Source organism: Aspergillus mulundensis (assembly GCF_003369625.1).
Source record: "Aspergillus mulundensis strain DSM 5745 chromosome Unknown scaffold_0, whole genome shotgun sequence".
Taxonomy (NCBI): Eukaryota; Fungi; Ascomycota; class Eurotiomycetes; order Eurotiales; family Aspergillaceae; genus Aspergillus; species Aspergillus mulundensis.
Window position 1 is genome coordinate 1,089,036 of NW_020797888.1, and position 144,179 is coordinate 1,233,214.

Below are 144,179 nucleotides of genomic sequence, written 5' to 3' on the forward strand. Positions count from 1 at the left end.
AAGCGCCACCGCGAGGAGATTTTTGGAACAGAAAATCACACCCGTCATCGGCTATTTCGATGACTTTGGAAATCGGCCTACCTAGGACTTGATGTTGGGCTAACTACCAGTGAACGTGCTATTATAAAACTGGCTGCCATCCCTAAAATCTTCTGGCCTCAAGGCACTACCGCTGAGCAAATCCTGAGCGATGGCTTCAATAATTTTATCATGAGTAAGGATGTGCCTATTATCAACACTGTACACGCACCAACCATGGTGGATGCCTTGATGAAGAAACATGCTCTAGAACGACAGAACAATAATAATGCCGACGAACAGGCGGCAGGTTTGATGTGCTTGATTAGCAAGGAGCTCAGAGGCAAACGTGATTATATCCTTGGATTCAGGCTGTGTAGCAATGAAACATCCTGTATCCAAGATGTCGTGCGAAGGGTACTACCATACTCTCCAGTGTACCGTTTAGTCGGCGTCAACGTGGATTCAACCAACAAGGTTTCAAGTCCTGACAAATAAGGGTAGGTATCATGGCGCACCTTTAGGGTATCATGGCCCATTGTCCATCAAAAAGTTATATCCATTGTCGCCAGCAAGAGATCAATGTTGTTTCGCAGGTGCACGGTGGTTAGTACTTACCTACCAACCTTCCAAGGTTCTCGTTGACCTCTTCTTCTGATCTTCTCCGTCATTTCATCCCTCTACACATATCACCAAATCCACCCTTTTGAAACCATTCGATCCCATATCTTCCGCCATGCGTGGGGTACCCGGAAAGAAGCCGCCGTATGCGGTACCTAGTGTTTCTTGAGGTTGTCTATTAAGGACTGCTGTTGTGCTCAGGCTAAGTACCTACTATGGTACCTGAAAAATGCTCGGTAAAGTGGCCAGCATATTGTCTGATATGAACAGACTTGCCGTTCCAGCTTGCGAAGCTTGGGATAAGCCACCAAGCTATCGCACTATTCCAAGTACCGCACGTGTAGGTATTATCAGAAACGCCTATGTTTAACCGCCCCACAAAGCTCGGCGGTCTTTTGGTCCTGCTATGCCTACCCAAGGCAGTTGCTAGATATGCAGGCTTTTATGAGCCGGACAGAAGGTAGATGCAGAGATATACAAGGGGGTTAGACAGTGAGCTCGACGACATAATAGCTTTGTCTTAGTTAGGCTGGTGGACTGTCCACCACGCTACTGTGCGTAACCCGGCTGTTAAATACGCCACAACTTAGAGAGGTTCCAAGGTTGCCCAGGATTTGACTCATGCCCCCGACATACCGTGAACATGCAGTCGGATCATGAAATTAGTAGAGTGGTCCACTGGCGGAGGACTCTGTTTTGCTGAAGACCAAGCGCGCGCTGTTCTTCGCGATTCGGGCAAAAGCTCTATTCCAATGATTCTTGTTATGTGTGGCCCTTATGGCTATACAACAAATCTCAACTTTTCTTTTAAAAAGGGGCTGCTTGGCCCTTACACTTTTCAAACCACGATTATTCTCCGAGTGTACTACTGTGAGGAAAATGACGGGACTGGAATAGGTAAGCTTCAAGGACGTGGTAGCGGAGAATCCTCGCGGCAGAAGACAAATGTGCTTTCTGGGCTGCCTGAAATGATTTGCTCAGAACATCTCGTTGGGAAACGCAATATGTGCGACGTTAGATGGAGGGAATATAAGGCCCCTGTGAACTGTTTAAAAGGTCCCCCGGCGTCCAAGCAGTGAGTTCGACGACTCGAACCCAGGAGGTAACATCAGGGCTTGAAGGCAATAGCCCTGGACTTCATGTCGTTCTTGACATATTCATTAAAGGACGATTATGGCCCATCAGTCCTGATGGCACCTACCATTGTTAATGGTACCTAAATCAAGAGAAAATACGCAATGCCGCCCTTTTGTACCTGACGCAGTTGATGAAAGGGAAAAGCCCCGTGAGAGACACAACTCAACCAGGAAAATGAGCAATAACTCATGCATTAAGCAACAAGCAGTTGCTGGCGAAGTGAATTGATTGCTACGTTTGCAGGATCACTTGTCGGAGAAGGCCAGGGGCCAGAATACTTGAGCAACGGCACAGCATCTTCTGCGAAGAACAATCAGTATCTGCACATTCTCTACCTTATTCCTCATCTAGACCATTCGCAAAAGCCCCAAGGAGTGCCGTGCTTGATCTAGCAAAAGCACTGATAGTGTGTGTCCTTTTGTATTCAGGAGGGTGCTGCAGGTTAAAAGGCTACGCACATGGTTTTGTCTGGTGAGACCTACATTTTGTCTCTCAGCCAGCCTCGCTGGCTCCCGAACAATCTTGAATACAGGAAGCATACGGCATTGCATGTTGAAGTCAACCTACCCTAGCTTCAACGAAACGGACGAGGCTGTCTGTTCCTTTTCCAGCTCATGCTGGTATCACGGCGCGATGGCAAACAACGTCGTTCAGAATGCACTTTCTACCTTGCAAGTCCTAGTGGTCTTTCAACGTATATCCTGACCAGAGAGCCGCCGGTATAAGCTTCAGAGGGGCTTGGACTATATCTATGGCGGGGTGGAGAACGGTAGTAGTTCCGGGTAGGGCATGGAGGTAAAGGGGACATTCTTGGCGTCTCGTTGCTCGAAATCAAAGGGCGCCCTTCAGGTGGTTTCAGAGGCAACAACACTCTAGGTCCTGAAAGTTTCGGAATTAACCTCCAGACCCGAAAAGGACAAGTCCACGCCTGTCAGGATCTCGAGTTTCCCTTCCAAATTCAGTCGAAACCTAACAGAGTCCGTTCGGTGCCGGTATACTCCGCTGGCCGGGTGACGCTGCAGCCCCACCACAGTGGTCGCCTGCCAGTGGTGGTGAAAAAACCGTTGCCCGCCGACAGGGATTTTCTTTTTGAGCCAAGCGACCGACTGGGTTATACTTTGTTTACCCAGCTGACCGACGCTTCTTTTTCATGGTTTGAAATCGAGAACCGTTCGTCCCGACCTATTGTCATCGGTCGAAGTAGGCCTAAAAGCTTACAGCTAGTCTTCAAGCTGTAACATAAGCTTATCATCTCTCGAGGACGACAGGCCGACTCAACAAGGTTTCAGTAATCGCCTTGCATTTGGAAAACGATGACCTAGGGGTGTAGGGGAAAGGGCCAAGCGGCAGGGGCAGTATGCAGTGCCTATAGCATGTAACGATAGAAGCTTCACATGGCCATAGAGATACGCTGATAGCCCAAAGCTGCAGGATGACCTGGAAGAGCTAGGAGATTCCAAAATTTGACCTTAACAACCTAGGTAGTCATGCTAGCAAAGGCACAAATCTCTGATATGTTTGCGCCCATTATGTCTCCCCCCGTCGTCGATTCGCTTGTTGTTTAGCAGAATGCCCCAGACAGCAGACTTGCGAGACTGTGGACGGGAGCAAGGACTGCTGGGGGGACAAGGCTCCCCAGGTCCCAGGCCTGTGGGGGCCACTGCTGTAAGCAATCTGCTCGGATGACTCCGACAAAGTAATCTGGACCGTGGAAACTGCCCAGGCGACGATTTACGGCTGGATGTCGAATACGGGCATGAAGCTATAGCTCACCCCTGCGTTGGAATGCGCGCCTTTTCCCCCTAAAGCAGAACATGTATGGTACCTACTCGGTTTCAAGGGGACACCGGCATGTTTTGGGAAGACTAATCAGTTAATAGAGCTAGTCTGGGTGTGTCAGGCAGCCAGGCCAAAAGACACACGCCTTCACGGCTGCTGCTAATGGCTAGCTCCAGCACAAGATTAGGGAAAACTGGATATTTAAGGGCACTGCGGAGTGCAAGTACTGCAAGTGCCACTTGTACTTGCCTTAAGGATAATCTTACTAGCAAAGGCCGCGGCGCGCAGCGCCGCGGTTGGAGCTAGTAAATTATTTCCCTTAGTAATTTAATATTAATAAACTATTAAATAGCAAGCTTAGTTCTTATTAGTGTTATAGCTAGCTTTTTATAATATTAAAGGGGATTATAAAATAATTTAGGGGCATAGCTATTTTTATAAGGGATATTAAATTTTAGGGGTTATTTATATAATACCATGCTAGGTATAATTTAAATATTTTAATATATTATAGCGTGGGGGAATAATCATGGGATTTAATTAAGTTATAGTTATTAAGGGTTAAACCTGCTTAAATAAGCTAATTAAATATAAAATATAATATTAAAAAGGTTATTTATAACCTAGGGTACCACGGGCAGTATTTATTTATATTTTATTTTTTAAATATATTATTAAAAAAGTAATAATTATGTAAAGTTATAATTTACTTTAGTATATAAAAAAAATAATAGGCTAGGTATATTTATAAAAAGTATTAATTTATTAAACTTTAGGGGGCCAGCCCCTAGCCTAAAAGTATTTATTTAATAATAATATAAATTTAGGGGCTGGCTTTATTTTTTAATAATAGTAATTAAAATAATACTTATTATAAAAAAAGCAAGGCCCCTAATTAAAAATTATAAATAATTATCTTTTAGCAAGTAAGTTTTTTATTATTAAACTTTATTATAAAATACTAATAACTTATATTTAGTTACCTATTTAATTTGCCCGCTTAGTTTACTTATTTAATTTACTTACTTAATTTACCTGTTTATAGCCCTCCGGCCTTATTTTATAAGTTATATTTTTTTTTATTTTATATGGCTTTATAGCTAATTTATTTTTAAAAAATTAAAAAGTTACTAAAAATTAAAGGTATACTAAAAATTAAAGGTATACTAAAAATTAAAGGGGTTTTAAGGGCTGTTTATAAATTAATAAAGTAAGAAATAAATATATTTATACTAAATAAAAAGTTTTACTAAGTTCTTAGTATACCCAGGGGCTTGAAGGGGTTTTTAATTACTTATAATATTGATAATATATTTATTAATATTAGGGGTGGTTCCTAAAGTCCTAACTTAAGGGTAGTTCCTAAAGTTTTAACTTAAATATTTAGCCCTAAGTATTTTAGTAGTAAAGGTATTTAAAAAATAATTATTTATAAATAGTGCTAATAAAGTAAGACCCTTACTAAATATAGTAATAAATAAATTTAATAACTAGCAGGGACTATTTCATAAATTTTAATTATAATACCTACTTTTAATACTTATTATTTACAGGCTAGTAAAATTTATACCTAAAATATTAAGTACTAATATATTTAAAAAAGTATCTTATTTTTTTTATATTTAACTAGCTATTATACAAGCTAATAGGCTTAAAACTAAGCTTTTAATAAGGTAAATAACTTATTATTATAGGGTAAACCTAAAATATAAAATTTTTTTTAAGGTAAAAAAATAATATAATATTTTTAAAAGTAGCTATCCTCCAGGGCATAACTCTTATATATATTATATTAATAAGTTTATTAAATTTATTATATTTTAGTACCGTACTTTTATACTAATATCCTAAAATATAAAATACTTAGGGTTTATAAGGTTATTTACCTTAAAAAATATACTAGCTAAAATTTATAATATATTAATAATTAATAATATTATTAAAATAGCTAGCTAGCTTTAAAATTACTTATATAATTTAGTTTTAGTGCTTTTTATAATTAAATTTAGCTTTAGTACCTTTAGTTATAATATTAAGGTAAGCTAGGTTATTAAAATTAAGTTAAAAAAGGCTTATTACCCCTGTTATATAATACACATAAAAATATTAAGGTATTAAGGTTTAAGAGCCATGTTTACTAAAATAATAAATATATATTATTTTAGCGCGCTATAAAAAAAATAATAAGTTAAATTTTTTTAGTTAAGGGCTTATTTTTAATAAATATACTAATTTAATAAATACTAGTATTATACCTAATTAAAAATATACCTTTTATTTAATAGCCTTTAAATTATTAAAATAGGGCTTTAAAGCCCTAAACCTTTTAAACATATTATATTAAAACTTTTTTTTAAGTATTACACCTTTAGGCATGCCTTTAAATATTACACCTTTAAGTATTAAGGGTTAGCTTAGGGCCAAGCTAAAAAAAGTTATTAAAATAATAATACTTTATTATTAACTATATACTAATTAATTAAAGTTACTATAATAAAAATTTTTAGCTTATAAAAAATATATATTATGCCTAAATACCTATTTTAAGTAATTATAAGCTATAGGAATTTAACTTAAAGGGTATTATAAAACTAAATAAGTAATTTTATTTTAACTTAAATTTTAGGAAGTAATATATTATTTATTTTATATAAAAGTATAATAAATAATAAAAGGTCTTATAAATACTTTAAGCTATACCTTATATACCCTCCTTACATAATAATAAAGGCATAGGTAGTATATTATAATAATATAAAATAATAATAAGTAATAATTTTTAGGTAGCTACTATACCCTAGGTTAGCTAAAAAAATAATAATTAATAGTATTTTATAGGTACAAAGGTATATTATTAATAATAGCTAATAGTACTAATATATTAATACCTAGGAATAAGCTAATATATTAATATATAAAAATATTTTATTTTTTTAGCTAGCAAGGTTTAAGGTGGCCTTATTATATAAGAAATTAATTAGCCTTATTAAAATATATTATACTAGTTTAACTAGTTTAAACTAGTTGGTTTATTTAAGTATAATAAATAATTAATAAATTTAAATGCCTATTATTTTTTTTTAATATTAAATATAAACTATAAACCCAAGAACTTTAATAAACTAAGAACTACTAATAAACTAAAAATAGTTAATAAACTTAGATTTAGATATTTAATTTTTTACTATACTTTATATTATTATAAGTATTTTTAATTTTTTTAGTTAGCAGGCCCCTTATTAAGTTACTAGTATACTTAAGGGCTTAAAGGGGGGCAAAAGGCTAAGGTTAATATAACTAAGGGCTTAGGGCTTAGTAAGTAAACTAGGGGTAAATTAAAAATAAACTAGGGGTAAACTTAATAAACATAGCTTATTATAAAATATACTAAAAATATATTTAATAAAAAAAAAATAGGTACCTAGCATATATTAAGGCACTAGTTATTAAAATAACTAAATTTATTAAAAAAAAAAGGGCTTGGTGTTAAACTAAGCATAAAAGTAGTAAGTAATTACTAATTTTAAATACTAAAATAATACTTAATTATTAATACTATATTATAAAAAAATTATAAATACAGTGCTAATAATAAAGTATAACTACTTAACTAAGTATATAATTACTTTTTTTTAGCACCCCTTTTTATAGCCCTAAAAGTTTTTAAGGGGGTGACCTTTATAAAAAAGTTAGTAGTACCTAAAAAAAATAATTATATATAAAGTAAGCATTCTTAATATTAACTAATAAACATGGAGTTATTATTATTATTAAAACTAAAAAAAATAAAAAAGTATAAAAATTAAATTATTTTTTATTTTTTTTATACTTAAGCTTGCAAGCCTTTAAGTTTTTATACTTTTACTTTTTTAACTTTTTATTTTTATTTTTTAAGACCTTTTTATATTTTACTAAAAAGCGCGGTAGTGCTAAAAATTAAAAAGGCTTATAATTACTTACTTTTTTTACCTTTATACTTTTATTAATAAAACCCTTAATCTCCTGCTTAACACGCGGGCTAAAACAGGAATAATTAATATAAAATATAGCATGTAAAAAGGGACTAGTATATAAAAAGCTATTAAAATTTTAAAAGGTAGTAATATTAATACTAGTATTAATTTTAAAAAATTTACTAAGCAGCGTGCCTGGGATAATACTTTTTTAAAATTATTTAATACTAAAAATAAAAATATATTAGTAAAGGTAAATATAAAGTATAATATATATACTAAAAAATAGTAGTAAATAAAAAGGTTTTTATATTAATAATAATAAATATAACCTAGGACCTAGCCTGTAAATTACTAAAAAAATAATTAATAATAATTACTAAAATATAAATAAACCTTTTATTAATAGGTATTATTTATTTAATAATAATACTAGTTATTATATACTAATAGCTTATAATAAAAATAATAATATATTATTAACATGGACTTAGGCATAAAATATAGTAAATATTAAATTTTATAAACTAAGGTTCCTTTCTCCCGTGATAACTTTAAATATAAATACTAAAAACCTAGTAAATATTAATATTAGCCTAGTAAATTATACTAATTATACCTATAAAAGTTATAACAAGGTTAGTAATACTAATTAAAAAGTTAAAATAAATTTTTTAAAAAAAATTATTATTTTATATATAAAAATTATTTATATTTATAGCAAGGGTTAGACCGTTAGGGCCTGAAATAACTAAAAAAGTATTATTAAATTAAGTAAACCAGCTATTAGTATATATAAGGTTAAGCTTATTAAATTACTTAATAACCATGCGTATTTTTTTATTATACTTAAGACTAGGAATATTATTTTAGTAAATAATATTACTAATAATATAAATTAAAAGGCCACGTTTGGTTGCGCTAAAAAAAAAGTAAAAAATAATATTAAGGGTAAAAATAATAATATAGGATTAGGATTAAAATATAGTAAAAAAAGTTAGTATAAGTATAGTAAAATAAAATAAAAATAAAAAGTAAATATAAAAAAATAAAAGCTAAAATTACTTAGGGTTCCTAGCTAGATTTATATAATTTAGCACTTTATTATAAATAATATTTTTAGTTAATTAGTTTTTATTTTTAAAGTTAAAAAGTATTAAAAGCTACTTAATATTAATTACCTAAAAAAGCATAATATATAGCTAGCTATAGGAAAATACTAAATTTTAAAAATTTACCTTAATATAGTCTAATAATTAGCCCTGTAACTTATTAATTATTATAGTAAATATAAAATAAATAGGAAATTAAAGGTGGTAAATTTTATAAAAAAAATTATTTTCCCTACTAGGTAGTTTAACCTAATAAATAAGGTGCTTTTTATTATTAAACTACCTACTATTTAACTAAACTTTAAAATATTAATTAAAGGCACAAAGTAAAGTTATTTAAGTCTTATTATATAAGCTATTTTTTAGGGCTAGGTTATTAAGTAGTATTAAGGGAGCTTTAATTTTTAAATATAGTATAAACAAGGGTAGGATAGCTAAGGTTAAATTTTATATAATTTTTATTATAATAAACTTATAGTTTAGGGTAATAATATTATATTTATTTTTTATATAAAAAACTAAATTATCACGCGGGATTTAATTAAGTAAAATATTATTTAAATTTTAAATAATAATATTTAGCGCTATTAGGATAATATAGCCTTAAAAATATTTTAGGTTTTTATAAATAATAGCTAATTATAGGTAAACCTGTTTTACTAAACTTAATAAGTTAAATTTTATATTAATAAAGGTAGGGAGCTAGATTTAGCCCTTTAATATAGGATCCCTGTATAAAATTTATAGCTAGCTTTTAAATTAAATATTTTTTAAAATTATATATTAAAGGCGCATATTTTATTAAAAATAAAGTATTTTAATATTTAACTAAATATTAATATTATATATTATGGCCTTTATAATTTTCTTTATTTTTTTTATAAAAACTACTAGTAAAATTTGCTAAAAATCACCCCTAAATACCACCAGGATTTTTTTAAATAACTAAGTATTTTAATAAATATTTTAAAGGGTATTTTTTACCATATTAAATATCTTATAAAATATTATTAGTATTTTATTTTAAATAATTAAATTTATATATTAAAAAAGCTTGGTTAAATAAGTCTTAGTATTAATATTAACTATTTTTACTAGGCCAAGCGGGACCGGGATTTTTAGGTATTTATATATAGTTTGCCTACTAAAAAAAAGTTAGGTAGTAATATTAATTAAAATTATATAAAGTATAATCTAACCCTTAAAATATAATTAATTATATAATATTTAATATATAAAGGTTTTTCCCGTGCTACCTAAATTATTTAAAAAAAAGTAAAAATTACTAGACTAGCTTTAAATAATATATAAAATTTATTTATATATTAATTACTAATTTATATTTAGCTATGCCTTTTTATACTTTATATTTTAAGCTAGTAGTAACTAGTTATATACATGTTTAATAATAATAAAAGAATTTTAGGGCTAAGCACCCTAGGTATTAATTAAATTAAGTAATTAAAAATTAATTAAGGCCTTGTTTTTATTATTAAGTAACTTTTAAATAATATATAAACTATAATCACGCGCTACCTAATTAGGGGTTTAATTTTAGGGGTAATTTAAAATTAATTACTTAACTTACCTTAGTAAATTTTTATAAATTTAGGTATTATACTTGGCCTAAATAATAAAGGTATTTTTTAGCCTATTAAAAACTATAACTAAAATAAATATTTATTAAAGTGCCTTGCCTACCTATATAATACAAGTATTTTTAAAATATAAGTTTTACTTATTTTTTTTAAATATAATACCACGGGTAACACATGCCTTTTTATAAGTATTAAACTTATAATTATTAACCATGTAAAAATCCTGGAAACTTATTAAGTTATAAATAATTATAAAAAGTATTTAAAGGTAGTATTTATTTTTATAAAAAGGACTAAAATATAGTATTTAATTAATTTAAAACTTTTATTAATATAGCTTTTATACTTAGGCCCTAAAAGTAAAAAGGTTAATAAAACCTATAAAAATAAGCACTAATATATACTTTAAATTTTAAATATATTTTTCTGGCATCTTATAATATAAACATGGTTTTTTATTTAAGTTTACCTAATTATACTTAAAAAAAACCTTTAATTTAATAATTTTTAATACCTAGCCCTTTTTTTTAATCTACTTTTTTACCTAGTCTTTTTTAAAAATAAATTTATTATAATTTTTATTATGGATTTTAAGCTGCTTAACTAGTAAATAGTAAAAATAAATAAAATATTTTATTAAATATTATATAGCCTCCAAGGCATTAATAAATTAATTATTAATATAATAAGTAACTTTATTAATAATATTAAACTAGATACGTGCCTTTAGGAATTCCTTATAAATATACTTATAAATATACTTAATAGCTAAAATATTTTAAATAACTTTCACGTTAATATACGCATGGTAGTAATAAAAAAGGTAAAAAAAATAAAGTATTACTTATTTATTACCTATTTAAATTATTTTTTTTTATTATTTAGGTTAGGAATATTAATATAAGCATTATTATTATATTATTAGTATTTAGGGTAATAGCCTTTATAAAAAATTATTTTAAAATAAAATAGCTTAAGAAAGTCTTTATTATATTTTTAAGGCTTTTTATTATTATTAAAATAATATAATATTTTTAGTTTAAGCTTCTTACATGGCCTATAAATTATATTACCCTTAATAATATTAAATAAAACCTTAAAATTAAAATCCCCTTTAAAAATAGTATTTAAGTTAGGGATCTTGGCTAAAATAAGGTTATTAATATTTTTTTATATAGTAAACCTTTGCTTAAGCTAGTAAAGGGTATAAAAATAAGGTAAACCTTACTTTTAAAACTTAATAATAAAGTAATAGGTAATATATTTATTAAAGGTGCTATTTTTAAATTTTTAAAGTATTATTTTATTTTTTATATAAAATATATAATATATTAAATCTGGCTGGTCCTGCTAGCGTTATATTAGGTTATTATTATTATTTTAAATAAGCTTTTTAATAACCTTTTTTTATCTAGGATTAATTATAAAAATAATAAATAAAGTTAGGGTGCTATACCGCAGCACTAGGGCTATAAAATTATAATAAAACTTATATATATACTAGTTACTACCTTTATAATTAAAGCCTAAAAATATGCGCTTACTAACCTATATTAAATTATAACCTTTATTTAAAGCCCGAGAAATATTACTATAATTAGTAAAATAATAGGTTTTTTAGTTATAATAAATACTAAATAAACATAAATTTTTTATATATAACTAAATATTTATTAAAAATTATTAAAAAAGCATGCCACCCCAGTATAAGATATTAAAACTTTTTTTATAAGTAAAAATATAAAACTAGTAAAATATAGTTATTATTACCTAGTTTTAGTTCTTACTTTATTTTTATTTAGTTTATATTAAAATATAAATTTTTTATTTATAAAAGTAGCCTATCCCACCCTTAGTATAAAAAAAATGTAGTAAAGCAGTAGATAAAGTAGGTAGTTAAAATTAATTATAATAAGAAACTACTAAAATATTAGATTATTTTTATTTTTAGTAATAAAAATATTAATATTATAGGGGTTTATTTTAGGGTGTAACTTAGCTAATAAAAAATTATTAAATAGGTTTAGTAGCTTTTTAAAAAAAAACAAGATCCTGTTTAGCTTTTATTAAATAAGTATTATTAGTAACAGCAGGGTTAAGCTAACACTTTAAAAAAAAATTATAAAAATATTAGGCATAAAAATACTTATTTTAAATATTTTTAATTAAAAAAAAAGGTTATAATACTTGCCTAGCTTATTATTAGCTATAAATAATATTTAGGGTATTAACTATAAAAAGCTAAGGTCTATATTTTACTTAAAAATAAACTTAGCTTAAAAAAATATTATACCATGGGTTACACGCGCGAATAAACTAATTAATTTATTTTAAGGCCTTTTTAACCTTATTTAAAAATATATTACGCCCTAAATAGTGTTTAAGGGCCTTAATAAAATTAAGCTAGTATATTTATATAAATATAATATTATTATTTTCTTATAAATTACCCAGGGGGCCTATATAATAATAAATAAATTTTTATATTTAAAATATATAATTAATATTATTAGGATTACCACGGGCATGGTATTTTATAAATAAATTAATATAAATAAAAAAGCTATTAACTAACTAAATATTATATATAAACCTACTATACTTAGGGAAGTTTTTATTAAAAATTTATTAAATTAGGGAGTTAAGGCTAGGCTCCGGGTAAAAATTAAAATTATTTTAAAGGTTTATATTACTAGTTATATAATATTTTTAAAAATTATAATGCTTGTAAGCATAGTTAAAAAAAGTATTTAAATATTATATAACCTTTTTTTTTTATAAATAAAAAAAAATAGCTTGGGCAAGTAACCTTTATATAATTTAAAATTAATAATATTTAAGTATTATACTTAAAAAAACTAGTAATTATAGCTAGGATTTTTTTTAAAGCCCGCGCTAGTATATTTAATAAAAGCTTTTAATAAAAAATATATTTATTTAGTAAATTAGCTAGATTTAGGACCTTTTTATAAATAAAATACTTTTAGGTAATAGCTATTTAGCACTAGTTATATTTTTAACATAGCTTATAATAGGTATAGTAATTATTAATTATTTAATAATTATACTAGGCTTAATAAGGGTGCTTTATAATACCTAGTTAATTAGCTAGGCGTAATTAGTTATAAAAAATAAAAAAAAGGTTATTATATAATATAAATCCTAGTATAAACTAGGTTAGCTTAAAAATAGCTATATCTAAAAAACCTAATACTAGGGGGCTTAATACTAGGGTTAGGGGTAATATAAAAAAGGATAAAAATAAAGTAAACATAAAAGGTATAGGCTAGTAAATTAAAAAGGTAATAACTATACTTAAAATAGTATTTAAGGCTAAAAAAAACTAATAAAAATTATTAATAATAAATTAAATATACCAAGCAGGAGCATATAAAAGTAAGATTAATTATTTAAATAAGGTGCTTATAACTTTTAGGGTTATAGTTATTATTATAGTATATTTAGCCTTTTTTAGGGGTTAGTAAGTTATAAGTTTTATAAAAAAAATAAAAAAGTAGGAAAATAGCCTATAATACTAGTAATTAAAAATATAAAAAAAAATAAATAAAAATAAAACATTAAATAAAGCGTAGGAAGGCATGGTAAAATAGTTAAATTTATAAAATAAAAAGTATTATAAATAAAAAATAAAGCTATACTTAAAAATAAAATAAATAATAAAATTATATTAAATAGGGTAAAAGACCGGGAGCAGCTAATTATAATAAATAATATAAAAAAATATTAAAAAAAATAAAACATGTAATATAAAAATTATTAATTTTATATTTATATAACTTATTTTTTTATATTTATATAACCTATTATTACTACCTATTATAAAACTTACTAAAGCTAAAAATATGGACCGCACGGCCTAATATAAAAGCCTAAATAAATTAATTATTAAATAAAATAGCATAGATTTTATAAACCTAAATAATTTATTTTAAAATATATACTAGTATACTAATTACCCTAATTTAAAGTTTTATTTATATATTAATAACTTGCTTTATTAATTAAAGCTTAAAAATATTAAAAGTAAATACAAGGTAAAAAATAAAAAGCTTTAAAAAAAAATTTAACTATTTTATACTAAAAATAAGTAAAAGGGGTTAACCTATACACAAGTATATTAAAATAAATTAAAGGTATAATATTATAAGGTAAAGTATTAATAAAAAGCCAAGGCTAAGGCATGTTAAAAAATACTAGCTTAAAAATTATTAAGTAAATAAAATAAAAATAAAGCACGTGAAATTATTACATAGTTTAAAAAGTAAAAAATAAAAATTAAAGTATTTATAATAAGTATATATACTATTATAGCATGCCCTATATATATATATATTAATAAATAGCTAAAAGTATATATTATAAATAGTATATTATTACTAAACCTTATAATAATATTAATAATAATAATATTAATAATACTTATAAACCCTAAAGCCTTAAACATATAAATTATAATAAACCTAGCCTGGATTAATATTAACCTATTAACCTAAATATATAAAAAATACTTATATACTTAAACTTATAAAAAATATATAATAAGGCAGGATAATAATATATAAAAGGTAGTATAGTAATATATATAAAAAAAAATTAATAGGCTAAAAACATGTATATAAAGAAAGTTACTTATATTATAAATAAGGATAAAAAAGAAGTTTAATAAAATTAAAAAAAGTGCTTAAAAAAATAATAAAAATAATAAAAAAGTTAATAAAATACTTAAACAGGGGCTAGTACACCGGGGCCTAGAAATTAAAGCTTTTTTAAATTAAAGTTTTTTTAGTAATAGGTAAATTTACAAGCTTAGTTTATATAAAAAAAAATTTAATATTTAGCGTGTTATAAAGCTTATATAAGTAATTAAAGGCCTTAAACCATGCTAATTAAGGCTATATTTAAGGGTAGGTAAGCTTAATAATCCCTTAAAATACTAGCCCTAGCTAGCAAGGCTATAAAAAAATTATACTAGTAATTTAATTAAATAAGTAAATTTATAGGCCTAATTTATATAAAAATTTTTTATTATTACCTTTGCTTTATATAAACTAGGCCCCCTAAAATAATAATTATACTTTTAAATATTTATGCCCACCTTGCTAGTAAAAAAGGGGTTATAAAAATAATAAAAAAGGTAAAAATAATAGGTTAACTAGGGGTAAAATACTACTAAAGGTACTAAATATAAGCTAAGTAAAAATAACTTTAAAAATTAAAATACTTAAATAAAGCTAAATTAGCCTAAAAAACTATTACTAGGGGCGCTAAATATAGGCTAAGTAATACTTAAAAATTTAGAAATTAAAGCTAGCTATAAAGGGCTAACTAGGGGTAAAATATTATTAAAAGTAAAAGTTACTAAAGTTAGTATATAAAAAAAAATAACATGCCTAAATAACTAGGGATTAAAAAGCCTAAATAAAGCTAAACTAGCTTAAAAAAACTACTAAAGTTAGTAAGAATAGTAATACTAAAAAATAAAAAAATTAACATGCCTAAAGATTTAGAAATTAAATAGCTTAAATAAAGCTAAACTAGCCTAAATATCCGGGGATTAAAGTATTAAAAAGTGTAAATAAACTTAAACTAGCCTAAAAAACTGCCGGAGCTAGTAAAAGGTAATTATAAAGGGCTAACTAAAGGCAAAATATTACTAGGGGCGCTAAATATAGGCTAAGTAATATTTAAATTAGGAATTAAAGTACCTAAAAATCCAGGTATTAAAAAGTTTAAATAAAGTTAAACTAGCCTAAAAAACTACTAAAGTTAACAAGAACTATAGTATAAAAAAATAAAAAAATATACCTAATTATATATTACTAGGGGCTTTAAATATTTTAAAAATTTAGAAATTAAAGTACCTAAATAAAGCTAAATTAACCTAAAAAATTACTAAAGTTAGCGGGGATAGTAGTATAAAAAAATAAAAAAATATACTTAATTATATACTACTAGGGGTTTTAAATATTTTAAAAATTTAAAAATAAAGCTAAACTTACCTAAAAAACTACTAAAGTTAATATATAAAAAAAATTAAAAAGCCTAAGTAAAGCTAAGCGGGGTTATATTACCTATAATACTTTTAATTTATATAAATTAAGCCTTTTAAAATAATAAATATATAAAAAAATATTTATAGTTATAAAAGTAAAAAAAAATAGCTATAAAAACTATAAAAAAAATTATTAAAACTAAAAGCAAGTGCTATAAATAAAAAATATAATTTTTAAAGCATGGTAGCCGGGATAAATAAAAAGTTATAGGGTGTAAAAATAATACTTACTAATACCTATAATACCTGGCAATAATGGGGCCCATTAACTAATTAAAGAATAAATAAAACCGGGCTGTTGTAGTTACAATACAAATATAAGGGACTAACACCAGTAACTGGTATACTTACGTTGTCCGATTTGTGAGGAGAATGTAGTTGCAAATTGGAAAGACACACACTACCAACGGCGATATCAAAACGAAAAGCGTCCCTTGCGGCCTAGCGTTAGGTATAGTTGTATTTCCACGGGGAATAATACTTCCCCGTTTATCGGGACCAGACAAGACTATGTAAACGAGTGTTTGGCAGCTCAGCTACCTAGCGCCTAAAAAGCAGTGCTTTCCCGGGACCAGGAATAACGCCTTTTCTTTTGATCCAGTGGCGGCCAAGACTAACACCAGGAATAATCAAGTTCCCACATTGAGATTAAGCCATTGGATACTATTGCATCCAAACGTTCATCATGCCTGATCTACCATTCCTATGCTGAAGGCATACATCAGTTTATTGGATAGGTTGAATTGGCCTTTTTATGCCTTTAGATTACCACTATCAAACAATTGGTCGTTCTCACCCTGACAGCCCTGTGATATCTTGCGTGCCGTTGGTGTAAAAGGTCTCCTGCCAGCACAGCTGCCAGGCACACTCAATATTGGCTTTCCAGGGTATTCGGTTGGGTGCAGAACATCTGCAGAACCTATTGAGGGTTAAGGTGCAAGCCTGATAGCATAACAAGAGTCCAGAACCTTATGTACCTAGCAATTTTGGGTAGGGTTAACCGTGTTCGCTACACTCCTGACAATAAACCTTATGCTTCTAGAGCCAAGGCTTTGGGCAATTCATGCCGGAATGGCGAAGATACTTGGAAATACCGTTTGCCGAGGGCAATGACTCACAAGATCATCCATGAGTATTATGTTATCCTCTAAATCGTCACTCTAATAGACCAGACAAGAAATCGCCTCTCGCGCAATCATACTACGTTACCACCACTACGATTCATTCGCGATGCTTCATGCCCTGACTCCTTCGGCACCTAATGTGTCCTTGCTAAGCTCTGAAGGACTTACACACGGCAGCTTTCTTCTTACCCCGGCATCAATTCAAAACATGCGTGGGCGTGAGTTCCTTTAACTATGTATAATTGGCATGGGTTAATGCATGACCATGAAGACCAAAGACGCCATGGAATATTGGGAATCTTTCTCAAGTTCACTTACATATGGGTTCCGAGCGCTGAACTAGCTTCGTCAGACAATTACTGCGTCTTCTGGCTTCGCTTACTATCATACTTCCACGAGATGAGATCTCCCTAGATTGTTCAATGAACAGCAGAACCCTCCACTGCACGAGCCACTTGATACAGAAACAATACATGCTGAGTAGTGGCTTCCACTACGGCGCACCCTGGAACTTGCATGCGCAGCTAAACTATTCTGTATTGAGCTGCCAACGTCAGAAGACACGGCTGTCGCAGACAGCATACCTAATGCTCTACGGATATTCAGGCTCTGGCGCGGACGATGCAACTAGAGAGACCAAGGATATGGAGCTCAACCCAAAACCAAATTTCCTGGAGCATGACGCATGATGCATGAACGTTCAGGTTACGGGGGTTCGACTCCCTTGAGAAAACCAGGATTTAGCTGTCGAGGATGTGGCCCAGACGAGGTTCGCTGGACATGGTGTGTCAGTAAATGATGGGCCTTCGTCGTGGTTTCATCCATTGTATTAAGGGGATTGCCGAAGGAAGAAATCCCCATGACGGTGGGCGCCTTATATACCTCAGGTATTGCACGCTCATTTCGGTGGCAGATATTTGGGTGGTAAGGCTTTGTTCAAGACCATGGGTGCAATCCCGACATCATGGCTTTGATGGCAGAGGGAGGCCCTGGGAGGATATTCATCTGCCTCAAAACGGGGTAATGACACAAACACCATATTTGCGCCTAGCAATGATGCAAGGCCTTCTTGATCGAGCCTGGGTTTCACCAAGTACCGGAAGGCTGCCAAATAACTATAGAGAAGAGCAATTCTATCTCTGCTATTGTGTCTTCAGCGGTTGAATTAAGGAAACTCAGCTTCGGCAGGAAATTGCAACCTCCAGCTCCTCGGCTGACACGCTGGGCAGGATCTAGAGGGCCACAAAGTTCCCGACTACTTGACGGGCCCGGCTCCTTCTCTACCAAGATACGCTGATTCTTGTTCTGCCCTGTCAAGTCACCCGAGTGCAGCATTTACTCATTGCCTGTGGCACGCCAGGGTACCGCAATGCTGTTGTTAACTGCGCTATCTTTTCAATCCCTGTGCTTCCGTTGGAAGTCTACCAAGATTGCTCTGAAGCCATTCTACGAATCGAGAAGAACGGAGGTCGGGTTTAGAAGCGTATAAGGCGCGACTTGGCCCCGGCTGCTAGAGATTGTCCCACGTTTCTCGTCGAGATTCCTAATAGGAATCACGCTTTTCCTTTATATTGAATTACAATTCAGAGAGGCGCTGCTCGTGTTGGAGGTCGATTAGTGTATTCGTCGAATATGACAAGCCTGTGAAAAGCTACAAATCTTATGCGCCCGACACTAGTGAGTGGTTGGTTAATGATTTCACAGCACAGCTCCTCTGCCGCCTTGTTATAGAGAATAGTTTGTTAGGTAAATTGCTACACGGCAATCAATCGTCCCAAGACAAAAAGAAAAAGGTAATATAAAGTATTATCCAGTTAGTAAGGCAGCAGCTGGCTCCTATTAATATTTATAAAGGAGGTTGGACGCTGCTAAAAATCACTAATAAAAAGTGGGAAGATATTAAGAAGGTGGTTCGCCCGGCTCCTAGTAAGCTATCCTAAAAAAGGCTTTCTCAGCATTCTTCCTGCATCTAATGCTTAATTTAGTAACTCGAACTCCAGCTCCCAAGACTGCAACTCCCCAGCCTGAGTTTATATTTAATATTATTACTAATGCTTTAGGGATATTTAGCATGTTATAATAATTAATGCTTTAGGAAATATCTCCTATAGTTGCTTATTTTACTTATTAATTTTTTTAACTTACGCTGCTAGAACATACGCTCTATCTTTTTATTTGCTAGCATATATTACTACTTTTCGTGTATGTTACCACCCATGCCTATTAAAATCATGGGTCAAAAGTCTGTGCACACTCTTTTTTATCTAGGTTTAAAATATTAATAACTCCACTAATTTAAAAGGTACTATAAAATCCTTTATATATAAAATATATAAAATATTTAATTTTGCTATAAAGTAAAAATAATTAAAAAATATAATTTTTATAATAAGTTATTTAATAAAAAGTAAAAAAAAATATCTTTTTTAAAATAAATTCTTCTAGGAATTTTTATATTAATATATATTTTTTTATATTTTATTTAAAAACTAAAGCCTTTTATTAATATTGAGAATTGCTATTCTCACGGTAACTTTATTAATCTTATAGTAATTAGCGCCCTCCAGCCGCGCGCGATGCTATTACTAGCTATATTTATACTAGTTTTATAGCTAGCTACTTTATAATTATAAACTAAACTTAATTAATATTAGTAGCCTTATTACCAAGCTTAATATTATAAAAATATTTTTAAAACTTTATAAAGTTATAATTTATATAAAACAAGAACTTAATATTATAAAGTCTAATTTTAATAAAATTTTATTTTTTAATTAGGTATTAAATACTAGTTTAATATATATATTTAATAATTTAAAAAATAAAGCCCCTAGCAAGCCCTTTATTAATAAATATAACTTTAAAATTAAAAATTAATATAATAGTATTTTAAAGCTTAAAAATAGCTTTAAAAAGGTTTTTAACTTTATAAAAAAAGTAAAGGCTTATTTTAAGTTTTTTATAAAAATTAATAACTTTATAATTTTTAAATAAAGCACTAGCAAGTACCCTAAATATTATAAAAAAGTTAATTTTATTAATTTTAAATACCACCGCGGAGTAGTGCCTATATTAAAAAAATTTTTTTAAGCCTATTTTTTTAAAGCCTTAAAACGCTAGATTTTACTAAATTAATTACTTATTTAAAGTTATTATTAAGTATTAAACCCTAATTATAATACTTAAAGTTATTTATAGCTTTTATAATTATAAATAAATTAAAAACTTTTTTATTCTTAACTAGCGCAAAAAGTATATTAAAAATTATAAAAAAAAGATTTTTAGCTTAATATTTAATAAAGCTAGCTACTATTTTTAATATATTATAAATTATTTAAAGTATATAAAAAAGCCTTGCCCTTTAAAAATTAAAAATTTTTATAACTTTTATAATAAGTTTTAATATTAGTTTTTAAATAATAAAATATTAATTAAAGTACTTATTAATTAGCTATCTTAATAAAAGGGCAGCTTTATAAAATATAAAATAAACTTTAAAAAAAAGTTAAAGTATACCTTTTTAACTTATTTAATTTTAATTAAATAACTTAAGTAAAACCCCTTTATTATTATTATTAACTATATTTATAAAATAAACTAGTACCTTTTATTTTTTTTATATAATTACTAAAGTTACCGCATGTAATAAAACCTTTATTATTATATATAATTTTATAGAAAATAAAATTAAGCTATTATATACTTAAATACTATAATAACTTTATAATTTTTATATATAAAAAGGCTTTAAAATACCCGGGGTTACTATTATTAATAAAAATAAGGCTTTTATTAAGGTGCTTAGTATTATTCTTCCTATAATTAATTAAATTTTTTATATTTAATATATTAACTAAAAAATCCTTAGCTAAGCAAAGCGGGCTATATTAATTATACTTTAAAATAGTTTTAATTTAAATAATAAAAAATAAAGTTAAAGGGTTAATAAGTAGTAAATTATAATATTATAATTATAATTTTAAGCTATATAATTTTTAATAAAAACTTTTTTTAAAAGCTAATAAAGGGCCTTTAAAAAAGTATATAAGTAATTTATATATAAAAATTTTTTATAGTATATTAAAAAAAATAGCTTTAAAAAAATACTAAAAAGTTTTTTTTTAGCTTATTATACTAATATTTATTTATATTTTAATTAAATATTAACCTTTTGGGTAAAGTTAGCTTATAATTAATTAAAAAAAAATTAAAGTTATTTTAAAGCAAGCTAATTTATATAATAACTTTTATTAATAGTATTATTAAGACTTAATATATAAAAGCTTAATATTAACATGTTAATAATATTTTAAGGCCTCCGCCTTAATATAAGCATTTTTTTTAAAAAATATTATTATAAAGGTTTTTACCTATATTATATAAAAGGTAATTAAAATAATAAATTATTATTTACTAAAGTATTTTAATAAATTAATTAAATATTATATAAGTAATTATAAGTAAAGCCTTGGACTTCCCTATATTTATTAAATTTAAAAAGTATTTTATAATAACTAAAGCCTTAGCCTTAAAAAGTTTTATAACTAGTGGCTTTTAATTTTAAGATCTTAACTTTTTATATATTTTTAACACTTTTATATTTATTTTTTACTAAAAAAATAATAAAAAAAGGCCTTAGGGGGCTTTAAATTAATTAAAAAAGTTTATTAAGCAAGATTTATTTAAGTTTAAATATATAAATTAACTAGTTAAAAAAGGGGGTAAAAAAATATTAAGGTTTTTTATTAAAATAAGTATTTATAGTTAAGCGCAGCGCAGTAAAAAAAGTAAAAATTTATATTTTAAATAATATATTTTTATTAATTAGTATACACGGCTATTTAAAAGTTAGAACTTGCCTGTATTTAGTTAAGTTTAAAATATTAATTTTTATATAAAAAATTAAAATTTAAAAATATTAATAATTAATGCGTGCTAAGTTTTCTGCCGGGCAGAATTAAAAGGCGGAACCTAAATAAGCTTAGTAATAGCCTTTTTACTTACTAGTACTAAAGCGGCTAGCTCCCGCGCTGGCGCGGCCAAAGGGCGCTAATTACCGTGAGAATAGGAAAGTTACCGTGAGAATAGCAATTCTCTTAATATTATAGATATACTTTTTTAAGTATAGGTAAGGCTTTTTAAAAATTATAATTTTTTTAATAATATATGCTATATGTTTCTTATTTTTTTAGCACTTTTTTATATAGGCGCCCATAATATATATTTAAAATTTAGTACTTTCCTGCCTTAAAATACCAGTAACTTTTTAAAACTTAAAAATATTTAAATTTTAATAGTAATATATAAAAGATTTATTATTCTAATTTAATTATATATTTTTTAGAGTATAAATTATAATATAGCTTTATTTAGTTATACTAATTCAAAAATGTCCAGATTTTGCTGTTTTTAGTGGGAAAATAGGAAGTGTGTACAGACTTTTGACCCGTGTTGTATCAGTTAGCTAGCGTATATATCTCCCCAAGGGGAGATAAGCAAGACAATCAAGTTTCATGACATTCTTAGTTTCACGCTTAGCGCGTAGTGGACGACCTAAGCTTTCCAAACATCTGCTGCTTAACATCACCTACCAAATACAGGACGTTCGTTAGGAACCAAGAGCTTCCTCACGATCTCGCTGCACCCGGTAACACTAACCAAATTCCTGATTCTGGGTCCAGTCCAATCCTGTGAGTTTCAAAACTGCCGCCAGTTTCGCCGAGCAGCACGATTTGGGCTTAGACATACCGTTCCCACCAGCAGCTTTCGTCGTGCCTTCTGCGTGATAGACTTCCGCTGCTAAAATAGGACATTGAAACAAACAACCTAACTTTTAAAGAGCATATAGGGAAGTTATTAATCCAGCCTGGCAATTGAGGACCGAGTTGCGGCCATGTGGTCTGTTATCAATCATTTGGGCAACATTACCGCCTACACAAGGTTATCCGGATTCCATTAAACCAAACAGCTGTATAGAAGAGGCACATTATGTCTCCTCCCGTCGTGCTAGCACCCATTATGCCTCTTCCTGCTGTGTCTGATCCTACCGAGGAGCCCACCCATGAAGTCAACCACATGTGCGTCTCGACAAGCGCCTTTCTTCATGTATGGCTAAATGGCTACTGCTTGTCAGTATCGGGCCACAAACATCAGGTGACTCTAGGCAGTGTCCTCTGCTTGCAGCATGTGCTGGCTTTGGTATTATACGCACAGTGAGGCCTTCACATGAAGGCCGTCTCGTCTTTTCAAGCCTCTCGGCACATCACGCAGCACCCTCGATCATGCGGACAGCTGGAAACAGCTCCAAGAGCCTGGCCATCCGGAGTTTACCCGGCTTCTACTTAAGAAGACAAGTAGTGATGTCTGGGCTATCCTTGACTATTTTATACAAGAAAATTCAGAGACTGCGCTGGCTCATGAAACACCTTCTTTGCTGAACAATGACAAAGGCAGCAGGTACATTGGGATTCTCATCAGCACTTTATGGATTAATGGCCAAACCTATGAGGCAGTATATGTTGGCGAAGAAAGCAACATTAGATATGGTTCAAGAAACCAATCTCTTTTGCAACTTTTACATCAAGGGAGAAACTGGTTGCATGGATACAAAGTGATTATAATTCTACGTCCTATGCAGTAATGGGAAGCAATCTGCCGTCTGATATCTGATACAAGTTTTTTAGACTGCAGATTGGTTCTATTCTCACTTGCATAGCCCTTGTCATTAGGTGATAGTCAAAATATAACGAAGCTCAAGCCTACTGGTGCCAACAATGTAACAGTTCCTTACTCTATAAATCAATCCTAATTATATGGCTTATTAAAAGTCTGCAGCCCACAAATAGCGCTGGGCTTTTACGAAGGTAAAACGCTCCACCCATTTCTGAGAACCCTGTAGCCAGCCTTGCTTAAATAAGTCTGCTGTCTGCCCGAAGGCCAGCAAAGGTGGCTGGCACAGGGTCACATGGTACACCTACAACCCGTGCTCACTGGAAGGGCTTCAATCCAGCCTCCTAGAGACTCTTAATCTAGGCTGTTGACCATGGAAATATGGAGCTATTCGATTAAATCTTAAATTAGGTGCGGATTCAATAACCAGAAATACGGAGTATGCTGAGAGAGAGCCGGCTGAGGAACTGGTGTTTTACCTCTTATACCTTTTCTCATGATTGTGTTCCTGCCAGGTCTATCCACGCTTACCTATGCTATATCTTGGTATCCAGCCCTTGTTTCTGTTTCTCATCTTATTAAAACTGTCATCCTTGTCTTCTACTCACAAATCGATTCCTCCGGTTCTCATGGCTCTTTTTGTCATGCAACGGACCCTCATGTTCAACCAGTGTTGATTTGGCCTCGACTGACCTGCAGACGGAGGAATTCCCCGCCACGTTTCTTGAGCGAGGCAGCCAATTCAGAGCTGATGTCTATCTCCGTTAAACATGCGATAAGGAAGAGAGGCCTCTGTGGAAATACTGTCTACGTGCAACCATCAAAATTCATCGGCAAATTTAAACCTCTTCCACCACCACGCTGCAGAGAACAGCCCCGATTCGGCGTGAAATAGAACCCACTGAGTTTACTTCGTATTAGTGTTGACTCTCATGACTGTCTGTGTCAAGAAAAAGCCGTTTTCAACTGCTATGCAAACACATTTAATCTAATGAAGCAGCTAAGATTAACCGTCCATCAACAGTTGCTCAGACACAGCATGCGTGACGCTTGACGGTTTGCGTCAGTTGATCAAGGTATATGTAAATATACATTTTCCGTGTTCCAGGTGTGACAAGTCCTTGTCCTCGCAATTGATTCCCATGCAGATTGGCCAAACACGAATGCGTAGCTCGAGTGTGGCAGAAGTTGACACTAAGATCAGGTCAGGCGATGATAGCCCTAACCGGCCCACCACGACCACAACCACAACGGAGACCAACAGGTCAACTGAGACTGGGACGAAACTAGCGTGCAAGAAAAGCACTACTTCACAATCCCCCATTAAGTCCAATCCAAGAACAAGCCAACTGGATTGCGCTCGAAAATACCAAAACCAAGGATATGATCTCCTTGGGCTCCACAAACCCAGAACACAAGGACTACTTCGAGATTATCACGAATACACCGCTCCCATCTCCATTCCCTCCTGCTTCTTTGTACCGTGATACGGGTGGATAAGCCTACTGGAGGGAAACCACATACTGTGAGGTATCCTACCTTAACGACACGAGGTTTGATGACCTAGTCCAGCTAATTAGAGATAGAGAGATTGCGCTGGCCACAGGACGTGCAGACACCGACGAGAAGAAAAGAAAAGACAAAGTCTCCGGTCTTAATTCTGTTTGGTTTTGCGGACGTGTCTTCTACATTTTGGGCATCAAGGTCGAGCCAGTGAGTTTCCGATGTCTTTTCCCTTGTGTTTCGTGGCTAATTCGTCGTGTCCCTTAGGTCAAGACAATGATGACGGGCGATGCATATGACTTGCAGCTTTTGGTCGGCTACTACCACTCTTTCTACCCGCGAACCAACGATGAAGGGGTCGAGCTACCCCTGGAGGATGGCAAGTTTCAATAGGGCCAGGAATTTATATTCCAAACCTATTCCGCGATGATTTAGTTGCTAAAGGCTTTTAAAAATGTGGAGAAAGCCCACCGGAAAGAATTCTCTCTCTCCAGCAAGGCCAAAAAGGATCTGCAGAAAGCCAACCTCCGCTACCGCACCGAACACCCCTGCCCAGCCGCCCGGGTGCTTTTAAGTTCCCTATTGGGGTATTCAACTGCCAAATGGTATATCTAACACTAGCCCAGGGGCCACTTTCAGTGGGTCTATCTGGAATTGTCTATGATTAGCAAGAGGAACTGTTAGATTTTCAAGGCCCTGACCCAGCTCCTGGGAAAGGATCCCATCACGCACGGTCAAGTGGCTGGGCTTTTTGTATGGCGATGGCTGTTCTAACAAGTCCCCGAATGTTGGGATGCACCCCGGACAATGAAACACTGTGCCTAGCTTTACTGATGCAAAGAGAGCGGATCACCTCTGAGCATGTTTACCCAGCTCCAGCAATGGAATGTTATTTCCTTATACTCTGCACAACATTCGAGCTAGCCTACGACCTATGGACTACTATGCAGAGCCTCTCTAGTCAATAACAAAGGGATGAAACCCACCTTGTCGCTGCAGGCAATCTGCGCCCAGGACCCCCCGGGGCCGACGATGTCATTTGCTGGAAGCTGACAAGGCGACGATTCACGCCTGGATTCGGGCAGCCGGGTGACAAGGACCATGTCTTTACGGCTATCACTGATGGCCAACTCCAGCACAAGTTGGGCGACAACTGGATCCTTAACAGAGAAAGTTTAATAATCCAAGAGACACCCAGCCTGTGACAAGGTATACCAAGATTTCCAGGGAGCAGTTCTAGGCTTTTAAGTTGCCTCCTCACCAAAACGCTCCCCTAATCACGCCCATGAATACTAAACCTTTTTCATCTTCTGCAACGTGATCAACCTTCAATATCTCACTGGCTTGGCACAAGTCAAAGAGCAAGGTCGCTAATTAGTTGCACGAGGCCCAAGAGGGTCTGTTAACCCAAAAATACCTACCGACGGGATTTAAGAATAACACGAAGAAAGAGACCCGCAAGGTCTGTTAAAAGAATAAGGGATGGAGAGCAAGAGTCTACCCGATGCAGGCAAGATTTGACTGCACTTCAAGTTGAGCATGCCACTTCGCAAGAGACCAATGACGAAGAGAACAGAACACCACTATGTATTGCAAACAACGTCATGCAAAGGCCAGAGAGCTTATTATATATCCAACTACTGCCAATAGAATTTATCTTGACGCCGAATCTATTAGTTACCGATACTCAGAATAGGTATTTACATCATACTGCCCAGCCAAACAATGGAAATTATTATCTATATATTACTCAAGACAAGCCAATTATGTACTGCAACCCCTATGGCAATCCCAGACACCAAAAGAACAACTCGGTACTGCCCTTAAGGACGATAACGGAAAGCGAGTTGAAGTTCCGAAGTCCGTTCCCGAGATTCCACAAGGACGAGCGGTCGTGAATGGGAACAATCTGTTCAATTGGTTCGACTCGGAATCAGACTCCGACGACGCTTACGTCCGTCCTGAGGCTACGGGACAGGACACTGACGATTGGGCAACCGCAACCGATGACGAGATGCGCAGTATTTTGCTGGATATCGAAACCGAAGCATCAGCACAGCTCCCTACCACTGCGGTAGAGGACGAGAGCTGATATCACAACAATCCTGAAGAAAGCAAACCCCTCCGTGCGCCATGGCCAGGTGGGAAAGTCACGGTTTTTAGAAAGTAACTATAACCATGTTTTCAAGGAGAATTGCCACGAAAAGAGGCAGCCAGAAGTGCAGGAATCGTTTATGTTCTTCGCTAAAGGCCTGTATTTGGTGGGAAAAGAGGGAGAAGTATGATGGCATCCTGTCATCAGATTGTAGGAGAGAACCAGCTGGTTATTGCTGTTTGCTTTGTTGAGGCCCGTGGTATTTAGTGGAAAATATCTTCACTTCCATTCAAGTAATACTTCTACGAACTCAACTTCTTGCGCTACGTGGACCCCTCACACTGTCATCCACTCCTCATTTACCCAAAGCTTTTTCCTAACCAGGTCTGTCTGTGCCTGTTCTAATCCAACACTTTTTTACCACAGAAATGTATACAAAGCTAAATGTCCAACCGAGGTGCTAGAAAGAGACCAACACACTGGAAATAGCCGCAGTTGTCCCTTCCAAAAACTGTAGAAAGAACCTCGCCACTTTCGTGCAAACCGTCGCGAAACCTTTGCATCCCCTTCCGTTGCGCTGGCAAGCAATCCCCATCTGGGGCAATAGCCAGCGGCGCAATCTGCAAGAGCATTCGGAAATCTGCGCTGGCGTTGAAGTCCACCCTCGCAAAACAAACCTGGGCTTTTCACCCAATGCATGTGCGAGAAGGTTGTTAGGAGCGGTACCATGACGAAGCCCACAGAGCTGTGCAAGAACCCCTTGACTCGTTGGCCCAAAGGTACATCCGCCGAAGAAGTTGCTGCTCTAGGTTTCGATGAGCTTATCACTACTAACGACGAAATCATCCCTAACGTTATAAGAGCACCTACTATTGTGGACACGGCTATTATGATGGAGAAGTCCAGGGATGTGGCAGGGTCTTGACGCACAAGCTGAGGCCGCTAAAGTCATCAAATTCCTTAAGAAACGCCATGGCAAAGGCGGTACAAAGCATTCTCGCGCACTGTCCCTCGACACTGATTCTAATATTCTTAAACGCCCTATCTCAAAACGTTCCTGCGAACAGTTTGTCGAGTATCTAAAGACTATTGCCGACAGAAATGCTCAAGAGCTGCAGGCGGAAGATCCTGACTTTGAGTACAACAATATTCCGCTCCCTGACTTCACCGATAACGCGGCAAACAACGTTCCTATCTATAAGAACTACATGAGTGAGCTGGGTTTTGCTTTGGAGGAGATTGATCGTAAGGACTGGAAGAAGTGAATTGAACGACCAACTGGAAGGCCCTTAAGCATTGAGGACAATGCATTTTTTCGACTCAAGTGTACTCCTTGAGTGGTACACATGTACCCAGGTAGACCCGTGCTCTTCTCCGGGCCAGTCACGGAATGCACGTCTTGCATCCCATGGCTAGGGCTGCACCCGACTGATACGATGCTGTCCATGCAGGATGACGCTGCCCGGGCAATGCTACGCAAAGGCACAGCGCAGCTTAACTGTGGAAAGCCCATTGAGTGGAGGATGTGTTGTCAGAAGAGAACTGCACCGTCTTGTGGACGACTTCCAAAAACAGGAATACAAGGAGGCCATCAATATTCAAGTTAGGTATAGGACTTTAGTGGTTTCTACACTATTAGGTCGGGTAGCCCATTCAGGTGCTGCGCTTTCTTTGATTCTCTTCCATGTTATCGCGGCACCTCAATTATCTTCTGATGTTTTTCTCTATGATTACAACCAGGCGGATGGTTCTTTCCCAGCCGGCATTTTGTCACGCAGGTCACAGACCCTACGTACATACCTTAGTTTGCGAGGGTTACCCCCCCGCCGGCTATCCTTTAACCTTGGAACCCTTACTCGGGGATACGTGGTCTAATTGTGCGCTGGCTGAACGACGCCAGTGGAGAACTTATTTGATATCACAAGCACTTCTTATAAAGTGTAGAACACTATAACTTTACGGGCTGCCATCATTAGCCAGGGTTGATGACGAGGTCATTTTCGAAGACGTGAGAGACATATTGGTCTCCGTCAAAGGTTGTGGGATACATAACAGCCTATAAAACTGCAGTAGGTAGCTTCCAGTCCCGGGTAATGGTACGGTCAGGGCATGAACTTGCTACGCAAGCCATTAAGAACGCCATGGCCTTAGGTATCGAGGGAGAGGAAACATAGTCTCATTCCAAACGATATCGTTATCCATCGAGACCTTCGACTTGACAATTCGACTTGACACATACCAGATACCAGGATGTGGGTAACTTTGCAATTGAGTACCTTGGACTGGTTAGGCCTGAGGTCTGAGACTCGCAGTCTCCTGAACCTTCCGGTAATGCTGGAGCCTGACCCAACACCGTCTGGGTAGGACAGATCTTGAACTTCGAGGACCAACCCGTCTCTTTCGGCTCGGGATTCAATAGAACGGCTCCAAGGAACTTCGAGATCGGATCATGCGGTACGCCCGTCATTTAAAGACAAATTCCAAGAAACCGTGAACGAGGCCCTGGATCTTTGGAATGACAACGCTACTCAATGGGAGAAAGGCTAGGCCAGCAAGTGACAAGAAAGACCAACAAATGCCGCTTGTGAATAGTAGGGATTCTGCAAGGTTCAAGACCAAGACTGGGTTACTGGCACTACCTAGAATCCTTTCGCCATTATAAGGTATCTCTTCGCCTCACTACGAATTGGAACTTCGCCCCTGAAGACTCTGAAGACTTGCAAACATGCATCCAGGGCATTACACTGCTTTGAAATGGCCCCGTATAGTGACTGATTTTCTCGAGTGGCGGTTCATGTGGCTCGACATGGGAAGGGGACAGAGTAAGATATCCATTTTCTTCGGTGGAATATGATCGTCTTGACCGATTTGATCGAGCACTTAGCTCATGCCGTGAACCGTGTATCAATGCCATCCTGGATGTCCGCCAGAGTAAGAAGTGAAAACCAGGTGCAGGTGCCCGCTATGGTAGTTCCATTAGAACTACCCCGTAGTCAGCGCTAAACTGTCTTTACATAGCGCAGTAACTGTACGAGATATCTTCGAGAATGATGCTAGAGTGTGCTTCAATAGAACACGCCGGAGAAAGCATATCATTGAGTACCGCTTAGTCTGTACTGATGGAGCATGAGTAATTTGTCCAACAACCCAAGATTTTACCAAGTCTTCCCACTTATAAGAGGATCCGTGTGGACTGGCAAAACGGTGCTGCTCGTCGTACCTTTGTGGATGTTTTCATGCCTTGATACGAGCATGTCACGCGATTTACTTATCCATTAACCAATAGGATTGTTAAGACTACAAAGCGCTTAGACCCAACAGTGAAGATTATAGGGCTTGATCCTTAAACGCTTCCAAAGCCGCCCCTGGAGCCTGTCCCTCTGGAACGCCACGTAACACGTAGATAGTGACTGCATAACGGGCCTACCAATCTAGCTCTGGGCATCACCCCAGCTATGTGAACAGATCTGCGGCTTACAGATACCATGCACTTGGGAGCTTTCAATGGCGCGCTACTCTTCAGAAAGTTATGTGTTCATCATACACCGCATCAAACACCAAGTGCGCAGAGTTGTGCGGGGAGCTGTTCGGCAGACAAGATATCGCATTGATCAGACTGTAACCCTGGGGTTGCGGAAAGGGTGCCTTGGTGGATCATCTACGCAACTCATGGAGTCGCACGCAGATGCCTGGCCTGAACCCATTTAAAATGCTGGCCGAGCCTCCATCGTCCTCAGAGTAAGACTGCATGGGCTACCAGGTCTACTCGCAAACGGTAATAACATCCTTAGTCTTTCCATCGAACAACTGCAAAATAATGGTGTTTTCTGCGTTGAATACACAAGCGGTATTCCATATGTACTCAAGTGAGAACAGATGATTATGACCATGAACTCGAGATAGCCATTAAGCCAGAACTCTCAGAATGGTGTATTCACCTACCTCATGATTGAACACGAACCCGTAGTCCTGGTCGTGACTGCCTTGGTCTGTCAGGCAGCTTGCATGGATGCTAAGCCACTGGGTCAAGTCTGGCGAGCTTTCTAGTTTTATTCGTGGTTTCCTGGTTGTCCGAGTCCCAATCTACCACCCCCATTGCGCCTAATGCGGTCGGTTCAGAGCCATAGAGTGCTCTGTGGTCTGGAACCGGAAGGCTGGGTCTTCCTCCAGAAGTCGAATACTTCTTCAGGCTTAACCGGTATGGCTTTTCGGTGAGAACGGTGAGATAGTTTGCATTGGCAAGATCTAGAACCTCGAGTCATCCGACCCAGAAACATTTTGTTTTGAAAACGCCGAACCGGACACTTTATATCCCACATACGTGGTACTGTCTATGAGAATCGCAGCCGGCGCCCTCCGTTCTTCTCTTCTTCTCTTGCAGATGGTTTCAATATTCGATTCGCCACAATCACGTATCAACGCAAAAGAAAAAGGCTAAGCGCCTCCCATTACCCACCACGGCTCAGAGCACAGGTAATCGCACTTGGTCAACCATGGCCTTCCTCATATCTCTTTCCTTTACCTTCGGAAAGGAATGGGTTCAATGTTATGAAACATATTCAACGACAAGAATGCACTGCTTTCCCGTGTACATGATGACGACGCGAACAGAACCATGAAGCCCGAACACCAGAACCAACAAGTTATCTCTAGAATTGAAAAGAGTGGTCCTGGTACTAAGCAGGCAACTGGAGAAGGAAACATACGCGACGTCAACGGCACCTAATTTATAAAGCTGGAGTTGCGCACCTAGTCAACCTTGGAAGTATATTCACAGACGTACTGGGTGAGCCTAGTCTGCTACTGCTGTAATGCGTGTTCGTTTGCCCTATTCCAGGGCTGGGCTCCAACGTAAACTTCCTTAAGAAGAACCAGGTGGTCTTCGTTCCCGCTTTTAGGTACACCCAACTACTTCCTAAGCCCTTTCATGAACGGCTTTAAGGCCCGCCTCTGTCCGCTTACAGGACCTTCCTTGATATTGAAGCTGCGATTCTAGCTTCAGCTAAAAGCGGAGATTTGGGCTTTAAAAACAGGGCATTCGTCCAAGCATCAGATCTGCGCGAACACACCACACGCCACTACATACTGGAGATTCCAGCGGCAGCCACGAACCCTTCGTTGCTCATACGGCTCCTTTGCCAGAGATCTTTCAAGTATCCGCACTTCAAGTTTACCAAGTGTCGTCGTCCTTGATTATTGCCACTGGCCACCGGCTGCCAGACATGTCTACACGCATTGTTCCTCCGGGAAGAGGCCCGGCAACTTGGCTATTGCGCAGAAGTAAGCAAGACAAATTCACACAGGCAGCTGGAGGAAATTTCCCATATCTTTCCTTAGAAGACAACACCGGCACTTACTAATTCAAATAAACTCCAGGCCGTAATCTTGTTAACCCAAAGCAAAAGGCTTCTCGCTTGCTAATACTGCAAGCTTATGATACAGCCATTATAAAGACCTATTAAGAACGGGCGTTTCGGGAATGGGACCTCCCTGCAACCAAGGAAACGAGAATCAAGAATTGCCGAAGGATTGGCATGACTTCTGATCTGGCAGACCTAGCCACCAGCTCCAATCCCCAGGCAGGAAGCTCGGCAGCAAAGCCAGCAACCAAACCCCAGGCAGCGAAGCCAGCGACCGAACTAAAGACAAATGCTAAGACCCGCCAATTGGATTGCCGCTTAGCAGCAATAACCTATTTTTGTCACAGTAAAAAAGCTTAGTATTCACCTGGTTAAAATAACTAGAGATATCTTTGAGATTAGCAAGGTCTGGTCTCTTAGACCTGCAACTCTGATGAGCTAACAAGTTGGAGATTAACATGAGCGAAGTTAAACGGAGGCGCGCAAAGAGGGCTCGGGCTATACTCTCCCCTGCGAGTCGTGCAAAGCGGCTGACTTCAACTTCAAGAAACGTCAGTTTGATGCTGACCATTCCAAGCTAGCATGCCAACCAGTTCTCTCCAGCCTGCCCTAACAAGAATCGAATGCGCGACCACAATTCATGCGATATCTGGTTTCTCTTCGAGGTTCAAGCCTATCAGGACCGCATTATCGAAGCCGGAATGATCGCGGTGGCTCTTGCAGCTGAGGTTAGCATGCCAATAGTGCTGTTATTCCACTCTAGTCCAAGGGGTAAAGGACTAGAAACCTGTCCACCTTAGTATTCCAGCATACTTCCGCATCCTGCAAGCCCTCAGCAGATCTGCAGATTGACCGGCAGCCGACGACAGTGCGCAGTAGCACACGTTATCTCCCATCGCTCAACCTACGCAGTTCCGCAAGCTCACCTAGGGTCTTGTTTGTACTCCCCGCCGGCATAATGGAGTGGGCCTACTATTGTTGGAAAGGTTCTCTGTATCTTGTATCGGGAGGTACAGGCCGGGGGCACCCGACAGCGCGCCACCAGGACTACACCTCTACATTTCCAAGGTGTTGCCTGTTCTATGGTGAGCATGGTGTGACAGGTGAGGCTGAGGAAGCCTTCAGCGATGCAAGACAGGGTTGAGTCCTCTGCGTTGGGGCATTTACGACATTCTGGCTGACGTGATTCAAGCAAAAGCTTGTCTACAGCTGTTGGGGAGCAGGTCACATATACAGGGATCTCGACTTTGCTGGGGCGTGGTCTCTGTCACACTGGGCCTCGGTACGCCATGGCAATTCCAGTCTACATTCCGATCTGAGAAGTCATGAGATAGACACCGTTGGGATGAGACAGTTATTAGTGTTTCCACCAGCTGCGCAGAAAGCACAATACATCAAGGTGTTTGCGGAGACAACTTTAATCATCCTTACTAGATCGTTATTCTCTGATCTTTGTTAGTTCAAATAACAGGCAGCAGAGATCGTGCGTCTTAGGACAACTGTTTCCTTGAATGCGTTCTGGCAGAATTTTGGATTTATCCTCGCACTACTAACGATTGCAACAACTCATCATGATTTTCAGGTGCTTCTCATAGACATCCAAACAGACTTCTCAATCTCAGTGGAATTTGCCCTCGTTGTACATATTCTAGGTAATATGTGATCCGTAGCGTTGACTCTCAACTGCCCACCAGCCAAACATGCAACCCCTCAAGACCCCCAACCCAACGCCCTCAACCCCCTCTTCCCCCTCCAATAATTCGTAGACGCCATCAACCCCCCACACCCCCTAACAATCCACCCCCACTTCCTCACAAACCCCTCACTAACCTCCCAGCAGCTTGGATCAGCGGGATCCCCCCAAACAATCAGCCCATGCGGCCCCTGCGCATTTCCATCCCAGAACCCCATGATGTCCGTACACAGCTCCTCGTCGTCCCACTCGTTCCCGGCGCGGATCAAGTTATCGCGCATAATCGGGCACGGGAAGAGGTTTATCCAGGTGTGGTAGATACTCGCTAGTTGGAGGGGTGTGGGTTGGAGTGCGGATGGTAGGGAAGCGAGTTGAGTAGAGAAAGTCGCGGGGCGGGGGCTGGATGTCTGGATGGAGAAGGGGGAGATCGAGTCGTCTCTCATCCATTCCCAGGTTATACCCAGGGTATCCATGTTCGCGACGAAGGCGCGGTGGACGTTCACGCGCGTTAGGGAAAGCAGGTGGTCGGAGCAGGGGTTGTTCAGCGTGTAGCTGCGGTGGAACCGCGCGACTTGGGCGAGCAGGATCGCCTTTTTCCTAACGTCGGGGATGGTAGCCCACTGGGCGGCGTAATATAGGTAGCCTCCGGCTGTCCCTGATTTATCATGCGGGGGCTTTCTACTGCCGGCGTTCGTACTTGTACTTCGAGTCAGGCCTTCGGCTGGACGATGGCTAGGCTCCACGAGAACGCCTAGTGCAGCTTCGAGACTTTCAAGGCGTGCTAGTAGCGGATTCGCGGTAGCGTTGGGCCTAGGTTTCTGCTGCAAAGGTCCCGCCTGTGCATGCGCCTGCCCTGATTGTGTGGTATGGGTTTGGCCAGTCCGCTTTCTAGAGCCTGATAATTTACCTCGTTAATGACATTTCCTTAGGTATGTGGCTAGGTCGAGCACTCACGGTGAGCCCTCTGATTCGCCCGATTCTGAAGCCTTCGCCGCTCCTTCGCGTCCGTTACGCCATACCATTCGTGCGCTGACGGTCTGTCAGATGCAGTTGCTGACTGCGGAAGTTGCCGGGGGGTCATGGTGGCCAGTGGTAGGTGTGAAGTGCAGATGGAGTGAGTTAAATGCTGACAGGAGGCGGATTTTGCTCGGATGAAACGACCCATGGATCGCCCCATCGTCGAGGCCTAACCAAGACAAGCATAGCCTCGACGTCATTGCGCTAAATGCTGACCGCTAGTGATTTAGTGGTTAATCCAGCCCTAATGACGACCCACTAGTCTATAGTATAAAGGGTCATCTCGTGCTTCATCCGTGGATAGTATCTGGTTCATTGGTTGGTGGCAATCGTCGAATAGGGCCAACCATTTCCTGTTGAAGAAGGCGTCTGTACATGTAGACTCCCTTCAGTTAGAGGCGTTAGGTGGAGGAGTGGATCGTCTACGATGGACATCGGCCGCCGCCTCCCTGGCGTAGGCAAACCGTTGCGGTCGTTCTATAGCTAGGGTATACTGCAACGAGCAAGCATGTCCGTTCGTTATTGCCCTTCGCGGAACGAATAAGATTGAGGAAACTCATATGCCCACAAAGGTATCACAGGCCAGCCAACGATCTCGGTTTCCAGCTTACACTGGAGGATTTCTTCAAGACTGTCGTCGCCACATGTTCGATACCCTAGGGCATTTCTCATTCGGCCCAGAAGCATCCTGGTATTCTCAAAGCTGAATGGTGGAAAGCCGCCAACGCGTTCTTCTTCACGGATGTGCTCTTCCAATTCCTCCTCCCTCACTTCCATAAAGACGCTCGGGGTGTGCTGGATTTGGGGAAATACTCTTCGCCATTCATCAACGAGCTGCTGGAAGATCTCGCCCCGCCTCAACTCGATAGGGTCGTCGAGTTCGAGGCTGTAGATCTTGAGAGTCTTCAAGTTGCAGAACGGTGACATCTTGCGCAAGATGTCGGGCGAGATGGTGAACTCGGCGGCAGTTAGCTTGAGGATCTTGAGCAGTGGACACTGTGTTGCAAGCTGTTGGATGCCGTCAACGTGAAATGACCAGTCGAGCACGAGGCATTCCAGGCCAGGGAGGCGCGGAAAATGCCGGAAAAGTTCGGATAAGAGGATTGAGGGACGGACACTAAGCTCGCCCAGGTTCAGATGCTGCAAGGCCTTACAACCTGGCAGGACGTCAATGATATCTTTGGCATCGTCAAATGTAAAGAGGGTAACATGAAGCGAACGTAATCGATCTTTTAGCCCCGCGTTATGAGCAACAGCGCTCAGTAAAGGGTTGATACCGGCCAGAAAGAGGCTTTCAAGCTTGCTCAGCTTTGGCAATCGGACCGTCCAATTCATTTCGCCTACAGTTTTATCCCTTGGCCCCAACTGCAATACCTTCAGGTTTGGCCATGGGCTCTCCTTGCCTACAACGGCACCAAAGACATCGGATAAGCCAGGCATGACGAGAGCAAGAGATTCCAAGTTCTTCTGGTTCACTAGGACCTGGATCACTTGGGTGAGATGATCAATTGTCATATGTTCTGGTTCACCTGAATCCTCGAGATGGAAAACGGTGAGGTCGCACTTATTGATTACAGCACACATATCAGCAACATCGAAGATGGTGCCTGATTTGTAGATAGTCAAAGCCCTAATGCCGCAGAACTGTTATACCTGCCGTTAACTCTGGTTTCGCATGGGGCCGGAGTTGTGGGCGTGGGACTCACACGATTGACAGGGTCGGCAAAGCTAACGGACGCCAATGTACGACAGTACGAATCATCAATAGCGAGGAATTCAACGCTTTCGGTGAGCATTAGTTCGAAATAGATTGTAGCTTTGTGCTTAGCTTTGATTCCAAAGGGGATCATGAGGCTTTTGAAGCCTCGGCAATTGGCAAGGAGGCGCTTCGCGTAGTCGGGACGGACCAAGAACCGTAGGTATTCAAGTGATTCAATCCTTGACGGCGCTTGAAAAGTTTGCTTTCTAACTGGACACTCGGGGGCAATGAGAAGATGCTTCACGAAGTTCAGATTCCTAGCGAATCTCTCTGGCGATGAGACATGGAGGCAATTCAGCGACGTGATGTCAGGAGTCCTGAACTGCATGTCGTACATAGTCCCCTCATACAATTTCGGCAGTGCGAGGGTGTTCCATGTCGTGTTTAAGCAAGCACATTGCAGAAGTTCGCGAGGACCAAGACGGCTAAGGACGTTGCAGATAATCTCCGGGAGTAACAGGGGGTTTCGTGTCGGCTCCAACATGGTTGTCGTCGCTCGGCTGAGGTTGGCAGGCGGCTTGTCGCTCCTAGTGAAGTCCCGGTCCGTGTCTTTAAGTGTAGAGAGTTAAATGACCAGGGTAGTCCAGCTAAGGTAATGGACGTCGTTGGCCGGTCTGGACCAGTGTGGACTTGACTGTAAGTGGAGAAAAAAAAACACAACCGATGGAGCGGCAGCATGTTTCTCCGAGTCATCCCGGTACCGGTACGGTACCGGTACTGTTACCGGCCTAGGCAAGATCAAGGACGAAAAGCCGATTGCAGGGTGGTGCCCATTGCTGGCATATGTTGCCTTGTGTCGAACTTCTAGTGTTAGGTACCAGGTTAACTTTGTGGGAGGGTAGCAACATCATCTTGCGTTTCAGGTGCATAGATACGTCAATCCAACACATCGCGGTTGTATCACGAGAACCACCTCTCAAAAAATTGACACCGTATGCGCCGGGCAACAGGTAACTGAGCAGAAGCCCATTCGATCAACCTAGAGGTGATAGGTAGAGTGCGATTCTGCCTGGTCTAACTCCCCCAAGCGCACAACCGGCCACCCAATGACTTCAGTCTCGAGTTCGCGCTGGTACACATACTCGACATCGCTGTCGATCCAGTCCCTGTGGCCGAGCACCGTGGACAAACGCGCTGTCAAACAGTCGGAATCATTGGGGTGTTCCCAGCTTGCCTCGGAGCTGTACTGCAGATGGTCTCGGATATCCTGCTCCGTAACGGGGTAGCCTGTATCCGTTGGTGTTGGGCAGGCGCGGAGCTTAGGAAAAATTCGCCTCCATTCCGCTGCTAATTGCTGTAGCCCGTCCCCTTGGATCCATTGGCGGGGGTTGTGGAATAATATCTCCGACACCTTCATTACCTTTAGCTGCGGGAGTGGAGGAATGGTTCTCAGTGTCACGATATCTGCGTTCAGTTCAAGGGGATACAGATTCAAGATGGTGATTTGTGGGCACTGTATTGCGACGTGTCGGAGGACCTGGATGTCCAGGTTAATTTCCCAGTACATTGAAAGACACTCCAGAGAGGGCAGAGACGGTAGACGCTCGTAAAACCGCGCATAGAGTTCAGGCGGGTCACCTCCAACGCTACTTATCTCCCCGAGGCTGAGTTTCTGGAGGCGATGACACCCAGGTAGGATATCAAGGAGTGGCGCTGCGTCATCGATGTCATAAACCTCGAGATGCAGCATCCGTAATCGATTTTTGATTTCAGGTTCACGGCCGACGATGCCCAAAAGAGGGTCAACGGATCGCAGACTAAGCATCTCCAACTCGGTGAATTTGGGCAATCGTATGGGTCCCCAATGCCTGTCGCCGAAATTTCCCACAGACAATGCTTTTAGGTGTGGCCATGGGTTTCGAACTAACAGCTGTTGGGCAATGGTTGAATATACCTCTGGGATGATCAAAGCCAAGGCTCTAAGATCTCTCTGTCGTTTCAGGCAGTCAATAAGCTGTCTGACATTGGAGTCGCTCATGGGTGTCGGGTCGCGCAAGTCCTCAATATGGAAGAAGCGGAGATTGCACCTGTTGAGAAGCGAGCAGAGACTTGTCACATTCTTGCTGGCGCCTGACCAGTAGATGGTCAGGGCTCTTATATTTTCAAGCTGATTGTCTGCTGGTTAGATGAACATCCCATCCTTGGTGCAAGAACAGAACAATCATAGAACAGGACTTACACGGTTGGCGGTCATGTGCTCGCTGTCTAGAAACCGACAGAACTCGTCGTCAATAGCCAAGAACTCGACAGATGGTGTGAGAAAGACGTCCATGAAGTCCCGCTTCCTCCATCCGTAAATTCCAAACGGGACCATGAGGCTTTTGACTCGGGGATTGTGTGATCGGAAGAGACTCTTAGCATATTCCGGATCACGCATTGGACGAAACTCCTCCAAAGCAACAAGCTTCTTCGGCAGACCGACCTCTCTTTTGTCGACAGTGTTCTCGGGAGCTATGAGCAGATGCTTGACATTTCCCATATGGCGGGCGAAGCGCTCCCGAGAGGCAACATAGAGACAGTTCAGGGAGATAATGTCGGGTGTTCGGAACTGCATGTCCCATGTTGAACCCTCGTACATGCGCTTTAAGGCTATAGTGCTCCATGTCCGGTTGACCTGAGCGCAGCTTGCGAGGTCTCGCATACGAACATTTTCAAGAACATTGCTAACAATCTCCGGGAGCAGGAGAGGATGGTGCGGTTGGTCCAGCATTGTCGTGGATCCAGAGAAATGCTCGAATTCTTAGTGGGATGGTAAAGAGAAAGACGCAGTACGGTCAATGCTTGGCTCAATTTGGCAAGCAGCTTCCAAGACGTGAACACAGTCTGTATATCTCCGCGCGTAGAAGTAGATCGAAATATCCAAAGGTAGAGGTAAAGTAGGTCTAGCCTAGCTTCAGGATACTGTAGACTGTAGGGAGGTACCGTAAGTGGAGAGAAAAACCACAAGCGACAAAACACACAGGGTGGAGCAACGTTCTTCCGAGTTGGGTGGACTATACGGTAAAGGGCTGGCACGACCGGTATAAAGTATTGACCTGAGGCAAGAACCTTGGAATCTATATCGACAGTGATTCTCCAGTGTTCTCGGTAAGTCTCCTCGGATCTAGTGGGTGGTGAGCTCTATCTAGCGTAGCTATCTACGGAGTAGCATAGTCCGCCCATAGACTACGTCCATTCCATATCAATTCTTATTCTTAGCCACTGCATTGATTAAGAGCGAGGTAAGAGCCCGAAAGTAGTAGATTATGCGATCATCCTATACCTAACCATGGGACAGGTAAATACATCTGACAAACCCCCGAAAGTCACCTCCTAGTACCTACCTCCGTCATTGACGAGCATTAGGATGATACGAGGACAAAGGCACGATTGGCCAACCCATGATCTCCGTCTCCAGATCATCCTGCAACTTCTTGAGTTCCACGGCTTTATCATTGGGCGACTTCCACGGATACCTCGATAACGTGACAAACTGCCTGGTCCAATTGAACAAGGGAGATCGAGTCTGCTTTGATATTTTGCGGGGATACGGTTCGCCTGGGAATCGTTGCAGATTAGGGAAGATCCGGCGCCACTCGGCGACGAGGTCTTCCATCATGCTGCTTTCCGTCATTTGGTAAGTCTGCTTAAGCAGGTCATAATCCCCCAAGGAGACTTTGAGGAGTGTTATCCTCTTGATATTGGGGAAGGAGGGCATTTGTTCCAGCGAGTTAAGTGAGACAGTCAGGTGAGTTGTCGGCATCTCAAGAACGGTTAGTCGTGGGCATTTCACCAGTATAGTGTCATGCATGGTGGCTACGCGCCGGGGCCGCCCAATGTGCATGTAATCATCTTCCGGCGCAAAGACGAGGTATTCCAGTGAGTCCAGAAGCGGGAGGGATGCAAAGGATGTACTTTCCAGTGGGAACTGAGTCCCAAAGCTGAGCCACCGCAACCGGTGGCAACCTGATAAAACATGAAGTAGATCGCGTACGTCACAATGATCAATCTTTTCGAAGCGTAGCATTTTTAATCGGTCTCTGCAGGCGGCGTTCAAATGAGTGTACATTGGCAGGTCGACCATTTCAAGTTGGCTATATGCATCCAGTGGGCTGGCGGACATCCAGTCTGAGTCTTCGGTTATCCAAGAGGGTATGCGCAATACCTTCAGCTCTGGCCATGGTTTTCCTTCTCGCATCAAAGGTATCAGTCGGTGAGACACCCCGCGGGTCAACAACACGAGAACTTCGAGGTCCTTTTGTCGTGCGAGACAAGTAAGGAGCTGGTCAGTCCTCTCGGTGGCCCAAGGCCGACGGTTTCGTGCATCTTCGTAGAGAAAGAAGCGCAGGTCGCACTGATCAATCATTGAGCAAATACTATCAACGTCTATTTCAGGACCTGAACTGTAGATAGTGAGTGCCCTGGTACCTTTAAGCTAACTTGGTGATTAGATTTCCATTCTTTTAGTAATCTTTGACTTGAGACTTACGCGGCTGCTGTCAAAGCCTCTCCTGGGATCCAGATATGAACAGAAGGAGTCATCAATGGCCAAGAACTCGATTTTGGGGGTCACCAAGACGCTGGTATACAACTGACTGTCAGCAGGCGAAGCGGGCTCGTACGGCATCGAGAGGCTTCGAACACGGGAGACGCTCTGCGCCAATCGCAGTTCGCGTAAGACGTGGAAGCTTTCTCTAGCTATCCATTTTCGATCCTCTTCCCTAAGGTACTTCTCCTTTGGAGATACGAGGAGATGCTCTACCAAGCTCATGTTTTGGGTAAAACGAGCCGGAAAAGCCTCGGACATGGCATTCAGCGAGCTGATGTCGGGTGTCCGCAGCTCTTGGTGTTGAAGAGAGCCTCTATACATCTTCCTTGAGGCTACTGTATTCCATGCAGGGTTCGCCTGCACACAATTCCCAAGATCGCGAACGTTCAGGTACTCAAATACCATCTCGAGGATTTCCGTTGGCAAGCGGGGTCCATGATCGTCGTCGGGCGTGAGAAAGGTCTTTGGATCAGACATTGCAGCTTTGCAGAGCGGGTATGTAAATAGATTGCCGCGCTCACTCTGTTGCCTGGACAGAGTATACCCAGGTTCCTGATGGGTTTCAGAGACAGAGGGTGGGGATGGATCCAAGCTTGGACGCACCGAGTGGAGGAAAGCTTGAAGAGTCGAAGACACTCGAGAAAGCGGGGGCCTTGGAATACTTAACATTATTCCAGTGTTGGACTCTCAATTACGCAGTGATCGACTGAACGCGTGAGAGCAAAAGTACCAAAGGCAAAAGTACTTCAAGCATGACCACCATGCATGCAACATAGCAAACACTGACATGCTGGCCTGGGCCCCTCAATGTCACTTGGCAGCGCAGAACAGAGCATAATGAGACCTTGTCAGAGTTGACTGGCATTGAATCGATTGAAGAATGTTGCCTTATCGCTTATGTTTGTGTTTGTGTGTCTTGCCATTCTTATACATATATTAGCCGACTAGCACTTGGTTACCTTGGGATGAAGCGGCCAGTATGGAACCTTGCGGCCAACCCCCTCGAATTGAACAGGCTAAACCAGCGACGTTTCTTCTGGGTCGGGAATGATACCCGACAGTCGAGGACTCGGTATATGGACAGTTCGCATCTCGATAAACCCATCTGCATCCGGCTCCAGGGTTCTCGGCACCTCCACTGACGACCTCGAATGCATAGTCGCAGTGCCCGGGTGACTCGCAAACGACGTGAGCGGAAATTGGTCTCTGCCCATATACGAGTTCCTCATTATCCTCGCTCGCACTGGCTGCGCATCAATGCCACTGTTGTCAGGCGATGCGAAATGGATATGGTTGGAATGGCTTTGTCCGTGACTCGAGGAATGGGATGAAAGAGCCTTTCGGATGGAGCTCCCCCATCTCGCGAAGAGAGGACTGTTCAAGCTGTTCTGAACAACCTTTGGCACTGAGGGAAGACAGCCCGCAATCACCCCGCCCGCCATCTCGGGGTGCGTCCAGGCGGTAACGTACCACACATAGTATGACTTATTGTTGTTGTGATACATCAGGACAGAATATACGAGTTTGATGATCCCGGAGGCGCAAGATCTATGTGACGGCCAGTCATCGATCTGTCCAAAGCGAGATGGAAGGATAGAGACCTACATGAGACCAACTGAAAAGACAGCGGATAATGCAATCTTTGTGCGGAGCGGCATCTGCAGGCCCCAGATACGTGCTTGTGGCAGGGCCAATATGATTATGTTCGACAGGGCATTCAGCGAACTCATCGAGACGATGATCCCGAAGTTGTCAATGCATTCTCCGCCTGCGATCATATCTCCGCCTGCGATCATATCTCCGCCTGTGATATCTCGAATCCAACCTGCGGAAACAGGTCGGCAGCGAAAGATGGTGGCGACTGCGCTTATAAAGTGGTACATAAAATTGAGCAAGATGAAGCCATGACAGCACCAGAAGAACCAGTCCCGTTGTCTGTGGGCAAAAAGTTCGAGGAGTTGCATCAGAATCGAGAGCTTGATGGAGAAGGTGCCGATCCCATAGAGTAAGAGTGCAATTTGTTCGTACTAAGTAGTCTTCATCAGCTTAGGTAGCAGGATAGGCATTCCGAGGACTCACGTAAAGCAACTGGATCAGCTCCCTCAGTCGTATGTTCCACTGGTCTACTCCAGAATATTCTCCGGCCAACAATAAAACGGCGACATACCCCATACAAAGTGCCCATGCTAGGATCGTGACAACTGAGATATCAGCCTCTGCAGCAGCGGTTGTACTTGTGACTTACAATCAGAGAGTCGCCATTGTCGAACCACGAATGCTTTCGCGTAGAGTCGGATAAGGAAGCAGACAGTCGCCACGCTCCATAATGAGAAGAGAATGGCATATCCCTCGGACGTGAGATTTGGAGGATCCTCGAAGTTTGAGACCTGTCCAGGAGGAGGAGCAAGCCCTGGGCCTTCAAGGAGAGCTTGACGCTCCTCTGGTGAAAGAGCTTCCATGATTAACGATGTTCATAGGAAGGTAACTTGAGACACCCAGGGATGTGGAGCATTGGAGATTTTGCTGAAAGCTCATGCACTCCAGATTCGTGAGTCAATAGGAACGGAAATCACACGTAGGGGTTTCTTTGTTGACCTACGTAGTCAGTTGCCATGTACCAGTGGCCCGCCCCTCCCATTCAAGAAGTTTCAAATTTCGAACAAAGGGCTCAAAGCGAGGGTGCGATCGGATAGGACGGCGAATATTTTCCAGAATCTGGAGCTCTGACTTTGAAGAGGTCGATGCTTCCGTCAACCTGCATGAACCCCAGGGCATTTTCATCGAACCATCGCACGCAGGGCAAATCGAATCCAGAGTCTTGACTGATCATCCATCATGGCTGATGGTATCCTGGGTCTGGTGACAAGATACCCCATTAGTTGCTTTCTTGCCGTCACTTCGGCTTGGAAGGACCGCAGCCATGTCTTTTCCTTGACGAATATGGCGTCTTCTCTTTGTTTATAGCCGCCCCTCTTGCCACAACTGTCTCTCGTGCCTATTGTGCTAGTCGGGAGTATGAGTAGCAGTCAGACAGCCTTAATTGCGCTGCTCTTCAGAAGTCCTGCAGCGGGCCTTGCCGGGTCCTGGTGCTCGCCGTAGCCGCGTTTGTTATTTCCGATCGAACCGTTGGAATCGCACATGAATGAGCTGCAGGGCATCCGGTGGTATCCGTACTCTGAGGCTTCGCCCGAGGATGACATGGCCATCAATCTCAGGAAAGAGAGTTCGGAAAGGGCATCCGCTCTTGCACGTGGTTTCTACCCCGGACCAAGTCCCTGCGGACCACAACCCTTGTCTAGGACGATCGATGTCTCATAGCGCAACTGGGTAACCGGGCTATTCGAGTATAGTGTATTGGCCATGTCGCTTTACACGAGTCGTAATTTCGCCGAACTATGGGTTGGCACTCGCGAACAATGCCGAAGCAAGCGTGCGGACCTCTAACAATCCCCTCCTGTAGGGCGATGGTACCCAAAAGCTGATGACGGTCGTGCAGGACTTGACCTCGAGACCACCACACCTGCTCCAAACGGTACTGTCCGCGATACGTTCCCAGACCCCTACGCGCCACTCTCGCAGACTTCCAGTGTAAGATCGCTGGTTTCGGGGGTGCTAGCGGGTTCTCGTGCGTGGGCGCTGAAAATGGCAGTGGCGTCGCCAACGGCGAAATCGCAGGCAGAAAACTGTTGCCGTCAGTCATTCAACTTTATTCCGGAACCAAAAGCACACTCATCAAGAGACATCAAGAGCTGAAGCCTTCGTTCCCTGGCCGGCACCTCCCTGCCGGCCTTCCAATGCGCGTCGGGGTCTCGCTAGGACGGTTTTCATCCATCGCTGGATCTTCACACGCCGGCATTGAGTAGCTGCCTCGCCCCCATTCTCCTCAGAGAGGTGCTGCAGAAGACGCACTCGAGCGCGAGACGGTGGAAGACAGAAAGTCTTGGGAACCGGAATCCCCTCAAATCCTCTTCTGGCCCCGTGACCAGGCCATCGTTGCGCCTTCCCAATTCGAGACACAGGAACACTCAGCTTCCCTGCCTTCGCCAGATTCTCGCCCTCGTACTCGCGTCTTATCGGTGTCCGTTCAAGTCGAGTCAGGCCCAAATCGCCGCGTTTCTTCCCGTCCTTGCGAAGGAAGAGACCCGATTCCTAAGTCGATGCATCCCAATCGCGCTGCTCAATCCTGCCTTGCGTACAGTAGCAATCTGCCTTCGAAAGTCCACGAGATACGGAGTTTCGCAAGCTTGAAAGGATGGATGGAATCGAGCTTTCCGTCGGCCGGCCTCTGCTCCTCCGGTCATGAAGAGTGGTGTTATGCCGATTCTGAAAAGCAGCCGCTTCTCTCCAAATGCGAGTGATGGGCTCAGATGCAAAACGCGAGGTGTGTATTCCAATCCTGAGGCCAAACAAGATGCTTACTAGGCTCAGGTTTACCCGTGCAGGAGTTTGATCTGGTTCACTCCACTGTGCTTCCACTGGATTCTGGCTACATTGCATATATCACGTGCACCCCTTCACCAAGTATGCTTTCAGCACAATTGGCACAAATCAGGGTGCTAGAAGACAGAATGACATTTATTGGACATATAGTAAGGCAGCATGGGGTCCCGAGCTGTCCATGGAATGTTATTGGAGCACTTACTGCCACGGGTAGCTGCATACTCTGTGCTGATGTGAATTACGGATAGCTGCCTGAGGAGTGAATCTATTTGGAAGAACACCAGGAGCTACTCTGCACTGCCGTGCACTCTTCTCTTGCTCAAAGTCCATAGCAACGCTTATACTTTGTCCAATCTGGAACCTCCCCAATCACCTCTTTCGCAGTGTCCTAAGCACTGTATGTTTACAACTTGCCTTAAGCAAGTATCACAACCCAGCTGCCATAGCTTTCCACTCTGTTTCCATTCCGAGTCTCGTTCTTCATCTTCGCAGGCTGCGCAGGAGCAGGACAACCCATCGAGCCACTCGAATTCGTGATCACTCAACTCATCTTCATCAAGACATCTTTCCGCCTTTGAGTGTCCGTCAAAGCCATCCATCCAGCCAAGGTCAAGCCACAGGTGTTACGGCCTCATTCTCATCAACTGAATTGAATTCCCGAGTACTCTCTACCATCCAACTGCGTTCTTCGATATGACCAAGCATAATAAGAAGAACGGCAAGAACGGCAGCCATCGCTGGTACGTTTCCACTCTCCTCCCTTCCCTACTCCAGGAATCAACCCTCCATCCAACCACTCCCTCTCTCTAACTGTCAACAGCGGCCGCTGCGGCAACCGCCTGTCCGAGGCCTGCAAGCGCAAAGGCCACATGGTCCCCTGCCCCATCCACACGGACGCGCACCATGTCCCGGGCGACGAGTGCGTAAGCTGCAAGGAAACCAGACATGCCGAGGAGCGCGTGGAGAGATCCGAGCGCGAAGCCGCGAGGGAGGCAGAACGGAGGGCGGAAGAGGAGAAGGCGAGAGAGGAGCTTCTGGGTGCAGAGAGCTTGAAGAAGAAGAGGGAGAAGGCGGCGAAGAAGGAGAGGGATAGAGAGAAGAGGAGGCAGGATATCGAGGGGTATGGACTCGGTGAGGATCGCATGAAGAAGGTGAAGAAGTATGCCAAAAGGGGATAAGTAGGGTGTCCCCGCTTGTCCTTTGCTTTCAATTCTTGGGGATCGCCCCGGGTATCGGCATGGTCAAGTATACCTAAAGTAGGTCTTGCGCGGACTGCAAACAGAGGCTGGAAAATTCTCACTAACGTGCACTAGGCTTTCAGCGTTTGGCAAGCCACGAAAGGAACGAACGCTAAGCTACTAGATGGCGAATTTGTATGATTTCAGCTTGGGCATCGTCATTTCTTCTCATTTCTTCTTTGGAGACCCTAGATGTTGGATGGAGTATGCTAGAATACCCGGACATAGATGGATGCCCCGTCCTTTGGTATCAACCAGATTTCCAGGACCTCCAAGATCCAATGGAGATATTGATCGAATCGTACCTGTTTCTTTGAGGATTCGCTTGAACCAAGAAGTCTATTGTCTAGATCTATTGAAGTTCCCAGCGAAACACTGCTTTGTGCGTGGACCATGTATGTAGACAAGACACAATGAAGTCTAATCCGATCTAACCCCCCAAGTTCTATTTCAAAATTGTAATGCGCGGCGAGGAAAGCGGTAGATGAAGAGTAATATGTATGTATATTCATTCGTCGTAGATGTGGTATCGCAGGTGAAGCCGAAGCTAGATTATGTATGTTGGATTCGTAAGGTTGGATTACGTAGATAGCCCAGTGCAATAGTAGGCAGGTTGATGGCTGAAGTTGAACTTCGGCTGCAGAGATCCAGGCTCTTGTGTCTTGGGCGGAGAATGGAGGTGGTTATAGTGACGCCTTTAGAGGGGCTGGGTCGAAAGTCTTCTAGACATATGTTGGGCGATGAGGTTGGTGCGAGGGGTTTTGCGGCGATTAGGGAAGAAGAATCGACGAGCGAACGTCCTCCATCGTGTCAACCCAGTCCTCAGGGAAGGCTCGCCGCTTGAACCACGCCTTCTCAAGTTCTTCAAGACCCTTCTCGACGTTCTGCGATCCATTAGCACAATCCACCCGAAAATTGAGTAGAGCGCTTACCTTAAACCCGTACCGCTGCATATCAATCATCGTCTCGCGGACAAATTTCTGCTCGCACTCATCCCGGCTCTCCCGTCCTGCAATGAAGAGCGGCCAAGTGGCGGCCAGCCGCCCGACGCCTTTCGCTAACTTGCTGATGAGCGCAAGAATCCTGGTGCAGAAAGCGGCTAAGAGGTCTCGTTGGGGCTCGAGATCCGGCCGCGCAGCGGCTGCGACTTTGTGCAGGTAGATATTTGTCGCTTTTTCGTAGGCTTCAATGCAGCCAACATACTCCAAAACATCAGGGTGCGGGTACTGCGCTAGACTGACGTCGTCTAGATCTCCTAACTTCTGTAGGCACTCCGGCGCGTTGAGGCGCCACTGCACTAATCGCTGTAAAAGCTCTTGGTACATGAGATCCTGCTGCTCGGGCGTCATCCAGCCCGACTGCTTTGCTTTACCGAACGAGCTGATGGAGGCCTGTATTTCCATCATGATAGACCAGCATTGGCGCAGTTCGAGGAGTAGGCCGTTGTCGGTGGCTGGTTCCGAGAGACTGGGTATTCCGAGGTTGTATTCCCAGCCGCCGCCGAGCGTTCGCCAGTAGCTTCCTTCGACGACAGTGCCGTCGCTGGTGGCGCATGCCCCGGCTACGTCGAGGTAGGACAGGAGCGAAACGAGAAAGCGCCGAAGAGGGTGGTTCATTTCTGCGACGCGCTGGGCTTCGAGGGTTGGGTCGGGGTTTGGGTAGAACATCCATCGGTAGATCTCGCGGGCGCCTTTCAGATGAATGGCCCAGTTGTGATGTTGTGAGTCCATCATCTAGACGGGTCAGTATGCCGCAGTCAAAAAGATTGAAGTGACAAACCTCAAACAGAGCTAACAGCAGACAGGTCGCGAAATCTGGAAGCCGTGATCGCTGGCCAATTTCGTACCTCGTCCTAAACGACTTGACGACCTCGCCGTACTTGCCCATAGCATGTTGGAAATGCACATTCCGTTGCGGGCCGGTTGACGTGTTTGCAAGGTGCAGGGCCCCCAGAGCTTCCATAGCGCTCGCCATCGACACCGAAGATTGAGACACGTCGGGAAAGCATCGTCGAAACGGATTGACATTGGTGGAAGTATCGTAAATGAGTAAAAGCGTAGCGACTTCGTTAACGAAATGTGTATAATAACGGCCCTGCAGGCAGTCCAATGACGATGGTAATTTGTGGTGCTCGAAAATGTACTCGATCGGTTTCACATTCCCCGCCGTCCGTGCGAGCACCAACTTCTCATCCTCAGGCTCTTCCTTCACTTTCCCTTTTTCATCATCGGGTATAGAGGCAACAGACGGTCCGATGATCGGGTTCTCGAACCGGAACACCAACGGTTTGGAATCGGGAAAAGTCGTCGGCGAGACCACCACGCCTTCCACATCCGTATCTTCCTTCTTGACTTGTTTCTGGCCCGCCCTCGATTTCGATTTCTCCCGTTTCGTCGGTGAACTTGATTGCCCGTTCGGCGGCGCTGGAGGTCCATAGACCTTGAATGTCATCCGTCCCTGACTTCCATCGCATTCCAGTCCCAGTCGAGTACAGTTCCGACAGGTCGGAGAGGCTTCATCGCAGCGAACGTGGCGTCTGCGACAGGTCGAGCAGCCGGTGAACCCGCGGTGATGCCATCGGCGAACGCGCTTCTTCTTGTCCGGTTGAGGTGGTTCGTTATTTGGTGTAGACTGAGGAGGCTGCGCCGGATCACAGACCATCGTACGAGCCTCCATGGGGAGAAAGATCGACGGTGGGAGAGCTGGAAGGGAGAGACATGGAGGGGCGAGGAGGTCGTGTGCGGGCGGGGAGTGGGGAGGCAGCGCAATGAGGGGAGTCGATTGATTAAGGAGACATCGTGAGCGTATTCTATGGATCTATGATTCAGCGAAAGGACAATTGATAAATGAGCGAGTGAAACAGGGAGCGAAAGATGAGATGAAAGCGTGGGAGAGAGGGAGAGAGGGAGAATGTCGAGAGCCGGGGGAACTGGGACTGGAGGCCCAAGACTTCGTGGAGAAGAGAAAGCGCTGGATCCGTGGGGCTGGTGCTTGGGCCGGAGCAGCCAACCACCGCCCGCCCTGGCGTCCATCACAGATCAGTCTAGCTGGCACTAGCAGATCACCGGAATCATTCCGGTCACTCAGCGCGCTCCCTGGGGGCGATCCACGGTTATGGTGACCGCATCGGCCTCAATAGCCTCTGCGCTTTGGGGGCCGTTTTATGGGCCCGTCAATCTGCACGGGGTCGTTGCAAATCGTTGCGCTCAGGACTCGCCCAGACAAGGGTGCTCTTGCATTTCCCCCTCCACTCGGGCGCTTAATTAACCTTCTTGTTTGTGTATGAGCTCATGCGCTGATCTTGGTGATCTTTTTCGTGTTCTTAAACCCCTCATGCAGGCTGCAGTAGCCTTGTCTCGGCAGGAACTGCTCTTCGCGATCAGCCGCCACCGAGGTGTAAGATCTAGTCACAACGCATTATAAATAGAAACTCATAAGAGGAATGAAAGGGTAAATATATGGCTTACAGCGGTTTAAGACACATACTGAGTATATGGGTAAGAAATTATGTGCTTTCCACTTTTAACAGGTGTTCGCTTTGTGGAAATGCTGAAATATATATTTGCGTACTGCATAGCAGCACGCATTGAAGCATTACATTCTCCATGAAAGTCGCAGAATGGATCAATGAAAAGGCAATGTTTATTATTACTACTATATTGCTCTATTATATGTCTAATTCAAATCAAAACCAAAACACTTTTTGTCCTCTGCGATGTTTTCTCAACTCCAGCTTGCCCGGATTCTGGTCTTGGCAAGGATGGAGCATGGTGGGCCCATGAGAAATTCGCCAAGCCTAACCTTCGATGGGGTACTTCGGCGTTCCAGGCTCGCCGGTGTCGGTGTCGCGTGCAGCCTGATGACTCGAAACCCGAGAAACCTCTTCCACCGTCTCAGTAACGACACCCTTGCTATCAACAAAATTCGAAATGCGGTCCCGAGGCAACCACGCATCTTCCGGCATAACGAAGTACGAGACGAGCGCAAAAATGGTAACGGCGGCCATGATGATGGGTGCGTAGTTCAGATTTTCGCCGGTAACGGGGAAGGCGTACGGTGAGAACAGAACTGCAACGACCCAACCGTTCCACAAGACTCCGATAACCTGGAATGGCTTGGAGAGGCGACCGAGACTCCACGCGGGCTTGGGGAAGCGCTTGGGCGTGCAGATGAGACGCGCGAGACAGATGAGGCCGTAAGCTGCGGCAGAAGGGACACCGGCTGCCGAGACGAGGGACGTGAACGCCACGTCGGACGGCAGCAGGGTGCAAGTGATGATGGATGCGACCGCCCAGACGACGATAACTGCGTTGCGGGGCTGACCGTTATGGACCTTGGAGACCCAGGAGGAGAAGGGGAGGACACCGTCACGTGCGACAGCGAAGACAAGACGGGATGAGGCTACGATCGCGATCGCGGTATTCTGAAAGGATGAAATTAGTGGCTTACTCATAAGAAAGAAGAAGTGGTGATGGACCATACCAGCCAGAGAGCAACTATGCAGATGATGTTCATGAAAATGTGCCCGCCTTTACCAAGAACGACAGCGTAGAGAGGAACGAACGGCTGTGGGGAACCAAACTCAAAGAGCTTATCAGGAGTGGGCTAGATTCGCGTCAATACTGGGCTGGAATGCGGATGAGGGAGCATGCTTACTGCACAGAAGAGGAACAGAATGATGGTAGCGAGACCGCCAACTCCACTTGCCACGGTGCTCCAGAAGATACCGCGCGCAGCGGTAATATTGGCGTGCTTTGTCTCTTCCGCGACGTGGCCAGAGGCGTCAAATCCGATCAGGATACCGGCAGTGGCGAGATACGAGAGACACCAGTTCCAACCTGCAGGCGCGCCGGTGCCATTGTACGTGGACATAAAGGCTTCCTCGGCAGTCCTAAAGCCCCAGGTGTTGGCAACTCCAATCGGAAGCCAGATGACGTTGAGGAAGAAGTCCAGCATGACGACTGCGGACGACAACCAAAAGACGTATCTGAAATATTTGGCTGCTGAGGTTAGTTCGTGCTCACTAAAGGATGAAGAAAGCTTACGCGGCATGAAGTTGAGTATGGCCGCGAGTGCGAGGAGAATCTCGGTGACGATCCATTGCACAGCGCGAAATTTGACGCTCGAGGTATCCTTGGGGAAGTCCACATCAAATACCGTCAATTCCTGGGGAAGATTAGCACGATTGCCATAATCGGCAAAGGGGCCACCTACCGAAAGCATGTAATTTGTCGCCGACTGCGTGTTACTGGCGCAGAAAGTTGTCCACGCAGTGGTTGACCACCACGCGACGATGAATCCAAGCAATCTACCGTATTTGGGACCACCTGCCTCAGCAGCCCAGAGGTAGATTGATCCGGCCGAAGGCGAAGCCGAACAAACCTCTGCAACAAGGGCGGCAGTGATGAAAGTAAAAACCATGGTCACCAGGTAACTCGTCCTGGTCCGATTAGAACAGCTGGGCAGTATTTGCGAGGGAAACAAACCAGTAAGCCAGATTTCCTCCAGCCGCTATACCAGTGCTGAAGGTGACGCGCACACCACCAATAAAGTACAGCGCAGCTGAGACGTGGTCAGGAATGATATTGTCGCTTTCTCGCGAGAGGCTCACCGAATGTAGTCGCAAAGTTCTCAAAGAATGTGTATGTCCGATGCAGGACCTGTTACGCATCAGGCTAGCTCCCTCCGAGGTTGCGCACCAACTTACTGGCTTGTAGCCCATTGTTTTCTGAAGTCATGTTAGAGATACCCCGGATGAGTCAACATGGTTGGTCACTTACCAGAAGAGCCGCATCATCCTGAGATGATGTTTGACTGCGGGTTTCTTCCGCGAAAGGGTTTTGCTCAATGAGCTGATCATGCTGGTGACTGGGCGACATGGTTTATACAGCGCGCAACAAATCGCGACAGAAACTCAGAGAACAGGGCTTCCCGTCCGCTCAAGAAAGAAGCGTGGGCGTAGACGCAGACAAGTCCTTTTCTCTGGCTATGCTGATGGCCGTTGAAGACTGCGACAAACCCCGCTTCAGCGCAGTGATGAGCAGAAAAAAACAAAAATGGTATGATCAACCGCGAGCCATCAAAGCATGCCGAAGGGTTCACGCCAGGTTGAGAAAGCCAGTCGCCACGAGGAGGAGGTCGAGATTTATTGGATTTGACGTTGATGGATAAGATTAGTCGGAAATGTCTGGTCCGCAGATTTCGCTGCACGCAATCCAATTATCCACCAGGAACACGCCTTGCTGCCAATGGTCGACCGTCGAGGTGCTTCCGTGGGTCGCGGCCGGGAGCTTAGCAGAGCCACTAGAACGCGGGCAAGAGGCAATGTCAACAGGGACGGCGTCGCGAATTATGGTCGGTATGCGAGGTTGAGGTGCAGTATGGTTCAAAGGGGATAATAGCTGAATTGGATTGTTTTGTTTGGCTGGAGTACCATCTCGTAGACTGTTCGCACCGCAGCAAGGGTCAGAAACAGAGCAATCAACCTCGTCTCGAGGAAGAATCAAGGTTCGGGATTTGACCCACCGTGAAAATTTTGAGGGGCATTACGGAGAAGGCCCGAGCTATGACTCTTGGATGATGAAGAGACTCTGCAAGCTGATGGAAGAAAGGGATTGTTCTGACAGCAGTAGTCTAATCGACACCGAACGGTTCAGCCATCAGCCGTCTTGCTGAAGCATCCAAGGAATGGTGAGCGACCGGGCGGGGAGCATTCACGTGACATGTCAGAAATCGAGTGACACCTGAGCAGTAAGGCAGTAAGGCATCAACACGATCGGAGATGCGAACCGGAGCCACAGGCGTTTTGGTGGAGTCAGATATGCAGTGGCTGAGTGGCATGATGGCCCTGCCGTAGCCTGTCTTCGAGAAGCGTGTTCTAGAAAACGGGCAAATGGATAACACAACCTTACTGTGTCGGACAAGAGGTGGAGATCCCTTGGATCTCCGCGGTAAACTCAGTTGGATGACTCCAACTGACCTCCAAAAATAGGAAAAGAATTAACCTTTAACTTTGGCCGGATCTCACGGCCTAATTAGGAAATAAAATATAAAAAAAAAGGGATAAATATAACTTAAATTTTTTTATATTTAGCTATTAAACTTTTATATTTTTATTTATTTTAAATTTTAAAAAATTTTATATTTTATTTACCCCTTGATTTTTATTTTAATTTTATATAACTAATTTTTACCTAAGGTATTTATAACTTTAAAAGTTATAAGCCTGGTTTATACTTTACTTTTTTAAATATTATTTATATAATTATTTTTAAAGCTATTTATTACTTAAATTTAAACTTTTAAAGTTCTTTTTATTTACTATATAATATATTATAAAAAACCTTTAATTTTTACCTGTAAATGCCTGGTTTAATATTATTATTTTAAATAGCCTTAATACATGGCGCCTATAATATTAAATTACTAAATTAATAGCTATAGGCCTTATAATATAAAATTATATTAATTTTTTAATTAATAATAAAAACCTATTACCTATTTTTATTAGCCCAAGGCTAATTTTTAAAAATTACTACTTTAATATTTTTAAAAAAGGTAAACTTTAAATAAGTTATTTAATAGCTAATAAACAAGGTAAATTTTATATTACTATAAAAAAATATTTTACCTAAAAAAAAAAACATAAAGCTTTGCTAGGTATAATAATAGCTTATATAATTTTAATTATATTTAGCTTTTACTAGTAACTTTTATATAGCTAAAAATATTTATATATAATACTTTAACTTTTTATAAAGTATTATACGCAATTTAATATTACCTATTAAATAAAAATTAAGGCAAAATAAAAAAAGGCAGCTATTTATTAAGGCCTTTTTATTAAAAAGTAAATTAATAATTAATGTAACCGCTAGGTTAGTATATTTATTAAAGCTAAAAAGTTTAATATTTTTACTAGTAATTAAAATACTAACATGCTTTAAGACTTTATATATATTATTATAATTATTAATAAAAAGTTTAGTTAAAGGCTTTACATGGCTATTTTTTTTTAAAAAAAAAAAAACTTTATTAATATTATTAAAAAGTTTAAAATATTTTATACACTTTGGGCCGTTTATATTATATATAATAAATTTAAATAATAGCTAATAAATAGCACCTTTACTATACTTAAAAAAAATAACTTAATAAATAAAAAAAATAAAAATACTAAAAATAAAAAGAAATCTAAAAAAAATAGTAAAAATAAAAATAATAAATTAAAGGTAACATGCCTAGTATATAATTATTTATATTTTATTACTTTTTACTAGTATCTTAACGCTAAAAAAGCTCTAAAAGATTAGGAGCCTTAAAAGAAAACTTTGCAAAAAGTAAAAAAAAATATGCGGGATTTAACTATTAAAAAAAAAGTATTAAGTACCTTTAAAAAATCTAGATTTAATATTATAATATTTAAAATTAAAACCAAAAAAAATAACTTTAAAAACCTAAAAAAAGTTATAATAATAATTACCTATTTACTATTTAATAGCTTATAATATAGCTTATATAAAAGTATTATTACTAACTTTGGATTTTTTATACATGTTACTAATAACCTTACTAAAATAATTAATATTTATAACACCTTTAAAAATAATATTATTTTTATTAGTAATATTATTAATAAAATTAAAAAGTTTAGTATACTTCGCGTTTTTTACAAGAAATTAAATAGCTTAAAAAGGCTTTTAAAGCTTAAGAATTATGCCTATATTCCTGGCTTTTATACTATTATTATATTTTTTAATAAAGCTATATTAGTAAATCTATATTTTAGTAGCTATAAAAGGACTTTTAAAAACTTAAAAAAAATAAATTTTTACATACTTAAATAATATTATAGATTATATATACTTTACTACAAAAAATTTAATATTAATAATAATAAAAAGATTAAGGCCTTTTATACTATAATAAAAATAAAAATTTAACACTTTATAACTTTAAAAATATTATTAAAAAGCCTAAAAATTTAATATAAGTATATAGGCTATTTTAACACTAATATAGTATTTAAACTCCTAATATTTATAACTAGTATATAAATTAATCCAGCGCCTTAGCTCTTTAATAAAAAGTAAAAAAAAAACTACTTTATATATTATATAAACTCTTGTAATTCCCTAAGTAAATATTATAAATTAAATTAACTAGAGCAACCTAACTTTTTAAAAGGATTTATTTTAATATTCTTACTTTTAAAGCATCTTAAAATAATATAAAATATATTTTTTATTTTCTAAATAACACCACCTAAATAAGGTAAATAATACTATATACTAAAAAAAATAATTACCAGCGTGCTATTTAATTACTTAATACCTATGCCTTTAGGTAATTTAGCCTTTATATTTAGTTTTTTTATATAAATAATAAGATATTACAGCTTTTAAATAACTTTAAATTTATTAAAAAATAATAAGGTTTAGCCTTTAAAACTATTATTTTTAATATACCTAAATAAAACAGCGCAAGCAAGTAATTAAAAAAAATTATTTTATAAAAAGCTAAAGCGCTTTTATTAGCCACTAATATACCCTAAAATTTTATATTTAAAATTATAAAGGCATTTATTTATATATTAAATTACACGCCTATAAAAAATAAGAAAAATAAATAATTTATATTACTTTAAAAGTTTTAAGCATTAATAAGTAATACTTACCTAGTAAATATAGCTAATATTTTTAAGTTTAAATTACTTGTTTACTAGTAGCTAAAAATCCCTAACTTTTATAAAATAAAGCTAAAAGTAGCTATTAAATATTTTTATAAATATAAAAAAGCCTATAATATTTAAAAAATCTAAAATTCTTGCGCTAAAGCCATATAATATTTAGTTATTTAAGTAAAAAATATAATATTTAATAAGGCAAGAACCTATAATAAAAATAACTTAATTTATATAACTAGTTTAAGATATGCTATCCTAGCATATATTAATAAAAAAAAAAAAAATTAATTAATATACTATTTCTTATTAATTTTAAAAATAATTTTTTTAAACTTAATAATTAAAATAAGCCTACTCCTAAACCCAATAATATAAAAATAGGTAAAAATAAAAAGGTTAAAAATAATAAACCTTATATTAAAATTAATACTTAAAATAAAGCTATTCCTAACTTACCTGGTAATTTAATATTATATAATAATAAAAACCCTATAATTTTACTTATTCCTACTACTAGCCTAAGCTTAGCAAGTACTATAATTAATTAAAGCTCTTAAACCCATAATAATTATAAAATTATTTTAATAACACCTAACTAGGTAGTAAAAAGCAAGAAAAATAAAAAGATTTTTAACTTTAAAAATAATAGTACTAAAGGTCTCCCATAACTAAAAAATAATATAAATAAAAATAATAATAAAAAAAAAATACTAATACTACTTTTTTTTAAAAAATCTAACCTAAAACCGCATAAAATTAATATAAAAAAAGGGGAGTAAAATCTTAATCCCAGACTTTTAATTACATAGGTTAAATTAAATAAAAAGGCTTAATATAACCACCTGCACCAAAAGCAAAATTTAAAAAATTTTATAAATAAAAACCGCCCAAGATAAAAGCCTTTTTTTAAAGTTTTTTATATTAAACTTTTTTACTAGCTAGTAAAAAACTTTACTAAATACTATATTTTTTTTTATTTAATAATTTTTAAGCCTTTTAAATTATTACAAGAGGCCCCAGGCAAAGCTATTTACTAAAATTAGCTTTTAAAAAAACTAAAAAACTAGGCAAAACTTATAAAGTATTTATATAAAAACTAGTTTATAAAGGCTGCTAGAGTTAAATTTAGTACTTTTAAAAAACTTTATATTTTTAAAATTATTTTTATATTAAAAGGCAAGATTATTATACTACTTATATAAGTATTTAAATATAAATTTAATATTACTAGCTATTTAAATAAATTTAAAGCACGCCTCTGCGCTAAAAAAAATTTTTAATTTAGTAATTATATTAATATTATAATAATAATTTTTATTACTTAATTATTTTAACTTATAATGGCGCTTGTTGCTTATTTTAACCTTAATATTATTTAATTAAATATTATTAACGCCTTTATTTAAAGCTTTATAAATAAAAAAATATATATTAAAACACCACCCGGCCCCTGGCGTGTTAAAAATAAAGTATTTAAGTTAAATTAACCTTTATATAACCTTAAATAATTACCGTGTATTTAGTAAAAAAAAATATTTTTAATACTTTTTAAATATAGCTTTAAGCTAGTGCCGGAAAAGCCTTACCTTTTTATTATAAAGTATTTTATAATTATTTTTTTTATTAATAATATACTTATTATAAGCAAGAGATTAGCTAAAGCTAAAAAAAAGGCTACTAACTTTATTAAATATATAAAATATATATATAAATTATAAAATCTTAATAAAGTAAAGTGGTTTTTAAATATTAAAATTATTTATAATTATTATAATTAAAGAATTTAATTACTTTAAGATTTTTATATTAATAATTTACAGGCTAAATATAACCTTATAGCACCAAGTAAAATATTAAAAATATTTTTACTTATTAAAAAACTAACACCTACGCCTTTAAATTATATACTTATAAAGTAAGATATTTTTTTATATTAATAACTTATTAGCTTATTTTTTTATTTTATTATAATAACACGCCCTAACACCTTTAAAGTAGCTAGTAAACTTGCTTAGTATATAATATAACTTACTAAAACTTATATTAAGATAGTTAAATATATTATTTAATATTTTATTATTATAAAAAACCTAGGAATTAAATACTTGGCTAATATTAAAAAAATTATTATTATAATATTTAACACTTTTTTTAATAATAATTTTAACTAACATAGCTTTAATAAATAGTTTATAAAGCTATTTAAAGGTTTAATTAACTAAAATACTTATAAATAAAAAATAATTATTACCTTTATTATTAAAGCTAAATTACTTGCTGTTATTAAAAAAGCAAAAAACCTTATATAATAAAAAAAACTTTTTAATATTATAAAGTTTAATTTAAAGGTTAAATTACGCCTTTTTTATAATAATATCTAAATTATATAATTACTTAACTTAAATAACCCTATATTTATTATATAACTTTAATATGTTAATATTTACTATTACTAGCTTTGCAAGAAGTGTTAAAATAAAAAAATTAAAGTTAATTAAATAAAAATAAAAAATTAACTAGTAAATAATTTTATTAAACTTTTTAGTGGCCCGTGTTATAAAATATTTATTTATTAACTTAGCCTTATTAAAATTAAAACTATTTTTAATACCTAGTATTAGTGCTTTTGTTTTTTTAAGCACTAGGGGGTATATTAAATAAAAGGTAAAAATTTTTTAAATTTTTGCGGTAAACTTAGTTAAATAACTTTAATTAATCTTTAAAAATAAAAAAAAAATTAACCTTTAACTTTAGCTAGATCTCACGGCCTAATTAAAAAATAAAATATAAAAAAAAAAAAATAAATATAACTTAAATTTTTTTATATTTAGCTATTAAACTCTTACATTTTTATTTATTTTAGATCCTAAAAAATCTTATATTTTATTTACCCCTTAATTCTTATCCCAATCTCACATGACCAATTTCTGCCTGAGGCATCCGTAACTCCGAAATACTGCGATACCGTGAAACCACACATTGGGGAAATGCGACCGACTCATGTTGTGCTCCGTATCACCTGATCAGCCGCTGTGGCCTCGACGGACATGAAGTCATCGCTTGACTCCCTAGTCCCTACTAATACTCGGGTCAGCCACTCTATGCAGACGGCGTTTTGTGAGAACAAACCAGCCGCCGAGCCTGCATCTTTCTCCATGAGACCCCTGTTGGTCATACTGTGGCGCCGTTTCTTTCAGGGACTTGGCGGATGTGGTCTTTCAACCGATTTGCCGACTATTGTCCGTCAAAGCCGGTTACTCGTGGAAGAATGAGCAGCTCTTTGTTGACCTCGTGTGGTCGCACGGCCGATCGATCTCCCCGCAACAACTCCGTCCCCCGCTCTAGTTCTACCTATCTCCACACTTCCTTCCTCGACTCCTCGACTCCTCCACTCGCCGAGCTCTTATACCTTCCTTCGGCCCATTCCCCGCTTTTGACAGCCGCTGTGGCCTCTCTGCGCTAGACGAACTGGCCGTCGACCTGCCTTCTCACTTCACTCTGAGATGACTCTCTTTCCAGCCGCTGGAGACTGCCCCTTACCAGTCTGAAGCTTGATGCACCATGAGTGCACCATTCTCCCTGCCGTTGGTCCTGGGACCGTGTCGAGCGGCTTTCAGTAACCTCCCAGGCAGGACCTACATCTCGGTTAAGCAGTCGCGTGAGTCTATTTCCCATTCTACTCCTTACAAGTTGCCTGACACTGCTGTACAAAGTTGCCCGGAGTTCCTTCCCTCGTCCATCCTACGAACCCCATGAGCCCGCCTGGAGATACCGTTCGCAGTCCGCCCGTACCTACGCAACCAGTGTCTCCGCGCCGTCTCCGGTTCCTGTTGTCCCATACTCCTCGCTGACCATCGGGGTGCCTCGCGAGATATTCCCGAACGAACGCCGTGTCGCTCTTACACCCCAGAATGTGGCTTTGTTGGTCAAGAAAGGCTTCGGCCGCGTCCTCGTGGAACGCGGAGCTGGTGAAGGCGCTCAGCTGCTTGATCAAGCGTATGAAAAAGCCGGAGCGACCCTAGTCGATCAAGCCGCCATATGGTCTCAGAGTAACATTGTCTTGAAGGTCCGCGGGCCTCAGACCAATGGTGCTATTAACGAAATCGAGGCGTTGAAACCAGGGAGCACCATCATATCGTTTCTTTACCCAGCCCAGAACCAGCCGCTCGTCAATAAACTTGCCTCTCGTGGCGCAACCAGCTTCGCTATGGACATGATCCCCCGCATTTCCCGCGCCCAGGTCTTTGATGCTCTTAGGTGCGTTTTCCGTTCGGGTTCTTGGGAGCAGTCTAACATGATGCAGTTCGATGGCCAACATTGCTGGATACAAAGCTGTTTTGGAAGCGTCCAACCACTTTGGCCGCTTCTTGACCGGTCAAGTCACTGCCGCAGGAAAGATACCTCCCAGTAAAGTACTGGTCATAGGAGCTGGTGTCGCAGGGTTGAGTGCCATCGCATCGGCTCGTCGTATGGGGGCTATTGTACGCGGATTCGACACTAGACCTGCTGTACGGGAACAAGTGCAGTCGCTTGGTGCAGAATTCATTGAAGTTGACATCCAGGAAGACGGTGCTGGCCAGGGCGGCTATGCAAAGGAAATGTCTAAAGAGTTTATCGAAGCCGAGATGAAGCTCTTCATGGAACAGGCCCGGGAAGTGGACATTATTATAACTACCGCTCTTATCCCTGGAAAACCCGCACCGAGGCTGATTACCAAAGAGGTGAGGCTACTCAAGGCTTAGAAGAGCCGTGGGCTAATGTGGGCAGATGGTTGCTGCGATGAAACCCGGGTCCGTCATTGTCGATCTCGCAGCTGAGGCTGGCGGGAACTGCGAAGCAACTGTCCCTGGGCAGCGTACTACCTACAATGATGTTACTGTCATCGGTGAGTCCACATTACAATTACAAGGGATTCCTACTGACGCAACCAGGCTATACCGACTTCCCCTCTCGCCTACCGACTCAGTCCTCGACTCTGTACTCCAACAACATCACGAAATATCTGCTTTCCATGGCACCCCAAGAAAAGTCTTTTGGCATTGATCTTAGCGACGAAGTAGTCCGAGGATCGATTGTCACCCTGAATGGAGAGGTCTTACCCCCAGCTCCCCGACCCGCACCACCACCACCTCCAAAGGTCGAAGCAGCAGCACCATCCACAGCGAAGGCGGAGCTGGCCTTGACACCATGGCAGAAGGTTTCTCGTGAGGTAGCAACAACAACTGGAGGCATGGGGACTGTGCTCGCATTGGGAAAAGCAACCGGTCCAGTCTTCATGAGCAACATGCTCACATTTGGTCTGGCCGGACTGGTCGGTTATCGCGCGGTATGGGGCGTTGCTCCGGCTCTTCACTCTCCCTTGATGAGCGTAACTAATGCCATTTCTGGCATGGTGGGCATCGGTGGTTTCTTTATCATGGGTGGCGGCTATCTTCCTACGACCATCCCAGAACTTCTAGGATCAGTCTCGGTCCTCCTCGCGTTCATGAATGTATCCGGCGGATTTGTTATTACAAAGCGCATGCTTGACATGTTCAAGCGTCCGACCGATCCTCCGGAATACCCCTGGCTCTATGCAATTCCGGCAGTCGTCTTCGGCGGAGGCTTCCTAGCAGCCGCCAGCACCGGTATGGCTGGACTCGTGCAGGCCGGATACCTGGTCAGCAGCGTCCTATGCATCAGCTCCATCTCAGGCCTTGCGTCACAGCAAACCGCCCGGCGAGGTAACATCTTTGGCATCCTCGGTGTCGCCGCCGGTATCCTGGCTTCTCTCGCTGCAGTTGGATTCTCCACTGAAGTATTAACACAGTTTGCTGGTGTTGCTGGTGCAGGTGCCATTGTTGGTAGGTGACCCGATGCGACATCTTCAGGCCTATTCACTCACGACTATAGGCGCGTTGATTGGGCGTCGTATTACGCCTACCGGACTTCCGCAGACTGTCGCTGCTCTGCACTCAGTTGTCGGTCTTGCGGCTGTGCTCACGAGTGCCGGCAGTGTAATGGCCGGCATAGATCATATCTCGACTCTCCACCTAGTGACGGCTTATCTCGGAGTTCTAATAGGTATCTTTTTCGCTCATTGCGATATGCCGTATGCTAACAATCATAGGTGGTGTTACCTTCACAGGCTCCATTGTAGCGTTCTTGAAACTTGCTGGTCGCATGTCCTCTAGACCGACTATTCTCCCCGGTCGGCATTTGATTAACTCAACTTTGCTCGGGACTAACGTAGCTACTATGGGGGCTTTTGTCACGATGGCGCCGGCCAACCCAGTCATTGCTGCGACGTGCCTAGGAGCGAACACTATCCTCAGTTTCCTGAAGGGTTACACCACGACAGCGGCCATCGGTGGAGCAGATATGCGTATATACTTCCCTCCTACCACCCAATCAAGCTTGGCTAATTGATGAAGCTGTCGTCATAACCGTTCTTAACGCCTACTCCGGCTTCGCCCTAGTCGCCGAAGGCTTTATGCTCAACAACCCACTCCTTACCAGTGTCGGTTCCCTGATTGGCGTCAGCGGCTCCATTCTGTCATACATCATGGTAATTCTTTCCTAATCCTTCCCCGTGCCGTGCTAATGGGCCAGTGCGTGGCGATGAACCGATCCCTAACCAACGTGCTATTTGGTGGAATCGCGACAACTCAACAATCGCAAAAGAAGATTGAGGGCAAGGTTACGCAAACGACTGTTGAAGAGACAGTGGACTCTTTGGCGAACGCGGAAAGCGTTATTATTGTGAGTACCTTTTATTTGCCCGCGATCCTTACTGATACATGTAGGTCGTTGGATATGGCATGGCCGTGGCAAAGGCCCAGTATGCTCTGGCCGAGATAACGCACATGCTGCGGGCAAAAGGCATCAAGGTCCGCTTTGCCATTCATCCTGTCGCAGGACGCATGCCCGGCCAGTGTAATGTCTTGCTTGCAGAGGCTTCCGTGCCTTACGACAGTTAGTACACAACTCCTCTCCTATACTAGTGGCTAATTCGACCAGTTGTCCTGGAAATGGACGAGATCAATGACGACTTCGCCGACACCGACGTGACCCTCGTCATTGGGGCCAATGATACTGTGAACCCTATCGCCCTTGAACCAGACTCACCTATTTCTGGTATGCCCGTGCTACAGGCGTGGAAGAGTAAGGAGGTTATCGTGATGAAGCGCGGCATGTCAAGTGGATATGGTAGGTTTCATCTCCGCCTTGGGCTTGATGGTGCTAACTCGCATAGCTGATGTCCCCAACCCGATGTTCTACATGCCCGGAACTAGAATGCTTTTCGGAGACGCGAAGACCTCGTGCGATGGTAGGTTATTTTATTCCTTGTTGCTCAGTGGACTATGCTGATTCTCGCAGCCATCAAAGCTAGTATCGAGGCCCGCAAGTAGAAGCCCGTATCGATGCGTTTGTCACTCTAGACACAGTCAATCAATAAACCTTTTGCATTTCTTTCGCTCGAATTCCATCCTAGTTGCACGCATCAGAACTCCAAGAAAGCCTTCTTATTCTCCCCAACCCACTCCTCGAATCCCACCCCAGCAACCCCGGTAATCCTCTCCGAACCCCCAACCATCCCGCAGTCGGCTGGTTCGCCAACATGCTAGAGTATGAACACCCAGCCATGATACACTGGAATTAGGAGTAAAGTATGTGGAAATTCATGGTTATAGTAATAATAGTGTAATATTACTGTATTTTAAGCTAACTTACTACTTAGGCTGGATATACAGCGTATTTAAGGTATATATTACATTAAGGTTACATAACCTTACTGTTGCCACGCCGCCAAGCTTTTGTTGCCACCCTTAATAAAAACTGGGTGTACATACCCTAGCACACCCAAAAAACGGATACGTTGCGGCAACGTATCCACTGGATTTCAGTATAACAACACGCTAGCTCCAGCGTGTTGGCGAACCAGCCGACTGCGGGATGGAATGCTAGGATCCATCTCAACAACCCCATCACACTTCCTCCACCAATTCATAAACTCCCTCGCAACAGGTTCCGGAAGAACTCCAGCTACCTTCGCAACCCACTCATCCTCGCCGACCCCCAAGACCTCAATCTCAACCTTCCCCTCCTCCCTTCGAACCCGATTAATCACCTCCACCTGCTGCTCTATACTCAAAACCCTCGTCCCACAAAGCTCAACAACCTGATCCACAAGCCTATCCGTGCTAAGCGCCACCGCCGCAACATCCGCGATATCCTTCTCCGCAACTGGGGCACAGAGCATACCCGGGAATGGTAGTGGGAGGACTAACTTCCCCTGTCCATTCGCAGCATACTCCCCATACCCCGGCTGCGCCTTGACCATGGGGATGAAGAAGTTTACAGCATTAGATGCGAATGTCCCCGGTCGCAGGAACGTGTGTTTTATCCCTGCGTTTTTAATCGCATCTTCATGGATTCCGTGGTGATGCGCAATGTACCCGTCCGGCACGAATCTCACGCCGTAGGAACTGAGGAAGGTTATATACTGCACCCCGGCGTTCTTTGCGTAGGCGATGAGCTCTTTGACTGATGGTGGTGGAGTAGGCGGTGCGTAGAGGAACAGCTTGGTTATGTTGACCCCGTCCGCACCTGGGTTGAAGAGGGCTGGGTATGTGGAGGGATCCGTAAGGTCCGCCTGGACAACCTCGACGTTGAAAATGTCTTGGACGCAAGCTGGGAAGACGGCGTCTGTTTTCCTTCGAGTTGATAGCCGCAGGGGTGGGGGGTTTGGGAGGGAGAGGAGCGTTTTGGTTAGCTGCGACGCCACGGCGCCGGTTGCGCCGATTATGAGGATCTTGCCTGGGATGCGAGATGCCATTTTCGAAATACCAGGTATCGATTCTGGTTTCTCTTTGAGGAGTAAAGCTTGATGTAGGTATATATAAGAAGGTCTTGTCGACTGTTTATGATGGCGTAAGAGAAGTTAGGGCTCGGAGATATCGGGCATGCATGCGTCAGCGTCAGCCTGCAGGATCAACGAAAGGCCAATTGAGGTTTCAAGATGTGCTTAATGCCGCTTTGGAGGTGATACTAGGTATGGTAGTGGGCCGGAGTCTGACGCCGGCTGCATCCTACATCCTGGATCACTTTCCACTACTTGCATCAAGGCATATTGAACTGAGATTGAAGTGCCTGCTAAGAAGGACGTCAAGAAAATTGGAAGCTAGAAAACAAGAGAAAGCGCTATCGCTTGAGGCGAATCTCCTTCACACCCGTTACCCGTCTAATATCCTCCAACACGTCTTGGATATGGGTGAAATACCCCAGTTCGCCGTCATTCTGGCCGCCGAAACACATCCCCACCACCAAGCCATTCAAACTGTATACGAGAGCCCCCGAGTCTCCTCCCATAACAAAGGACTTATTTCTGTCGTCCGACATCACCGTATGTTCCAAGGTAACCTTGTCCACCCAGGCCCCATCAGCATATTGCCGAGCAACTTTGGCCGTTCTCAACGCGGTATATACCCCGTGAGCTACCCCAGTCTTCCGGCCCACCTTGTAAAGGGCTTCCCCGTTGTCGATATTCCTGCCGGGGGGGAGGATGTCGATCTGCTGGGGACAGACAACCTGGAGGTGACTTACATCATTCTTTCCGAAAGAACGATCGTTCCTTCGTTGCACCAATGCCCAGTCTCTCACCGTCTGCCACCCTTTTGTATTAGGCCCGACATTACGCGACACGGCCTCTCGGAGACCAGAGCCGGCAAACACATGGCCGAGGCGATATTTGTGGTCCTTGAGATATCGCTCCATCTCACGCTTACTGTTCTCAAGGACACCGATTTGCTTGCGAACCCCCTTCCACATCCCCATGTCGCTCGGGATCACAGATTCACCGGCGTCCAAAGCGCGCTGGACGTCTCGGTAGTAACTACCCGCCTTGAGGCCGGAGACCAGTGTTTCGAGCCTCTCAATCCCGTCGCGGATATCGCGCTGGCTTGGGGAGTCTATGGGGAGAAGTCGACGGGCATTATCTTGTTCTTGGGGAGTGATGCCATTGCGTGTCCACTGCGAGTATACTGTCACTTGAGGTTAGCATATGGCGCAAAGTGCTTTCGGATGGCATCGCCACTTACTGTTTGCATCCTCCTTCTGGACTCCGACCATGTCTGCCTCGGACGGACTTACACAATGGAAGCATGTGAGTGCAAACTCCACCCATTGTCCAGAGCCCGGGTCGCGAAGTTCCAGGAACCCTCCGAGAGTGCCATCGGTATTGGGCCAGCCATGGGGTCCCAGGCTGCACCCCAGGGAAGCCAACGCGGTGCAAGCCTCGGCCTGGAGTTTCTCAGTGGTCTGCGGGCCAGAATGCGTGGTCGGTAAGTCTTTCCGGATGATCACGCCAACGGCATGCAGCCGGAATTCCATCAGGGTCTGGAGGATATCCTCCCTAACGAGGTCCCAGTTACGCGTGCTGCCTCTCGACACTGTAACTAGGATATTCGGCACACAAGATTGTGGGTCAAGCGCATTGCCGATACGGAGGCATCCTATGGCATGGATACCGGTCAAATCCGTCCCGCGGAGTATGCGATCACAGACAGACTCCCAGATCGGGTAGATCTCGTCTGCGGGCCGGCAGGGGAACATATACGGGGCGCGAGTAAAACGTGGATCGACGATCTCGACGGAGATCGCCTCGCCCAGATGGCAGTCCTGCAAGAAACCCCAGACCTTTCGCGCAAGCTCCGCCCACCCTCTGTCTTGGGGATTGTGCCGATGCACGGTGAGCAGTGCTGTGAGAACCGGTGGGTTGTTCGGCATGTAGCGGGACGTCCGACCGACGAACGAGACGTCGCTGATCGTGAACCCGTTTAGGCGGCCCAGGATCTGGATGTCGTTTTGGTAGGTTCCATTGATGCACAGCTGTGCATATAGGGCATGACCCTGCGGCAATTGCAGGCTGTAGCAGGGTGGCTCGCACAGGTTGGGCCCTCCTGCGCGCAGGTCCTCTTCCACAAAGCCATCCATGACCCTTCCATCATTGGATGAGTCGTCGGAAGAAGATCTGTGACTACGTTTGTGGCGGTCTAGGCTGCCTGCCGCACTGGTCATAGGCGAAGCCGCGGTGGTTGATAGCGTCAGGACTGGAGAGGCGTATGATACCTCTGTTGGCCACATTGGCAGCAGGATAACGCTGGAGGTGGTCATTCTTGGTATACCCTCAAGTTCTTTGATACTTTGAGATCAGCTGAAGGACAGATGGGATTGGAAGAAGAAGATGGAGAGTGAGGAGGGAGATGGACAAGATATACCCCGTGCCCGGGCTGACTATCAGTGACTCATTGCAGTAACTGGTACTGGAAGGAYTCACTGGCTTGGAATGATGGCCAAATTCCGGGGTTGAAGGTTTCCATGCTGTTCGCGGAGTGAATGTCCAACCAACAGGAGCCCGCCCCAAGCTTGCAAGGTAGTCACAGGTTTATGTGAAGCAAGAAAGTATGACCTCGGGTACTTTACCTGGGTACCAGACCGGTTTAAGCTTTCTTCGGAAGACGTTTGCGAGCGAGTATGTGGAGTATGAGGCCAGGACAAAGAGGTTTATTGTGTTTGTTTTAGTTTCGTTGGCATTGACGGAGACGGGCTATGCGCCGATGCGAGACAGAGGAGTTGCATTTTAAATTCAGAACCCCGTCTATAGGTAGTTTGCCTTGGGGTATTTTGATATGCTAGGACAGCCATTCTTTGGGAACTAAGGCTACGATATGTGCGGCCAGGGGGGTAATATATCTGGAAAGCTCGCGAATGGACCGTGAGAATGGGATTCTTGGAATCTGACAGTGACACATGGTGAGTCATGACTGTTCTACCTAGGTACACTGGAAGCGAATATAAAGCCCAAGCACCTATTCTACCTCCAGGTGGGGAAATAGAAATATTATTTTGTCCAAAGCTAGGTAGACATCGAATTCCGAACAAAAGACCTTGCTTTTTGTCCGTCTCCTGAGCCATGGCCCATCAATTCAACACCCTCCCGAAAAACATGCCCGGCACGCCGGAGCTATTCACCCTCCACGTTACTGATTCCGAGCTCACCGAGTTCCTTGACCTGGTCCGACTGTCCAAGATAGGACCCTCTACATACTGGAACCAACACACCGACGACGGCCGCTTCGGCATCTCGCGCGAGTGGCTCGTGAACGCAAAAGAGACATGGCTGAGCGAATTCAACTGGCGCGCGCACGAAGACGCCATCAACAGCGTCCCCAACTTCAAGATCAACCTCCGAGACCCAGAAGCTGGAGAGGTGTCCATTCACTTCGCAGCACTCTTCTCGAAGCGCGATGATGCGGTCCCCATCCTCTTCCTGCACGGGTACCCGGGTTCGTTCTTGGAGTTCCTCCCCATGATGCAGCTGCTTGCGCAGAAGTATACGCCCGAGACGCTTCCATACCATGTTATCGTCCCCTCGCTACCGGATTACGGCTTGTCCGGTGGAGTCGGCGACCAGCTGGAGATGTCGATTGAGCGGGCGGCACGGATCATGAACCAGCTCATGGTGGAGCTTGGGTTCGGCGATGGGTATGTTGCCCAGGGAGGAGATCTGGGGAGTATGCTTGCACGGATTCTCAGTGTCGAGTATGAGGGGTGCAAAGCGCTTCATGGTATGTACTTCCCCTACTCCCAGTAAATCGAGATCATAGCTGATGACATCCAGTGAACATGCTTCACCTGAACCCGGGCGAGACACCTTCGCCCGCCGCGTCTAACAACCTAAGCCGTGACGAAGAAGAGCACATCAAGCGAAGCAATGCGTGGCAGCAAACGGGCTTCGCGTATGCCCTCGAGCACGCGACGCGACCGTCAACTATAGGGCTCGTCATCTCGACAAACCCCCTGGCGTTATTAGGCTGGTAAGGTCCCCTAAACCCATCCCTTTCTTGAATTCTTGCCACAGGACATGGACTGACCGTCCCAGGATCGGCGAAAAATACCTCGAATGGACCGACCCCCGTCATCCGCTTCCACTGGACACAATCCTCGCCACTGTGACGCTGTACTGGTTCACGTCGACGTTCCCGCGTAGTCTCTACCACGCATCCCTAGCAAAGAACGTTCTCGCCGGGATTCCGCATCCCATTACAAAGAGCAAGCCGCTGGGATACTCGGTCTTCCCGTACGATATGGCCTTTGTCCCGCGGGCGTGGGCGAGGGAGCTTTATGGGAATTTGGTGGCGTATCAGAGGCATGAGCAGGTGAGTTCTGTCCTGCTATATTTGTGTTTTTCTGTTTATGAATAAGGTCGCTAATGGATATTTCGTACGTACAGGGCGGTCATTTTGGTGCCTTGGAGCAGCCGGCGGCACTCTTGAGCGATGTTGAGGAGTTTGTGGGGATGGTGCGTGATAATGTGTGGAAGGGTCAATGAAGGGCCCGGCAATGGAAGATAGAAGGCAGGTCCTGCATTCAATGTACTGGTCGTGTGCGGAGATCCTTTTTGTTTGTCATGTCGAATAGGGGCATCAGCTAGAATGATCAACTCACATCCCTCAAAGAGGTTCGGGTATGAGGCGCTGGATTGCGTCAAGTCAAACCCACCACTATTTCAACCTAACCGCCTCCACCCCCGTAACCTCCTTGATACCGTGCAGGATTTCCTGGATATGCGAAAAGTACGCAATATCCCCGTTACTTTCACCGCCGACGAGCATACCCACCACCAAGCCTTGGTATGAAAAGACCAAGGCACCGTCATCTCCTTTCGCATAAGACCTTTCCCTGCCTTCCCTGTTATAGACGACCGTGTGCTCCATGGTGACCGTTTCTACCCGATCGTCATCGTTCTGGCACCGAGTTATCCTTGCCGTCCGCAGTCCGTTATACAAACCCCAGGTCTCGCCCGTTGCGCGTCCGATCTTGTCAAGTCTCGTCCCGCGGTCGATGTTGCGATGCCGAGGAATGAAATCCAAGCACTCGTCGCCTAGGATTTTGGAGCGCGAGATAAACTGGTAAGATGCAAATGTTAGACAAGCAAAGAGGGTTGAGAAGTAGCGAGAGGGAAAGAAAATGACTTACATCCTTCTCTCCACAAGCTCGACCAAGCGATGGCTGAATGAGCGCCCAGTCCATTGCGGTTCCCAGGCCATTTCGAGCAGGAACGTTATGCCGGAACTCAGGGGCGGCGAACACAGTGCCGAGCAGGTTTTGTCGGTTTTCGAAATAGTCCGTCATCTCAGCGCGCATTTTCCCAAGGGTACGTATCTGCCTGCTCAGCGCCTCGCATATCCGGAAGTCGGCATCACTCCCGGACTCCAGATTAGGGTCGTAGGAGTGAGCCTTGAGTTGGGCAATCTGTTTGCTGAGCTCGTTGATCCCCTGCTGGACATCGCGGCTGGTCGGGCTGTCAACCTCCAAGCGCCAGGAATCGCCATCATTAGACTGACCAGGTGATAAACAGCGGCGCTTCGACTGGGAGCTTTTCGAATCAACCCGACTCGGGACGACACAGTGGAAGCAAGTGATACCATGCTCGCTCCATTGTCCTGAACGCGGGTCTTTGAGCTCAAGAAAGCCCCCCAACGTTCCATAGCAGTAGTCGCTTGACCCATGCAGCCCGATGCTGTCCCCGATCCGAGCCGTTGAGGTACACCCCTCAACTTGCAAAGTCCCTGCCGTGGGTTCAAGGCGACCGTGGCCAGGGACCGGGAGGTCTTTCCGGATGATGACTCCGACGCTCTGCAAGCCAAACCACGTCAGTACGTCTATTATGGTATCTCTGACATCATCCCAGTTGCGATTGCACTCCCAGGATACAGAAACCAGGATATGCGGCGAGCAAGACTCGGCTTTTGGCTCGTTGCCGATTCGATGACATCCGATGGCTTTTATCCCGCTCAGGTCGTTGATCTTGTCCAGGGAACGAGCGCATACATCTTCCCACATGGGTAAGATATCGTCTGTTGCTTGGCAGGGGAATACGGAAGGGTATTCCCAATCAAAGCGCTCATCGACAATTTCCACGGAGATCCGTCCTCGGTCCAGGCCAAGGTCTAACTCGGGGCACCCCTTCAAGGACCTCCATATCTTTCGCGCAAAATCTGCCCATCCCCTCTCCTTTGGATCGTCTCGATGGACAGTAAGTAAGCCCGTCAGGGGTGATGGGCTGTCGGAATCTGTGGAATAGAGGGACTTTCTCTGTACGAACGAGACGTCACTGATTACCACCCCGTTCTCGCGTCCGAGCTCTGTTATTATGTCCTGGTAGGTGGTGGAGCAGTAGAGTTTCGTGTGAAGAGGATGGCTTGGGGGCAGGTATACGTTGTAGCATGGGGGTAGACAAAGCGAAGGGCCGCCGGCGCAGAGGTCTTCCTCCTCGAAACTATCAGTATCCGTGTTGCAGCCATGCATGGAAGAGGATCGGTTGGTCCTTCTGTGGCGGGTTGAGTTCGGTAGGTCATCGGGCGTGGTCGGGGCTGAGGTGAGGGTAGGCGACGCGTAGCTGACCTCAGTAGGCCAAATTGGGAGGAGGATCCTGGTGGATGTTTTGGAAGAAATGGTCGGGAATCGAGTTGTCATTATGGCCAGAGTAGCTGGTCGAATTCGGGGATTTGAGCGAAAGTCGTCGAGGGAAGGTGGATAGCGAGAAAGAGAATGGATAAGGGAATGGATTTCCTGAATTAACACGTTTTATATTTTCTCGGGTCCGATGATTCATTTGATTGACTGGCTTGGATTGAACGCCCGAAAAGAAGAGTCAGAAAAAAAGAGAATAACACGGAGCGGAGTATACTTCCATTACTTTGACTGCTTCGGTACATTTTTACCTCAAATATGGCACTTTGTCCCCATCGCACGACACTCTGGACATACCCTGGCCTGGTTCCCTTCCTCATCGGTACATATAGGGCAAATAAGAGCGTCGTCATAGTGCGATATCACGGCAGCACAAGTCAAACACTGCACCGATGGCGCTACAGGGTCCCGGCGGGACAGATCCCTGGTGATCCAAAAGGTAGACCCGAGTGAGAATGTCGAAGAAGGGCGTTCAAGCATTTGGGAGATAGTCCGTAGCTGTTCGTGAATGTAGTTCGTGGGATTTCGTTTCTTGTCCAGCAGCATGTGTTTGCTTTGCGCCGCGAACGATAGCGGTGTACGACCAGCGCATGTTAATGATTGTATCGCATTGCTGCCATTGCGCAGAAGGATGCAAACAATGTCCGAGAAACCGTGGATAGTCGCGAAGAAAAGAGGGGTGCGGCCGAATCGATCAGGCGCGTCTATCAGGAGCCGCCTTCGATCCTGCCAGGTTCCCTCGGTTTGCGAACAACTAGATAAGAAAGTATCCACGGTGGAAACGTGCCCTCTCATAACTGCTATGCACAGCGGTGTAAAACCATGCTCATCTCTGATATTTGCATCAATCCCCTTGGACAATAAGAATCGTACGCAATGTGTTGACCCATGTATGGCGCCAAGGAACAGGAGCGCGTTGGGCTTATTCTTCATCAGGATGATATCCGGCCGGAAAGAAAAAATGAGTTGCAGGATTCGTTCATCATCTCGAAGCATTGCTATCGCCAAGGGGGTCAGGCCGTGCTCATCGGGACTATTGACTGGAGCGCCTCTGATGAGTAACGCCTCGGCAGTGGTGTAGTATCCGTATGCGACAGCTTTGTGAAGGAGGTTAACTGAAGAACGTCCTGGCAACTTGTCTAATATCATTTTATCGTCCATTCTCAAATACGCCAAGGAGAACTCGCGAGGTAGGAGTTCAGTGTTGACGATAAGCCATGCTTGGACAGTGCTCTGGTAAACATTGTCGCGCCTAGCACGCATCGTGGTGGGTACAAGTCTCCCAGCATGCCTTAAGTTCAGCCGTGGGATAAACATACTGGTTGGGTCTCTGGCCCGGAGCATCTTGACGATGTCGGGGTAACCTTGCGCGATGGCAAACCCGAGTAAGCTTTCCCAGTACACGATTTTGATGCTGAAATCAGCAGCGGAGTTCAGCAGAAGTAGGACAATCTCTGTGTGGCCCCTTTCAACCGCCCAAATGATAGGAAGGTCACCGAGTCCTCCATGTGCATTGGGCTTTGCCCCAGCCGCAAGAAGAGCTCTGACTATTCCGACATTGCCACGGCGCGCCGCACAAGACAATGGCGTATACATGTTTGTATCGGCATAATTGGCACGTTGAGTCTGGGAGCAGGGCATATGGTAAGTATTCTTATTCTTGCTGAGGCGTCGATCATTCTCGACGTCCGACTTGTCGTTGACCCCGGGATCTGCTCCATGGCGCAAGAAACTGGTAACGCAAGCCTCTCGATTATTAGACACAGCCCATATTATTAATATCTCCGCCAGATCACCGCATTCGTTAATGACGCGATCGTAGAGAATTGGGTTCAATCTGTTGTAGTAGGAGCGACAGGTCCGAGTGAGTGCGTTCCAGTCTGCAGTCTCCCAGTCCAAGTCGGCCCAGATGAGCAGGAGAAGCTCAACTGGAAGGCTGAGGATGTTGCATTGTGTATTCATCTTGATGCCGCCTAGAGCCGAGTCTCAGGCTCGGCTATGAGATTGTACCGGGCGATCGACTGCCATCCCCGGAGAGACAGCGAAGAATATGATCGGTTGCGGAGACGCTGCTGGGGATGGATACACAGGATGGGCAAAGTCAATGATGGAAGTGCCGATCCTTGAAATGTTCTTTGATGAACTAAAGATAAGACTGAAGGTTGTGGAATGTGGGAAGAAGACATCGAGTAGTACAGAACTAGAAGAGAAACCCCGCTATAGACACGCCCCACCTGCTCCTGCCACTCGATGTGGGCCCGTCGATCAGGAGGAGCGTGGCCAGAACGGTCTTGGCGGGCGTGCCCCTACCGGTGCCTGGTCTAGACCGAATGCGGGAATCTCAAAACAACCCGGGATGTCACGGGATCTGGGCGCTCAATCATCATTCCTCGCAACACCTTTTCTTTCAATCCTCCTCAAACATCCCAACATGCCGCCCAAAAAAGCTGCTGCAAGTCGCAATCGCGTCGCGAAAGCCTCCGCTAAAGGTCCCGCCAAATCGACCAGCGGCCGAGGTCGAGGCCGACCCAAGAAAGGTTCCACTGCTGCGCGACCAACACGTGTGTTTGCCCTCCGTATATTTTCTCCCCCAGCTAACACAAGATAGCACCACCCCTGAACCAGCGCACCCCCCCAACGAAGCGATTAGACGTCTACGTATTCGGAACAAACTGCGCCGGCGAGTTAGGCCTGGGCGACGCAACGACAAAGACCGAAATCCCACGACCCGTTCTGAACCCGAAGCTCGCCGCCGATAAGGTCGGAGTCGTACACCTGGCCGTCGGAGGCATGCACTCTGCGGCGCTGACGCACGATAACAAGATATTGACGTGGGGTGTGAATGATGATGGCGCGCTGGGGAGGGACACAACGCAGGACCCCAACGACGTCAAGACGCGCGATGTGGACGAGGCCAGCGAGGACAGCGATAGCGAGGAGGAGGGCAATTTCAACCTGAAAGAGGCGACGCCGATAGAGGTGGATCCCAAGCACTTCCCTTCCGGAACCGCTTTCACTCAGTTGGTTGGAACGGACAGCGCGACGTTTGCGCTTACAACGGGTGGGAAGGTCTATGGGTGGGGAGCGTTTACGGTAGGTGCACTTCCCTCGTCCTTTGAGCGTCGGCTGACATCACTTCAGGACGGTAGTGGGAATAAACAGTTTATCGCCGGTTCTACGGTGAAACGTCAACTCACACCGATTTTAATCCCCGGACTGGAGAACATCGTACAACTATCCTCCGGCGCACAACACGTTTTGGCTCTGACATCGGACGGCAAGGTGTTCGGTTGGGGTCGCAACGAGCAAGGACAACTCGGGCGTGTCCGTCGAGTACGCGGCGCGGCAGCCGACTCCCTCACCCCAGCGCAATGCGCCACCCCACCTAATATCGTGAATATCGGCACCGGCTCATATCATTCCTTCGCTGTACACAAGTCAGGCAGAGTCTACGGATGGGGCTCGAACAACTTCGGGCAAACCGCTATATCGGCAAGTGCGGGCCGAGGCGACGCGACAGTGATGTATCCGACCAAGGCCCCAGCTTTCAAGCCATTCTCGAAAATCGTCACAATCCAAGGCGGAAAAGACCACAGTCTCGCCGTAACACAGGATGGAAAATGTCTATCGTGGGGTCGCATCGATAACAAAGCTCTTGGTGTGGATATGACCAAGGTTGATGTGGCTGATGTTATCGTCGACGAATATGACAGACCGCGTATCCTTGCCGTCCCAACGCCCATCGGAAATATTTCGGACGCTGTCGGACTTGGAATAGGAACGGACCACTCCTTCGTCATCACGAACAAGGGCCAGGCATATAGCTGGGGATTCAACGCGACGCGCCAGACAGGACAGCCTAGCGACGAGGACATCGCCGAACCAGCTATCCTTAGCAACAAACACGTTGACGGGAAGAAACTGGTCCTCGCGGATGCAGGTGGGCAGTTCAGTATCGTCGCTGGAGAACACGGAGTCTGATAGGCCGGGAAGGGAAGAGGCGTGCTAACATATATACATTATTTTCAAACGATTTTCGCCCTACGCCGTGTACAATATCGATTGATACCTACGAGATTGCCTTCTAAAGCAATAATGACAATACAAACTGATGCTCCATCAGCTCATTCCGTAATCATTATACCTGCATCGCGCAAGGACAATCTCTCGTAATGTAATGATTGCAGGCTCTGGACTCTGCTCTCAGGATTGTAGTCGGAGGGCCAAAGTCTTTTTGATTCCTGGTCACTTCATGGACTGAAGTCTCTCATTCGACGCTTTCGTTTCCCCAGGCCAGACTCCCAACACTCAAAAGAAACGCAAAGGGCGAAAAGGGCGAAAGGGTTAAGGGTGGGCAAATATCAGGCCTCGTGTCTAAAGGCGCCGGCACATATATCAGAAATAAAGCTCCCTGGAGTGCGCTTCTTTGTTTGACCGAGGCACCCAAGTGGCCGCCACAAATCAGACGTGTTTTGAGGTTGAGAGAGCTGCCACCTGGAACCGTAACACTCCACAAGAACACCTCCTTTTTCACCCTCCCCATTTTTTGTTTTCCTTTTGGGCCCATCTCCGACCAGCTTGAGATGCCTATCCGTCCACATCAATTATAGCCTGCGCAAAGTCTTCACGATGCCGGAAATCATAAACGACAGAGACCTTCCCCGGATCCTCAGCACCCCCACAAAGCAAATCAAATTCGCGAAGAAGCTGGTAGCCGAGCAGCTGGGGGTGACTGTAAAGCGCGGAGGCGTTTTAAGGGCCCCGATCCAGGGAATGTTCAGTCGTACCCATTTCCTCAAGTTGTCCGACGGACGCGAAATCGCGCAACAGTTTCGCACTGAACCGCTCGACCTGGCTAGCTTCATCACCGCGAGAAAAGTCCTCGGATGCGTCGTACCGGAGGTGATCGCCTTGGAGAGTGAGGAACTTCGCAAGGAAGGTGTTTGGGCCTACTCACTTACTCGCATTCTCGGCCAGACATGGCTCCGCGGGGTCGCTGGAAAAGGCGCCGAGGGTCGAGTCGCGATCAACAAGTCGCTCGGCCAGGTGTTCGCCAAAGGTTTCATGGCCGCCACGAGTGAAAAGGCTGTTGAGGAGCACGTCCGGCCGCACCTTGAGGCTATCCTCGCGTCTGAGCAAGAGGAAGTTATCGCATACCGTCCTCATGTCCAAGCCATGGCCGACAAGCTGGATGAGCTTAAAAAGTTTCCGCTCTGGATCGCTCACTACGACCTCAACGACGTCAACATCCTGATCGACGATGATTGCAACGTGACCGGATTGGTTGACTGGGAGCTATCGACACCTCTGCCATTCGGAGCTGGATTGGGGCGCATCCATACCATCGCCGGCGAATACCACGACGGGGAATTTTGGATGCCTGATGAGTTTGAGGACGCCGAGAGAGCCTTTTGGAACGGACTGTTTGATGGAATGGATATCAACGTCAGGGAAATGCTGGAGAAAAACATCGACCTTGTTCAGGACGCGGTTCAACTTGGGACTTTGTTGGATTGCTTTTTCTTTTTAGACGGCAAGGTTGGATTCAGTCCTGTGTCTCTCAAGGCTTTTCCGAAGTTCCTTACTTATCGCATACCGTTTGTCAGAGGCGACGAGGGACCGTACAGCAGCGAGGTTTAGTCGAAGTCCAATTAGCCTGTAACTACCATACATAGGTGTACCTAGGCAGTGCCATCACGTGGCTGACAGGGGTCTGTTCCTGCCTCAATTCCGCCGTCTCCAACCTGCCTTTTCACCCACCTCCACTACCAGTCTTTGACCGTTTTACCACTTAGCGCTCCTATTGTTAGATACACTGCTATAGCTCCCAGCTTCGGCAAGCTATGGATCAACCGCCTCTCGCACGACAACAAGCAGAGACCCCACTCCCCCCAGTGGACCGCCCGCAAGCGGGGAATGCGCTGGACGTACTCGGCCCCGGAGAAGCGCCTCGACACTCACGGAAAAGAAGAGCTTCGGAAGATGACGACTCTGATGGCCTGGAATGTCCGCGAGACGCCAAAATCCGCTGTGCCCGTGACCAATCAGACGTTGAACATCCGGCGAAAGACCCTTCAACTCCACTCCCGAACGATCTCCACCAAGACCGTGACACCGACGCTGCGTGGATTCAGAACGAACTAGACAAGATCACGTCCTCGAGACAGAAATCAAGTGACTTCCTGGACCTGGATGACTTCCTGGACCTCCACGGCACCCCAGATTTCAGTGATACCGACAACGAGTCGATCTTCAGCCGTACGACAGAATCAACCGAGGCTGCCGAGGATGATATCCCGTTTCGCGAGGCGTACTTTCTGTACCTAGAATCCTTTGCGCGGCATGCGGTAAGTAAAAGAACTGCATAGCCTGCAAACTTGGACATGGTCGCGGCGACTAACGCACAACGCAAACAGTCACCGGGTGGGCCAGGGATCCCAGAAAACTTTGACCTTGGCGTGTACCTACAAGACGACTGGGAGTGATGGGCAACTTTTACTGGTATCAAAACACCGTTATGATATATCCGTCTAGACTTACTATTCCTCAGAGTCTTGAGCAATCCCAATGTCCACTGAAATTGTCTTCCGCTGGTTTCCAACGCGATATTTTCTCCAGTCACATTTGTACCTTGAGAGGCCACATCAAGATTTCCACCTTCGAGCCTTTCGCCGAATGACCACTAAATCTGGATATGATAGTTGGGGTGGTAGATAGGTGCGCGGACTCATGGGTATTTGATGAGCACCAGGTTGCTTGGTATCTGGATGACGACGTAGCCGACTTCGTCTGTGAGCATCAACTCTGGACACAGGATTGTTTGATGGGAGTAGCGAGATACGAACAAGCTGCCTTGATGCCGCTCAGCATCGCGCCGCCCGGTTTGAGGTCCTCCTTCATCCAGGAGCCATGCATTTGCTGACGACCGTTAGCAATGGTTAGAGAAGCGCCATACTCATAACGGCCATGGCCACTTACTCAAGGCGGAAACATCAAGATATTTTACAAAAAGCGGCAAGCCAGCATATGGCAAGACAAGCAAGTCAAGCCATCCAACAAGCTGTCGGTCTTATCGGGGCATCCCATCGAAATCATCGCAAGGCCTCTTCGAGGCGTCACAGGAATCCCCCAGGAACGCCCTTTATGTTATATCTTTCAACATAGATGTGCGCAAAGAAGGGAACAGCAATGCCTGGTATTCATGAGATTTTCTCATGCAGAATGCTTATTCTCGCTGACTTCGAGCTGAGCGCCGCCTCATACTACGGCGTTTGGCATATGTCCCGCCAGTGCCCTCACTCAGAACCCTTTTCTTCACGCAATATGCGCCACCCGCCGTCGTTATAGTCAAGGAGGCTTAGTCCGTATGGCTAGGCCAGTGCTTGGAGAATCACTCGATTACGCCTCTGTCTACAAAGTCATGGTTGGATTGTCCTCTACTCGATCACTCAAGGAGGCATTTCACATATATTCTTTCGAGCCGGCCCAGCATCGCTTGCTTAGCATTCGCCATTTATGGACATTAAAATGATCCTCGAAACGGCCATCCGACATAGTTGCCGACACTCGGAAAGTGGTCTATCCTTCGTCACTCTATAGGTTGCTCCTCCATGGACGTTGATATCCGCCTCTTCTTACAGGACATCGCCAAACTCCTTCTCAACGTCATGCTCGGACAGCAAAGGGCTCAGTATTCATCCGCCCCTTCATCCGTTGAATCAACTTCTTATCCACATATCCCTCCGTCCCCTGGATGTTAACTTTAGCATTGAGGGCTCTATATACAGCCTCTAGCAGCCGCTCCCTATGTGGCTTTCTCATCTTCTCATACATCCTCAACGCCCTCTCAGTCTTCAGACTATGAAAACCGCAAAAGCGCCGCCATGCGCATCCGCTGCGGAGCCGACAAGCGTTATCTGCAGAGTGGGTGGATTTATTGTTAGCATACCCGGTGAAACGAGTCCTCCGGCAAATCTGGGACCTTCCCAACAAAGAAGGAGCCATCCACGGATCGAACGTCGAGCGCATGAATACCTTTCTTGTGAGTCGCAGCTTATAAGCCGGGATGCACGATTGCCTGACTCTCGGTCGCAAAAGCCATTAGGCCTCATTCACGCGACCTCAGCCCATGCGCTCCAATTAGGATATCACCATGCGCAGTCGTCCCATCTTCAAAATCCAGTCACATCATCCTCGTTGACTTCTACCTGCCTACACTTTTCGCCCAGGTGAATCAACTTTCGCGGGACATGTTCGAGCAGCGCAGCGTGCAGATGACCACGCTGCATTCTTGGAATAATGGACGACGCCCACCTAAACTCCGACCAGTACAACTGACTTTCGTCGATATTCTACTTCGGGCAGTTGCGGCCGGAATTGGCCCAGAATTGAGCCTTGCAGCGGTTTCCTGCGGACAAATGGATTGCGGGGAATTTCGCTTTTTGGTACCCGTGTCCCCTCATCCTCTTTCCATCCTTGTACATGAGGGTCATGGTGTTAACGTAGACCAGGGGCTGCATAATCCTCCCCCAAGCCCCATGCAACAAGTTCCGGTCACTATTCGTCGTCCGGCTCTTCCTTGGGCTCGCCGAGGCATGTATCGGGCCTACATTCTTGCTCGTAATGTCTATTTTCTCCACGTACGACGAGCAGGCGGTCATGATGCGGATTATGTGCTCCATTGGGAACGCGAGTCCGATTGAATCTGGCTTGTTGTCGGACGGGGTGCTCTGGATAGATACTGGAAGCTTTGCGTCTTGGAGGCAATTCCGCTGCCACTGTGTCGTCGCCGACTATATACTGGCTATTCTATCTAGTGCTCTCTTACTATGGTAGGTTCGTGCTGGAAGTGGGTGCCTGAGGCCACCGGCGGCCTTAGGGCTCCGGTAAAGGAAGGTTCTTTTGGCCTAAATAGCTACTATAAAACTTTTTATTTATCCCTAGAATATTTAGCTTAGTATACCAAGTAATAAAAAAAAACTTTTATATATAATAACTATTTATTTTTTTAGTAGGTTATAAGCCCGGGTTTGCTTAACTTATATACTTAATTAAAAGTTTTTTTTTTAAGTTAACTTATACTAACTAAATACATAATATTTTTTTATTTTATTATTTAGCTTTATTATTTTTAACTTTACTAGTTATTATAATAATTAAAAAGCCTTATACTTAGGGCAAGGTCTTTATTATAAAAATATAAATATTATAACTTTATTTTTTTTTACTTTAAATTTTTTTTTTTTTTTTTTTAATTAACTTTTAATTTTATAAACACCTGCTTTTTAGGGCCACATGTATTTAATTTTTTAATAAAAATAAGTTCCCCTTAGTAATTAAAAAATTTTAAAACTTTTAAAGGTAGTATAATACCTTTAGGTTTCCTAATTTAAACTTTAATTTTAATTACTTTTTAAAAATTTAAATTAATTTTTAAATATTTAACTGGCCGTCCCTAGTTACTAGCTTTTTTTTATAATTATTTTAGCATAGGCTTTAGCTTATTTAATCTTAATTTTATTATAATAACTTTTTAGGGCTTATTATTTTAAACTACCTTGGGTTCTTAATTTTCAAGCACTTTAATTTTTAATACTTAAATTACTTTAATTTTTTTATTATTTAGTTTTTTTATATTTAGTTTTCTTATACTAAGCTAAAATAAAAAAATAACCTTAATTAAAGTAGAGAACATCCTGGTTTTAACTTTAAAAAATTAGTAGGTTAAATAAAACTAGTAGGTATTTTTAAAGCTTTAAAAGGCTAGCTATAATTATTTTTTAAAGTAGCTAAACTAAAGGCACCCTATAAAAACCCTTATTATTTTTTTTTATTATACTAGCTTTAGTAGGTAAAGATATTAAATTTTAGCTAATAATTTATTATAAGCTAAGCTAAAAATATAAGTATTAATAATAAAGTTTTAATTATTATTATACCTTTTACTTAGCCTGCTACTAAGGCTATTATTACTAAGGCTATTACTAAGCCTACACCCCTGGTAAATTATAATAAGGCTAAAATTTAATAATAAAACTAAGACCATACCATGGCTTTAATTTTTAATTACTTAGGTTTTAATTTATAAAATTTATTTACTAATAAATAAATAGTATATAAGCTACTTAATAAAATTAAAAGTTATTTTAAACCTAATATTAATATTATAATTTTTAAGGCCTAGACTAACCTAATATTCTTATTTTATAATAAAAGTATTTTTAACCTTAGCAAGAAACTTAGAAAGATTTAGTAAAAATTTACTTATATTAATATTATTTTTTTAATTAAGCTTATTATTACTGCCTTTTATTAAGCCCTAGGTAACTAATTTAATTATTTTAAGGCTATATACTTTAATAATTATATTATTAAATACCTCCCGGGGGACACCACCATGTTAATTACTTTTTTAAATAATTTTATAATTATTACTAAGTTTATTAAATTAAATTAAAACCAGGGCACTAGTATCCTAGTGTTTTTTTTAATAAGGTATTTATAAAGTTTAATACTAAGCACTATAAAAATTATATTAATATTATTTAGGTTTATAAAAATAAAGGTACTATAAATATTACCACTTATTACTATCCCTATTATAACACGCTTTTTTATAGCTAAAAAACCTGCTATTAACTTTATTTTAAACTTAGGAATAATTAGGAGAACTATAGTAGCAAGGGTATTAAGTATTATTAAAAAAACTTTAAATTTAAAAAAAAATATAAAGCCTATACTTAAGCTAGTACTTATAGCTTAAATTAGCTTAAATTTTAAGCAGGAAATTATTTAAAACAGCCTTATTTAATAAATTACCCTAAATAATAGCTATATATAATATATTATTTATAATTTTTTTTTATTCCAGGACTTTAAGCCTTATACTAACCCTAGTATTAAGGGTATTAACCCTAAAGTTTTTAGTATTTAGAATATTAATATTATTAAGATCCCTTGTTATATTAATAACTAGCTTAAAATTTTAGCTTTAAATAATATTTTATATTACCCTAATATATTTTTTATACTAATTTTTATTTTTTAATTATTAAATAAGCGCTGCTTAGTTAGCTTTAGCTAGTAAAATATAAAAGCTAAAAAACTATAAAATATTAATATTATTATTTTATATAGTTATAAATTAGCTTAGTACATGGCTACTAAAGTTTATAAAATATTTTTATTAAATTTTTATTAGGGCCTGATAATGCTAGCTATTTTAATACTAGTAATATTTATTTTTTAAAATAAATTTTTTTAGCTTTAGTATTAATAAATAGGCCATACCTTTAAAAATTAGCTTAATAAAATAAAAAAGGTGGTTTATAGTATATATATACTTAAAAGTTATATTTATAAATTTTATATTATTACATGCTAGTAGGCTAAACCTTATAAAGGTATTATAATACTTATTAATTAATTATTTAAATTATTTTATATAAATATTTCCGGCTTGTATTTACTTTTATTTAATAAAAACATATATATTAATTTTATTATAAATAATAAATCTTATTATTACTAGGTTATAATACTAGCTAGTAAAAATAAATTTATTATTTAAGCTTTTTTTATTATTTATTAATATAACATGCTTAAACTCCTGCTACGCCGCGTATACTATAATTAAAAAGAAAAGAATATTTATAACCTATAATATTTTATTTATAGTTTTAAAGCTATTATAAAAATATTTAATATAAATTAATATAAATAAAATAATTATACTAAAGTACTTATTAGCAAGCTACTTAGCCTTATATAATTTATATTATATAATATTAAAGCCCTAGTTAATATATAGTTTAAGTTTTATAAAAATACTAGTTATTTATATAACTAAACTCTGTATTTTATATTAAATAATATTATATTATTTAAAGCCTAGTATAGCTATTAATTAAATATTTTTTATATTTATATTTTTTAGTTTAAGGTTTATATTTTAAACCTACTAAAAAAGTAAAAGAAGCTTTATAAAAATAGTAGAATAAAAACTAAAAGGCTAGTAAAGTTTAATAAAAAAATAAATAAGCTATACTAGGTTTTTTTAAATAATAGTTATATAGTTTTAGTATATAATATTAATATTATTAAGAATTATTATATTAAACTAAATTTTCTACTAAAAATAACTATTTTAGTGCTTTTAAGGACCTTTATTCCCAAGGCCTTACTAGGAGTTATTAAAACTTTAAGCCTTTTAAAAATCTTTATTTTTAAGGCTTTACTTTTTTAAGGATTTTTATTTTTAAGGCACTGCCTAAAGCTTTAAACCCTTTAAAATCTTTATTTTTAAGGTACCTAAAGCTTTAGTATTTTTAGGAATTTTTATTTTTAAAAACTTACTAGCTAATATTAACCTAAATATTAAAAAAAACCTTAAAAATAAATTTTTAAAGAGCTTAGCTCCTAGGGACTTTTTTAAATATATAAACCCTAAAAATTTAGTAGCAAAAGCTACTAATTTAGCTACTAAAATTAATATATTTTTAAAAAATTTAAACCTTACTTTTTATAATACTAGCCTAGTATATTATACACGCGCTTAAGCTATTATAAATTTTAAAAAAGCTTTTTAAATTTTAAATAAGCTAGCTTATTTATTTTATTCCTGGGATATTATTAAAGCCATGTAAAATAAAATTACCTTAATTAATAAATATTATTTAAATAACCTTTAAGCACTAGTTAATAAGCCTAGCTTAAATAGAATTTTAATACTAGTTATAATATTTTATAAATAAATTTTTAAAAAAAATAAATTAATAGTTTAGCAAGCTAAAGCTAAAAATAAATAAAATAAGTAATTTAAGGGCATGTAAAATAAATATAATTTTTTAATAAAAAATAAAACCTAGGATTTTATTAACATACTAGCTAAAAAATACTTACTTTTTAATAAATAAGTTTTAAAGGTTAAAAAAAATTAAAAGGCTAGATTTTTTATTATAAAGCTTATTAAGTAATTTATAACTTTAAGTAAGTTTATAAGCTTAATTATTATAAAATTTTTACTAAAATAATAAAGCTAATAAGCTATAAGCTTTTTTTTATTATTATTACCGTGCTAAACCTTAAAATTAAATAAATAAATATAAAAATAATATTTTTATATCAGAATATTAATATTATAATTTTTATAAAGTAACCTTATTTTTTTACTAATAGCTTTAAGCATGTTTACTAGTTTTAAAAGGCTTTTTATAACTTAAAGTAAGCACCGCGGATTTAGTTTTAATTACTTATAAACTTTTTAATTATATTAAGCTTTTATTTTATTTATTTAAACCTAAAAGTCTTTATTAATAACAAGATTTTTATTATTATATATATAAATAATTTCTTGCTAGTTAGCAAAAATAAAATTTAAATTAAAAAAATTAAAAATGCTTTAAGTAAGTGCTTTAAAATATTTAATTTTAGCCTATATTATTATTATCTTAGTATAAAGGTTTATTAAAATTAGGTTAACTAAATATTTTAGCTTTTTTAATTTAATTATATAAATAAAATTTTTTATTAATTTAGTATAAATAACTTTAAAATTTATAGCATGTTAATAAATCCCTGTTTTAAGCTAAAGCCTGCTTTTAAAAAATACTTAGCTTTAATAAATATTTTAAAGTAGTATTAAAGCGCTGTTAGGTCCCTAATATACCTTATATTAAGTACTTAGGCTAATATTACCTACCCTATATTTATTTTAAGCTATTTTTTTACTAAACCTATAAAAAAACATGTAGTAGTTATTAAGCATGTATTTTATTATTTTTAAGGCTTTATAAACTATAAATTAATATTTTTTAAAAATTTTTAGTTACTAACTAGCTATACTAATATTAATTAAAATAGTAATTTAAAAATATATTATTTTATTTTTAAATATATATTTTACATGGGCTTTATAATTATTAGCCAGTTTTTTAAGTATTAGCTTATTATAACTTTATTTTTTTATAAAGCTGAGTATATAAGTGTTATCACCACTATGGTGTTACAACTGCGCAGTGTTGTAATGACGCAATCCGGCGGCCTGAGGCCACCTAATAAAGGAACTTTAGCGCCAATCTAACCGCGCGCCAAGGTAATGGTTAGTTATATAATATATAAAATATTAAGTTTAACTTAAAACTTTAACTTAAAAAATTAGTAATTAATTTTTATTATAAATATATAACACTTTTTTATTATAATAATTTATATTTTTTAATTTTAGTATAATATATAAAAGCGCCTTATAGTTTTAATTACTTTTTTTTTTAAAAAAAAAACCTATTTTATATAATAATTAAGTAGTAAACTTAATCCTAGGGGCTAGTAAATAAAGCCCTAAAAAAATAATTATAAACCTTAACTTAATAACTAACTAATATACTTAAAAAGAAATTTATAAACTTTTAATTAAAAAAACCTAAGGGCACCTTTATAAATAAAAATTAAATTATATAAAAAATATTAAAATATAAAGCACTTGCTTAAAAATATAGAAATAAAAGTAATAAAGAAATTATTAAAAAACTACAGGTAATACTAAATATAATTTTAGTAAAAAAAAAATTGCAGGAATAAGAATGTTATAAAAAAAAAATATTAATAAATTTATACTTAAATTAAAAAGGCACGCTAGTAAATTATAATAGCTAAAGCTAATTAATAAATATATAATACCTTTATTTAATTTATTAAGTAACTAATAATTTCCTATTAAATAGACTTTAACCCCCTTATAAATCTTAAAAAAATTATTATAAAATTAGTTATAGTAGTAGCTGCGCGCCTTAAAAAGGATTTTTTAAAAAAATTATTATTTATAAAACTATACTAAATAAATAATATTAAGGAATTTAATAATTAGAAATTAAATATAAAAACATACTTTAAAACCTTTTTAACCTATTATTTTAATAATAGTTGTAAAATATCTTAATTTATTAAATTTTTAATAAAAAACCGCCAACGTGAATAATTTAATATTTATAAGGTAAAACTTATATTTACCTAAAAGAAATTTCTTAATATACTAGTTAAAATAATTAATAATAAAACCATGCTTATTAATAATTTACTTATTAAATAAGGTAATATAAAATAATAACTATAATAAATTATTAAGTAATTTATATAATTACTAAATTAAATTAAAAAATATTTATTTTATAAATACAAGAATAACTAGCGCAAAGGGCACTTATATTAAAAAATTTTAAAAAATATATAAAAAAAATTCCTTATTTATAAATACTAAGAACTAAAATATTATAAAAATTATATATTATATTTAACTAGTGTTAAGAATAACATGCCTAAATAAAAAAAAACTATTATAAAAAAAAAATAAAAATTTTTAAATTAAACACATGCTAAATTATTAATAATAAAAGTTAAAGCGCTATTTACCTTTAAAAAAGGCGTAAAAGTAAACACTAGCATAAAATAACCTAGTAATTTAAGTAATTACTTATTTATAAAAAAGCTATACCTAGGTAAATACCTAAACTATAATTATACTAGGTATTTTAAATAATATTACTAGTTACCGGGCGGAGGTTAAAAAAAAGTGCTTTTATAATAATAATTTTTAAGTAAATTTAATAATATAAAAAATATAAAACCTTAAAGCTTTGCGCGGTGCAAGCTTTAAAAATTTATATAAAATAAAAAAGTACACCGCGGGCTTAGGTAATTTAAGTAAAAAAAAAAATAATAATAATAATATGTAAGAGTTCTTATTAACTTTAAAATAAAAGTAAATTTTATAAATTAATGCTAGGTAAAGTCTTACCTTATATAAAATAAAAAATTAGTTTATAAAGTATGTGTAATTAATAGCTATATAGTAATATTTTATAAAAAATATATACTTATAGTTTATGCTAGAGATTTTATGTGTAATATATAATATTATTAGCAAAACTTTAAAGTTATTAATATTAATAGTTATAACATAATTTTAGGGTTCCCGTGGTTTTTAATTATAATACCTATTTTAAACTAGTATACTAGTAATTAAATATATAATTAAAAAGTAAAATATAATTTTAAATACTTATAATATATAATAATAATATAAAAATATATTATAAAAATTATTATAAAAATTAAAGTGCTTTTAGTATAAATTTTTAAGTAAAAAAATTATATTATAATATATCTTAATAAGGTAAAGGTTAAAAAAATCCTGCTATTTAAATAATACTATAAATATATAAATATATTTTTTAAAGTAAAGGTAAATATTCTTATATTTTATTATTTATATAATTATATAATTAAGTTATAACCCGGTGCTAAGCCTTTAAGTAAGTATATTTACTTATTATTTTTAAAAAAGCTTAAAATCCTACGTGAATATATTAAAAAAGCCCTAAAAAAATTAAATATATTTATTAAAAAGCCCTGCGGGAGCTCTAGTATTATTTATACTAAAAAAAATAATAGCCTATATTTTTATATTAATTACCAAGGCCTAAATACTATTATAATTAAGAATATATACCCTTTACTATTACTTAACATAACTTTTAATTATTTAAAAATAAAAAAGATTTTTATATAGCTTAATTTATGTAATATATACCACAGGCTTTAAATTTATAAAAAAAATAAGTAAAAAATAGTGTTTAAAACGTGCTTTAGGCTTTATAAATATTAAGTTATACCTTTTAAACTAGTAAATACACTAATAATATTTTAATTTTATATAAACCACGCCCTAGCTAAACTAATTAATATAATTTATATTACTTACTTAAATAATATTATTATTTTTTTAAAAAATAAAAAGAAATATAAATAACATGTGTAAATAATTCTTAAAAAATTACATAATTTTAAGCTATATGCAAAAGTTAGTAAATACTTGTTTTATATTAAAAAAATTAACTTTTTAGGCTTTATTATAATTACTAATAAAATTAAAATAAAACTAAAAAAGGTTTAAACTATTATAAAATAGCTAATGCTAAAAAATATAAAAAAAGTAATATTTTTTTTTAAAATTTTACGGCTTTTATTAAAGGTTTATTAAAAATTATAGCTAAGTTATAGTAATATTATTTAACCTTATAAAAATTAACACGGTTATAAAATACTTATTAAAAAAAAAGTATTAAAAATATTTAATATATTACATTTTAGGTTTATAAAGTGGCCCTTATTAAAATACTTTAATTTAAAATTATATATATAATTATAAATTAATGCCTTGGGGTACATTATTACTAAAGTACTATTTTAATTAATAAAAATATATAGTAATATTTAGTTACTTTTTAGTTTTATAAGTTAAAAAACACAAAAACCTATTATAAAACCTATAACTTTAAAATGCTTGTAATTATAAAATACTTTTAAGTTTAAAAATATTACCTTAAAGGTAATAAGTTTCCTATTAAGGTACTTATAAACTATAATAATTTATAATAATTTATAATAATTAAGAACCTAATAAAAAAATAAGTATAATAAGCTAAAAAACTTACAGCTTTTAACTTTATTATTAAGTATTATTTAAGTATAAAAAACCTAGTAAATGCTTTAAGTAAAAAAATAAACTATATTTTTAAAAAAGGGAAGGAAAGAGCCGCAAGTAAAATAGTTTTTTATAAATTATAAAAATAATTTAATAATTAAATACTATTATATTTTAAATTTAAGTTATAAATTAATATATAAGTAGCTATAGTTAATAAAAACTAGCATATAAATAAATTATAATTAAATATTAAAAAATTATTATAAATAGCCTAAGACTATAATAAAAAGTTTAAAAAAATAAAAAGTAATTTTATAAATTTAAAACGCGTAAAAAATTTTAAGTATTAAAAAGTAGTAAATAATAGTTTATTATATTTTAAAAACTAAGTTTATATACTAAAGTTAGTAGTATTATATAAAAAAATTATAAAAGTAAATTATAATAAACCCTAAGGTAAACACTAAAATATTAATACTATTATTATAAATATTTTATAAAGGTACTATTAACTAAACATAACTAAATATATTAAAAAGCATGTTAAAAAATATAATAAATGTTAATAAATTATGGTTTATAAATATAAGTTTTATAAATTTTTAAAACTATTAAATTTACTAAAAGCGCCCGTGAAATAGATTAGTATAAATTTTATTATTAAATTATTACTTATAAAGTATAATAAGCACGTGTATAATATTATTTTAGTAATAATTAAAATATATACTAAATTTATATAGTATATCCCTTACTTAAAAAGTATTAATATAAAATAACTTATAAATACCCTTATAAATAATATTTTTTACTTTATTAGTATATTAAAAAACATAGTTAATAATTATAAAAGCCTTTTTATTAATATATTTTAGGCCACACTAAGCCACTGCCTAGGCGTAAAATAAAAACTATTTATTATATATTATTTATAAATAAATAGCTAAACCAAGAGGTAAAACCAAGTTTTTAAGTATTATTTTTATGCCTATATTAACTAGTATTAAGATAATTAGCCATGCTAAATTAAAATAGTATAATTTATAAATAATAATATATATAAATAATTTATAGGTTATATATTTACTAAGGCTTTTATAAATTTAAAAATTATTATATATATTAATATTAAGGAACCAGAGCATGTATTAAATATTAAACTTTAAAAAGTTATAAAATTTAAGAAAATCCGTGCAAAGCTAAAAAAGTAATTATAAAAATTAAAAAAGGTAATAGCTATATAATATAATAAAAAGTATAAAAAAATAAGCTTTAAAATTAATAATTATATTATACTTTATATAAAAAATATTAAGTCCGCAAGGCTAAATTATAAATTAAGTAAAATATTTATTAGCCTATTTTTAATAATTATAAAATAAAAAAGGTAATTATATAAGCTACTACTTTTATTAAATATATGCTAGTTATATAATATTTTTTATATTATATTTTTAAAACCTTATTAAGGTAATTTATTTTAAGTACTAAATATTAGTCTTATACTAGTAAATAATAAAAAAAAATATTTTATTAAAAAAATTCCTAATATTTATAAATATAAAAGCAAAGTATAATACCTTATAAAATAACAAGGTTAAAATAATATAAAAAATAATATATGGGAGCTAAAGGCTTATATAGCTAAAATTATAATACTTAATAAATTTAAGTAATCTTATAAAAATAAATTATAAAGGGTAAAAAAAAAGTATATTTAAAAGTCTACTTTTTATAAGCTATAAGTAATTATAAAAAAAAAGTATATTTTATTTTTACTAATTAGCGGCGCCCGCAGGGCCTTTAATAAAAAAAAAAAAAATAAAAAAAAATAAAAAATAAAATAAAATAAAAAAATAAAACTTAAATAAGCACCTAGGCGGCGCAGCGCGCAAAACCTTAAATACCTAATATAAAAATAACACCTAGCAGGGCATTAATACTAACCCCTAATATAAAAGTTAATTAAATAATAACCCTAAATAGCGCTATAGCGCAATAAATATTAAATTAAAAAAAATATAAATTTATAATAGGGTTAGTAATATAATATAAGGTAAATTAAATATATAAATATATAATTAATAGCTAAAGCCGCGCTAGTATAAAGGGTAAAGGTAGCTATTAAAGTAATAATAGTAAATAGCCTAAAAACATAAATAAAAACTGCACGTAGTATTAATATAAATAATATTAGCAAAGTATAATTATAATTTATAAGTAATAATATTATCGCGGACCACACGGGCACTAGTTAAAAAAAAATTTTAAATTAAATATTAATATAACTAAACTAATAAAAAAAATACCTATGCTTATAGTTATGGTAGCCTAAATAGCTATAAAAAGGGTATTATAAGTATTTTTTAATATTATAATATTTATATTTTTTTATAAATTATTATTATTAATATATATAATATTATATAGGCCTAGGACCCGGAGTAGTTTTAGCTAAATTATAATTATATTAAATATAATATACTTTACTAGGGTTTTATAATTATTTTTATAATAATTATATTTTTTACCCGCGGGCTTAATATATTTAAAATAGTAAGTTATTACTTATATATAAAAATAATAATTAATTTTTTAGGTAGTAAATAGCATGTATTAAAAATAGCAAGCCTAAAGTAAATTAAGGGGTAGTAAAGTAAAAAGGGCTAAGGTAATAATTAAAAAAGTAACTAGGGGAGCGGGGGCTAGGGCCAGGAGTTATATTAAAAGTATAAAAAAAATAATAATAATAAAGTTAATAGCAGGGGCGGCAGCGCAAGCGTGATAAAAATAAGTAATTTTAAAAAATATATTAATAAAAATAAAAAGTAAAGGCTAAAACCAAGGCTTAACTACTATAATAAAAAAATATAAAATAAAATATTATAATAAGCTAAATAATTATTAATAATAGTATTTAAAGCATAATATAAAATTATATTAAATATTAAAATAAAAAAAATATAAAGTAAAAAGCAAGCGTGGGAAACCTTAAAAAATAAAATAAGGTTAAAAATATATAATATAATAAAGGCTATAATAAAGGTAAACCGCGTTTAATTTAACTATTAAAAATAATTTTAAAAATATAAAAATAAAAAAATTAAATATAAAAAGCTTATTAATTAAATTAAAAAGGTAAGTACGTAGTAAGGCATAAAAAAAAATAAATAAAAGGCTAATATAGTAATATATTAATAGTTAAAATAAAATAACCATATATTATAAATAATTACTAAAAGTATTAAAAAAAGTGTAAAAATAAGAAGATTTAGCTATTTAAAACTTAAAGCTTTATTATAAAAATTAAGTATAAAATAAAATAAAATATACAGGCCTAATAATACTAACATATAACTAATATTATTAAAATAAATAACACCGCGCTTAAAAAACATGGAAAAAAATAAATATAGGGTATTTTAACTTTAAAAATATAATTAAATAATTAAAAAATAATAAAAATATAATAAAAAAGGTATATACTTATAGGTGTTATCTTACTTTAGGTATTAAAAAAATTTAAAAAAAAAAAATAAATTACAAGGGTGTTTTAGTATTAAAATTAAAATATTATGCCTAGCCACCGCAGGTAGTAATATTATATTTAAACCTAATAATAAAATAAGGTAATTAAATTAATTTTTTACCCCTAACTTTAAATATAAATTATATATAAACTATAATACTTTATAAACCTAGAAATAGCTTATTTTATAGCGCTTAATAAAATTTATAATTTAAATTACTTTTTATAAAAAAAAATATAAATTTATGGATTGCAAGGGCGTAATTACTTAAAAAAAAAGTATTATTATTACTACTATAATATTATAATTATATAATATTATAATAACGCAATCCAGCGGCCTAAGGCCACTTAATAAAAAAACTTTAGCACTAATTTAACCGCGCGCTAAGGTAGCAGTTAGTTATATAATATATAAAATACTAAGTTTAACTTAGAACTTTAACTTAAAAAATTAGTAATTAATTCCTACTATAAATACACAACACTTTCCTATTGCGGTAATTCACGTTCTCCTAATCTCAGCGCAGTATACAAAAGCGCCTCACAATAAGGAAAATACAGGTTATTAAAAAAGTTATTTAGCTTTATTATTTACTAGAAAAGCTTATAAATACTTAAAAGGTAAATTTTATAGTTATTATAATTTATAAAAATAATAAAAATACTATAGCATTAGCTAGTAACCCCTAGTTTTATACTTAAAGTAAATATATTAATATTTAGTATTACTTTATTTAAAAAAAAGCTAAAGGTGTTATTAATATTTAGTTTATTTTTATTAAAAAATAAATAATAAATAGCTTTACTAAGCCACTAGGGCCTAAGGTATTTAAATACTTTAAAGCCTTATTAATATTTTTTTTAAACTTATGTAAGTAGGTTTTCTAGTAGTTTTTATATTAAAATTAGGCTTTTTTATATTAAACTTATAATAATTTATATATTATAAAATTATATTTAATTATTTTTATTTCTAGCCTATTATTATTTTATTTTTATTTTTAGGAATTAACCCTGTGGTAAAGGTAATATAGTATTATTTTATTTTAAAACCTTATTTTAGTTTTATATAATACCTTAACTATAGTACTAAAGGTTAATATATTTTTAGCCTAGTTTAATAAAATTCCTAGTGCTTTTTATATTTACCCATAGGAAATATTATTTTTAAATATTAAAATATAAGCTTATTAGCATAACTAGCTTATTAATTACTTTAATTAAAATCTTTATTTAATATTTTTTTAGGCTTTAAAGCGCGGCTACACCATATAATTAATAACTTTTAAAACCTTAAAACTTTTTTAAATTAAATAATTAAATAATATTATTAGCTCCTAGCACTTGTGGGCTATTATAATAATTTTATTTTTTAATAAAAAAAATATTATTATTTAAAATTATAATTCTTATTATAATCCTACTAGCCTATACCTTAAAAACTTTATATTTAAAGTTTAATTATACTTACTATAGTTACTAGGCTAATACTATATTATTTAAAATATATAATATTATACTAACACCAAGTTTTTTAAAAAAAATTAATACCTAAAATATATATTTTAATAAGTTTAATATATTATTATACTAGGTAATTTACCTTATACTAAGAATTAAGATTCTTAAATAGCTTATTATATACTAGTTTATTATTACTAGCTAATAATTTTTATATAAACTAGGCCTTATTTTTATTTTTAAAATAACTTTTATATACTTTAATATTTATTATTACTTTTTTAATTATAAAAATACTATAAAATTTATAAAAAAGCTAGTAAACATGCTAGCTAGTTTTTAAATTTATAAATTACTTAATTTATTATTTAKTATTTATTTTACTTTTAGGCCCCTTAGTGCCCGGAGCTTTTATTAAAAGTTTACTTATTTTATATATTTTATTATTATTTACTTATATTTTTAGGGACTACTCCAGCCTATTAATACCTAAAGTTTTTATTAATACTTGCTTTTTTTATTATTTTAATTACTAGCTTTTTAATACTTACTTATAAATTATACCTTTAAAAAAGCTTTTTTTAGTACTAATAGCCTATAGCTTATTAATTTAAAAAAAAACTTTTTTTATACTAGTAGCTTATAGCTTATTAATTTAAAAAAGTTTTTAATATAAATAAAAAAAGTACTAAAAATAAGTATTTAAGGCTACTAGTGGCCTTAGGGCTTTAATAAAAAAAGGTTTTTTTAACTTAAATAATTACTATAAAACTCTTTATTTATCCCTAGAATATCTAGCTTAGTACACCAAGTAATAAAAGAGACTTCTACATACAGTAACTATTTATTCCTTTTAGTAGTTCGGTCATAGAACCTATGGCCAGTTGTCAACGTTTGCTAAACTCGATTTAGTTCTCCCTTGGTCCAACCGCTGGGGTCTCATTGCAGCAACATGGATTAGTCAAGTTCACGCTCAAGGCTATCTGGACTTTCCAGCCCCTGTTGCGCGTGGAGGCTGACGAACATAGCCTTGGACACAAGAGGAGTACAGCAATTAACGCACGTTCTTGTAGGGACACCTAGAGTGGCACTTTAATAGCAGATGGAGCCGTGCAGACGGTTAGATCAGCGTCCTACATCAGTTTGCACGCAAGGCATTTCACGGCAGTGCCACCGGTCGGTTACATGAGGAACAATATGGCTACTGAGCAAGGGTAATATCGAGAACAGTCTGACGATTGTAAGCAGCAATTGCAATGATAGACATCCTTGACAATCCCTTCAGAGGGACACCAGTGAAAGCAAACTGAACAACTATGTTGAATAGTGCAGTTAACATCGAGAACAGTCATAGAATAATACCAAACCGAAAACCACCTCCATTGTGGCTCCTAATCAGCCCCAGTTACAGAGACCAATAGACGCCAGTGCTCAGGCACAACCGATAGGAACCAACTCCCGAGCGAGAGATCATCGTCAAGGGTCTGGAGGATGGCTATCTCCGACTCGATGACACTAGCATCTCCGACCGTAGCTATGTCGATGGTGCCATAAAGCTCCACAAAGACCGCTATGGCAGGGCCTTCGATGGACTCCCTGATCTTGTCCGCCACAGTCTTCGTCATTTTACCTTCTTCCACCAGCGCCTTCAGCGCATGTTTTGCATTGCGGTCCTCGCACAACCCGCCCTTCAACTTGTCAACATAATCCTGGAGGTTTTCGGGCGTCGCCACGCCCACCACGCCAGCGTAAGCCTTACGGAACAGGTCGATATCGTCCTCGCCGTCCTTCTTGCGCGCGAGATCGTGCTCTATCAGTCGTTTGATTATGATGGCCGCATCACCCAGTGTGGCCTTGGCAATCGTCAGTAGATGCGCGTCTTTTTGCACCCCAGGTCTAGAGGTGAACAGCTGCAAATAGGGTACTCACTGGAGGCACCTCCTTAGCGAAGTCCGACAATGCTCCGCTACTGGCGTCGGTCATCATCGGCGACACGGCCTTATAATCGATCCTGCTAGCATCCTCGGCCGTAACGAAGGCGTGGCATGCCAGGGTGTACGCTTGTAGACGATGGGCGAGAGCGCGAATCGTGAGGTCGGAAGGGGCCTCTTCGCCTTCTGCGGGCTGGTACCTCTCTCTGATAGCCTTCTGCGACTCGTCCACCCTCTCAGCACACATCTGGATATTGTTGAAAAACCACTCTTTATCTGAATCATCAGAGGGAACAGATCCTATAGTGATCGGAGGGGCATTTCCGTCTGGAGCTGTGTTCCAGGTGCCCATTGTGCAAGGCTGGAAGGTTGAGAAAAGAGGCAGAAGACTACAGATGGTCAAGGTGACGGTGAATAGAAGACAGGTGGTTTGGAAGGGCAGATTGCTTTGCTGGATGGGCAATTGCCCGGAGACTCGTGCTCAATTTATTCCTACCTGGTGCTGGGCTGACGCGACGAGGGCGTGGTGTCGATCTCGCAGGAGACGGTGGATGATTGGGGCATCGCGGCTTCCGGTTTCTCGCCGTCGGAAAGTCAGTTATCCGGGCTGAAGAGCTGGATTCTGACGTGGAATCCGGAAACCTGGAGCTGGGGGATCCGGATCGCACAACTCTGGCAGCCAGTCAGATCAAGCAGGCTCATGGTGCAATCCTAGGCCCATTTCTCACGCAGGGGTGACCCCAGCGCAACGGCCAGTCGGGAAGAAAGCAGCCGGATGTGCTTGTAATCCGTCAGATGGGAATGGTAGGGTGGCATCCACGCAGGCAAGAGGGTAGTAAGGCCCGGGGTCAGACGACCTCCGTAAAAAGAAACGAAACATCATCCGGTGAAAACGCAGTCCCATTAGCCAACAGCGTACCGCGACAGCRATTCCGGCGTTCAGCCTTTGACTTTGGAACACCTGTACATGAAGCTCTGGATATGATATGCACAACTCTAGTCTTGGTACACTGGTTCTTAGCCACCCATCCATGGATTACTATTCCTACCTCATCATGATCCTGGGGGCCATATCAAGAAAGATTCGCTCGGACCCTGGGACCCTGTGATCCCTTATCTTCCGAGATATATAGAGTTTTTGATCGAGGATTCAGCCTGAAAAAGAGGAACAACGGATGGCCCGCCTTGATTCCAAGGTTAATCTGGTGCTGGCCGCATTCCGTATATCATGGTACCCTCCACATCGACCTGACTCAGTAGTGAAAGATGCATCCCCCGGTCGTGGTGGCCTCCCAGTAGACCGATTCGCAGGGTTACGCGGTACACCAATAATCGACGGAATCAGTGTCCACAAACAAACTGGCCAAGGCCCGTTCTGAAGCGGCCGCGTAGAGTAGTTTTGAATAGTAATTTAGGGTTCAGTGGCCTTGGTGCTGTCGGGTATAGGGTAACTAAAAGTGTCTGCCTTGATTACGGATGCCGGCAAGCGTAAATGCCAAGATAGAGTCGTTCATGGTATGCGGGTGTCTTCCATGGTGACCGTCAACGCAACTTGGAGTAAAGATAGGTGATGGATGACTGGAATGGGCGTGAGCTAGGGGTGCTCGGGGGTGGTGAGGTAGGGTATGGTACCCTATGGAGTTAGGATTGCGGCCGGGCAATGTATGTAGGTCAGTTACCAGGCTTGCACAGGGAATTCGAAATAGTAGATTCTTTCACAGTTGGATGATTTTTGGCTGCTATCTTGTGGGATCCATGACTCGTAAGAATATAGCGAAAATGTCTATGAGCACTTCGGAACAGACAACAATTAGTAACGCCGTTGGTAGAGCGGGGGCAAAAGGATTTTGGATCCAATGGATCTTAGAAGCCAACAGTTTTGTGCTAAACCTCGAGGTCATCAAGTCTTGATTTGAGGCGCTCTCTATAGGCTCCTCTTACCTTCTAGACTGGGTGCTAAGAAGTCGACATAGTCTCCACAGCCGCATTGCCCTGTTGGCTCTCCGCGCTTAAAGAGCGCTTATGGTACCCTAGGCTTTGACGTGACGCTGGGCTAGGGATGGTGAAAGGCCGTCTGTGATATCCTATTCTGTAAGGACATAGTCGATAGCGTCTGTACGGGCCAGAGGGTGCACCTGCTGGGCTAATTAAACGATGACAAGGCCTCGAACGGGGCCCAGCAGTCTAGTGCGATACCCATGGGCGTATACCATATGGATGAACAATGAAGCTATATGATTGGATGGGCTAATTTCAAGCAGGCAACGCGGTAACCCCTGCCGTAGGTATAACATGAGCTGCGTAGTGGGAGTTACCGGTTGGCCATATTCTCCAACCCAAATGCTCACTTGCAGGAGACTATTGACCTTGCTGCAGCTTCTGGCCTTGGCAGAACCTAATTGACTCAATTCGTGGGTCTGGATGTGACACGGCTCTCGACGGCTGGAAAGGCCTTCTGCTCTGTTTGACGGTACCCTCCACACCCAGCCATCTACAGCGTAGGTAGGGGTTAATGGTCGATGGTCTATTACACAACTACGCTACTCCGTACTGGGTATGTGAGCAAAGAATTGCAAAATGGCGCTCCGGAGTGGACACTGAAACTGACCAGGAACGCGGTGTAGGCAAAAGCAAACCCTAACTCTGGCTTGGCTTCTGAAATTTGCGGCACATCGCAGCAAACCCCGCGGTTTCCAGCCAGTCAAAGTACCCTCGGTATGCGGGTACTTCGCATTGTCACTGCTGATCTTCTGCTCGACCTCCAATTGTCTTCCCCGGATCCCCGCGTGAGGAGGATGGTGATTGTTGACACTTGACAGATCCAGAGCAATCTCTGGGTCTCTGCACCTATGCCCAACCCCAAAAGCAAGGGATTTGCCCCTGACTTAGCCCTGGTGACTGTTAAATAGGACGCTTCCTCCGAATTGAATCGCTTCACTTCCTCACCTCCTTCTGTTTCTTCGCGCGAGCCGTCACTCAATCGATCAAGTCGCGTCGGTCGCTCGTTTACACGCATATCAGCACTTCCGGTATAACTTTTTAATCATGAAGCTCTCCATCATCACTTTGCCAATCCTCGGCTTCCTCGCCTCCAGCGCTGCTGCAGTCAAGATCGTAAGCTCTCGAGACTCCCGGACTATCCCTCTCCACCATGAACCACCACTAACCACACCTCTCAAACAACAGGACACCAAGAGCCGCGACGGCGAGGTCTCCACGACCTTCGTGCCCTTTGGCGAGTGCGGCAACTTCCCTGAGCCGTACGCTCTCTCCATTCCACCAGAATACAGGATGCCCTCCGCTGATGCTTTCCTACCATCTGCAGTGCCGTCGCCGCTCACACCGTCGCAACCCCCAAGCTCGACAAGAGCAAGTACTACCTCTGCATATTCTTCGAGTACGTCCCCTCCGCGTTACTCTTATACTTGGGATAATGTGCTGACGGTTGAGCTACAGCAAGCCCGACTGCCGCGGGACCAACGTCGGCAACGCGAACGAGGGGAAGAAGTCGCCTGAGTTGAAGAAGTGGGCCAAGTCGGCGCACTGCTTGAAATAGGTGGCATGGGTATATGTCTGGTCGGGTTGAGCGCAGTATCCGCGTACTGGGTTCGGCGCATTTGGGATGGAGAAGTGACGGTGTGCCGGGTGGCATGCATTGCCAGCGAGAAAGGATAGCAATGCACCTTTGCTAGGGTTTTGTGTAGTGTTCTGTTTCCAGATGGCCGCGTAAACGGATGGTCGGGCGCCCAGAGAATCCAGAGAACTATAGGACTGCCAGGAATAGATGTAGCCATGACTCGATGGTACGATGGGTAGTTCCTGCACTTGCGCTGCTGACCGGTTCATCATACACCGCTAAGACCTATCTTGCTATATTTCCTTGCCATACGGTAAGCAGTGTGAAGGAGGAGGGTATGTCTTGGTCACTAGGCTCAAGCCCAAGCTCGCAGCACCAAGTGTCGGAGCGGAGATCTGGCAGGCCGGAGAAGCCACCAGAAGCCTCTAGCCTAAATTAGCTTTATTCCCCGCGCTTATTTTAAAGAGGCTAGTATTATTATATATTATTTTTTTTATTAAAAATTTTATATATAGATTATTTCTTAACTAGATTTACTTATTATTTTATAATATTATTATTTATTTTATAATATTTTTATTTTATTTTTATAAATAACTTTTTTAGCCTATTTAATAGGTTATAAGCCCTTATTTTTTTTAATTTTTTATTTATAAATACTACTTGTTCCTATTTATTTTATACCTAAAAATTTATATATAATTAATTAAAACAGCGGCGCCGGAAGCCCTAAAATTTTAATTAATTAATTTTAATTAATATTTATAAATACCTTTACTTTTAATATATTAAAAGGCTTTATAACGCCTAATATAATACTTGTTATAAAGTTTATATTCACTTTTATTATTATAATAAATTAAGTAATAAATTTACTAAAAAAGGCTTTTATACTTAATATAGTAAATAAGAAATTAAAAGGTAGGAAAAATTATAATATATAAACCTAGTTAATAGGCCTAAAATTAAACTTATATAATTTTAAGGTACTTATTAAAAAATATTTTACACCTAATATTAATATTAATATTATACTAAAAATAAGTAATTATATTAAAAAAGGTTTAAATATAGCTTGTAAAAAGTTTAATAAATAATATTATATAAATAATATAAGTAAATTTAAAAAAAGGTGCTATATATAAATAAGTTTTATGCTAAAATTAACTAGGTTTTTAATAAAAATAAATATATAATAACTTATATAATTTAAAAAAAGGCTATTATTATTAACTAGGCTAGCTATAGTATAGTTTAAAAGTTTATTAAAATATTTTATAAAAAGTATAAATTTAGTAATAAATTTAATATAATTATTACTTTATACTAGTAAGTTTTTTTATTTTTAAAAAAATTACAGGCGGAAATATTTTTATATTATAAAGTAAAGTATATTTTAACACCCACAAGTGTTATTAAAAAAATAACTATAATATAATTTTAAAAGGTTTATTATAAAATTTTGAATAAAATAAAGGTTTAGACTTTTGTTCACGCGGTAGTACTAAAAAATAATAATAATAATAATAATAAAAATAAAAGTAGGAACAAGAATAATAGTTTTAAATTTAAAAATAAAAAATAAAACACACCTTATTAAGGCGTTTTAAAAAAAGGCATGTTTAATAAGCAGTGGCAAAAAAAAGGATAGCTTTAAAAAAGAATTACTAAAAAATATATATAATTATTATAATAAGGGACCTTATAATCCTTTAAATTATTATTATTTAGTATTAAAAAAATAACTATTAAGCTAGTAATTATTAGGCAAGATTTAGTGCTATAAGTTTATTAAGCTAATAAATTTAAATAATACTAAGAATAGTAACGCTAGCAAGCCTAGCACCACTATAGTTTTTTTAATAAACTTAGGGTAAATATAATATAAATTTTAGTATATATAGTATTATACTTTTTATTATATTAATAATATTAAAGTTTTATAATTAATAGCTTATAAATACTAGCTTTAAAATTCCTATATATAATAATAAAGACCTTATAAAGAATTTTTATATTATTTAACTTTTATAATATGTATTTACTATATTAAATAGTAAAAAAGTAATTCCTAAAGAAAGAGGTAAAATTAACCTATATATTTAGTTAAATAATAGTAAGGTATTAATATTATAATTTAATTACATATAGTCTCCTAAATTACTATATAATATTTTACTAATAAAAAAAATTAAAATAGACTTAGGCCTCTGGTATAATAATAAATTTTTAAAAATTTAATAAATAAAAAATAATAAGGTTATTTTTAAGGTTTATATTAATAAAGACGTGCCTTGGCTAAGTAAACTAAATATTAATATTAATAAAAAAGCAAGCTTTAATATAGCTTTAGTTTTAATAAAAGTTTAGCATAGGCGTTTAGGCTATATATTAGTATTATAACTTAATAAAAACCACGCGTAGTTAAATAATACTAATAATAAAAAATTTAATAAATATTATAATAATAAAATAATTATAAATTATAAAATATATAAGCTAGCAAAGTTAAAAAAAGGTTTCTAAAACTTTTTAATAATAAGTTATAAAGCCCCTATAAATAGTTTATATTAATATTTAATTAGTAAAGCCTTAGGGTATTTAAAGATATAACTATGCTTTATTAATGCTTAATAATAATTTTAGGGATTATTTTTGCTAGTTTTTACACTAAAAAATAAGGTAATAAACACGCTTATTTACATATATTTATAATAGCTTAATATAAGTAAAGTATATATTATAAAAATAAAAAGTAATAATACTAGGGATTTTAATAATTATAAGGCCTGGTATTACTAAAATTAAACTAGTATTAAATTTAAAGAAACTTTAAGCTATATACCTAAAAAAAAACAGGAAAATTAAGTAGTTTAGTAAATATATAATATAAATTACTTATAATATAATAATAAATATAAAGTTATTAAGAAAGCTATAGCTGCTAGTGGTTAAATTTGTATTATATATTTAAAATTAACTTATTTAAAAAGGTAAAATAAAACTACTAGTAAAAAAATTTATAAAAGGCCTAGAAATATTAGTGCTAAATAATACTTTACTAAAGTATTTATAAATTTTTAAATATAATACCTATGTTTATATCCCTGCGGAAATAAAAATAAAAGCTTTAAAAATAATACCTAAAGTAAAGAAAAAAAAACTTATAAAATATAAAAATTTTTATATTTATAAAATATACTTCCCGGAGTCCGGAAAGATTATTAAATTAAAAAATATTATATTTAAAAAAAAAAAGATAATAGTAAAGCACCTTTACTTATTTTATTACCTTTACTAACTAATTTTAATAAGGGCCCTGGTGGTTTAGTTAGTTTTAATAAATAATTTAAAATATAAAATTTTGATGATAATAATTTACAAGTGGCTAATAAAAGTAAAAAATTTATTATAATTAAAAGAGTTTGTAAGACCGACAAGTCTCAAAGATCTCTACTAATAATAAAAATATTAATAAAGGAATTTAACTAATAAAAATAGAGTATTTTAAACCCTGTTAAATAATACTAAAAAAATTACTTAAAAATTTAAAAAAAAGGCTGGCCTTAAGGCCACCTTTATAAACCTTTAAGTTATACTTAGCTATTTTTAATTAAAAAGTAAATATAGGTTTAAATATTCTGCGCATGGGTTTTTATTTTAATTTATATTTAAAATTTATTTTAGCCTTGCCTAACTAGTAGCTAAAACCCTAAATATTAATAACTTAATTAAGTTATATAATTTAATATAATAATAAGGTATACTAAGCCTTTAGCGGCCTAAGGCTAAAGCTTAAGTTACTTAAAATACTAATTTTAAACTAATAATAAATTAGCTTTAGTAATATTAAATAAAAAAATATTAGGCTTAATAATTTTTTTTTAATTAAAGGGTTGTCCGCGACCCGCTACTAAATTAAAAAATATAATAATAATAAAATACTATTATTATTATTAATATTAATATTAAATACAGCTTTATTATTACTATTCTTAACTTTATTAAAGTATTATTTAATATATTAATTTTAGTGTTTTATTCTTATTATTTATAGTGCTTTAAATAAAATATAATATTTATGTATAATTAAAAGGGGAAAGGTGGCACTTTAATAATACCTAGTATAAAATATAAATTATAATATAGTTTATAATTTTATAAACTTTTAAACTTATTAAATTTTTTRCTAAATAAAAAATTACCTTTTTTTATTATAGTTAAAAAAAAGTTCTTTTAGGCACTGCCCTGGCTTTTTAATAAGTAAAAAAAAGCACCTTATTATAACTATAATAATTTAAAATACCCCTACCTTTGCCCCTTATACTCCTATTATAGTATAATTATAAAATCTTTTTAATATAATATTTTTACTAACTTTAAAAGCCCTTGGCCTTCTTAATTTTTTTTATATTTATTTTTTTAGGTTTAATAACTTTAATTTTAATTAGTTTTTAGGTAATAATAATAATAGTAATAACTAGTATAACTTATATTTAATAGGTACCTTTAAAATATATAATAAGGTTATAGGTAATAATTTAGTAAGTTTTTTTTATTTTAATAACTACTAACTAGTGGCGCTCCGCCGGCGCTTTATTAAATATATTAATTTTTAATTTTATAATAACTATTTTATTATTTTATTATAGCTCCCGCGCTTACTAACTTACCTTTTTTTATTTTATCTTATATTATATTAATTATTATTATTATTAATACTTTTATTATAGGTTTTATATTACTACCTTCTTAGGCTTTTTCTCCCCTAGCCTTTAGCTTTTTATTTTTTATAAATATATTTTATTTTTAACTAGTTTACTAGTAAAATAGCTTTAATATAAATATTAGTTAATAAAAAATAGGTTTACTTATAGTACGCGAAATATATTTAAGCATATAAAAATAATAGGTTAATTAGTAACTTTAATTACTATATTTATTTAGTTATTTGGCGTAATTACTTTTATTATATTTATAATAAGGGCACTTGTCTTCCCCTACTATTTTATATAAAAAAATATTGCCTTTTTATAATAAATAAACCCTGCTAACTATAATAAATATATTTATTACTAAAATATATTCACGTATTAGGTTAAGTTAGTAATAAAAAATTATAAAAAAAAATAAGTACTAAGGTCCAGGCTATAAAGGTATTAGCTTTAGCTATTTAAAAGCTTATATAATTTTTTTAGCTTGTTACTAAATAGCCCCCGGCCTATTTTAATAATAACTAAAATATTTACTAGTCTACTAATATTTTTTTTTAAAAAATAAGCTTATTATACCCTTTTTTTAAAAAAAATACTAGGTATAAAAAAAACGCCTATAAAGGCCCCTGCTTTTACTCTTAATATTAAATAGTAATTTTTTATTACAGCCTTGCCGCGTAGCTAGTTATTATTTTTTTTTTAAAAAAAAAATAAAAAAATTTTTTTTTAATACTTTAATTTTAACATAAATATAGTCCTTTATTTTAAATTATAATTTAAAATAAGTTTTAATACTAAGCCAGCAGTAGTCTAGCTATAGTTTATTAAATTTTAAAATTTTATAAAAAAATAAAAAAGGTAATTACTTTACTTATAGCCTTAGGTATAATTTTAAAATTTTATAAAATAAAAAATCTTGCACCCCTTTTTAAAGCTATAAATAATTAATAATAATTAAGTAGTAATTTAATAATTTTTTAATAATACTAGTAATTTATTAAACCTTAAAACCTAGTAAAAAAAAAGGTATTTAACTTAATAAAGTTATTACCTTTTTTTTTAAACTAGTAGTAAACTAGTATTATTATAGCTAGTTTTTTATAATTTACCAGGACTTTTTATGTATGCTTAAAATTAAAAAGTAGTTTTTATAAATTCTTATAGCTAGGCCAGCCTTTTTACTTAATAAAAAATTTATTATATTTATAAATATATTGTTTTTTAAAAATAGCCTTAACTTTTTTTTTTATTAACTAACTTTATAGTTAATAATTACTTTTTTTTAAGCTTATCTTACTATATAAATAGCTTTAAAAAAATATAAAATACTAAATAAATTTTTAATTAATTATATATACTAATAAGCCGGAGCTAATATACCTACTTTTTAATAATAAATTTAATTTTAAAGGGTTTATTATACTTTAGGTTAAGTTTTTTACTTAAATATATTAACTTAATATTTTTTTTAAAAATATTAAAACATTATTTTTAATCTTAAATTTTATTAAATAGTATTTTTAATTATAGTAAAGCGCCTGCTTTTTTTACGCCTTATTTATATAATTTTATAAATTTTTATAAAGCTATTTTAAATAGCATAAGTGCTTTTTAATAAAAAAAATAAAATATTAATTTTTTTAGGTTTTTAAGCCTAAAAATTACTAGTTTTTATTTATAGCTTAYTATAAGTAAAGTATAGCTAGTTAAGTTATTTTTTAAGTTATTATAGGTAAAGCATACTAGTAATAAATATAATACTTAATTACTTTATTAATAATTATAATACACGCGTAAATATACCTTAAATGTTTAGTTTTAATACTTAGTTTAATTATTTAATTAAAAATAATATACTATACTAAGTTATTACTTAATATATAGCGCTTAATAAAAGGCTATTTAATACTTTAAAATAAAAAATAAACCTTAATTTATTATTATGCTCCAGGGCAACCCTATATTATATATATTTTTTTTAATAAATAAGTTAACTAACTTTTCCGCGGTAATTTTATTAGTAATAAAAAAATATTTTATTTTTTTTATTAAATTAATTTATAACTACTAAAATTATGCTATAAATACAACCTTTATACTTTAATAAAGGTAGGCTAATAATAAAATTTATAAAAATATTTTTTATAGCGCATTTAGTATTAAAAAAATATTAAACTTTTTTAAAATAACTACCTTAAAACCTTAAACCTTTAATATAAAAAACATTTTTTAATATACACACGTGTATTTTTATTAAGCTTTTTTTACTAAAACTTATAGGTAAGTAATTTAATAATCCTTTTATAACTAAAATAACCTATATAAAAATTATTATAATATTATTTTATAATTTTATATTATAACACGGGTATAAAAGGTATATAAATAATACTTTTATAAAAAAAAGTTTTTTTTTTCTTATGTTATTTAATAATAAAAAAGGCCTGCCTTAAATTAATAGGAATTATACCTTTAAGCTATTATTATAATTAACTAGTAAAAGTATTTTTTATTAAGTTATAATTAGTTATTACTAAAGGGTATTTATAACTAGTTTAGTGGTTTTTTTCTTACTTACTACCTTTATAATAAATATTTTAAAATTTAAAAGTTTTAAATACTTATAAACTTAACCACGTGAAAAAATAGCTAGGTTTTTTAGTATTATTTTAGTAATAATTTATTAAAAAAATAAACTTAACTTTTTTTATAAAGTAAAAAGCATCCTAACTTAGTGCTTTTTATTTTTTATTATATAATTTAATTATTATAATAATATATTTACTAGATTATATTTACCTAGCTTATATTTAATCTTAAAGTTATAAGTTATAAGTAATTTTATTTATTATACCTACCTTTAATTTAAGATTTTTATTATAAAAAAATAGCGTAGGTTATAATAATTATACTATATATATATAAAATATAAAAAGCCCTTAAGGTAATAATACTATTTTTTAAAGTACTTAATTATTATAAGTAATTTTTAATTATAAACCTTATAGTAAAACTTTAATTTATATAACTAATAAAAATAAAAGGCTATAAAATATTACTAGTTTTATTTTTTTTACTAGGTAATTTTTTTTACTTTAATTATATAATAATCCTAGCAATAATAAACCTTAATATATTAATAATAATAAAATTTTTTTTTAAAATTAAAGTGTTATAGTACTAGCAGTCTAGTAATATAAGGCCTTTGGCCTTAGGGATTTGCAAATAATGTAATAGGGTGTAATACACCTAGAAAAAAGGTTTATAAATAGTAATTTTTAAAAAAAATAAAAATATTAAAATTAATACTAAGGTTTAAATTTCTAGCCTCGCGGAGGCTAGATATTCTTAGTATATATTAAGTTAATATTTAAAGGCTAACTTAGCTATTCACAAGCAAAGCTATTTATAAATATTTTTAAATTTTATAAAAGGGCTATATATAATATAATAAACCTTATAATTACCCCCTTTTTTTATAGCCTTAGTCCCTTAAGGCCTTATAAATAAACTTAATATATATAATTTATAAGATACCCTTAAAAAACCCCTACTAATATATAAAAAACCTTTATAAAAAAAATTTTTATTATATATAATAAAAAAAGGTATATCTTGCCCGTACCTTTCCTTTGCATGGCTAACTTTATTAGCACCTTTTTTTAAATATATTAAGTTTTATTTTATAAAGCCTTTTTTTAATAATATTAAGGTCTCGCGTGGGATATAAGCATGCTTATAAGTATTATTAATTTTTTATAGGTATATTTATTTAAAGCTTATAACTATTTTAACAGGCTAGGCCCGCATATAAATACCAGCTATACCTTATTTTTTTAATTAACTTTTATTTTATTTATTTTTTTATAATTTTTATAAAAAAAGTTAATATTTATAATGTTCTTGCCTTCTTGCAGGTTATAGCTACCTTTAATATTTATAAAATATTATTATTCCGCGCTTTTTTCCCAAGTAAGCTTAATATTAAAGCTTTTATTTAATTTTTTTTCCTTTTTTTTATAACTTTTTTTATAAATAAGCTACTTACTTTTTATAAGTATACCCTTTTATTAGCCCTTTTTATTTTTTTTATTATATAAATATATTTCACAAGCCTTTTTTTTTACTAGCTTGCTAGTTAAAATAGCTTGCAAAATTTTTTAATACCTTAAGTAATATAATACCTACTTATATATTTTAAATCTCCTGCCTTTACTTACTTTTTACTAAATACTTTATATATTTTACATACCCCTTTGCACTAGCATTTACTTATTTAGTTATTATATTTTATAAAAAAGTTTTATAAACTCCCAAGCTTTAAAAAATATATTTTATAAGCTTTAAACTTTTATAAAAATAAAGTTTTACCTTTACCTTTTTATAAACTTTTATTTTTACCTATTTATATACTTTTAACTTTACTTATTTATAAGCCTTAATTATTATAAGCTTTTAACTTTGCTCCCAAGCTTTTAACTCTGCCTTATAAAATTTTAATTTTATTTTTATAAATCTTATTCTATAAGTATAGCTAACTTGCATATAGTTAATTAAAAATAAAACTTTTTTTACTTTTATAACTAATATTTTATAAAATAGCTTTTATTCCTGCCTTTAACCTAATTACCATCCCGCCCCCTGCTACTAGTAAAAATTTTAATATTTAATTTAGCCTTAGCTAATATAAGTAAGTTTTACTTAATACCTAGCTATTCTTTCTTACTAGTTTTCTTTTTTTTTATATAGTATGTATTTATAGCGTTAATATATAGTTTAATAAGGTTATTATATTATTATAATATTTAGTAAGTATTTTTACCTTTTTACTTACAAGTTTTTTATTTATTAATATATATAAAGTATTCTTTACTTCTTGCCCATGTATATTTTTATTTATAAAATCCTTATTTATAAAATCCTTATTTATAAAATTATTACTAACTTACTTATAGCTACCAGGCACCCTTTTTATTATTATGCCCTACCTTACTAGGGGGCCACTTACTAGGGTGGTATAAAATACCTTACTTTTAAATAAGGTAAGTATTATAAATTAAGCACAAGCCTGGTTTATAATACTTCCTAAAAATATAATAACTAATTTAAAAAAAATTTTTATAATTACTAGCCTATTAGTCCTACTAAAATTATTATTTTATAATAGTATTAAGCCATTATTTAGTTATAAATTATATTAAATTTTCGCGCTAATATAAAGGTATATATATATTAATATAACTTTACTAGTATAGCCTAAATTACTACACGCGTATAAACTTACAAGGCTATTTTTATAATATATACTAGGTAAAAACCTTCGCGGGGCTATAAGTATATAAAGTATATTAATATTTTTTTTAAAAAATTATTTAGTTATCCCGCTTTTATAAAATATATTTTTAGGGGTATTAACTAAAAATATAATAATTATTTATATTACTTATATCCCTACTTTTTTACATAGGACCTAAACTAGCACCAAGTAGCTATTAATTTAAAAATTATAAATAATTACTTAGTATTACCTTTAAAGCTTTTTATACCTATAAAATATTAGTTTTTATCCCTATGCATAAAAAGGCACACGCGTTTAATTAATAATTTATAAAAAATATTAATAGTTATAAAAGGGGGTTAATAATCTTAGTTAATTTATAGGTAATAGTATTATTAATTATTAGTTAGTTTTTTTTTTAGGCTCCGCGAAAGTTATTCTTTATTTTTTTTTATTTTTAAAAACTAGGTTTTATTTTTTTTATTATATACTTTTTATATACTTATAAGTGCCTTAGCCTACTAACTAGTTTTTTTATTATTTTATTATACCTTAATTATTTTATATAAAGCCACTTAGGATTTTTTATCCCCGGCCTTAATATTACCTTTATATAATACTTAGCCTAATTTTTATTTATAAACCTTGCTTTATATTATTTATAAGTATTTACTTTTTTTATTTTTTTATATTTGCAAAGCATAAACACATAAAAAATATTATATATATAAAAACCTAGTAATAAAGCCATGTAATAAGTATTTTACCTTATTTATTTAATTACCTTATATAAACTAGCTTATAGCTAGTCTAGCTTTTAGTTTAATTTTATTTATAACTAATTAATATTACTAACCTAAATATAATTACCCTTTATAAAGGTTTTCTTTACCTTTTTTTTATTAAAGTATTTTGCCTGCGCCGCTTAGGCATTTTTAATATTTTTTTATATAGTATCTTAAATTTCCTATAAATACTTTACTTAATTTAACACCTTATAAAATACTTTATTTTTTATTTTTAAGTTAAGTACTATAACTTTAGGGTTTATCTTATATATTATATAAAATAATATATTATAAATAAATACTTACTATAAATTATTATAAATAAACTTTATAAAAAGTAAATAATTAACTTAATTATTTTACAAGAAGTTAATATATTCTTGCAAAAATTATTTTAAAATACTATTTAAGTATTTTATTTAACTATTTATTTATAGGTGGTATATAGTACTTATTAAGTGCTTAATTAAAATATTATATATAAAGTTTAACTAAAACCCCTTTGTAAACATACTTTTATAATTTATTATAATATTTACGGGCACTTTATATAGATAAAATATTTTATAAATTATTAAATAAGCTAGCTTATAACCCTTAATTAACTTTTTAGTTAAAATAAAGTAAGTTATTTTACTTATTTTATTTATAATTATTAATATAATATTATATACTTCCCGCAAGTTATTTAAGTCCTTAATTTTAATACTCGCGGGTAAATTTATAATAAAGTTTATGCTAATTTACTCCTAAGGTGTTATAAGTACTAATAAAAATTAAAGTAAACCTTATTACTTATCACGTAATACCTATAATTTTTAATAAATTTTATATACCTTGCAGTATTTTTCCATAAAATCCTATATTTTTAACTAAAAAAACCTTTATTAAACTAGTTTTAATATTTTTTTTTATAAAATACCTTATAAACAGGTTATTATATAGCTTTGCTAAAATTTTTATTTATAACTAGTAATAATTAAAAATATATAACTATAAAAAATTATATAAAAAGCTATTATTCACGCGCTATTACCTTTATAGCTATAAAGTACTTTTTCACGCACCTAAATTTTTTAGCTTAAATTTATACTTATAAATAATATTTATAACTTTTTTTATAAAAAAATCCTATTTTAAAAGCGCTAGTAGGCTTTCTATAATTTTTTACAAGAAATTTATATAAAATAAACCTTTTTTCTTATAAAGCCTCTTTACCTTTTTATAAGGCACTTTTATTTTAAATAAAGTATTATAATTTATAACCTTAATAGCTATAAGCTATACATGGCTTAACTATTTATTACCTACTTTAATTTAATAACTTTTTTTTATTTCTTTATTTTTAATAGTAGTAATAATAAATTTTTTACTTATAATTTTAAGTAATAAATTTTTAACTAGGTTTTTTTATATAGCCTGCACGCTAGCGCTTTCCATGCTTATAAATTTATTATTATAGGTATTTTATATATTTATAATATCTAATTACTAAAGTAGCTTTTTTTTACTTACTTTGTATAACCTTTTTAATTTTTTTTATATTAGCTATCTTATATATAGTTAATTTTTTATAAGGGTTTATTTATAAGGTTTAATTTACCTGTATAATAGGTAATTTAAAACTAAAACCTAGCTAAAAACTAGGCCTAATAAATTTATATTTATAAAAGTACCTTTATAGGTAACTAAAATACTACTAATACCTTATAATTTATAATTACCTTAATTTTTTATAACACACCTTAAAAATAATACCTTTATTTATAAAAGAATTTTATAATAGCCAGGAGCTCTTACTTACTAGTAATATAATTATACTTTACTAAAGTAAGCTTTTATAAATAAAAAGCTATAGGCTTTTATATTTTTTTAAAATATAATTAAGTTAATATACCGCAAAGACCACCTTTAAAAGCATTTATTTTTATTTATATAGCTAATTTTTTTATAAAATAATTTAAATATACTATTTTTTAAAACTTTTTCTTTAAGAAGTTTACCACTTTATAAGCTTTTAATATTATAACTAATACTTTATTTTTAGCTATTCTTGCGGGACTATTTTTTAATTTTCTAAAAAAATTTATAAAAATTACTATTACTACTGCGTAGGTATAAATAAACCTATAATATTAATTAATAAAGCCTAAAAATATAAAAATATCACGCACTATTTTTAATATTAGCTACTTTTAAATTATAGCCACATGTAATTTCTTTATCTTAACTTTATTAAGTATAATAATATACCCTAAAAAGTTAATTCTTTATATTATAAATATATACTTACTTTACTTATAGTACAGGCCTGCCTTATAAAATCTTTTTAATATTTTATAAATATATTTTTTATAACTTTTTATATCCTATAAAAATATAATAATATTATTAATATATATTATAACCATAATATTTAGTAAATTATAAAACACCTAATTTATAAAGCCCTGGAACATCGCGGGCGTATTAATAAGTTTAAATAGTATTACTAAGTACTTAAATAGCCTGTACTTTATATAAAATACTATTTTTTATTTATTCCCAGCTATAATACAAATATAATTATATATATTATAAAAATTTAACTATATATAAATCTTAGTATTACTTAGCCTTATAATTATCTTATTAATTAAAGGCAGGGAATATTAATTTTTTATAAATATAATATTTAGTCCGCGAAAGTCCATGTATATATAAATTTTATTATTTTTTTTAAATATATATAGTAAAGGCGCCCTTATAAAAAACTTTAATAATTAAATCTAGCCCTTTGCAAGTATTATTTATATATATTTATAAATAGCCACTATTTCCTGCGGGGAGTAATAATACAAAAATTTAAATAATAGTTTTTTACTATTTTTAACCTTAATTTTTAAGTTAACCCCTTTATAGTAAAATAAGAGCTATTATAACTTTTTTTAAAAACACCCTTGCAAAGTCCCGGCACTAATTAAATAACTTATTACTTAATATAATTTATTTAACTTTTATTATACTAACCTAAAAAGTCTTAACTTACTTTTTATATATACCTTTTATAAATTCCTCCGTGGAGACCTCTTTTATATAATACTTTTATTTTATAAAGGTTAATTTTTTTATAACCTAAATTATTTATAAATTATAAATCTTTAGTTATAATATACTTAATATTACTTACTTTATATTTAGTAATACTACCGCAAGCACCTAAAACTTTTTTTTAAGTTTTATATAAATTTTAAAGGTGTATATTTATTTTTATAATACCTTTATTTCACACGCGCTTATTATTAATAGCTTATATAAAAATCTAGTATAGTAGGATTTCCTATTTTACTTATTTTATAAAAAGTAAAAAAACTATATTTATAGTACTTTTATAGTTTATAAGGGCCTTATAATTTATAACCACTTTATTAAGTAATATAATTTTTATAAATAAAAATAATTATTTTATAATAACCTAATTTATATTTAGCTAAAATTATTTACTAGTAATAGCTATTACCACCGCGAGGTCCTTATATTATTTTTTATTTTTTACTTTTTTTACCTTTTTTACAAGCTTTGGGCATTCTAGCTTAATATACCTAATTTTCTTATAATAATAATATTAAAACTTTTATTTTTATTTATTTTTTTTATAAAGGCGGGCTTTTTTACCTTATAATTACTTATTTTTTATAAAAGCCCTTTATACTTATTTTATAAAAAATTAGTTTTTATAAACTTTAAATTAGTGCTTAATACACCTTGTAAAAGGGAAAGGTTTAATTAAAGTTTAGTAACTAAAAAACTAGTTCTGCAAGTATTTTTAAAAAATATAGTTATTTATAAACCTTTTACTTTATTATAAATAAATAAAATTTAAAAAATATTTATAAAAAAATTATATTTATTTTACCTCCTTAATTACTTAATTTTAATTACTACTTTTTTTATTATTATAGGTATGTATAATTTAACTTGTTTTTATTAAAAGTTATATATAATATTTTATTTTATACCACATATAATTAGTCCGCAAGGTTTTTTAATTATTTAAAAAAAAATTATAAAAGGCATCCTAGGTTAAATATCCTAAAATTTTTACCTTTATAACCTATTATTTTTATAAAATTAAATTTAAATAAAGTACTGCAAACTTTAACACCTTTTTTTATAAAAAGCTATTTACTTTTTTAAATATATTTACCTTTTTTATAAAGGCGCAGTAGTTATTATAAGTAATAATTTTATACTACTTTTTTTTACTAGGTAGCTATAAAATAAGCAGTTTTTTTTATAAAAAAAAATAAAATTATTTATAAAACCTATTAATAAATTACTTTTTTAAAAGCTTTCTATAAATTTTATAAATAAGCTATTTTATTTTTTTAGCTTTTTTAATCCGCGTGGCTTGCAGGCGTGGCTTATTTAAGCTAAGTTTTTTAAGTAAATAAATATTCTTTTAGTTACCCGTAAAAGGTTCTAGCTATTATTTTTTTTATAAAAATATATTAAATTTTAAATTATTATTTTTTAAATTTTTTTTTATAACTATAAATAAGTTTATTTATAAAGGGTGGACAGGTTCTCCTTAAATAATTTTATAAAAAATTATTTTTAGTTACCGCGAGAATACTTAAGTAACTTATAATATAAATATAGGTTACCCTTAATAAACTAAATATATTAATAAGTATTAAAGTTATAAGGCCCTTGGCCTTAAAAATTTATAAATAATATAATAAAATATAATATACCTAAAAAAAAGGTTTATAAATAGTAATTTTTAAAAAAAAATAAAAATATTAAAATTAATACTAAGGTTTGAATCTCTGGCCTCGCGAAGGCTAGATATTCTTAATATATGCTAAGTTAGCACCTAAAGGCTAACTTAGCCATTTGCAAGCAAAGCTATCCGTGGATATCTTTAAGTCTTATAAAAGGGCTATATACAGTATAATAGACCTTACAAGTAAAGTTTAACTTAATTTTTTTAAATATATTTTTCATATTAGTAAAAAATAAAAAAGGCTTACTTTTATATTTCTTTATTATTTTTACTAAAAGCTAGGTTATTAAACATGTTACTTTAGTATAATTAAAAATAAAATATTAAAAATAGTTTATAAAGCCTAAAAAACCTATAATTTATAAAATAATATTAATTTTAGTTAATTAGTAATAGTCCAGCTACGGTCTAAATTAATAAATATTTTTTTTTATTTAATAATAAAGCCTAAAAACTTTACCTTTTTTTTATAAAAATTATATTTTAATAATTTTATATATAAATTATACTTTTTTAATTAATTAAGAACTTTTTAAACATGGTGTATATGTTTTTTTTCCATTTTAAAAAAAATAAAAATATTATTAAAATANAAAAGGTATAATTATATACTTATAGTAACTATAATAGGTTTAAAATATTATTTTTTATTTATTTTTTTTTAATTTATATTTTATAATATATATTATATAAATCTAGCTTAGTAAAATATTATATATTTACTAGCTAATTTATTAGCTTATTAATATATAATAATAAATAATAATTTTTATTAATTATTATATTTAAACCGCGGTAATTAATATAAAAATATAAAAATTTATTAAATTTTTAAATAAAAAGTACTAGCGCTCCGGCGCTGTTTTAAAATAGCTTAATTTTTTTTTAAGTATTTTATTAAAATACTTTTTTAATATTTATAACTTATACTAAAAAAAACTATAAATAGGACCTTATAAAGGCTTTTTACCTTTTTTTAATAAGATTTTATACTTTACTTTACTAGTTAAAAGTTAAGTAACTTTTTATTTAAAAAAAACTTTACTTTAATAAATATACTAGGATGGTAAGACCACCTTTACTCCCCTTTTAGTTTTTTTTAATTAATAAAGTATTATAAGTACTAGTCCCTTACATATAATTTTTATAAATTTTTATAATATTTTAATTTTAATAAAAGGTATATAATTTTACTAGGTTTATTTTATTATAACAAGGTAAAGGTCTAAATTTATTTTAATTATTTAAAAATATTTTAGGATTATTTAATAATTTTTATAAATAAAATTAATAATATAATATATTAAGTTAAATATTTTTATAACTTTTTTTAAATTTTAAACCTAAGTACAGGCTTGTAACTGCTTGTAATAAAAAGTAAAAATATTATTAATATATTAAACTAGCTATATTATATAATTAATATTTATTTTAATACCTTACTTTTATAAATATTAAATTAAAATAAAATTAATATTAGCCTTAATATTAAGTAATACCTTAAACTATTAATTTACCCTATTTTTTTATATTTTAAGATTTATAAAAATAAGAAAAGTAGTTTTTTTTTAGATTATATAACTTTAATAACTTAAAACTAGTAAATTACTATTTATTTTTTACTAGTTTTTTTTTAAGTTTTTTTTTAAGTTTTTTTTATTTAAACAAGCCTTTAACAAGTGGCTTAATTTACTATAATTAAAATAAAGGCTTTTTTTTATAACACTTTTTTTTTTTAAAAAAAAAGCAAGTTACTACTTTTTTTTACTTTTTTTTTAAAAAAAAAAGCCACTTTGCTGCTGTTTTAATTTTATTTTAAGTTATTTTTATTTTTTTATTTTTAAAGTTAGAACTAGCTCTAGACTTTTTTTTTTAACTTTTAAAGCTTTATTATATTTTAAAATAAACTTTATATAAATTACTACTATATTTATATTAATAAAAGTTTTTAGAAGGTTTTTTAACTTTTTAAGTATAAATAAATATTTTTATTATATATTTTAATAAGAATTTATACCTTAAACTTTAGATTATTAAAGTATAGGTTTAACTTTATAAAGTAAAGTTTTTAAAAAGTAGTATTTTAAATATTTTATTATTTAATTAAAAGCCTTTAAGTAACGTGGTGGCCCTAGTTTATAACTAGGTTAATTTATATATATATAAAATTTTTAAAATTTACTTAAGTTAGGTTATTATTTTAAAGTTTAGCTTAACCTTTTTAATAATTATAGGTATTTTTTAAAGCTTTTTAAATAATAAATATAATTTTTTTTTTCTATTTATTTAAAATTATTTAGGGGGGCTATAAAAGTAATTTTTTAAATATTTAAACTAAATTTTAAGCCTTATTATATCTTTTTTTTAAAGGCTTAATTTTTTTAAACTTAATCTTAGGCTTTTAAAGAGCCTTATTTTTTTTTAATAATAATTATAAGTTTTTATAGCCTTATTTTACTTTTTTTTATTTTAATATAACGCCTTTTAAGTAGCTTTTTTATTATTAATAATACTTTTAAATTTTTTAAAACTAAACTTACTTATACTAATACTAGGGTTTAATAATAAAGTAGCTTTAAAATAATAGCTTAACTTATTATTTAAGTTTAACTTTAAACTAAAGCTAAAAAAATTACTAAAATTAAATATTATTAAAGCTTAATATAAAGGTTAATAAAATAGTTAATATAAAAATTAATAAAAAAATTAATATAAAGGCTAGTAAATTAATATTACTTTACCTTTAAGTTATAAAAATAATTTTTTTTTATTTTTTTTAAAATATTTTAATTTTAACACGTGGTATTAATTATAGTATAATTAAAAAATAAATAGCCTAGGTATAGTAGCCTTAAATTACTCCCCTTTTAAAATAGCTTTAATTATAATAATTTTTAGTTTAATAAGTTATAATAATAATATAAAAAATATAATAAAAAGTATATTTTACCCTATACCTTATTAAGTAAGTAATTTAAATTATTCAAGTTAAGTTTTTTTATTTAACTATTTTTAATAGTAATAAAATTTTTAAGTATAGGTAAAAAAAAACACTTTTTTAATTATTTAAGTTTAAATTTTAAAAACCTTAATTAAAACGCCTGTAAATTACTTTTACTTATTTTTTAAAAATTTAATTTAAAATATTATTATTAAAAAGGTTTAAAAAGTAGTAAGTACAAGTAACTTTAATTATAAAATTAATAAGTTTTAAAATTTTTTACTAATAATAAAAATATTAATAAAAAAATTTAATTAATAAAAATAAAGTATTTTAAACCCTATTAAATAATATTAAAAAAGTTACTTAAAAATTTTAAAAAAGGGCTGGCCTTAAGGCCACCTTTATAAATTTTTAAGTTATACTTAGCTATTTTTAATTAAAAAATAAATATAAGTTTAAATATTTTATATATAAGTTTTTATTTTAGCTTATATTTAAGGTTTAGCCTAGCCTTACTTAACTAGTAGCTAAAACCCTAAATATTAATAACCTAGTTAAGTTATATAACTTAATATAATAATAAAGTATATTAAGTCCTTAACAGCCTAAGGCCAAAGCTTAGGTTACCTTAGGCATTAATTTTGGACTAATAATAGATTAGCTCTGGTAATATTAAATAAAAAATGTTGGCCCTGACAGGGTTTAAACCTTATTTTTAGATTTAGCGCTTTCTGCCCCAGAATTTATAAAATCTATATTAATAAAAAAAGGAGAATTACTAAGTTATAAGGCTTAGCTAATATATTAGTTAAGGCCACGTGCTTAGGTGTTTATTTAGTAAATATTAAAAAAAAAGCGCCTTTAGCAGCTAAGTTAGTATTAACTATAGCTATATAAAAGGAAGTTAGACAAGTACTAAAAAAAGAAAATACTTTTAATATAAATTTTATATAACTATTTAAAAAACTAATAGTTAAAAAAATAGTTAAGGAAGTTAAGAAAGTAAAAAAAATATAAAAAAAAAAATAAAAAAAATATAAGTAAGTAAATTACTAAGTTTATTTATTTTTAATAATATGCTAGTATTTTTACTATATAAAAAGTAAGAAATACAGGCCTAGAAAGTATTATAGTTTATTAAAAAAAATAAAGTAGTTTTAAAGTAAGAAGTTTTAAAAAACTTACTACCTTTAAAAACTAATAAAAAAACATGTATAGCCGTGGCTTAATACTTTAAGGCTAAAATATAGTGTTATAAAAGTAAAAAAAAAATGCTTTTAATTTATAATAAAAAATTTAGGGCTAATTTTGCCTAGCAAAAAAGTTAATAAAAAATAATTTAAATTAGTATACTTTATAAATAAGTAAGTAAAGTAATTAAAGCAAGAACAAAAACACTAGGATATTAAAAAAATAAAGTTAAAATTACTTAATTTATTAGCCTTACCTATATTATTAATTTTAGATAATATTTATTTTTTTAAAACTTATAAAATATTAATTCCAAGCAACTATAGGAAGGTGATAAAGTTTTTTTAAAAAAAAGTATTAAATTAAAGTAATAAATAAATAAAATATTAAGCTTAAAAACGTTCCTGGATAAAAATTACCTTTTTAATTTTTAGCTATTTAAAAAAAAATTATACTAGGAAAATAGGTTTTTAATATTAAAAAAAATAAAAAAAATAATATTAAAAAGTTTCGCGCCCGTTAGGTTACAAGTAGTAACTTTTAGGTTAAAAATAATAGCCTAAAAATATATACTTTAGTTATTATTAACATGCTAGTAAAGATTTATTTTATAGCTATTTATAAAAAAGGTTATTATTATATTTAATTTAACATGGTAACTACTTATTTTAACTTTATAATAAAGTAAAAAAAGGTTCTTATAAAGTAACCTATAAGCTTAAAAAAAATTTATTTACTTACTTTTCCGGGGTCGCACTACGTACACCCCGCAGATGACTAGGTGCACCCCCCCGGGCCGCGCCTGACGTAAGCAACGCCATATTAGGAAACGTCCCGATTAGGAAGGTGGCCGGTGACTAGGTACACCCCCCCCTTCGGCCTCACCAAGATATCTAATTAGAAGGCCCTTAACGCGCTGGTACATAGTTTTCTATGGAGAATTATATATAAATAAAAGTACCTAAGAGTAAATCAATTTTAAAGCTATTTAAAGGTCTATCTACGCGGAGAAAAGTAGAAAGGTTCTTAACGCGCGGGTACTTAGTTTTGTATGGAAAACTACATATAAATTAATGTACTTTTAAGAAACTAAAATATATATCTACGACACGCTTTTTTTACCATAGCAACCAATTTTTTTTAATCGCTTGCTTTAAGAATAACTCCAGATCTCTTAAAAATGTAATAAAATACGGCCAGATTTAATTTTCTTTTCTAGTTTAGGCTAAAACTCCCTAAAAACAAGCGCTTTAGTACGCCCTCCTCCGCGGCCTTAATTCTTGACACTATTCCTAGCTACCGACTTAGTATTTAACGGATCCTTAATAATAATAACGCTATTCGCGGCCGCCGGTGTCTTTTTTGTTGCCTTTGTTGACTTTGTTGCCTTCCTTGCCTTCCATCGGACATCTTGGTGAGGCCGAGGGGGGGGGGTGTACGTAGTCACCGGGCGCCTTCCTAATCGGGACATACTTAATCGGGCGTTGCTTACGTCAGATACGGCTTAGGGGGGTAGATCTAGTCATCTGGGGGGTGTACGGAGTGACACCCACTTTTCCGCGCTTTATACAGGTTAAAAAAAGTAATATATTTTTAAAATAAAATATTTATAAATATATTAAAAAGTATAGGCCTTTAAAATATTAAAAAAAAATTATATTTTTTTTATTATATTTATAAGGGTAATATTATAATTATTTATATAAATAATACCTTAGTGGCAGTGCCTTTAAAAAAAACTATAAAAAGTTTTTAAAAAAATTAGCTAAATACTTTAAGTTTAAAATCCTTAGAGAACCAAAGCGGTTCTTAAAATATAATATTAATTTTATAAAAAAAAAATACTTATTTTTTAAAAAACCTATATTTAAAAGATTTTAAATTAACTAAACTTTAATAAATTAAATAGGTAAAGAATTTTAATAAATTTAGGTTAAAAATACTTAATAAAGGCGGCCGTTGCTATATTTAAACTATTATAAAAAAATATTTTAAAGTTTTAATAATTAATAAAAAAGCTTAATTAAATATTTAAAAAAAATAAGGCTAAATATTAAATATATTACTATAAAATTACTAAAGTATACCTTAAATTCTTAAAGTGCTAACTTTATTATAATTAAATATATATTTTAATACCTTAAAAAGCACTAGGATCTTAGTATTTTTTTAGGTATAAATAATAAAATACTAGTTAAATATATAAACAGTTCTTATACTAATTATAAAAAAAAATTAATAAAGGTATATATATTTTATTTTTATAACATGCCTATTTTTTAAAAATTTATAAGGTAATTAATTATAGCTAGAAGTTTAACTTTAGTAAAATTTATTATATTTAATATAGTAGTAAAAAAGGTTATTTAACTTAAAAAGTTATATATAGCTTTAAAATTTAATATTAAAGGATTTATAATAGTTTATATAAATTTAGTAAATATAATTATTAAGTTAGGGAAACCGGGGTATACTCTAAAAATTAAATAAATAAATATTGAATATTTTTAGTAAAAAATCTTATTAAAAAGACCTTATAAATTTTAAAAAAATTAATAAAACTAAAAACCTTATAAATAACTTAATAAAGGCGCTGGATAAAGTAAAGTTTTAAAATTTTATTAAAATATTAAAGTTAATAATAATAAATTTAGTATAAAAAATTAAAATTTTAGCTACTTAACTACTATATTTTTTATAATTTTTATATTTTATAAATTTTATATAGCCGTAGCGTGTTAATACTAGGGGGCCGTGTTAAAATAAAAATTTAATAAGTTAAAAAAGTTATTAAAAGCCTTTAGCTTAAATTAGTTTTATTTCCCGTGCTTATTTTAAAAAGGCTAGTGTTATTATATATTACTTTTTTTATTAAAAATTTTATATATAAATTATTTTTTAGCTAAATCCACTTATTATTTTATAATATTATTATTTATCTTGTAATATTTTTATTTTATCTCCATAAGTAGCTCCTCTGGCCTATCCAACAACAAGGGACTGCGCGGCCAACAAGTCCAATACCAGGCGGCTAGCCCTAGCCCTGAGGCCGCCGAGGAGCCAGGGAGCCCTGCTGCGGCGGTGGCTCCCACAGACTGACCCATGGCTTGATTCAACCCTGTCACTCCGTATACGGCGCACAATAGTTACAACTCCCTTAAAACCCTTTTTAGCGCTGTTTCTATATTTACCGCCCCTTAAACCGCCTTAGCTTAATAAGTAGTAATCTTAATTTAATAAGTAGTAATTTTAATTTTATAAGTAATAATTTTACAGGTAACTTATATATAAAATTATATTTATAACTTTAAAGCTTTATTACTTAACTATTTTATAAAATACTATCTTATAGCTATAATAAATTAATTTTTTAAAACACGCTTTATAAATACTTACTAAAAAAAATTAAATCCTATTATTATAATAATTAAAATTATAAATTAATAAAACGTGCTATATTAGTACTTATAATAATAAATTTATAAAATTAAACTATAATTAGATTATAAAGGGCCCAGGGGACGTTTAAATAATAAGCAGGAGTATATTTTAATAAAATTTATAATTAAATATAATAATTTAGGTGCCCTAATAACCCCTAAATAATTACTATTATTATTAATATAATTTTATAAAGCTATTATATTAATAACTTTTTTAATAGCTTAGCTTTTTTTTGCCACCACCACTTTATAAAATATAAGTATATTACTTTATAAAAATAAAAAAAAAGTTTTTTAAAAAAAAGCGCCTAGTATACTTAATAAAGCCTTGCCATGTATTTTTTAGTACTTATTAAAAACTATAAAAGTTATTTAATACAGGGCCTTAAATATAAAAACTATCTTATTAAAATATATTTAATAGTAAAATACTATATTAATATTTTTTTTAACTTTTTTATAATAGCAAGCGCAGCTAGTTTAGCTAGTATTTATTATATAATTATTATAGCTAAATATATAACTATTAGTAAAGGCTAGTAGGTAATCTTTTTTTAATAATATTTTGCGTAGGTGCCGCGTTAGCCATAAATAAAGTAAATTAAGGTATATAATTACCTGCCTTAGCTAGCTAAGGGTTAATAAGGCAAGGCCTGGGATAATACCGCAAGTAAAGGTAAAGTTAATTTTTAAATTAATATTTTATATTTTTTTAAAAAGGTAAAAAACCTGCCTTAAGTAATACACTATGCTTATTTTTTAAGCGCCATGCTAGCCTTTAAAAAAAGGTACTTATCTTATTTTACTAAGGGCTAATAAGGCCTAGGGTAATACTATAAATAAAATTAAAGTTAATATTTAAATTAATATTTTTTATTTTTTTAAAAAAGCTTACCTTAAGTAATACACTATACTTGTTTCCTAAGCGCCACGCCTTAATATTAAATACTTAATAAAAATATACTTTGCGCTGTTAAAGCACGTTATTTTTAATACAAAAAAAAAGTTAATATTTAACTTAATATTTTCTATTTTTTTAAAAAGGCCTGCCTTAAATAATATAATATACTTGTTTCCCAAGCGCTATGCCTTAATATTAAATATTTAATAAAAATATACTTTATGCTGCTAAAGCGCGTTGTTTTTAATATAAAAAAATAAATATATATAATTTATAATATTTTTAAAAAAAATACAGGGATTTAGTTATTACCATGCTTTAATATAAAATTTTTTTATAATAAAGCCTTAAAAAAATATACTCCGCGCTGCTAGAGCACGTTATTTTTAATATAAAAAAATAAATATATATAATTTATAATATTTTTAAAAAAAAATGCGGAAATTTAGTTATTATTATACTTTAATATAAAATTTTTTTATAATAAAGCCTTAAAAAAATATACTTCGCGCTGCTAGAGCGCGTTATTATTAATATAAAAAAAAATACATGTAATTTATAATATTTTTAAAAAAAATATAGGTAAATAATCCTGCTAAAGTTAAAGTACTTAATTTTTAAGGTTATTTTATAAAGGCCTGTGTACTTACAGGATATTTTTAAGTCCCCTTTTTTTAATTTAAATAAAATTACCCTTAATATCTTGTAGTTATAGTTTAAAGTAGCTATTTTTAGCTTAATAATAATACTATTCCTAAGGCGCAATTTAATATATAAAGTATAATTTTTACCTAAATTAAAGGTGTTAATAACATAAAAATAGGTTTAAATATAAGGTATTAATAAAATCCCTTGCTATTAATTAATTAGCAAGCCAAAGTTTAAAATACTAAAATATTATTACTTTTTTTTTTTTTCCCTTAAATAGCTTAATCTATTTAATTATAAGTCTCCCTTGTCTAGTTCTTTTTTATTAAGCCTTATTTTATTTATATATTTATTTTTTTAATTTTCTTAGTAAAATACTTAGTTCCCACTTTTTATAAGTCCTTATAAGTTATATTACTTTAAGAAAGTGCTGCAGCTTCCTTTTATTCCTACTTTATTACTTGTAAATTAAAAGCTATTTTTTTAATAAATCCTAGTTAACTATCTTATAGCGTGATTACTTTAACCCTGTAATAATACCTATATTAACTAAAGCTTTTTATAAGTTTTTACCCTGCCTTTTAGTTTATAGCAAGGCAGGCCTGGATCCCTAAGAGTAAATAAGAACTAACTATTATTTTTAAAATAAAAATCTAATATTATGTTATTTATAAATACCATGGCTAATATTTTTAAAAATACTTTAGCTAATGCCCTAACCATCCAAGCCCCTTTAAATTTAAATATAAAGTAAATTAAAATTTCTAGTATTAAATAAGAACACCTTATTTTTTAATTATTATAGGCTAGTATTTACCTACTTTTATTATATAGGGTTAAAAATACCTAAATTATATTCTTTAATATCTTCCCGGCCTTAATAAATTATATATAGTTTTTTATAAATATTTATTTATTTTTTAAAAATTAATATTTTATAATTACTAGCCTAATTTTATATATATAAACCTTTTACTCCTGCTAGTATATTAACTGCCTAATAAAATAAAACACCCCCAAGTATTAAGGCTACTATCCCTAAATAAGTAATTTTTTATTTTATTAAATTACCAAGTAGTGCTTTTTTTATAAATATCTTTTTTACTAACCTTATAATTTTTTTTAAACTACCCCTGCCATGCCTAAATAAGCTATAGCTAGTGTTTAACTAAAAACTAGTATAAATTTATAAACCTGTTTTTTAGCATGTAAAGTAATAATTAAGTATTATTAACCCTTAATAACTTACGCGCTAAGCCTAGCTTTATAAAGGTTTTTTTATTTTATAATCTAATTAGGCGCCCGCCTGCAGGAAAAAAGTATAAATAATACTAGGTTAATTAGGTAATACTATTTAATCCTTATATCTCTAGGGGTATTAAGTAAAAATATAATAATTATTTTAACTAAGGTGGCCATCCCTACTTTTTTAAATAATAAAGGTAACTTATATACTTTACTTATATAATATTAATACTTTTTAAGAATTCCTTTTCCTATATTTAATTTAGCCTTTTTTATTACATAATACTTTAGGGCCTTTTATATATATTAACTTTTATACTTTAAAAAAAAGCTTTTATATTTTATTTTTTTTATATATAAGCGGCCGTGTTATAAATAATATATTATTATATTAATAAATAGCACCTGCTTTTGTTACTTAGTTAAATAAAAAAAAAAGTATTAAGCTAGAGCTTCCCCTAGTTATACTTTTTTTAATTTAGTAATAAAATATCTTAGCCTTTGTTTTTTACTAATAAATATTAATAATATTTATGGCTAAATATAAACAGCATGGGTTATGGCCAGCTTTTACTTATTATTTTAAAATTTACTTATAAAACCACCAGCAGCCTTATATCTTTTAATTATTATATTAATATGCCTTTAATAATATAATTACTATTACATGCTAATTAAAGTATATTATTTTATAACTAGTTTTTCTTATAGTTAGCTAAGGTCCAGGACAGGCAACCTTTATAATATAAAAATATTAGTAAGCTACTATACTAGGTAGTAAATATATACTAACCTAGTATAGACTATCTTGCTACTTATAGCTATTATAGTAAACTTTATTTTATACATGCTATAAAAATAAAGGGTACGCCATAATTTACCGCTTTTTTATTTAATTACGCCTTTTTTTTAATATAATATATTTTATTAATATTTTTATAAAATCCTTTATAATTAAACTATTAAATTTAATCTTCTTGCAAAAAGTTAGTAATAATTAATGGTATAAATTTATAATAAACGCCCATAAATTAAAGGCTAAAAAAAAGAGTTATATAGTGCCATGTTTTTAAAAATTCATGTGCTTTAGTAATATAGGAAATTTATAGCCTTAGTATATAATAAACTTATATATAAAGGTTAAAGTAATACTTAAAAATATTAAAGTATAATTTTAAATACCTAAAGTTATAATACTATTAAAACAAGAGGTTACCCAGGGTTTTAAATAATAATAATAGTAATAATATTAAGCCTAGCTACTTACTATAAAGTATAAAAAATTATTTTTAAAAAAAATCTAGGTTTATAATATATACTAGTAATTATTAATAATATAAGTACCTAAAATAAAGTTACTTTTAACATGCGCAATTTAATTTTAATACCTAGTAATAAATAATCCTAAATATTAATATTAATATAATAAAAAAAGTATATAATTAAAAAATAAATAGCTAAAAAGTAAATAGCTCCGGGAAGAATTATTTTAAAATATAATAAAGGTAATTTTAATCCCCTTTTTAAAGCTATTTACTTTTTTAAACCTATAAAACCCGCTATTATAATTTATATTAAACCTTTAAAGCCTGGTTTACCTAGTAAAAATAAAAATAACTTACCTAATTTTTTAATATAGTGGCCTTTATTAAGGTTACCTTAATTAAAACCTGCCCTTTTAGCTAATATTATTATTTAGGGCTAGTAAATATATTATTATAAAAGTTAAGGCGCGGGGAGGGCAGGTTACTACTATAATTAAAATTAAAAAACTAAAATATAAAAAAGTTAGGGTTAAGATAAATTAATAGTAAGAAAATAAATACTTATAATTTTATAATATTAAAATGGCTACCTACCCTTTCCCATACTTAGTTAACTTTATTTTTATTATAAATAAAAAAAAAAGAGGGTAGGTATTTAATTAAAATAACTTTTAATAAAAACACGCGTGGCCATGCCACGATAACTTATTATTTTAAAGTATAATAAAGGCAAGAAAAAAAAGCTTTAAAGGTTAGCATAAAAACCAAGATTAGTTAAAAATAACTTATTATAATTAAAAAATAAATAGCCAGCTACTAAAGTAGCAGCAACACAGCCAAGGGCCTTTTTTATACTTAAGTTATGTTTAATAAATATTTTAAATTTAGTTTAAGTAATTTTTAAAATATACTGTGAATATTAGGCCCTGTAGTAAAAAAAATAAAATAAAAAAAACTATATATAATAAGGTAATAAAAAAAAAGATTAAAACTTATAAAATAAAAACACCTAAAACCGCTTTACTAAGCACTTAAAGTAATAATTATTATAAAATTAATAATACCTATTTAAAAAAATAAAAAAATAATTAGCAAGATATAAAAAATTATTAAGGGGTGTTAAATATATTATAAAGTAATAAAGTTAATAGCTTTGGAAAGAGTAAAAGCTATTATAATAATTAAAAACTAAATAATTTAAAAAGTAGTAAATAGCATACTATGGCCGGGCGTAAATAATAAAAAAAGTAAATAGTATTTTTAAAATAAAGCTAGTCCAAAGGCCTTACCCAGCTATTAAATTAATAATAATAATAATTATTATATATAAAGGGCAGGAGCATAATTAAAAAAAGTAATTTATAATATTATATTAAAATAGCTAATAATTAAGTAAGTAAAACTATATTTAATAAGTAGCAAGAGCAATAAATTATTAGCTAAATAAAAGTTAATTAAAAAAAATATAATAACTTTACCTAAAATTATAGTATTTTTAGGAACCATGTTACTAGTAATTACTTAAAGGTAAAAAACTTTAATTAAAGTAACATGTTAGCTTAGGAGCATGGCAAGTTTTTAATAAAGGCACCTAGTTATTTAAAATTTACTATTTACCTAGTAAATTATTAAATAAGTATAAAAAGTAAAAATTTAGTCCAAAATATAAAGCTTAAGTAACCATTTATTATATAAAAAAAAAAAAATAAAAAAAAAATTAGTGTGAAATTAAAATAGTACTTATTTAGGCTAAGCTTAATTAAGCATAAGTAAGCTCACGGGGCTTTTGTAAACCTTTTAAATTAAAAGTAAAGTAAATATTATACTAAAAATTATTTTTTAAAGTTTTATTATAATATTATTACTAACTATAAGTTAAATAAAAGTTTAACCTTACACCATGTTATTTAGCTATTAATATTAATATCTTATTAACTTATTAAAAGTAAGCTAAAGGCGTAAAAATATTAATATTATCCTATTTTATAATATTATATAATATTACCTATTAGCTAATAATATATAATAAGTGCCTAGTTAAAATATTAAATTAAAATAAAATAAAACTTATTATTATAGTTTAAAAGCAAGGCTAGGTTAGCATTTTTTTTAAAAATAAAAACCTAGTGGTAGGTAGGCGCCCTTTATAATATAATAATTTTTAAGGCTAGGGGTTACTTAAAGCCATAAAAACTAAAGCTTTTATAAATATTTTATTATATATTAATATATACTAAGTAAACTAAAATTTAAAATAAGTTTAACTTATTAAAAAATATATTACTTAATTTTATAAACCCTATTAAAATATAAGCGGACTATTTTATTATTTATTATAATAACTTAATTTTATTTTGCGTAGCTCTTGCCCGCTATTTTTATTAATAAATATAATTTTTTTATTACTTAACCTTTTAATATTATTAATTAACCTAATTATTAGCCTAGCTATTCTTATCCTAATTATTAGCCAGGCTATTCTTATTCTAATTATTAACCTTATTATTTATATATAAATTAGTAAAATACCACTAATTATTAGGCTTGCTATTATTAAATTAATTATTAACTTATTTAAAATAAAAGTTAGGCCGCCCTGGTATAATATTATTATTATTTATTTTACTAAAATTAAATACCGCAGGAGGCTGCCTATTTAGTTAAATATTTAATTAAAGGTTTTATAGTTTACTAAAAGTAAAATTATTATTATTATTAATAAGCTATTATATAAAGTCTAGGGTAATTATTTTTTAAGTTAAAAATAATACTAACTTAATTATAAGCGTGGGGGTGGGTAAATTAATATATAAAAAGGTAGGTATTATAGTATAAAAAAAGGCAGGTAAAAAGGTAAGTAAAAAGATAGGTAAATACCTTAGTAAAAAGGCAGGTAAATACCTTAGTAAAGGGGCAGGTAAAAAACCTAGACTATTAGTTTTAATAAATTTTAAAGGTTTTAATATTTTAATAGCCTATTTTTAGGGTTAAAAAGTTAAAGTAAAGTTATTAAAAAATTTATTTATTACGCATGCTTTTATAAGCCATATTACCTAAATAAATTAAATAAGTAAAATAACTTTTATAAGCCACGCAAGCCTATATATTTAAAAGCTTTATTATAACTTTATTATAGTTAAAAAAATATTATTACTTAAAGCTATAGTTAAATATTATATAAAAAGTTAAATATTAAAAATAGGGAAGTATAAGGGGTTAAAAAAAAGTAAAAAATTAAAATATAAAAATAAGTTAAAAAAAATAAACTAACTTATTTTATAATAAAAATATTTTAGGGTGTTTTAAAATATTTAACACTATTTATTAATTTATAGCTATAATCTAGCTTAATACCGCGTGATTATTAATAATTATTATTTCTAAGCTTAAAATAAATAAAATTATAAGTAATAATATAAGTAAACATGTGCGTGGCTATAATAAGCCACTTTTAAACCCAGGCAGGTTACTTTTATATAAAAGGTATTTTAATTTATTATAAAAAAAGCATTAGTATTAGTAAAGTATTTCCTAAGTAATTATATAAATTTTAAGCTATACTTATAACTAGCTATAAAATATTATTATATAACTTAGTTGCATGCTAGATTATTTTATAGTTATAAAAATAATATTAAAAGTAACTAGTTAAAGGATTTTAAAATTAAAAGTACTATAAGGTATTAACAAGTAGTTAATAGCTTAAGACTTATAATTACCTAATATTTTAATAACCTAGGATGCTTACTATATTATTTTTTTTATTTAAATTATATAAAAAATAATAAACAAGCATTTTTCTTACTTAGTAAAGGGTAATATTATTTACTTTAAAAAACAGGATTATTAATTTATAAAAGTAGTTTAATAGCAGCCCAAGCAGCATAAAAAAAAAAAAGCTATGCTTGGCTTAAAAGCAAAGATTCTAAAGAAATTAATTTATTAATATTATGTGTAATAAGGAAAAAGCAAAGCAAAGTAATTAAAAAGCTAAAAACCCTATTTTTATTTTAAAAACTAGGCTAGCTAACTATAATTATTAATAATTAGCTATAGCTTTTATATTAGCTAATTACCCAGGATTTACTACTAAAAAAAAAAAAAACTGCTTTTTATATAGCTAGACCTTGTAGTCTACTTTAAAAATATAAAAAGTAAAACTAGCTAGGTATAAAATATAATTTAGTAAAAAAAAAACTAATTTAATAATTATTTATGTTTTATTTTTGGTTTTAAAATAAAGTAATTTAGTAAAAAAAAAAAAGCTAGTAAAAAAAAAAGGCCTTTACCTTTAAAAAACTTATGCTTATAAAATTTTCTTAACATGTTTTTTTTTTTATTTTTTAATAATTAATTTTATTATTTTTCTCGCCGCAAGGTAGTTCCTAAAAATAAGTATTTATTAATATTTAAGTATTTATAATATAAGCTTTTGCACTTTTACCTTACCTTACTTTAGGCCTTACTTAATATATTTAAATTAAGGTATAAAGCCTTTTTTTTTACCTTTTTTTTTATTTTTTACTTTTTTTTAAAAATTTTAATTTTTTTTTTGCCTAAGACCACTGCCCTTTAATATTTAAAGGCTAATATTTTTTTTTAAGATTTTTTTTTACCTAATATTAACTTAAACTTTAAAAACATAATTTTAGCAATTTACTTTAAAAAAAACGCTAATACCTACCTTACTTAATTTAAAGAAGATTTTATTAATAAAGCAAGGCTATTATCTTACCTAAAATTTTTTTTTTATATTTTTACTTTTTTTTTTTTATTTATATTTCTATGTTACCTATATTTTTTTATTATATTATTAAGTATTAAGCGCCTATATATTTATTTAATTTTACTTAGTTACCTTTTTTTAACTTACTTTAATTTTTATTACTTTATTTTTACTTACTTTATCCTAAATTATTTTACTTTAGCTTGCTTTATTTAATTACTTTAATAATTTACCTGCTTTATTTTAGCTTTATTTATTTTAACTTACTTTATTTTTACTTACTTATTACTTAAGGGTATAATATTTATATAAATAAGTTTACTTTATCGCGCGTTAAAAGGCTTTATAAAATTATAAATATTAATAAATAGCTATAATAGCAGTGGGGGATTGCCTAATAAAAGTAAATAAATATAATTAAAGTAATTTTTAATAGGTTATTATAATATTATATTTCTTGGTAATAATAAAGGCCACCTTTATTAAAAACCTGCTTAATATAAAAAACCTGCTACTATAAGTAATATAATAATTTTAAATTATTACTACTATTTTTTTTTACTATTTTTTTATTTAACTTTTTACTTGCCTGCTTGTTTTTTACTTTTATATAAAGTTTATTAATATAGCTAAACCTTGTGCTACTAAAAATATAAATAATAAAAATATTATAATTTTTCCCACCTTTTTTACTAAAAGTAACTTTTAAACTAGCAGGTATTATAATACTACTTTTAGGCCTATAATTATGGCGTTAACACCAGGTTCTAAAGGTAAGTACTATAATAACTTATTAAATAAATAATTAATATAATTAATAAGCTTTAATTATATTAAAGTACTATACTAAATTTTTTTTTAAACCCAAGAAATTAAGTAGGCGTTTAATCCCCTTAAAAATCTAGTAAAAAAATTAATAATAACTAATTATAATAAGGTAGCCCTGGAATTATAATAAAAAAGTATTAAAAAAATATAATTAAAATAATATATAAATTATATTAAAGTATTATACTCCACCTACACAAGCTTAGTTTTTACTACCTATATTATTATACCAAGTTATAATAAAAAGGCTATACTAGCGGGTGCTTATATAAATTATACATGGCATGATAAAAAAAAGGGGTGTTTATTTTAATTAAGTAGTAGCTTATTAAACATGTAAAATTAAAATAATACTAGGTATAATTTTCCTATATTTATTAATAATAGTAGTCTAGGCTAATATTATATTTAATATTATAGTAACTACCGGGGGCTATGCCCAGGCTAAAAAAATTTTAAAAAAAGCTACTACCACTAAAGCTACCGCTAAAGCTACTACTAAAGCATTTATTACTAAAGTATTTATTACTAAAGTAGTAAGCAAAAATTAGGATATAATATTAATATTAGTAAATTATAACAAGATTATACTAATTATTACTAATATAAATGCTAAAATTACTTTCCCTAGTATTAAATAAGCTAGTACTACTAAATTAGTAAATACCCCTATGGTGGCACCCTATTTACCCTTAAATATTAATTAATATAGCCTATTTTTATATCCCCCTTAATATTTTTTTAATAACAAGAAACTTTACTAGCCTATTTTAAAAATAGTATAAAAAAATATTAATATATTATTAGCTATAATGCATGATTTTACTACCTTTTATATAATTTTTAAAGTTTAGTTATAAAGGTTAACTAAATTTAATATTAAGTTAGACTTTAGGTACTAGTAATAACAAGTAATAAAAATAAGGCTAGCCTTTAATAATATATAATAATTATTACATGGTTTAAGTCTTAAGCCTTAAGGTATTTTAGTAAGTAAAAAAAGTATTTATTAAAATTTAGTATTAGTTATTATATTAAAAAGGTGTACTTTTAAGTATATTATAATTTTTAATAATAAAATTACATGTAATAATAGCATGTTATTTTAATAAGTAAAAAATAAGCAAGGGCCGGGTATAAAAGCAATACTTTATAATAAAATATAAAAAAAAAAATAATATTAAGCTAGCGTTAACTATATTAAGGTTTACTAAGCTTTTTTAAATTTAATTAATTTTTTTTTTAAACTAGCTACTAGGTACAAAAAACATAAGTTTAATTATATTTTTTATTATTAAATAATACTAATACTTAACCATGGGCTTTAAAGTTAAATAACTATAATAATACTAGGTTAGTACTAAGTATAGCTTATAAAAGTATTAATTTTTGCTAGCTACCCCCTTTTTTTTATTAATATTTACTTTTCTAACCTAAATTACCCTTACTAACTTTAAGGCTATATTTAAATATTTAGCTATTTATAAGTATTAATAAAAGTTAGGAACTAGTTACTATTAATAATAATAACTTTTTTAGGTAAATAAGATCTTAAACACCAGAAATATAAGTAATTAAGGTAAAAAGTAATAATAATTAAAAATTATAAGTAATTTTAATTTTTAAATAATTTATATACTAGTTAATAATTATAAGTATATAATAAAGTAACCCTGTGCTAGTCTTTATTACTTAAACAGGTAATTAATTTATTATTTAAAGTAGTTTTTATTAAAAATCTTATAATAAATTGTGATTAGCTAGTAGCTATTTATAATATAATAATAGGTAATTAATAAGCTAATACTATTTAAAAGTCTTAAGCCTTATAATAGCCTTAAGGCCTTAAGTTATTATTAATATTTTTACTATTTATAATTTTAATAGTAAAAACCTTAAATTTTATATTTTTTAAGTTTATATACCTATTATTTTTTTTTATATAATTACCTTTAATCCTAACTTTTATAAATTTATTTATTTTATTAATTAGCGCAAGAAGGCGCTGCTATTTTTTTTTTACTTTTTTAATAAAAAATTTATAGTAAGCCACCTAATTACTTTATTTATTTAACTAATAATTTAATACTTAGTATTTTTTATTTAAACTACCTTTGCAAGACCTATAATACTATCCTAATAAATACTTATTTAATTAAAAACTATTATATTTATAAAAAACTAGTATTTTACTGCCTCCGCCACGTTGCCCAAGCTCTAAAATATATACCTTAACTACCTAAAAAAAAAACTATTATATTTATAAAAAACTAGCATTCCGCTGCCTCCGCCATGTTACCCAAGCTTTAAAATATATACCTTAACTACCTAAAAGAAAGACTACTATATTTATGGTATACTAGTATTTCACGCTCCTAAAATTTACCTTCTTCATGTTACCTAAGCTCTAAAATACACGCGTTAATTATTTAAAAATATAAATATAAACTAAATAATAATACCTATAATATTCTAGCCCAGCGCCATGTTTTTATTATTAATAATAAACACGTGTATTAATTTATTAAGGTACTATACTAAATAATTTAGGTAAAGTAGATTTATAGGTTTATAAGTATATTTTTTATATAAAAACTTATTTATTTTTAAAAAATAAAAATAACTTATAACTACTTTAACTTATTTAATAAAAAAAAAGTATTTTTTTTAAGCTTGCGGGTAGCCTAGTTTATTTTATAAATATTAGGCTAGCTATAGTTAGTTTATAGTAGTACTTTTTTAATATTATAATATAACATCTTTATATAAAGTTTTTAGCAGGCTTAAATAAGGGCGCGCTTTTATACTTTATTTAATATTTAGTAAGACTTTTTAACCTTAAAGGTATTTACCTTTAGCATGTCTGGTTATTTAACTATTAATTATTACCTAGTTTTTAATACTATTTAAAGTACTTATAGTAATAACAGGCGAGCCCGGGTATAATTATATTTTATTAGCTTTAGTAGTTACTTTAGCTTTAATATAAACCTAGCTAAGATAGTTAAATTATTTATAAAATATTAAATTATTATTATATACTGTTGGAAGTGCCTTAATAATATTATAAAAAAAAAACTTATACTAAAAGGGGGTAATTAACAGGGTATTATTAACTATAATTATAAATAATTATTTTTAAATATTTTAACTAGCTGTTAGTTTATAAAAAGCTTTATTTTTACTTTAATATAAGTAAAATTTATAAAAGTAGCGTGTTAATAGTACGGGAAATCCTGCAGGTAATAAGGCATGTTTTAAATACTACGCAGTAGTTAGTATTTTTTTAATAAAACCTAGCTTATATAAAATTATACTATTAATAATTAATATTAAAAACTCTTAAAAAATTAATAATAAATAGTAACTAAAAAAAATTATAATAGCTTTAATATGTAACATGCTATGCTAGGCCTTTTATAATCTTATTATTTTTAAAAATACCTTAATTACTAAATTAATATATTACTTTTAAATAATTTATAAATATAATTTGCCCTTAATCTAGTTTAGCCTAAAATATTAAAAAAATAAATATATTTTAAATATTAGCTAAAAAAAGTAATATAGCTAGCCTATATAAAGGTAGATATTTTTTAGTAAACTACTAAATAATATAGGGATTATATATTAAATATAAGTAATATAATATTAATTAGCTAAAAAAACTCCGCGCCTAAATAGTTATTTATTATTTATATAATTATTATTTATTATATTACTTAAAAAAAGGCTCCCCGTACATACCCATGTTTGTAATAAGTAAAATAAAACCTTTATAAATTAATTAATAAGTACTATATAAATATGCTAGTAGGTAATAAGCACTTATTATAGTTATTAGTAATATTAGTAATATTAGTAATATTAACTAAAAAAATTTAGTATTAAACTTTTACCTTAATTAAAGCCCGCGCCTAGATATAATAAAAAACTTGCGCCTAAATTTAATAAAAAACTTGTATTTAAATTTAATAAAAAACTTGCGCCTATATTAATAGGTAAACTTATATTTAGGTTTAATAAAAAAACTTATACCTAAACTTAGTAACAAGCCTATATTTAGGTTAAGTAAAAAACTTACACCTAGATTTAATAAACTTATATTTAGGGCTAGTAAAAAACTCACGCCTAGGTTTAATAAACTTATAATTAGGTTTAATAAAAAAACTTATGCCTAGGTTTAGTAAACTTACGCCTAGGTTTAATAAACTTATACCTAAGTTTAATAAAAAACTTATACTTATATTTTATAGCATGCCCGCTTTTAAATTTTTTAGCTTTATATTTAGTTTTTAACACTAGGTTATGTTTACTTTTAGCAGGCTTTATTAATAATAGTAACCAGGAATTAATTAAAAACTTTAAAATATTAAAAAGGCTAAATTTTAAAAAAAAATAATTATAAATATTATTAATAATATTAGTAGCTAATATAGCACTAAAGGTTATAATAAATTAAATACTTAATAAATTAAGTATAAACATGTTAGTATTCTTAATAGTATTATTAATATTTATAAATTTTATAATAGTAGCATGCTTTTTATTACCCTATTTTAAAAGTATATTAGCCTTAATTATAAAGTCTAGGTTAAAGGTTTTAGTGTTAGTGTTAGCCTTAAACACGTAATTATTATTTTTATTTATAATATTAGCTATATTAGTATTATTTAACTTACTTTATAATTACTTATTCTTTATAATAGTAATTTTTATTACTTATTAATAAATTTAATTATAAACCTAGCGCTTGTGTTTATATAAAGTTAATTTTATAAAATTAGTAACCTAATTAAGTATTTAGTAATTTAAATTATTTTATGCCCTTTCTTACTTCTTAGTAAATATTACTTTTTTTAAAGGCCTTAAAATAACTAGCGCATGTAGCTTTTTACTTAAATTTTTTATATATTCCGCGTAATAGTTATTACATGTTATATTAAGTTAATAGGTATAAAAATAATATATTAAAAACTTAAGCACCTAAATTAAAAAATAATTATTTAAATTTTTATTTTTAAAGGCTAAAATAAATATTTTACTTACTATAGCTATAAATTTTTATAAACTAGCCATGCTAGTTATTATTAAAAAATTAATTACTTAGGAATTACCTTGTATAACCGCAACATAATTATAACTTAATAAAAAAGTATTATTTATACTTTTAAAAATAAGTATAAGTTAATTTTAACTAGGTGTTAAAGTTACATGGTTACTTTATTATATAAATATAAATTAATATTAATTAAAAATTAATATTATATTAATGCTTTTAGGTATAGCTATAGTATAATAAAAAATTAGTATTATATTAGTACTTTTAAGCATGGTAGTAGCATGCTAAAATATTAGTATTTTAGGTATATTACTAGTATTTAAATTAGGCATAGTTATGCTTTAAAATAGTATTTATATATTATTATTATTTTTTAAAACATGCACTTAATAACTATAAGTAAGTAATAATATATTATATGAATTATATACTACTAGGTTAAACTATTTATTTTTTAGTGGATTTATAATAATATAAATATAATAAATATTTAATATATTTAATTATATAAAAAATTATAGCAAGTCCGCGATTAACTATAACTTATATTTTAAAAAAAAAAAATATAAACTAGCTTGCAGCTTTTAACATAATTAGCTAAGAAAAATATAATTCCTGGGTTTACTTAATAAAAACTTAAGGCTTTTTTATAATATAAAAAAATATCTTATTATAAAATTATTTTAGTTATTAATTTAATATAAGTAAATATAACCTTTAAAGTTTCCTGTAGTTATAAATTAATAATATCCTACTTAAAATTAAAAAAAAATAAAAAAAAATAAAAAAAAATAAAAAAAAATATCTTTTTTTATATATGTTTTGCTAACTTTATATAGCGCATAAAACCTAATAAGTATATAATAAGTTTTAATAGCTAGTGCTAGTGTTAATACTTAAACTAGTAGCTAAATAAAAGGTTAAATTAATAAGTAGGTTAGTGCATGTATTAAAGCTTATATTAATACTTATATAAAAGTAAATATAAGTAATATTATAAGTGGTTATAGCTACGCTAAAGTAAATCTTAATAATAATTTATTATTATTAAGCTTTTTATATTTTTTAAAGGGTAATTTTTAATATAATTATAAAGCTATTATAGGTGGCTTTAAAAAGGTTTTTGCCTAAAATAATTAAGCTTACTAAGCTAAAGCTTAAGGTATAAAAAAATAATAAAATAATAATAATTAAGCTGGCTAGGCAGGAGCGTAAGGTTTATAAAAATAATAAAATAATAATATTACTAGTTATAGGTAGCTATAAGGGCCTGGCTAGGTATAGCTATAATAACTAAAAGTAAGTATAGGTAATATAAAGCTATATTTAAATAAAAAATAAGTTTTATATAGCTAATAATTATAGCTAGCTAACTAGGTTATTATAGTACCTAGGTTAGTAATGCTAGTTATTAAACTAGCTAGGGCTACTTTACCTACTAAATTAATAGGTATAATAAAGCCAGGGAATAAAGGTATATAATACCTAACTTTAGGTAAAATAGGGATAGCTAATAAATAAGCTAGGTAAGTAATTAAGTTAGCTAAAGTTATTTAAATTATTAAAGCTATTAAAATAGCTAAGGGTACCGGAGCTTTAAAAAAAGCTAAAAAAGTTATAAATACTAGTATTACTAAAAAAGCTATAAGTATTAATATTATTAAAAAAGTAGGAGCTATAATAGCTGCAAGTGCTAAAATTATTAATATTACTAGTAGTATTAAATTTACAGGCTATAAGGTAGTAAAATATAAAAAATTTAAGATATTAAAAGGCGCAGCAAGCTCTAGTAGTATTATTATATTTATATAATTATATAAATAAAAGTTAATATAAGTAAAAGTACTTTTAAAAAGTTATATAAAATACACTTATATTAAACATCTTAAAACTAGCAGGCGGAATAAAATAAGAAAAAAATATAAGTAAATAAAAATATTAGCTACTAAAATAAAAGTAAATAATTAAGTAAGTTTAAAAAGTAGTCCTAACTTACTTTATATTTATTATTTTTACTTAATATTTAAAAAGTGGCCTAGTATACTTCGCGAAGCTTTATAAAATATTACTATAATATTAAAATATTAATACTTTAAATAACTAGTGCCTTAATAAACTATAACATGGCCCGCATGTAAAAAGCTATAATTTATATTATAGCTTATGCATAGTTTTTATAGTAGGTACTTAAATATATTTTTTAATAAAAAAATAATATTAGTAGGATTTTAGTATAACTACTATAAAAGTTTATTAGCTAGTATTAATTAAGTAAACATGCAGGGGTTAATTACTTAATATTAATTAATTAATTATATAGTTTATATTATAAAATTTTGCTTTTTTATAAATTTTTATAATAGCTGGTAGGATTTACATAATAAACTATTATTATTATTAACAGGCTTTAATAAGCTTAGGGCTGGGTAATAAATTAAAAAAAAAACTAAAAAAATAATAGCTTGCTTTAATAGCCTTATTTAGTTAAAATTAAGGTAAAAATAATATATTATTTTAATTATTAAAACCCTATAAAGATTTACTAATTAATTAAATAAAAAAAAGTAATACATATTAAGGGGCTATAACTTTAAATTTATAATATTTAGGGCTTAAAAAAAAATTATAACTTTAATTATAAGTAGTTAGTAATATAATAAATTACTTAGTATTAATAAGCTAGGCAAGGTTACTTATAAAAAAAAGGAGCCTTTTTACCTAAAGCTAGTAGGTAAAACCTTATAAATAAGTATGTATTATAAAAAGGTAGCCCAAGGTTTACTTAGTATAATTAATAATTATAATAGCCTATTAAAATTTAAAAGTAAACATATAAAAGGTATTTACTAGGTTACCTAGTAAATATATTATACTAAGGTAAAAGCACGCCCGTGATTAATTAACTAGTATAATTAATATTTTTTAGCTACAGGCTAGTAAGGTAACTTATTAAAAAACTTATTAAGGCTAGAATACAGCGTAGTAAATTAGTTAACTAGTATAATTATTAACTTTTAAATATAGCCTAGTAAATATAACTTATTAATAGTTTAAGGCTAAAGGTAAGTATATTAATTTATTAACTAGTATAACTAACGCCTTTTAGCCGCAGGCTAATAAAGGTAATATTAAGGCTAAAAAATAAATATATAAATTAATTAATTAATATAACTAATAAGTTTTAAATATAGCCCGGTAAATATAGCTTATTAAAACCAAAAGTAATTATATTAATTAATTAACTAGTATAATTAATACCTCCCGGCTACAGGCTAGCAAAGGTAACTTATTAAAATTAAAAAGCAAGCGTGTATATTAATTAATTAATATAACTAATACTTACTAAATATAATACAGCACTAGTAACTTATTAAAGTAAAAAATAAGTATATAAATTAATTAAGTAGCTATACTAGTACTACCAGAGTATAAGTTAATTTATTAATAAAATATAATTTATTATAGTTTAGGGGCAAGCGCGCAGGGCTATAAAGTAATAAAAATAAAATTTATTAATATATTAAAAGCTATATTAATAAGTAGCACTTTATAGCTTTCCCAGCTATAGTTTATATAAAGTAAAGTTAATTTTTTAAAAAAAAAATAGGTTTATAATATAATTAAAACTTAAATTAGTTATAGCGTAAAAAAATCATGTAAATTTATTATATTAAGTAAGTGGCCTTTAAAAATACTTTATAATATAATATTTAATTTAAACTTTACCCTAGTAAAAGGCACTAGTAATAAAGGCAGGTTTTTACTTATATAATAAAAATAAATACATGTTTATTATAAGTAATATAAAAATAGCTTCATGCACCTAGTCCCATGCTTTATATAAAGGTTAATAAATAAAAAGGTTTTTATTTTTTTAAATATAATTTTAAATAATATTTTAAAGTTATAGGTAAGTTAGGCGCAGGGTTTAGTTTTTACTAGGATTATTAATTATAAGGTTATTAAAGTTATATTTTATATTTTTTAATACTTAATAACAAAACCCCAATATATTTAATAATAAATACTTATTAAGGTTTATAAAATTATAAGTAAAAGTTTATAGCAGGAGTAGTAGTACTTACTATAATATATAATATTTATTTTAATAGCCTTTAGTATTTTTTAATTAATTAATTATTAATAATTCTTTGGCGTGCTAGAATCTTGCTTTATTTTTTACCTTTTTTAAAAATTAAAGGGTTGGCTTGTAATAACATAAAAATACTTAGGTTAATATTAAATAAAATAAATATTTTATAAACTTATAAAATTATAGACATGCTAGCGAATAAGGGGCATATAAATATAATAAAATATAATTTAATTTATTAAGTAGGTAAAATTAAACTTATTAGCTTTTAAAAGTTTATAAAAATATAGCCTTTATAATTTAATATAACCTTTATAAAGCTAATTTTACTAAAATTTAATTTTTTAATTTAAGGTGCTAGTATTACTTTACTAGTAGTTATATAACCTTATGCCTGGTAATATAACTTATTATAAAATAATATATATTACTTAGTAAATACTAATTTTTAAGCCCATGTTAAAGCGGATCTTTAGTAATTAAAAACCATGTTTATTTATAATATAAAGGTACTAGATTACCACACTAATAGTTATATAACTTAAAATTTTATAATAAATCCAGGGCATATATTAGGAGTACATGTTAATTATAATATAAATCTTAATATTAAAGGCCTAAAGCTTTATATACTTATTTATTAACTAAAGCTAGTTAAGTTTATAAAAGTTAGCCTTTTTGCGCATGAAATTTATGCAGGAAAAACATGTGTTAATATACTTAAAAAGCTTTTTATTTATTACCTCCCATAATTAATTACTATAAAAAAAAGAGTTAATTAATTATTACTTATAAAAAAATAGGTATATACTAAGTAAAATTATAATAATATTTTTTTATATAAATTATAGTATATTTTTTACTATACTATTATATTTTACTAGTTCTTATTATTTTATTAATAAAAGCTTTAATTTCCAGGATTTATTAATTCTAATTTTTTTTATTATTAAAATAATATATAATCTAAAGCTCTTGGTAAAGTTTACTAACCTAGTATAAAGTAATATTAAAACCCTATTTAACTAAAGTTTTATATGCAGCTTTATTTTTTATTATATACTTAGCTAAAAAAAAAAGCAGTTAATATAAACACAAGGTTTTTTTTATATAATAGTTTTATTTTTAAAGTTTTTAAACTTATAAATAATGCTTTAATATGGCTGGGCTAATAATAAGGCTATAATTAATTAGGTATATTTAAATATTATTTATTTTTAAGCTAGAGGTATAAAAATCTATAATTTTAGCCTTAAAAGGCTTTAAATTTATTATAGGTTATGGCATAGCTAAGTATAATAGGCTGTAGTAATATTATTATTATTAAATATTAATTTTTAGTAACAAGGGTAAAAAACACGGGACATAGTACCTAAGTTAACT

General features: G+C 33.5%; 23 protein-coding genes across 23 annotated transcripts; 10 read left to right on the plus strand and 13 right to left on the minus strand.

Annotated features, from left to right (window-relative positions):
- Positions 1-25,226: 25,226 nt before the first annotated feature.
- On the plus strand, positions 25,227-25,980 carry DSM5745_00311 (uncharacterized protein; the record flags this gene model as incomplete). The annotated part of the gene is made up of 4 exons (XM_026742327.1): positions 25,227-25,288; positions 25,413-25,576; positions 25,652-25,797; positions 25,855-25,980. The coding sequence occupies 4 exons, from the start codon at positions 25,227-25,229 to the stop codon at positions 25,978-25,980; spliced, it is 498 nt and encodes a 165-aa protein (XP_026608172.1).
- A 1,373-nt stretch (positions 25,981-27,353) lies between these two features.
- Positions 27,354-27,679, plus strand: DSM5745_00312 (uncharacterized protein; the record flags this gene model as incomplete). Its single annotated transcript, XM_026742328.1, has 2 exons — positions 27,354-27,401; positions 27,449-27,679. The coding sequence occupies 2 exons, from the start codon at positions 27,354-27,356 to the stop codon at positions 27,677-27,679; spliced, it is 279 nt and encodes a 92-aa protein (XP_026608173.1).
- Positions 27,680-28,590: 911 nt separating this feature from the next.
- DSM5745_00313 (uncharacterized protein) lies at positions 28,591-28,947 on the plus strand (the record flags this gene model as incomplete). Its single annotated transcript, XM_026742329.1, has 1 exon — positions 28,591-28,947. One exon carries the CDS (start codon positions 28,591-28,593, stop codon positions 28,945-28,947), a length of 357 nt encoding a protein of 118 aa, XP_026608174.1.
- Positions 28,948-34,752: 5,805 nt separating this feature from the next.
- On the minus strand, positions 34,753-35,816 carry DSM5745_00314 (bZIP transcription factor; the record flags this gene model as incomplete). Its single annotated transcript, XM_026742330.1, has 2 exons — positions 34,753-35,630; positions 35,690-35,816. The coding sequence occupies 2 exons, from the start codon at positions 35,814-35,816 to the stop codon at positions 34,753-34,755; spliced, it is 1,005 nt and encodes a 334-aa protein (XP_026608175.1).
- Positions 35,817-36,271: 455 nt separating this feature from the next.
- On the minus strand, positions 36,272-37,995 carry DSM5745_00315 (uncharacterized protein; the record flags this gene model as incomplete). Its single annotated transcript, XM_026742331.1, has 2 exons — positions 36,272-37,396; positions 37,459-37,995. 2 exons carry the CDS (start codon positions 37,993-37,995, stop codon positions 36,272-36,274), a joined length of 1,662 nt encoding a protein of 553 aa, XP_026608176.1.
- Positions 37,996-38,490: 495 nt separating this feature from the next.
- Positions 38,491-40,221, minus strand: DSM5745_00316 (uncharacterized protein; the record flags this gene model as incomplete). The annotated part of the gene is made up of 2 exons (XM_026742332.1): positions 38,491-39,618; positions 39,691-40,221. The coding sequence occupies 2 exons, from the start codon at positions 40,219-40,221 to the stop codon at positions 38,491-38,493; spliced, it is 1,659 nt and encodes a 552-aa protein (XP_026608177.1).
- Positions 40,222-40,839: 618 nt separating this feature from the next.
- Positions 40,840-42,516, minus strand: DSM5745_00317 (F-box protein; the record flags this gene model as incomplete). Its single annotated transcript, XM_026742333.1, has 2 exons — positions 40,840-41,925; positions 41,980-42,516. The coding sequence occupies 2 exons, from the start codon at positions 42,514-42,516 to the stop codon at positions 40,840-40,842; spliced, it is 1,623 nt and encodes a 540-aa protein (XP_026608178.1).
- A 539-nt stretch (positions 42,517-43,055) lies between these two features.
- Positions 43,056-44,498, minus strand: DSM5745_00318 (uncharacterized protein; the record flags this gene model as incomplete). The annotated part of the gene is made up of 4 exons (XM_026742334.1): positions 43,056-43,587; positions 43,645-44,066; positions 44,119-44,240; positions 44,285-44,498. 4 exons carry the CDS (start codon positions 44,496-44,498, stop codon positions 43,056-43,058), a joined length of 1,290 nt encoding a protein of 429 aa, XP_026608179.1.
- Positions 44,499-45,599: 1,101 nt separating this feature from the next.
- Positions 45,600-46,340, minus strand: DSM5745_00319 (uncharacterized protein; the record flags this gene model as incomplete). The annotated part of the gene is made up of 3 exons (XM_026742335.1): positions 45,600-45,722; positions 45,781-46,188; positions 46,236-46,340. The coding sequence occupies 3 exons, from the start codon at positions 46,338-46,340 to the stop codon at positions 45,600-45,602; spliced, it is 636 nt and encodes a 211-aa protein (XP_026608180.1).
- An 832-nt stretch (positions 46,341-47,172) lies between these two features.
- On the plus strand, positions 47,173-47,841 carry DSM5745_00320 (uncharacterized protein; the record flags this gene model as incomplete). The annotated part of the gene is made up of 3 exons (XM_026742336.1): positions 47,173-47,219; positions 47,300-47,638; positions 47,793-47,841. The coding sequence occupies 3 exons, from the start codon at positions 47,173-47,175 to the stop codon at positions 47,839-47,841; spliced, it is 435 nt and encodes a 144-aa protein (XP_026608181.1).
- Positions 47,842-48,487: 646 nt separating this feature from the next.
- DSM5745_00321 (Zn(II)2Cys6 transcription factor) lies at positions 48,488-50,393 on the minus strand (the record flags this gene model as incomplete). The annotated part of the gene is made up of 3 exons (XM_026742337.1): positions 48,488-48,601; positions 48,650-49,450; positions 49,497-50,393. 3 exons carry the CDS (start codon positions 50,391-50,393, stop codon positions 48,488-48,490), a joined length of 1,812 nt encoding a protein of 603 aa, XP_026608182.1.
- A 1,120-nt stretch (positions 50,394-51,513) lies between these two features.
- Positions 51,514-53,596, minus strand: DSM5745_00322 (putative amino acid permease; the record flags this gene model as incomplete). Its single annotated transcript, XM_026742338.1, has 8 exons — positions 51,514-52,140; positions 52,200-52,322; positions 52,374-52,883; positions 52,932-53,157; positions 53,204-53,279; positions 53,329-53,377; positions 53,425-53,445; positions 53,498-53,596. The coding sequence occupies 8 exons, from the start codon at positions 53,594-53,596 to the stop codon at positions 51,514-51,516; spliced, it is 1,731 nt and encodes a 576-aa protein (XP_026608183.1).
- A 7,367-nt stretch (positions 53,597-60,963) lies between these two features.
- DSM5745_00323 (putative nicotinamide nucleotide transhydrogenase) lies at positions 60,964-64,793 on the plus strand (the record flags this gene model as incomplete). Its single annotated transcript, XM_026742339.1, has 13 exons — positions 60,964-61,060; positions 61,116-61,659; positions 61,706-62,123; positions 62,170-62,287; positions 62,334-63,245; positions 63,295-63,465; positions 63,512-63,766; positions 63,816-63,949; positions 63,994-64,143; positions 64,188-64,356; positions 64,402-64,590; positions 64,637-64,711; positions 64,762-64,793. The coding sequence occupies 13 exons, from the start codon at positions 60,964-60,966 to the stop codon at positions 64,791-64,793; spliced, it is 3,264 nt and encodes a 1,087-aa protein (XP_026608184.1).
- Positions 64,794-65,284: 491 nt separating this feature from the next.
- On the minus strand, positions 65,285-66,220 carry DSM5745_00324 (SDR family oxidoreductase; the record flags this gene model as incomplete). Its single annotated transcript, XM_026742340.1, has 1 exon — positions 65,285-66,220. The coding sequence occupies one exon, from the start codon at positions 66,218-66,220 to the stop codon at positions 65,285-65,287; it is 936 nt and encodes a 311-aa protein (XP_026608185.1).
- Positions 66,221-66,585: 365 nt separating this feature from the next.
- DSM5745_00325 (uncharacterized protein) lies at positions 66,586-68,556 on the minus strand (the record flags this gene model as incomplete). The annotated part of the gene is made up of 2 exons (XM_026742341.1): positions 66,586-67,424; positions 67,482-68,556. 2 exons carry the CDS (start codon positions 68,554-68,556, stop codon positions 66,586-66,588), a joined length of 1,914 nt encoding a protein of 637 aa, XP_026608186.1.
- Positions 68,557-69,388: 832 nt separating this feature from the next.
- Positions 69,389-70,774, plus strand: DSM5745_00326 (epoxide hydrolase family protein; the record flags this gene model as incomplete). The annotated part of the gene is made up of 4 exons (XM_026742342.1): positions 69,389-70,010; positions 70,064-70,259; positions 70,325-70,601; positions 70,676-70,774. The coding sequence occupies 4 exons, from the start codon at positions 69,389-69,391 to the stop codon at positions 70,772-70,774; spliced, it is 1,194 nt and encodes a 397-aa protein (XP_026608187.1).
- A 172-nt stretch (positions 70,775-70,946) lies between these two features.
- Positions 70,947-72,921, minus strand: DSM5745_00327 (uncharacterized protein; the record flags this gene model as incomplete). The annotated part of the gene is made up of 2 exons (XM_026742343.1): positions 70,947-71,351; positions 71,422-72,921. The coding sequence occupies 2 exons, from the start codon at positions 72,919-72,921 to the stop codon at positions 70,947-70,949; spliced, it is 1,905 nt and encodes a 634-aa protein (XP_026608188.1).
- A 249-nt stretch (positions 72,922-73,170) lies between these two features.
- DSM5745_00328 (ankyrin repeat domain-containing protein) lies at positions 73,171-74,880 on the minus strand (the record flags this gene model as incomplete). The annotated part of the gene is made up of 1 exon (XM_026742344.1): positions 73,171-74,880. One exon carries the CDS (start codon positions 74,878-74,880, stop codon positions 73,171-73,173), a length of 1,710 nt encoding a protein of 569 aa, XP_026608189.1.
- A 145-nt stretch (positions 74,881-75,025) lies between these two features.
- Positions 75,026-76,899, plus strand: DSM5745_00329 (uncharacterized protein; the record flags this gene model as incomplete). The annotated part of the gene is made up of 3 exons (XM_026742345.1): positions 75,026-75,479; positions 75,527-76,011; positions 76,060-76,899. The coding sequence occupies 3 exons, from the start codon at positions 75,026-75,028 to the stop codon at positions 76,897-76,899; spliced, it is 1,779 nt and encodes a 592-aa protein (XP_026608190.1).
- A 648-nt stretch (positions 76,900-77,547) lies between these two features.
- On the plus strand, positions 77,548-78,558 carry DSM5745_00330 (uncharacterized protein; the record flags this gene model as incomplete). The annotated part of the gene is made up of 1 exon (XM_026742346.1): positions 77,548-78,558. One exon carries the CDS (start codon positions 77,548-77,550, stop codon positions 78,556-78,558), a length of 1,011 nt encoding a protein of 336 aa, XP_026608191.1.
- Positions 78,559-78,761: 203 nt separating this feature from the next.
- On the plus strand, positions 78,762-79,403 carry DSM5745_00331 (uncharacterized protein; the record flags this gene model as incomplete). The annotated part of the gene is made up of 2 exons (XM_026742347.1): positions 78,762-79,265; positions 79,335-79,403. 2 exons carry the CDS (start codon positions 78,762-78,764, stop codon positions 79,401-79,403), a joined length of 573 nt encoding a protein of 190 aa, XP_026608192.1.
- A 17,381-nt stretch (positions 79,404-96,784) lies between these two features.
- Positions 96,785-97,676, minus strand: DSM5745_00332 (uncharacterized protein; the record flags this gene model as incomplete). The annotated part of the gene is made up of 2 exons (XM_026742348.1): positions 96,785-97,246; positions 97,323-97,676. 2 exons carry the CDS (start codon positions 97,674-97,676, stop codon positions 96,785-96,787), a joined length of 816 nt encoding a protein of 271 aa, XP_026608193.1.
- Positions 97,677-100,369: 2,693 nt separating this feature from the next.
- Positions 100,370-100,880, plus strand: DSM5745_00333 (uncharacterized protein; the record flags this gene model as incomplete). The annotated part of the gene is made up of 4 exons (XM_026742349.1): positions 100,370-100,438; positions 100,511-100,584; positions 100,650-100,721; positions 100,781-100,880. The coding sequence occupies 4 exons, from the start codon at positions 100,370-100,372 to the stop codon at positions 100,878-100,880; spliced, it is 315 nt and encodes a 104-aa protein (XP_026608194.1).
- Between the last annotated feature and the right edge of the window lie 43,299 nt (positions 100,881-144,179).